General features: G+C 41.4%; 1 protein-coding gene, 1 long non-coding RNA gene and 4 other non-coding genes across 7 annotated transcripts; 3 read left to right on the top strand and 3 right to left on the bottom strand.

Moving 5' to 3' along the window:
- Positions 1 to 10,484: 10,484 nt before the first annotated feature.
- Positions 10,485 to 10,566, bottom strand: TRNAS-UGA (transfer RNA serine (anticodon UGA)). The gene has a single exon. It is a non-coding gene; the product is annotated as a tRNA-Ser (tRNA).
- An 882-nt stretch (positions 10,567 to 11,448) lies between these two features.
- On the top strand, positions 11,449 to 11,558 carry TRNAL-CAA (transfer RNA leucine (anticodon CAA)). Its single transcript has 2 exons — positions 11,449 to 11,486; positions 11,513 to 11,558. It is a non-coding gene; the product is annotated as a tRNA-Leu (tRNA).
- Positions 11,559 to 15,285: 3,727 nt separating this feature from the next.
- On the top strand, positions 15,286 to 15,357 carry TRNAQ-CUG (transfer RNA glutamine (anticodon CUG)). The gene has a single exon. It is a non-coding gene; the product is annotated as a tRNA-Gln (tRNA).
- A 315-nt stretch (positions 15,358 to 15,672) lies between these two features.
- Positions 15,673 to 15,744, bottom strand: TRNAD-GUC (transfer RNA aspartic acid (anticodon GUC)). The gene has a single exon. It is a non-coding gene; the product is annotated as a tRNA-Asp (tRNA).
- A 49,568-nt stretch (positions 15,745 to 65,312) lies between these two features.
- BBS1 (Bardet-Biedl syndrome 1) lies at positions 65,313 to 132,956 on the bottom strand. Its single transcript, XM_073605245.1, has 17 exons — positions 132,806 to 132,956; positions 124,266 to 124,336; positions 108,282 to 108,316; positions 107,921 to 108,193; positions 103,194 to 103,240; positions 99,469 to 99,507; positions 99,278 to 99,350; positions 91,170 to 91,301; positions 90,444 to 90,550; positions 89,564 to 89,684; positions 89,282 to 89,440; positions 88,127 to 88,196; positions 85,789 to 85,947; positions 80,254 to 80,387; positions 75,516 to 75,650; positions 69,489 to 69,575; positions 65,313 to 65,863 (listed from the first exon to the last, which is right to left on the bottom strand). The coding sequence occupies exons 1-17, from the start codon at positions 132,835 to 132,837 to the stop codon at positions 65,777 to 65,779; spliced, it is 1,761 nt and encodes a 586-aa protein (XP_073461346.1). The 5' UTR covers positions 132,838 to 132,956; the 3' UTR covers positions 65,313 to 65,776.
- LOC141112415 (uncharacterized) lies at positions 131,978 to 133,769 on the top strand. 2 transcript variants are annotated; one of them, XR_012236596.1, is made up of 2 exons: positions 131,978 to 132,848; positions 133,437 to 133,769. It is a non-coding gene; the product is annotated as an uncharacterized lncRNA (long non-coding RNA). The 2 variants fall into 2 exon arrangements; XR_012236595.1 differs by lacking the exon at positions 131,978 to 132,848 and adding an exon at positions 132,930 to 132,994.
- Positions 133,770 to 144,179: the final 10,410 nt, after the last annotated feature.

Raw genomic sequence — 144,179 nt, 5'->3', positions numbered from 1 at the left:
TAGACAATTCATTACCTGTTCTACAGATTTTGTTGTATATGTTTTGCGTTGCCCTTGTGGGTTGGTCTACGTTGGCCGGACTATTCGTGCCTTACGGGCTAGAGTAGGTGACCACCGCAGACTAATTTCGAAGGGGTGCGATGAACATAGTGTACCCCGTCATTTCTTGTGTTTCCATGACAAGGACATCAGGTTCTTGGAGGTCTTTGTTATCGAAACTATCCTCAAAGGCACGCTAACCAATAATGAAAGATTCTCCCTGTTGTGCAAGCGTGAGGTCTTTTGGATCTACATGTTTGACTCGCTTGCCCCCAAGGGGTTGAACGAAGAACTAGAAACATGTAGTTTTGTGTAATTTTAATGAGAGTCTATATATATACCTTTTAGATCATCTCTGGGTTAATATTGATTTTAATAGGTTTTTAATATGTTTGATTATGTTTTTTATAGAAAAATGTTAAGTTTTTATGTTGAAGTATAAACTATGTGTTCCTTGGTTATATATTGTGTTTATTTTCATACTTTTATGTGAAGTAAGGCACGTATACCCATTGGTAAATTGCTTGGAGCTGAGGGGGTTAAGAAAGTGTTTCCACCGCTCAGGCTGACACTGACCCAGGTGTAAGTAGAAGTTTCAGAGCAGAAGAGCTCCAGGTGCTGGCTGAATGCTAGGCAAAGCAGGCTTGAATGGAGGAGAAGATTCGGATGCCGCACACCGGATGTAGTCAAAAAATTTTTTCACTTTATTGAAAAAATGGGATCATCAAAATAACAAGACTGTCATGCAGAAAGTACAGATAAGCTGACGCGTTTCGCACTCAGGACTGAGTGCTTACTCATAGCTAGCAAATATTAAAAAGACAAACTTTTATATAGCTCAATGGGGTATCACATGATTGCCCAATTAGATGGTCATTGAGTCTCAGCTGGAAGCCGATTTAATGAGGTCTTGGCATCTGCTGGCTATTTGGTGTGTTGACTGATTGAGAAATGTTTTCAAAACCGTGACATGTAAATAGATGACAAAGAAGGTGAAAAAAGATGTGTATATGCACATGTGTAGGCAAAAAATATATATGTGTGTATATATATATGGTGAATCCTATCAATAAACGTGTATATAATAATGAATATACTTCTATAACGTGTACATATAAAAGGTGATAAGTATCAAAAAAAGGGAATTACTATTAGGTGAAAGGAAAAAATGTGTAAAAAAATATTTCTCATTAAAAAAGAGAAAATATATTAATAAAAATATTCAGACAACGTGCAAAGTAAATGTGAAGAATGAATGTAATAAAACTATATGTGAACAAAATATATAAATATGATGAAGCTCTCTGTAATATGCCGGTGAAGTGGATGAAACTCTCTATAATAAGCCAGAATAATACAGGTGAAATATAGAGCAATGTGACCTGAAATAATGCGTGATATGCCCGCGGTTGATAACAAGGTACATATAGGGCCCTATAATATTAGAAATAAACTGTGGGATTCAAAGACATAAAATCACGCTGATAAGGGTTGCCCTGATCTGGTCAAATGGCAGTGATATATGCAGGGTCCCAGTAGACTGACTTGTAACGTAGTGATTCTAAATGATGAGCCTGGCCGAGAGCAGGGTGTGTGTGGAATTTCAGGAATGAAGCAGCTGTGTTCAAGGTAATAGAACGCCGCTAATCTGTATCACACTAAATGTCTAGATGGAATTATAATGATGGTAATAAAGTTGGTAGAGGTCTCGGCCAGTCACCTAAGTTTAAGGGGTCACAAAAAGGGACAAATGAAAAACAAATAAGGTACTATAGGCTGGGATACGAAGGCATAAAATCACGCTGATCAGGGTTGCCCTGATCTGGTCAAATGGCAGTGATATATGCAGGGTCCCAGTAGACTGACTTATAGCGTAGTGATTCTAAATGATGAACCTGGCCATGAGCAGGGTGTGTGTGGAATTTCAGGAGTGAAGCAGCGGTTTTTCAAAATAATAGAGCGCCGCTAATCTATGTCACACTAAATGTCTAGATGGAATTATAATGATGGTAATAAAGTTGGGGGTGGTCTCGGCCAGTCACTCGAGTTTAAGGGGTCACAAAAAAGGAAAAATGAAAAACAAGTAAGATACTCCAGGCTGGACGAAAATGTTACCAGACTGAGATCGTAAAAATTATCCGGACAGACAATTAAGTTAAAAATATGTTAGTATGTGATCCATCTCGGGTGGCTCATATAAAAGCATGTCTCAGTATATGTGTGTCAGCAAATGCCAAGACCTCCAAAGAAAACATATTAGAATGATACATCTTATGAGTCCACTAATACAATGCTCATATATTAACACCGGCAAGTGAAACAGATGAAAACAGGCATATAATGATCGGCGTGGATCCAATCTATAGAGACTATGAGAAGAAATGTTATAATGCTGCATTCTAAAGAGAAACAACTACATATTCATATTGCAACATTACACTCGCAAAATAAGCACTGAACACAAACGATACAATGTATGTCAGCTTATGTACATATAAATAAATGGAAAAAGGTCCCCCGAGCGGGGTTTTTAGGCAGCTAACCATAGATATGAACAAGGCATTAAATAAAATATTAAAGTGCTTTATTGAAGGGTAATGAATGAATGTAACAACATATAAATATAAATTGGGAGCTCCAGTGGGGAAATACCCATACCAAATATATATAATAGCAAACATAGGTTATACACAGCATATGATAAGGCTATTGCATAACAATCCTGACGCGTTTCGACCCATGAATTTTGGGGTCTCTTCAGAGGATGAGTTTGCTACAAAAAAAAAGGAAAAATTTATAACAGTATGTCCAGCTTATTTAAAAGAATTACAGCATAGGCAAGTTTGTTTAGCAACACTTTGCACATAATTACCACTGAGTTTGGATGTACCCCTCGATCAGAGCCTCCCCACACAGCAGCCAGACCATCCAGTGTGCCCGCACGTAGCAGCACCCCAGGAAGAAGGGGGAACAGGAATCCACTTGATATGGCTTGCAAGGAGTCACACGTATAATTGCCCCCTCACCAACACACCACTGGGGGGTGGGGCCGGAACCTACGAAAATTGTCAGAGCGTTAGCTGCTGAATATACCCATATAGGTTAGTAGTTAGATTTAACTATTGGGCGGTCAGAAAGTGTTGTAATAATCTATTGCAACTTGAATTGATCATGTGAAGGATAATAGAATGAGTAAAGTGACTATATTGGTATAACCAATATAGAATATGTCAGGGATGACCTTGTCCTTAAATGCTGACAATGGCAGTGATAGGAAGAGAAGTGAAGGATGTGCACAGTGAATGTGATGTGTGAATTTGAGGAAAAAGTGCATGATATTGCCAAGTATCTAAGTCTACGGCATCCAGAGCTAGTGTGCACATAAATCAAAATTAAATATAAGTAAAATATTATTCTATGGGGTCTGACAAAGCATTGATAATCAGAGGTATCATAAGTTCTTACTCACTCCTACTGTTGAGGAAAAGAGTCTGGCCGTCCAAGGAGGAAGTGGAGGGATCACACCCAAATCCACCCTCATTAAATAGTGTCCTTAATTAGTACTGAAATTAACAACAGGTATCGTTTCTTCCGCCCCTTAACCCCGGAGTGTAGAGGGAGACTATGGCCGCCATTGGCAGGCCTCGTGTGGCTCCCTCGGCATCCATCAAGGCGAAGCCCCGACATCTGTCGTCACCTTCGCCGTAAAATACGTGACATCATGAGGCCGCACGCACATGCGAACCGCACATGCGCGCACACCGCACGCAATGTCCGAAGGTGATGAGGGATGCCGCCGGCAGGGTAATCACACCCGTGGGCGGCCGACCCGGGAATCCGGCCATCCAAGGGGAGAGACAAGGGGAGCGCAGGTGACTGAGCTCCCCACCCTGCCGGGAAGACACATCAGGGAACATGATCCCCGACCCAGGGAGCATGCGACAGTGCAGGCATCACAGGGGCCCCGATGGCGCAAGCTGCAAGCGGGGAGGCGCCGATCGAGAGGCACACAAACGAGCTCACATATGCGATTTGTGAAAAACAACAAATGACAAAAGTTTTCTACATGATTACTTATTAATAATACAAGGTAAACATTAGAAACTGTGCACTGACAATTCTAACAATATTCCCAAAAGTATGTAAGAACCACAGCCACCCAGAAATGGCAACAAAATTTCAACGTTTAAATAGATTTGTTTGAAAGGACATAACTCTCAAATACACAAAAATATCTCCCAGATACACAAAAAAAGCTGGACATACTGTTATAAATTTTTCCTTTTTTTTGTAGCAAACTCATCCTCTGAAGAGACCCCAAAATTCATGGGTTGAAACGCGTCAGGATTGTTATGCAATAGCCTTATCATATGCTGTGTATAACCTATGTTTGCTATTATATGTATTTGGTATGGGTATTTCCCCACTGGAGCTCCCAATTTATATTTATATGTTGTTACATTCATTCATTACCCTTCAATAAAGCACTTTAATATTTTATTTAATGCCTTGTTCATATCTATGGTTAGCTGCCTAAAAACCCCGCTCGGGGGACCTTTTTCCATTTTTTTGTCCATATTGGGGTGAGCAGCATTGACTCCTTAATGTGTCTTCCCTCTTTGCTATACAAATTTGGGTGGTTAAACACCCCTTCCCCCATTTGACACATGGGAGTTAGACATGAGCTGTGCACTGTCTGTTCTCCTGTATATATCCCTCTGTGTTAATCCTAGACACCACATTAGATTATATCCATATATTTTCCAAAAATGTGTTAAATCGCATGTTAAATCGCACATTAGGATTTTAAGTAGACTCTCAATAAGAGGACTAAATTGGAATTATATTTCTTCCCTTGAGCTCACTAAATCAGTTACGCTCTTGTATTGTGAGTCTGTATTATTATTATACTTAATCGAGTCTATAATCCATAGCCTTGTTCGTGGTTACGAATAGAGTAAAATCGCATCGCAACCGTGAGCAATGAGGGATCCACTGGATCCGATGCAAATTTCCTTATCTGGGTTGTTATACACTTACTATTTTGTGTATCTGGGAGATATTTTTGTGTATTTGAGAGTTATGTCCTTTCAAACAAATCTATTTAAACGTTGAAATTATGTTGCCATTTCTGGGTGGCTGTGGTTCTTACATACTTTTGGGAATATTGTTAGAATTGTCAGTGTGCAGTTTCTAATGTTTACCTTGTATTATTAATAAGTAATCATGTAGAAAACTTTTGTCATTTGTTGTTTTTCACAAATCGCATATGTGAGCTCGTTTGTGTGCCTCTTGATCGGCGCCTCCCCGCTTGCAGCTTGCGCCATCGGGGCCCCTGTGATGCCTGCACTGTCACATGCTCCCTGGGTCGGGGATCATGTTCCCTGATGTGTCTTCCCGGCAGGGTGGGGAGCTCAGTCACCTGCGCTCCCCTTGTCTCTCCCCTTGGATGGCCGGATTCCCGGGTCGGCCGCCCACGGGTGTGATTACCCTGCCGGCGGCATCCCTCATCACCTTCGGACATTGCGTGCGGTGTGCGCGCATGTGCGGTTCGCATGTGCGTGCGGCCTCATGATGTCACGTATTTTACGGCGAAGGTGACGACAGATGTCGGGGCTTCGCCTTGATGGATGCCGAGGGAGCCACACGAGGCCTGCCAATGGCGGCCATAGTCTCCCTCTACACTCCGGGGTTAAGGGGCGGAAGAAACGATACCTGTTGTTAATTTCAGTACTAATTAAGGACACTATTTAATGAGGGTGGATTTGGGTGTGATCCCTCCACTTCCTCCTTGGACGGCCAGACTCTTTTCCTCAACAGTAGGAGTGAGTAAGAACTTATGATACCTCTGATTATCAATGCTTTGTCAGACCCCATAGAATAATATTTTACTTATATTTAATTTTGATTTATGTGCACACTAGCTCTGGATGCCGTAGACTTAGATACTTGGCAATATCATGCACTTTTTCCTCAAATTCACACATCAAATTCACTGTGCACATCCTTCACTTCTCTTCCTATCACTGCCATTGTCAGCATTTAAGGACAAGGTCATCCCTGACATATTCTATATTGGTTATACCAATATAGTCACTTTACTCATTCTATTATCCTTCACATGATCAATTCAAGTTGCAATAGATTATTACAACACTTTCTGACCGCCCAATAGTTAAATCTAACTACTAACCTATATGGGTATATTCAGGAGCTAACGCTCTGACAATTTTCGTAGGTTCCGGCCCCACCCCCCAGTGGTGTGTTGGTGGGGGGGCAATTATACGTGTGACTCCTTGCAAGCCATATCAAGTGGATTCCTGTTCCCCCTTCTTCCTGGGGTGCTGCTACGTGCGGGCACACTGGATGGTCTGGCTGCTGTGTGGGGAGGCTCTGATCGAGGGGTACATCCAAACTCAGTGGTAATTATGTGCAAAGTGTTGCTAAACAAACTTGCCTATGCTGTAATTCTTTTAAATAAGCTGGACATACTGTTATAAATTTTTCCTTTTTTTTTTTGTAGCAAACTCATCCTCTGAAGAGACCCCAAAATTCATGGGTCGAAACGCGTCAGGATTGTTATGCAATAGCCTTATCATATGCTGTGTATAACCTATGTTTGCTATTATATGTATTTGGTATGGGTATTTCCCCACTGGAGCTCCCAATTTATATTTATATGTTGTTACATTCATTCATTACCCTTCAATAAAGCACTTTAATATTTTATTTAATGCCTTGTTCATATCTATGGTTAGCTGCCTAAAAACCCCGCTCGGGGGACCTTTTTCCATTTATTTATATGTACATAAGCTGACATACATTGTATCGTTTGTGTTCAGTGCTTATTTTGCGAGTGTAATGTTGCAATATGAATATGTAGTTGTTTCTCTTTAGAATGCAGCATTATAACATTTCTTCTCATAGTCTCTATAGATTGGATCCACGCCGATCATTATATGCCTGTTTTCATCTGTTTCACTTGCCGGTGTTAATATATGAGCATTGTATTAGTGGACTCATAAGATGTATCATTCTAATATGTTTTGTTTGGAGGTCTTGGCATTTGCTGACACACATATACTGAGACATGCTTTTATATGAGCCACCCGAGATGGATCACATACTAACATATTTTTAACTTAATTGTCTGTCCGGATAATTTTTACGATCTCAGTCTGGTAACATTTTCGTCCAGCCTGGAGTATCTTACTTGTTTTTCATTTGTCCTTTTTTGTGACCCCTTAAACTCGGGTGACTGGCCGAGACCACCCCCAACTTTATTACCATCATTATAATTCCATCTAGACATTTAGTGTGACATAGATTAGCGGCGCTCTATTATTTTGAAAAACCGCTGCTTCACTCCTGAAATTCCACACACACCCTGCTCATGGCCAGGTTCATCATTTAGAATCACTACGCTATAAGTCAGTCTACTGGGACCCTGCATATATCACTGCCATTTGACCAGATCAGGGCAACCCTGATCAGCGTGTTTTTATGCCTTCGTATCCCAGCCTATAGTACCTTATTTGTTTTTCATTTTTCCCTTTTTGTGACCCCTTAAACTTAGGTGACTGGCCGAGACCTCTACCAACTTTATTACCATCATTATAATTCCATCTAGACATTTAGTGTGATACAGATTAGCGGCGTTCTATTACCTTGAACACAGCTGCTTCATTCCTGAAATTCCACACACACCCTGCTCTCGGCCAGGCTCATCATTTAGAATCACTACGTTACAAGTCAGTCTACTGGGACCCTGCATATATCACTGCCATTTGACCAGATCAGGGCAACCCTTATCAGCGTGATTTTATGTCTTTGAATCCCACAGTTTATTTCTAATATTATAGGGCCCTATATGTACCTTGTTATCAACCGCGGGCATATCACGCATTATTTCAGGTCACATTGCTCTATATTTCACCTGTATTATTCTGGCTTATTATAGAGAGTTTCATCCACTTCACCGGCATATTAAAGAGAGCTTCATCATATTTATATATTTTGTTCACATATAGTTTTATTACATTCATTCTTCACATTTACTTTGCACGTTGTCTGAATATTTTTATTAATATATTTTCTCTTTTTTAATGAGAAATATTTTTTTACACATTTTTTCCTTTCACCTAATAGTAATTCCCTTTTTTTGATACTTATCACCTTTTATATGTACACGTTATAGAAGTATATTCATTATTATATACACGTTTATTGATAGGATTCACCATATATATATACACACATATATATTTTTTGCCTACACATGTGCATATACACATCTTTTTTCACCTTCTTTGTCATCTATTTACATGTCACGGTTTTGAAAACATTTCTCAATCAGTCAACACACCAAATAGCCAGCAGATGCCAAGACCTCATTAAATCGGCTTCCAGCTGAGACTCAATGACCATCTAATTGGGCAATCATGTGATACCCCATTGAGCTATATAAAAGTTTGTCTTTTTAATATTTGCTAGCTATGAGTAAGCACTCAGTCCTGAGTGCGAAACGCGTCAGCTTATCTGTACTTTCTGCATGACAGTCTTGTTATTTTGATGATCCCATTTTTTCAATAAAGTGAAAAAAATTTTTGACTACAACCGGTATGCGGCATCCGAATCTTCTCCTCCATTCAAGCCAGCTGAGGGGGTTAACATTGGAGATCTTTGTTTCTTCCCTGTGCCTATTTCATTTTTTTTTTTTTTTTTGCCCATTAAGCCCCTCCCCTTTCCCCTCCCCTTAATCCCAACTTACCTATTTAAACCCTGCGAGTTGCCTATTTTCCTTGACTATGACAAAGCGCTCATGCGCGAAACGCGTCGTCAAGGCAACCTCTCTCCCCCCCCCTACATGGCAGAGGCCCCAGCTTGAGTTCTTCACTGCGATTTTTCATCCATTCACATTTTTTTTTTTTTTTTTTTTTTTTGTGAAGCCGCTTTTTTCACCAGCAAGCATTTCCTGCAAATTCACCATCTTCACTACCCCATCTGGGTGGGGCAGCTTCGCTTTTACATCCATTGATTCAATTATTTTATTTTTATTATATTTTTTTACCCATTGCAATATCCATTTTTTCATATGACTGTTGGCCATCTCCCCAGGCAGGTCAGGCTGATGTGAGCTCCATCAGCCTGCCGCCACCAATTCCCCCGTCAGAGGGCCTCTCAGTGTCAGTTCCGACCTCAGCGCAGTGTCACCAGGTCTCACTGATGAGACTTCACCTCTGTGGAGACACGTCCCAGCCTAGCAGCGGTTCCGTTTTACTTCTCAGACGCTACAGCGGCTCCCCTGTGCTGACGTCATCCTCCATTGACACACAGCTCCGGCCAGGCTGTTCTCCGCACGGCGGAGCTACACATCTCCACACGGCGGCCACTTCACTTCTACTTCAGCCCGGTTATTCCTCATGGCGCCAAGGTCTTCACCATATGAGGCAGCTCTGAGCCCTCTTACCTGCCTGTGAGTACTTTGACATATCTCCACCACCTTGCCTCCATTCACCTGCTTTGAGCCCATATGTTTGCTTTCACACTTTACACAGCAGTCTCCGTATACTTTCATTAGATGGATCTCCGGTGGTAACCTCCTGCTGTTTGATGCCTCTGTCACCTTTTTGATGTCTATTTGATCAATTACAACATCACCAAGAGTCTGTAATTTTTTAATAGTCTTTATCGTGTGCTTTTTTGTTTTTAAACAGAGCCTCTGAACCTGGTTTTTTTGCAGTAAATATTGTTACTTTGGACTATTGCTAACCACTGGCTCATTATTGGTTCATTAAAAACCATAAACTTTTATACTTGTTGTATTTTGTTTTCCAACAATAGCCTGAGCGCTGGACATTTTATATGTTGCTTCCTAGTATGATCTGTTTTCACCAATTACAGTTTGTCTAGCAGCACGGGATATTACTATTATGTTTATTGTAGTTTCTAGTTTCCTGTTTCATCCCTGTATATGCATTAATAATTTTTGAATGGATGGTACAGGCTATACATCTATTTTATATGTTTGTTACATTCTCTGGGTGACCTACCACTGGCGCTAGGTTACTCTTCTCTGTGTTTTTCCATGCACAACGCAAAGATGAGGCAAACTGCATGACTTTCAATAGGTGTCGCTCACATAAATGTGCTGCGTTGATGTGGGCTGTGGTAAAATGATGCAGGCCTCTTATCGCATCGCATCGTATATTACCGCACTGCAGTGCATAGACTTGACTGAAGTGCTATTTTGTGACACTTCAAATAAAGTTACAAAATAAAGAAAACAGCGCACTGTTCCACCCCACCAGTGTCTGTGTGTTGTATTCTGGAGCAGGTGTAAATTTAGATTCAATCCCAATGGAAAGTACAATTATAGACTGCTATAAAAAATTTTAATCTCAAAAACCATTAGCTGTTTAGCTCAAGGGTGGGAAAAAACTAAACGTAGTCGGCAGGATTCGAACCTGCGCGGGGAAACCCCAATGGATTTCAAGTCCATCGCCTTAACCACTCGGCCACGACTACAAGCTACTGTGATACTGTGATACTGTGATACTGTGATACTGTGATACTGTGATACTGTTTACATATTACTGATATACCGCATTCTGAACACATCTTCCCTCCTAGCTCTATGGGGTACTCTATAGACGGGAACGTTATAATAGTTTCCCGCGCTCGGACCATCTCTTATACAACATGCAGGTACGCAATATGCTAATTCCATGGTTGACACAACCAGATTTGCTGTATATGACAACATTGCCCTCTATTCTAAAGATCTAGCCTAAAATTGTGCGTCATAATATGTACTTTGACGCACACAACATTTAGCTCTATAATTAACATCTAAGGATCTTAAATTGGGTAGATTGTAGTTGCGTAAACTATCAGGATTTGACACACATGTTGGCATGGATAAATATGATTGTAGAAATACGGATCTTAGCAGAGAACAATAAATGAATGCGTACAACATAGCACATTTTGCACTTAACACCCGCAAGCAACGCAACTGGCGTGTAACTACTTACGTCATAATTACGTACATGGACCGGGCTGCCACCTAGTGGCTGTGTGTGCCATTATCCGCCACCTAGCGGTTTTTGCTTCATCATCTGCCACCTAGTGGCTGTGTGCCGTCCTGTGCTCCACTCCCGGTTCAGGGCTTGTTTTATTAGTGTGATGCTCGTATTGGCGCAGAGGACGCCAGAATTGTAGGATGATAATTCTAGGCTGTATCAGCTCCTTTTGCAATGCACAGTTCTATAGAACTCATCTATACTAATGCTGTTCTTTAAAGAGACAGTTTCAGCAACTAAGATGTTTATATATATATATATATATATTCTGTTTTACACAGATGTAAACTGTGTATTATTTTAATTAGAAAGATATAAACTCAATGTCAGGATGGCCGAGTGGTCTAAGGCGCCAGACTCAAGAGTAACATTCTTCCTAACAATGGGTGTTCTGGTCTCCGAATGGAGGCGTGGGTTCAAATCCCACTTCTGACATATTTACTCCTTTTTTCATCTGATTTATCACAGACTGAAAAAAAAAATGATTGCATAATCCATTAAAAATGAATTAACCGCTTCCGGATCATCCGCCGCAGTTTTACTGTGGCAGGTTGGCTGCCCTGCGCGAAATCACATTACTGTACGTGTATATGAGTGGGTGGTGCTGCGCTGATCCTTGGTGTGAAGACAGGTGAACATAAAATAATAAATGCGCTAGGTGAAAAAATGGTGAAATAACATAAAAGTGAAGGATATTGTGTATGACAAAGGTTAAAAAATTATAAATGTTCAATATCTTCAATAATGCATAGAGAATGGCATAAGTATATTAAAATAAAATATCACTTCAATCACGTAAAATAGAATCCACATAATTACAATACAAAAACGTGGTGGTGGGGCTGCCAAAGCACCAGTGACTAGCTCTGAGTTTAAGAAAGAATAAGGTGCATAATAAACGTACATCTATAATTAGACCAGCAAAGTGTATAGTGTGGACAAAAGGTGCTATGTGCAACTCAAGATTGGAGGAGTGGTAACTTACTATTTCTATATAAGGTGCATATTGTGCATGCTGACATCAAATAATGGAAGAAGGTAAGAAGTTTTTTTAAAAATGAGAAAAAAAATATATTATTTTGCATAAAAAGCATAAGAAGAAAGTCCTTTTAATAAAATGTGACAGCAACGTGCTAACATGCACACGTTGCAATTAAAGTGCTGAAAAACGCATCCATATGATGCACAGGAACAGTCCTTGTGTATGGTTGTGACAGCAACGTCCTGGCATGCACACGTTGTAATTAAAGTGCTGGGGTGAATCACATCAAGTGTTTTCTTCGTGTGCTAGACCACTTTGGTGGGTAATGGCCCCTTACCTTCAGGTAATAGGGCAAAAGCATGTAACAAGAGAGCTGTTTAGGACGTCCGCCTATGGGTTCCAGCGCGTCCCTCTCTATCCTGGATCCTGGGTTGGAGTTCCCTCAGGTGTGGTGCAGGGGGGTTGTATTCATAGGGGGTAATCGGCAGAAGAGAAGCCAATAGTGTAATCCAGTTTTGATTAAAAGTAACACTCTTTATTGTAAAATTACAGGTACTCACATAAAAATTGAGAAGCAGTGGTATCAATCCAACGAGCAGCGAGCTCGTGTGCCTCTGTTTGTGTTTGCAGCCTGTCTCGTCCCTACGCGTGACGTCACACCACGTGACTTCATCCTGGTGTGACGTCACGCGTAGGGACGAGACAGGCTGCAAACACAAACAGAGGCACACGAGCTCGCTGCTCGTTGGATTGATACCACTGCTTCTCAATTTTTATGTGAGTACCTGTAATTTTACAATAAAGAGTGTTACTTTTAATCAAAACTGGATTACACTATTGGCTTCTCTTCTGCCGATTACCCCCTATGAATACAACCCCCCTGCACCACACCTGAGGGAACTCCAACCCAGGATCCAGGATAGAGAGGGACGCGCTGGAACCCATAGGCGGACGTCCTAAACAGCTCTCTTGTTACATGCTTTTGCCCTATTACCTGAAGGTAAGGGGCCATTACCCACCAAAGTGGTCTAGCACACGAAGAAAACACTTGATGTGATTCACCCCAGCACTTTAATTGCAACGTGTGCATGCCAGGACGTTGCTGTCACAACCATACACAAGGACTGTTCCTGTGCATCATATGGATGCATTTTTCAGCACTTTAATTACAACGTGTGCATGTTAGCACGTTGCTGTCACATTTTATTAAAAGGACTTTCTTCTTATGCTTTTTATGCAAAATAATATATTTTTTTTCTCATTTTTAAAAAAACTTCTTACCTTCTTCCATTATTTGATGTCAGCATGCACAATATGCACCTTATATAGAAATAGTAAGTTACCACTCCTCCAATCTTGAGTTGCACATAGCACCTTTTGTCCGCACTATACACTTTGCTGGTCTAATTATAGATGTACGTTTATTATGCACCTTATTCTTTCTTAAACTCAGAGCTAGTCACTGGTGCTTTGGCAGCCCCACCACCACGTTTTTGTATTGTAATTATGTGGATTCTATTTTAGGTGATTGAAGTGATATTTTATTTTAATATACTTATGCCATTCTCTATGCATTATTGAAGATATTGAACATTTATAATTTTTTAACCTTTGTCATACACAATATCCTTCACTTTTATGTTATTTCACCATTTTTTCACCTAGCGCATTTATTATTTTATGTTCACCTGTCTTCACACCAAGGATCAGCGCAGCACCACCCACTCATATACATTTATCTAAATTCTAAAAGGTCAGGTGTTTACCTTATTGGTGTATGCGGCTTTTCCACCCCTAGCCTCTTCCATAACAGATAGCGCGGGAATAATTCCCCTTATTTATACATTACTGTACGTGATTGCGAAGGGTCCAGATAGCAGGTGCGCGTGCCCCCGCTGCACGGCGGGGGTGCCGATGCTCGTGGCGGACGGTCGCGATGACCGCCAGCCACGAGCGATCGTTACCAGGAGACACAGAACAGAAGTCCCTCCCCCTTCAGTTAGAATCACCTCCCAGGGAACACAGTTAACCCCTTCACCATCCCCTAGTGTTTAACCCCTTCACTGCCAGTGACATTTTTACAGTAATCAATGCATTTTTAATCGCACTGATTTATTAATGCAAATGGTTCCAAAAATGTGTTGTCCGATGTGTCCGCCATAATGTCGCAGTCACTATAAAAATCGCAGATCGCTGCCATTACTAGTAAAAAAAAAAAAAATTAAAAATAAAAATGCAATAAGTCTATACCCTATTTTGTAGACACTAAAACTTTTGCGCAAACCAATCAATATACACTTATTGCGATTTTTTTTTTTACCAAAAATATGTAGAATACGTATCGGCCTAAACTGAGGATTTTTTTTTTTTATATATATTTTTGGGGGATATTTATTATAGCAAAAAGTAAAAAAGAATGCGTTTTTTTTTCAAAATTGACGCTCTTTTTTTTTATAGCGCAAAAAATAAAAACAGCAGAGGCGATCAAATACCACCAAAAGAAAGCTCTATATGTGGGAAAAAAGGACGTCAATTTTGTTTGGGTACAACGTCGCACGATCGCACAATTGTCAGTTAAAGCAACGCAGTGCCAAAATGCAAAAAGTGCTCTGGTCAGGAAGGGAGTAAATCCTTCCGGGGCTGAAGTGGTTAGCCCCTTGTGGACCACAGAAACAACATGGCGGCGCAAAATCGATTCATGGAAGGGCATGATGAGAGGACCTCAGCGGGACAATGCTGGATTCAGTGGATGGGTGAGTAACTGAAAAGTGCAGATCCCACCTACAGGTAAGCGGGGGTAAAAGAAAACGGGGACAAAACACTGAGAAAATATAAGCAGGAATTTTTCTTTAAATTTATTGTGAGCACAACACTTCTTTCTGTTAATAATCCTACAGCTGCTCATCAAAATAGTACTAAATAGTAATCAAATGAACTACTTGGCACACTCATCCTTGTGCTTTGCTTTGGAACTGTAGAGGGGTGGATGGGAAGAGCCTGATCATTTCACTAATTAGTTTTCTTTGTTGAGTCAGCTAATTATGTTTGCCCACAATTGGCTCATTGTCTAATGTTTTTTTAAAGAGAGTTATTTTTTTCTGTGTAAATTTAACAATAAAAGGGTAATGGCATATACATACTGCGTTTCATAAAAAAAAATTGCGGTCTTTACATACATGAGGTTCCATGGTGTAATGGTTAGCACTCTGGACTCTGAATCCAGCGATCCGAGTTCAAATCTCGGTGGGACCTTAGTTTAGTTTTCATTCTGTTTTCTTCATCCAAGTATCTAAGTATATAGAAAAAATATAGATGTCTTGAATGCCATAGAAAACCCTAAGAAAGCTGAAAATATATTAAAGCAATTCACATTTGGATGGGTACAAATTAATTTCACGAATGTGCAAGAACAGCATTGCTTGAATTATACTGATATGCCTGTAAGATATAGTACACTGTAGTGGAAATAAAATAGTGTTAAATCTAAGCTCTAATATTATTAAAGTGATGTGAGAATTATTTTAATATCTATGAAATCTATCTATATCTATGAAAAAAAATTTGTACCTCCCCGTCGGGGAATCGAACCCCGGTCTCCCGCGTGACAGGCGGGGATACTTACCACTATACTAACGAGGAGTGGCTATAAATAACTTGCTGAGCTTTCTGGCTAAAACTGAGAACTGGCCAGCTTGCTACATGAAGTAAAGGTTAAAGTTGAATTTCAATTATTAAGGGAAAATGCACTTATACGCTCATTTATTGTGATACTCCCTTCTTGTTGTAAACATTTTTTTTTCCTGGGAGCAGGTACCTGTACCCCCCCAAAAAATAAAAAAGTGATCTGAGCTGAAGTTTGGTCTTCTCTCCCTGCCCGCAACCTTCTGGGACACGTCACGGGTTTCAGGAGGCTGCGGGACCATTCAGATAGTGCAGCTCATGCATGCGCAGTGGGGAGCCAGCTGCTAAACAAGGCCGGGTGAAGACAGTGCTAGATCCCTGGGCTGGTAAGAGTCTTATTATTAATCACTTGCCTACTGCAGATTTACTCTGGCAGAGTGGCCCCACTGCGCTGCGCATGTACACGATCCAGCACTTCCAGGTAGGCGGGCACATGCTCACGTGCCCACCGCCCCAGCTGTGCTGCTATTCACTGCAAGCTGATCAGTGGGTCCCTGCCAATAATTTGAGCACACATCTCAACCATGCGGATGCCTATATATATATATATATATAATGAGAGCCGTAAAGATTTTTTCTAAATATTTGTTTTTAGTATATTTGTCTCTGTCAGGTGTTTACTGCCATATTTACTATGTGTTTTTATATATATATATTTTTTCCCTTTGGACTTAGTTTAACCATTTGTATGATGCTGTATAGTTTTCTAGTAGCACATATTAAGCTTATCAAGCAGGGATCATTTGAGTTGATTGGGATTGGCTGGCGAGTGGGTGTGTTTTCACCTATTTCAACAACCGCCCTGGAACCAATCCCTTGTTATGATTAAGCACTAAAGCTGGCCATACATTATACAATTTTCCCTTAGATTTACCAAAAACCATATAATATGAGGAAAAACTTAAACATTTTCAATTTGTATGCAATTAGTAGGCAGGCCATTGCACTACATAGTTGAAGGTAAATCTAAAGAAAATTAAATAAAAAAATTGTATAATGTATGGCCAGCTTTAGATCTGTGAAACGCGTTAACTCTATCCGTGGACTCCTGTGATTTTATCTGTCCTTATACAAAGAAGTTTACTGCTGGTATCCTGTAATCCACTTATACCTCTTTCTTAAGAGTCTCTATTCTAGTATTTAAGACTCTGAGCCCTGGTTCACACTGATGCAATGTGGGAAATGCACAAGATTTGCTGCGTTTCCCTGCATTGCACTGCATAGCATAGCGTCCATGCGATCTGCTGCGGGTGTCAATGTTAGATCAATGACACCCCAAAACAGATTGCAAAACGCAGTTTGATTGCCAGAATCGCACTGTATGGGTGTGAACACCCATGCAATGCGTTTCAGGTGTGGCCCTGCATTATTTTTTGGCGCAGATGCAATGCAATTTGAGCCATACAAAATGTATGGCTCAAATCGCACCGCACAGACATCGCATGTGATGTGCACAGTCCCGCACAGCACAGGTGTGAACCCAGGCTCAATGTACAAATTTCTGCAGTAATGATGAACCTTTAGGACTTCCACATTATCCTAGTCCTGGTATAATGGGACAGTATTATACCATTGGTAATGTGCATCTCCCACCTCAATTTGACATGGATAGGCTGAATGTCTGCATGTGTAAAATTACTGAGATGGCACAGGGCTTGATAATCTTAGCACAGAATTTCAATACTGTATTAGAACCTACTTTGCACTGAAGGCCTAATCGCCTAGTTACAATTTAACAGAGAAATGGTGATGGAAACACCAGGACAGATGAGAATACTCATGTCATTCTCATTCATAAAATACACTAATAAAATCCAGATTAGATATACTCTTTGCGTCTTCATTGAGCCATCTTGAACCATGTTCTCTGGACCTCATCATTATCATACAGTCCTCAGAAGGTCTAAGACCGTGGAGGATGTTCCCCTATTGTCTAATATGGATGCATTTTAGATATCAATAATTTCTGGTGGGAGAAGGGGAGACTTCCAAAGACCCTCATTGGGAAGCTTCCAATACTACAATGCAAGGCTCCTTCATGTCCACTGTATGTGAAGTTAGAAAAGCCAGTTGGGGAAAGGTACATATATTAGGACAGGAAAGCCTAGATACGTAGTACAAAACATTTCTCCAGATACCTTCCAGGCGTAGATGGGTAGCCAACAAAATTACAAATTGTGCTTGCAGAGGGGACTCAGAAGTGTCTCCTTTACCAGGCACAACACATTTTTGAATCAAATTATAACAATCAGCGCCACAAGTAAGTAATATTGTGATGTTTAAATAAGATAACCTAATAATAAACGTGCACAGCTGCTAAACATTCCAAGTGGTACACCACACTAATTTCAAAATGGATAGTAAATAATAAATGTAGCGCTATGTGTAAAATTATAAATATAAAGTGCAAATCTCTAAAATAAATAAATCCTACATATAAATGAATAGTCCATAAAATGAAAAAAATGAAGAAATAAAACTCTTTTTGTGATCAGTGTATCCACACAATTCCTCCACAGTGATTGTTTGTCCTCAAAAGGAGTATAGAGACCATAGTGTTCTCCGTATACAAATTTATTCAAAGCCTCCAAATAGACAAGTTGCACTTACAAAATAAAAACTTTAAAATCACATAAAAACCTCCAGATTAGCACCACCGTGTCCACATACACAGTGCTTGGCTGGACGTGACTATCAGCTCCCCCCTTCTAGACGCGTATCGGCCAATCACAGGCCTTCCTCAGTAGATCAGTAGTAGATTCTACTGAGGAAGGCCTGTGATTGGCCGATACGTGTTTTTATTTTGTAAGTGCAACTTGTCTATTTGGGGGCTTTGAATAAATTTGTATACGGAGAACACTATTTATCTCTATACTTATTATTTACATGTCCTGAACTCATGGAATCTTGAGCCAAGCTGGGAGATGGTCCGCTTCTTTGGATATTAATGAGCTGAGTAACCATTAAGAAAAGAGCCATCTGGATTACCCACCATTGATTGGGAAGAGTAAGTGAAAGCAAAGAGCTCGTGGGGAGATCTGCATATGAGTTTTGACTCATCTGGGAGGTGAGCGCGCATTTTTACTGGTGGTGGTGTGCACTCCTTTTGAGGACGAACAATCACTGTGGTGGAATTGTGTGGATACACTGATCACAAGAAGAGTTTTTCATGTTTTATTTCTTCATTTTTTCATTTTATGGACTATTCATTTATATGTAGGATTTATTTATTTTAGAGATTTGCACTTTATATTTACATTTTTGAATCAGGCAACACAAATGGTCTCCTTGTTTTTTCTGCCCATAACAGAACAGATCCCAAAAACCATAAAGCCTGACTGAATACCTCCTAGGACAATTGTAAAAGACGCCTAGCTGTTACTGTTCACCCTCACCATCACACAAGCAAGTTCTTTGTTTGATTCAAACCCCCTCACATGCACCCCCCCCCCCCCAAAAGCAGGAGCTCCAGGATCAGCGTTTGAGAGCTCACTCCTGTGATGTTGAAGGTGAACAGTAACAGCTAGGTGTCTCTCAGCAACATCCTAGGAGTTTTCCACTCAGGCTTCATGAGGCACGTAAATGGCCTACACATATAGCTAGGGCATTATTAAACTTTGGTCAAAGTTGCCCTTTATCTGATTAGGCTGTTTTTGGTAAGGTAAACTAACCCTTTAAGTAAATACAACAAATGACCCGACCCTTACCAGAATTGCAAACAAGGTAGAGCAGTTAAGTCAGTTGTAGGCCTGATTGACAGTATGGGTTCCTTGACAAAGTGCAACTCGGGGATCCTGGAACCCACCAGGTCATACTATGCTAACCTCCTCGGTAGGAGAGACCTTGATCGGGCAGGCATGTCACGTTTTCTGGATTCTACTCAAGGACTGGGAAATGGCAGTTCTCTTGCGAGTTTGACAGAAGACATCACGGCAGATGAGGTGATTAAGGCTATTGATAAGCTTGCATTAAGAAGTTGCCTGGGCCAGATGGATTGACAGCCGAGTTTTAGAAGCACTTTAAATTTACTCTGACCCCATATTTGGTGGAGATTTTAATAGCTGTCTAAGAGAGGGTTCACTCTCTCCCTGCATGCAACAATCTGCAGTGATTCTTCTGTCAAAGGGTAAAGATTATTTGAGAATTGGCGGCCCACTAGCCTTCTCAATGTGGATAGGAAGATATTGGCAAAAATAATCTTCTGGCGTTTATTGTCCGTAGCAGGCAATTTACTTTCCTGTCGCATCATGGCAGCATACACGTTGGGTTGTGACTCCGCCTCCACAACCTGATAGGACCACATAGCTATAAATTAGAGAGTAGACACCTGCCCCAGTATTCTCTTATTTTTCCTCACCTGTCAGGACGCACGCATCAGCACCCCCTTACCGCTTCGCCCCAGCCAGGTTCTAGCCTCTCCTGGGTGGAAGTCCTTCTTGTACAGCCTCTAAACGAGCTAAATAGAAGGAGCCCCACTCTGGTGGTCTCAGGGGCACTCATCTCAACTCAAACTGTTTGCCAGAATAAAAGCCTTAAACAGGCTTCAAGTGCAACAGCCCACAAAAGCCTTAAACAGGCTTGCTGGAGGATTGGCCAGGGAACTCTTAGTATGGCCTCAGGAAATAAGCCTTAAACAGGCTTAATTGTGTGCAGCGGTCTCCATTTCCCCCTCTCCTTCCCCCCCCCTCCCCTCTCATACCGTTTTTGGGTTCTGCTGGGCTCTGTGGTTCACATAGTGCTGTGTGGGACCGCCGAACGTTCTCGGCGTCCTCGCGCATGCGCAGTACGGCTCTTTGGGCGCTTCTATGCTGTTTTCCAGCCTCCAAGATGGCGCCGGATGTTTCGCGGCGCTACTGTGCATGCGCGAGCGTCCGACGCCGATGGCGGCGGATTTAAAAACCCAGCATTAGCTGTAGATGCTGCTGATGGTTGCTGCATACTACAGATCACCTGTTACTGCAAACCATAGTGGAAAAACGCTCTACAAAGGTGGGTGTCCCTCCTCCTGTTCAGTTCTGTGTCAGGAACCCTGCTCTCTCTCTCTCTCTACATTGCTGCTTGTTTTTTCCTTGCAGGTTTCCAGCCCACTCACCATGGAGACCGCTGCCCCAGCAGATTACCGCCAGCCTGCTAGGTAAGGGGGGGGGGGAGACGAGGGTAAGTAGTGAAGATTGAAAAAGAGAGCACTTCTAACGCTGCCTAAATTGGTCAGCCCTACCAGGTCCTCAAGAACGTCTGCGTCAAGACAAAGAGAGTCCTCACGCAGGAGAAGTCGCTCCAGACATAGACGGAGCCGCTCCTACCATAGAAGAAGCCGCTCAAGAGGAAGCCGCAGAAGAAGCCGCTCCAGGTCGCATTCCCGACATGGTCGATCCCGCCACAGAAGGTCGTCCTCACGCAGGCACCGTTCCCCTGCACGCCATTCCCGTCCCGCCGGGAACGCATGCTGGATTTGTGGTGCAGCGGCTCTTCCGGATAAACTGGTTTGTCAAAAATGCCTGGAAGAGGCCACAAGAGAGAGAGCCTCGGAAGTTGGGGACTCAGCCCCTCAGGCCTCGATACCAGATGTGGATTTCTCCACCATTACCTCTCCAGCCCAGGCCAGCACCTCAAAGGAGCAAGACTCCCTGTCTGATAATGAGGGTCTGGAGGTGTCGGCCGGATTCGACTTCGGTCTGATAGAGCCGTTTGTTAAATCGGTTAAGGAGGCAATAGGATGGGAGGAACCCCAGGAAGTCCAGCCAAAGCAAAGGAAATATTTTCCTCAGCTTAAGAAGGAACCAGAAACTTTTCCGTTCATCGACGAACTGGAAGATTTAATCAAAGAAGAGTGGCAGAGACCAGAGAAAAAATCTAGTCTGAACAACAGACTCCAGAAGCTATACCCACTCAAGGAGCCTAAAGTGAACCCTCTGGTGTCCCCTCCGGTAGTGGACACATCTTTGATGCGCCTTGCCAGGCATGTTACCCTCCCGCTAGAAGATGCGGTAACGTTTAGAGACGTTCTCGACAGAAAGATCGACACGGATCTTAAGCGGGCTTACCTATCGGCTGGAGGCGCATGCAGGCCTGCGATAGCACTTGCGGCAGTAGGAAGGGCCATCTCGAGCTGGTCTTCAAGCACGGAGAAGCTGGTATTAGAGGGTGCAGACCAAGAGAAAATAGTGAAGGCATTACAAGAGTTAAGCTTGGTTGGTGATTTCCTGGCTGAAGCCTCAGTCGACACTATCAGGTCTGCATCAAAGTCTATGTTGGCCTCAGTGATGGCCAGAAGAGCTTTGTGGCTGAAGCCCTGGACGGCGGATCCGGCATCCAAGTCTAACTGGTGCCGTATTCCGTTCGACGGCGAACACCTCTTCGGAACAAAGTTAGATACGGCCATCTCCAAAGTAACCGGTGGAAAATCCGGGCTCATTCCCTCAGATAGGAGGCCTAAACAGAGACCTCCTCCTTTTAAGCGGAATCTCCCAGAAAGGTATAGGGACGCGAAAGCGTACAGACCAGGGAAGGAGTACCGAAGGAACTGGAAGAACCCTCAAACCTCTTTCATGAAATTCCAGAAGCCTAAGATTCCCGCTTCCAGTGACCAGAAGCCTTTTTGAAGGTGCGCCCGTCCGGCCAGCAGTAGTAGGAGCAAGACTTTCCAGTTTCAAGCTGGTCTGGGCGGGGACCATACACGATACCTGGACCCTGGCCACTGTCAATTTCGGCCACAGATGGGCCTTCAAAAATCGACCCCCAAGGGATCAATTCTGCCCAACCTGTATTCCTCCACCCGGGGAGAAAAGGTTGTCCCTTCTAAATTATGTCCTAGAACTTCTTCAAAAACGAGCGATAACAGAGGTTCCGCCAGCACAACGAGGCAGGGGATTCTATTCTCCACTATTCCTCGTCAAAAAGAAGTCAGGGGACTTTCGGCCGGTCCTAGACCTGAAGAATCTCAACAAGTCCATCAGAGTGGAGTCTTTCAGGATGGAAAGCCTGCAGTCTATCCTTCAGGCCATAAACTTAGGAGACTGGATGCTCTCCATAGATCTCCAGGATGCTTACCTACACATACCAATTCACGTGGCATTCCAAAAGTTCCTGCGATTCTCGGTGGGTCAGGAGCACTTCCAATTTTGAAGCCTCCCTTTCGGGATCTCTACGGCCCCCAGAACGTTTACGAAGGTTCTGCTTCCAGTGATAGCCTCTTTGAGGGAGAAGGGTCTGAGGGTCCACCATTACCTGGACGACATTCTTCTCCTCTCAAACAGCCAGGAATTACTCGTGCAACATCGCGAGGTCTTAGTTTCCACCCTAACGAGTCTGGGTTGGATAATCAACTGGCAGAAGAGCAACATTCAGCCTACTCAAAGGATGGTCTTCCTGGGAGCCGAACTAGACACCCGAGCCAACACGGTAGAACTGCCAAGGGAGAAGTTGTCCCTACTAATTCAGAAAGTGAAGGATGTGGTTCCAGCATCATGCCTACCGGCCAGAGCATACCTCAGCCTTCTGGGTTCCCTATCAGCAACCATTCCAATGGTCAGATGGGCGCAATGGAATACCAGACCTCTGCAAGCCTCCTTCCTGTGCCAGTGGGATGGATGGTCCATGTCCCAATCGATTCGCATCTCAGAGGAAGCCAGACTATCTCTACGGTGGTGGACTCACCCTGACAACCTCAGCAGATGCAAACAGATAGTCATCCTCCACCAGGAGGTGGTAACTTCGGACGCCAGTCTGGAGGGATGGGGGGCACACTACCTACATTATGCAGCTCAGGGCCGCTGGCACTTCAAAACCAGGGATGTAGTATCAAACGTCCTAGAGATGAAGGCAGCCTTCCAAGCCCTCTTGGCATTCAGCTCACTTCTGAGAGGGAAACAGGTCCTCATTCAAATGGACAACCGAGTGGCTGTAGCCTACATCAACAGGCAGGGGGGTACCAAGAGCATCTCCATGATGCAGGAAGTCGGTCCGGTGATGCGATGGGCTCAACTGAACCTGCGGGACCTGAAGGTGGCCTATATTCTGGGGGTTCAGAACCTACTGGCGGATTCTCTCAGCAGGACATTCGTTTCCAACAACGAGTGGTGTCTAAGCCCGCAGGCCTTTGCCCTCATATGCCAGACATGGGGTCATCCAGACATAGACCTCGCAGCAACACCAGAGAACAAGAAGTGTCAGAGGTTTCTGTCAAGGAACCCCTTCCCCTCAGCGGAGGGAACGGATTGTCTCCAGCACGCCTGGAACTTTCGCCTACGTTACATTTTCCCACCGACCCCACTGATAGCCAAGTTCCTTCTGAGGCTCAAACATTCAACAGCTCTAGTCCTGGCCGTGAATCCCTTTTGGCCACGGAGGCCTTGGTTCACCACCCTCCTGCAACTGAGCACAGCGGATCCACTTCCACTTCCGGTGACAACGGATCTACTAACCCAGGGCCAGCTACTACATCCGAATCCAGAGAGATTGCATCTAGCGGCCTGGAGACTGAAAGGTCTAGGTTCCTAGATCAAGGCTGTTCTCAGAAGGTAGTCGAGACCCTGCTTCAAGCCAGGAAATCCTCCACGAATAGCACCTACGAGAGAGTCTGGGGAAAGTTCTCTTCCTTTGCTCAGGAACAAGGTTGGGACCCTTCTTCCCCATCAGCAATACAAGTGCTTGAGTTCCTCCAGTCAGGTCTAGACAAAGGCCTTAGGTCCAGCACCCTGAAAGTCCAAGTCTCTGCCATCTCTGCTCTGACAGGGGTTAGGTGGGCACTTAACCCTCTCGTGGTTCAATTCCAAAAAGCATGCCTGAAGCTAAGGCCTCCCAGAAAGCCTTCATTTCCAACATGGGATCTATCAACTGTCCTAGAGATTCTATCCGGAGAACCATTCTCCCCACTTGAAGATACCTCCCTCTGGGACCTGACTCTAAAGGTATCATTCCTAATTGCCATCACTTCAGCGAAGAGGGTCTCAGAAATGCAAGCTTTGCTGATCAAAGAACCGTATCTGATGGTTTACCCAGACAGGCTAACCCTGAAGCCTTCAGACAGGTTTATCCCAAAAGTCTCCTCTTCATTCCACTTTAACCAGGAGATTGACCTCCCGGCTTTGATCACGGATCAGGGCGTTCCTCATCCCCTGGATGTAAAGGGCAACATTCTGCATTACCTCTTGGTAACCAAGTCATTCAGGAAATGCGAGAACCTTTTAGTCATCCCACATGGGTTCAGGAAGGGCCAGGCAGCTTCTGCCCGTACCATCGCCTCATGGCTCGTGAAAGCTATCAAGAAGGCCTACTCCTTAAGCACCTTGCAGATTCCGGAAGATCTTAGAGCGCATTCCACCAGGGCAATGGCTACTTCATGGGCAGCTTACTGTAAAGTTTCAGCGGAAACCATTTGTAGAGCGGCCACTTGGTCTTCGAGAAACACCTTCATTTCCCATTATAGAATAGACGCTGCACGCTTAGCAGCAGTTGAATTTGGGAGGGCCGTCATACAGGCCAATTCTTCTGTTTCTTGTCAATAAATTTGATTTTGCATTCCCACCCAGTTTGGCGAGTTACTCCCCAACGTGTATGCTGCCATGATGCGACAGGAAAACGGAAAATTGTATACTCACCTTTCCGTAATTTTCCTTTCCTGTCGCATCTTCATGGCAGCATACAATCACCCACCATCTGAGGTGACATGTGTATATATTTACAGAGAATACTGGGGCAGGTGTCTACTCTCTAATTTATAGCTATGTGGTCCTATCAGGTTGTGGAGGCGGAGTCACAACCCAACGTGTATGCTGCCATGAAGATGCGACAGGAAAGGAAAATTACGGAAAGGTGAGTATACAATTTTCCGTTTTCTCGCCACCAGAACTGTTGAGTCCAGAGTAGAAGCACTTTTTCAGCGTGTTAGCTGTCCAGGAGGCTCTGGAGCGGTGCAGGGCAGCAGGCTGGGGAAAGTTTGCGCTGGCATTGGTTAAGGCTAAAGCTTTTGATCGGGTCACTAATGAGTATGGCTGCTTCTCCGCAAATATGGCCTGGAGGGGGGCTTTATCGATTGGTTGAAGGTCTTATATAGGGGGGCTGAAATTAGGAGGTTAGAGAGTGGACCGTTATGCGGAGTGCCTTTGGGCATTCCTGGTGAACCTCCTCTGAGGGTCATGCCTATGACGATGTGTCTGTTTTCATTATGTTGCCCCATGCCTGAAAATGCTTCGGCAGTGGCGAGTTACGGTGGAGGAAATTCAATCTCTTCTTAGGAAGGCCCTGGAAAGGAGGATTGTTGAACCTGCCTTTAGTGAGCCACTGGCCTTGAGGGATTGCCCAGGCCCTGATATGAAGGAGGGTCTGCGTTTGATGAATCTGGAGAGAATCCCTTTAAAGTATCGGGATTTGGCCTGGTACTCGTTCCATGGCAGACTCTATGTGAAGGGTAACCTGAAGCATCGCTCTGTAGAGAACCGTTGTTTTCCAAGAGTGGAGTCTGGTGGGGTGGAAGAGACGATGGACCATTTCTTGCTTCACCCTGGGTTCACATTAGTGCGATGCAGGAACCAGCGCGATTCCACTCTGAGATCGCACTAGTGTGAACCCAGGCTCAATGCCCCTTCAATATAGAAGTATACAAGCGGTTGGATGGGGCTCTGGGTATCCCTTTCCTTTTCTACTTGAGTTACGTGGAGTGGTCATACAGGGCCTTTTAAACTCACTGGAATTTTGAGACACTTTCTAGTTAGCTTAGTAGTTTGTTACTACATGTGGAATGCATGGTGTCAGGATTCCACTCAGAAAAAAGTCCTTCCTGTCGAGGTGGTGGTGCACAACATTCTGGGTGGGTTGGGGAGATTCGGGGTCTTGAGAAGGACGGGTGGCGGTGGGGGACCTGGAGGAATAACAGGTCCCCCGTAGCTGCTGTCTGTCAGTCTCTGGGTATGTGGCTTTTCTTTCTGTCCTTTCATGTCCTGTAGATTTTTATAAGATGAGATTCTTGGAAAAAGGCTGCATGCATGGGATCAGTTTGTTTCTTTTTTTTTTTTTAATCAGCAAAATGTTTATTGTGCCAAAAGTCAGCAGAAATACAATACAATAAACCAAAAAAACAAAAATTTGGATATCGTACATTTCACATAGTGTAAACAGTATAAACAAATGAGATCACCAGAATATTATGTTAACCACATACCGACCGGGCCATAGCCAAAAGACGGCTACAGCGTGGTCGGCTTATTCTGGGTGGGCATCCGTGGGACGTCCTCACAGAATCGCGCTCCCGCGCGCCCCCTGGGACCCGGCGCATCACGGTAAATTGCCGCTGATAGCGGCCGTTTACCACGTGATCGCTCCGTCAAATGACGGAGCATCACTTGTAAACAAACCGCCGCCATGTCATGACGCCGGTTCCTCCCTCCCCTCTCTGTACCGATCGGTACAGTGTGAGAGGAGAGAGGGAGAGATAGTTTGCAGCGCTGTGGGCACTACAGATCCAGCCCACAGCTCAGTGCCCATACTATGGCAATACTCTGCAATACTATGGCAATACTATGGCAATACTCGCCAATACTCTGCAATAAATTTTAACAGAAACAAAGAATTTTTTTTTTACCGAATTTTCAGTCTTCTTTGATTTATAGTGCAAAAAATAAAAAAAAAAACAAAAGAAAGCTCTATTTGTATGAAAAAAGGACAAACATTTCAAATGGGTACAGTGTTGCATGACTGAGTAATTGTCATTCAAAGTGTGAGAGCACCGAAAGCTGAAAATTGGTCTGGTTAGGAAGGGGGTTTAGGTGCCCAGTGGTCAAGTGGTTAATCAGAGTATTCCAGGTACATGAGGTTCATCTTATGCATAACACACATATGAGGCACTTTGGCATATAAATAATACAGTAAACTAAAACCATAAAAAGGTATCTAAACAGGGGGTTCCCCTCCCGCTACAGAGAGAGGGTCAGCTATTTATAATGCATATTGTTGCTATTATTATTATTATTCACAATTTATATAGCGCCAACAGTTTACGCAGCGCTTTACAATGTGGAGGGGGGGACAGCACAATACACAGCTATCCCTTAAGAAAATTTGTATCAGAGATAGACTCCATTGGAAGGGACAAAGGACTTAGTTCTGAGATCCTCTTGTATTAAAGTGACAAGAGCCAGTAATTCCTCTACCTCCTGACCTGGATAAGGAGTTGGCAGAGACCCAAACATCTATGCCTGTAATAATCTGCCCATACCTAGTGGTGGAGCAAGACCTGCCATATAGAAGAGAACTTTCGGTTGGCATATTGAAAAGAACTTTTGGTTGGCATTTCTGTGTTGGTATGTTAATTGTTCCCTTATAAGTAAAGAATTAACCTGTTCTATCCAGATTTTCTTAGGGCATGAGGGGAAAGCCAAAACTGAACTATTTGCTTCCAAGCTATATATATAAAAGCCTAAGTACTGCTAAGTTAGCCAGGGGGAGGAAAGACCTCTTTGTCCACTGCACCTAGTAGGCAAACCAGGGGGTCCAGTGGGACCTTAATCATATATAAAGCAGAAATAGTATCCTTCACATCTTTCCAGTAACGGAATAATTTGGGGCATCGCCACATTAAATGAATTAAGAGTTCCCTCCTCAATGGAGCACTTAGGGCAAATAGGAGAATCCTCCTCCAACGGTAAAGCTGTGTTGTGGTGCAATAGGCTCTGTGTAGCAAAATGAATGGTGACAACTTGTGCGAAGGTGAGACAGACATAGCAGGCACATTTTGCATATAATCGTTTCTTAGCCTGAGGGTGTGTTTAGGTTGAGGTAGAGTTGTGTTTAGCACAATTTAGTGGTTTACTGATAATAAAATTATGTTTCCTTGTATATAGCTCTGTTTATCTTATTTTCTTATTTTCAGAAAAAAAGATGTTTTCTTTTCAGTTATTTGCTAATGTAAGCTTGTTTTTTTTTTTTTTTTTATGTATATATACACATTTTTATTTATTTTTTGGATGTATGTAAATATGTTTTTAATAAAAAGCTGAATGTTTGCAAGATTGTAAATAAACAAAAAAATTACATCAAATGATGTCTGTTAACCACTTCAGCCCCAGAAGGTTTTACCCCCTTAATAACCAGGCCATTTTTTGCGATGCGACACTGCCTTACTTTAACTGACAATTGCGTGGTCGTGCGACGTTGTACCCAAATAAAATTTGTATTTTTTTCCCCACAAATAGAGCTTTCTTTTGGTGGTATTTAATCACTTCTGCAGTTTTTATTTTTTGGACTATAAACAAAAAAAGAGCAACAATTTTGAGAAAAAAAAAAAACAATATTTTTTACTTTCTGCTATAAAATATACCCAATAAAAAATCAAATTTCTTCATCAATTTAGGCCAATTTGTATTCTGCTACATATTTTTGGTGAAAAAAAATCACAACTTAGCTTAGCTTGATTGGTGTGCGCAAAAGTTATCGCGCCTACAAACTATGGGATAGATTTAGGGACTTTTTGATTGGTAATTGCGGCGATCAGCGATTTTTAGCAGGACTGCGACATTGCGGCAGACAATTTGGACACTAGTGCCGTGTACACACGGTCGGACTTTCCGATGGGAAATGTTGGATGTGAGCTTGTTGTTGGAAAGTCTGACCGTGTGTATGCTCCATCAAACATTTGCTGTCGGGCTTTCTGCCAACAAATGTTTCAGAGCAGGTTCTCAAACTTTCAGCCAACTTAACTTTGTTGTCGGAAAGTCCGATCGTGTGTACACAAGTCCGTCGCACAAAAGTTCATGCATGCTCGGAATCAAGCCCAAGGAGCCGCACTGGCTATTGAACTTCCTTTTTCTTGGCTCGTCGTACATCTTGTACGTCACCGTGTTCTCACGTTCGGAATTTTTGGCCAACATTTGTGTGACCGTGTGTATGCAAGACAAGTTTGAGCCAACATCCTTCGAACAAAAATCCACGGTTTTGTTGGCGGAAAGTCCAATCGTGTGTATGCGGCATAATGACACTTTTTGCTGACCAATGACACCAATACAGTTATCAGTGCTAAAAAAAATGCACTGTCACAGTATAAATGACATCAGGGGCAATCAAAGTGTTAAATGTGTTCCCTATGTGTGCTTTCTAACTGTGTGGGGGATGCTGACACTAGACGAATAGAGAAAACTGTGTTCCTGATTAGTAGGAATCACAGATCTCTCTCTTTCTCTGTGACAGAACGACAGTCTGCCTTGTTTACATAGGCAGACCGCCGTTCTGTCATTCCCCTGAACGATCGCGGGAGGCTGGCGGCTGGTGACCTGTTGATTGGCTTCTGCTGTGTCCAATCACAGCGAGACCGGGTCGCTGGCAGGGCACGCCCCCAGACCAGGAAGCGCAAGCAACGTACAGGTACGTTGTTTCGCGCAGCCGTGCTGCCCTGCCGTAGTAATGTGCGGTGGGCGGTCTGGAACTGGTTAAGCAGGCTTATTGCCCTATCATAAAATAGTTTAGCCTACAGAAAACAATATACACTGCAGGCTGAATTTCTTTCCTCGTAAAGTCAACATGTAAAGCAGAACTAAGCCATCCTATCCTTTACAGCCAAGGGAGTTGCCATCTTAGCCTCTGTTTGTTCTACAGTTGTCATGGTGCTAGATGTGATGGCTTGATAACTTGATAGTTTGCTTGACAGCTGACACTGGCATACTATTAACTCTGACAGTTATCACCTGAGGTACAGTATGACTTGACTAGAACTGTTTTAGGAAATGGTTAAATCAGTGGGCTCTGCTCCATTTAAGTGTGAGTTAATAACATTACATCAAAAATAAGAACATATTCACATGTTTAATTTCTGTTAGTTTTAAGACCATTAATTTATGAGCTACAAGAGGCAGATCGGACATGTCACTCATGGTATCATTGAATCTACACATTATAGAGACCTAATGATTAGCATATCAATGCAGAATGTAATTGTGTGTAATAATATGTTGGTTGTCTTAATGTAAAAAATAGTTATCTGGAAATATGAATACAATTAGGAAATTGGCATTGTGGGAGGCTGTACTAGGGGTACAAATGGGGGTGGGGGGGGGGCGACAAACAAACCTAAGACATCTACCCCCCCACCAATCCCCCTGCCAGTCGATCGGCAAACAAACCTGAGATATCTACCCCCCCCCACCAACCCCCCCCTGCCAGTCGATCTGCACTTACCCCATCCAGTAAACACAAGGAAAAAAGATTGGGACTTTAAATGAGGGATGTCAATGCTGAAAACAATGCATAGGTGTCAATAGTTTATTGTTCAATCACATAATAACATGAATGATACAAAATATATAATATATATGTTCTATATAAAATTCAAGGCCATATGCAAAGACTGACAAATACGTTGCAAAGATATATACAGAAATAACATATTAAGAATAGTTAATGCATGAATAGGAAACATGAGCCAATTGAGCAAGAAGATTAATCAAAACCTGTCAGTGCACCCTATAAACTCTACGCGTTTCATGGCTTGGGACCAATTGTCAGGAGTTAGATGCACAGATAAGCTATAAAAAATATATCAAAAATTGTCTGTTATTAAATGTTACCCATGGGAGGGGAACTAATAGGGAGCAAAGGGTGGGCGTGATCACGTGATCATATATTTGTACATTTACCTTCTCATCATTTTTTCACATTTTAATTTTTTCATTTAGATTCATGTGGTTGTGGATTGTGGTGTGTCATTCTGACATATACCTGGCTGTTTCCTCGGTCTGGAGGCCCCCATGGCCCGCTTTCCCTTTCAACAGGCTGGACTTAGTTTCTGAGCCTTTCTGTAAGTAACAGACCCTTTGCCCCCTATTAGTTCCCCTCCCATGGGCAAGGTTTAATAACATACAATTTTTGAAATTTTTTATAGCCTATCTTTGCATCTAATTCCTTATGATTGGTCATGAGCCATGAAACGTGTAGAGTTTATAGGGTGCACAGACAAGTTTTGTTTCATCCTCTTGCTCAATTGGCTCATTTTTGCTATTCATGTATTAACTATTCTTAATATGGTATTTCTGTATATGTGTATCTTTGCAACTTAATTGTCAGCCTTTGCATATGGCTTTGAATTTTATATAGAACATACAGTATTATGTATTTTGTATCATTTATATTATGTGATTGAACAACAAACTACTGACATCTATGCATTGTTTACAGCATTGACATACATCCCTAATTTAAAGTCCCAAGTCAGGTCACATCTTTTCTGTTACCCCATCCAGGTCGCGGCTGCAGCTTCCCCTCTACCGGCCAAACGGGTCTTCGGACTCGCGGCCAATCGAGCATCACGTACCTGGTGCTAGAGGCCAATGGAGAGAGAGGACTTCCCTTGTGGCTAAGTTCCAGACCCCCTGAGCGTGGAAACAGGCGAGCTCAGGCCCAAAGTAGCATGGGTCACCTGCTGCACTGTATGCAGGAGGTTCCAGAGTACAGCTGGTGTCCTGGCGTAGAATCAGCAGACAGGTGGCGCCTGTGAGGTGTTGCAGGATTCGGATAATGCTGAGATTGGAGTGTGGTCAGAAGGAAGCCTGGGTCATGAGCCGGGTGGGTAGCAGAGCAGACGTGGTCAGGTGGATAGCGGGGGTCGAACACAGGAAGCAAACAGGAGACAGGTCAAGGACAAGCCGGGTCGGTAACAGGAGACACAGAAACAGGAATATCACAGAGATAACGCACTGGAGGAGCTGAAGATCAACCAGCAACTAAAGCCACTAGCAGACTTCCCTATATAGGCCCATGTGACCCGCTGGAAGAGATGTTGGGTCCTAAAGTCCTTCTCCTGTCAAAGGTTCTTTTAGAGATACTGGGTCCTAAAGTCCTTCTCCTGTCATAGGTGCTGGTAGAGATACTGGGTTCTAGAGCCCTTCTCCTGCTTTTGGTTCCCTGACAGTGGGTCTTAGATACCGCTTTGTGATTGTCAGGGAGGAGAAACAATTAGACATTAGCGAATATTAATTTGCTAATGTAACACAACTGGTTGGGCCATCATTTTTTTAAGCCAATTAGACCCTCAGGCACTGTTTAAAAAAAAAACCCTATTAAAATCCATGCGTCCAGCACCCTGCATGTAGATGAGGAGCCAGGCGCATGGATTAGGGGGGCGGTGCCCCTGCGCCCCTTGTGAAGCAACCGCCATTGGCAGTAACAAGAAAGCTTATATACAGCTACATTTAAAAAAATAGATTTTTGTTTACTATTTTGGACCAATTTTTCTTTGATATGATATATACAGTCAGGTCCATAAATATTGGGACATCGACACAATCCTAATCTTTTTGGCTCTATACACCACCACAATGGATTTGAAATTAAACGTACAAGATGTGCTTTAACTGCAAACTTTCAGCTTTAATTTGAGGGTATTTACATCCAAAACAGGCGAAGGTGTAGGAATTACAACAGTTTGTATATGTGCCTCCCACTTTTTAAAGGGACCAAAAGTAATGGGACAATTGGCTGCTCAGCTGTTCCATGGCCAGGTGTGTGTTATTCCCTCATTATCCCATTTACAAGGAGCAGATAAAAGGTCCAGAGTTCATTTCAAGTGTGTTATTTGCATTTGGAATCTGTTGCTGTCAACTCTCAATATGAGATCCAAAGAACTGTCACTATCAGTGAAGCAAGCCATCATTAGGCTGAAAAAACAAACCCATCAGAGAGATAGAAAAAACATTAGGTGTGGCCAAATCAACTGTTTGGAACATCCTTAAAAAGAAAGAACGCACCGGTGAGCTCAGCAACACCAAAAGACCCGGAAGACCACGGAAAACAACTGTGGTGGATGACCGAAGAATTCTTTCCCTGATGAAGAAAACACTCTTCACAACAGCTGGCCAGATCAAGAACACTCTCCAGGAGGTAGGTGTATGTGTGTCAAAGACAACAATCAAGAGAAGACTTCACCAAAGTGAATACAGAGGGTTCACCACAAGATGTAAACCATTGGTGAGCCTCAAAAACAGGAAGGCCAGATTAGAGTTTGTCAAACATCATCTAAAAAAGCCTTCACAGTTCTGGAACAACATCCTATAGACAGATGAGACCAAGATCAACTTGTACCAGAGTGATGGGAAGAGAAGAGTATGGAGAAGGAAAGGAACTGCTCATGATCCAAAGCATACCACCTCATCAGTGAAGCATGGTGGTGGTAGTGTCATGGCATGGGCATGTATGGCTGCCAATGGAACTGGTTCTCTTGTATTTGATGATGTGACTGCTGACAAAAGCAGCAGGATGAATTCTGAAGTGTTTTGGGCAATATTATCTGCTCATATTCAGCAAAATGCTTCAGAACTCACTGGACGGCGCTTCACAGTGCAGATGGACAATGACCCAAAGCATACTGCGAAAGCAACCAAAGAGTTTTTTATGGGAAAGAAGAATGTTATGCAATGGCCAAGTCAATCACCTGACCTGAATCCGATTGAGCATGCATTTCACTTGCTGAAGACAAAACTGAAGGGAAAATGCCCCAAGAACAAGCAGGAACTGAAGACAGTTGCAGCAGAGGCCTGGCAGAGCATCACCAGGGATGAAACCCAGCGTCTGGTGATGTCTATGCGTTCCAGACTTCAGGCGGTAATTGACTGCAAAGGATTTGCAACCAGGTATTAAAAAGTGAAAGTTTGATGGATGATTGTTATTCTGTCCCATTACTTTTGGTCCCTCAAAAGTGGGAGGCACATATACAAACTATTGTAATTCCTACACCGTTCACCTGATTTGGATGTAAATACCCTCAAATTAAAGCTGAAAGTCTGCAGTTAAAGCACATCTTGTTCGTTTCATTTCAAATCCATTGTGGTGGTATATATAGCCAAAAAGATTAGAATCGTGTCAATGTCCCAATATTTATGGACCTGACTGTATATTAAAAAAAGAAGGAGATAACCATAACCATTTACCACCAAATGAAAACCTAATTTGTCCTGAAAAAAAGGTATAATTCACCAGGATGCACAAAGTTGTGATGATATGTACGGTTTTACTAACATGTCAAAGTTGCAAAATTGTGCTTCGGCATTAAGATTTGTTTTACCCTTAGGTGTGAAGGGGTTAAAGAATCCCAGTTCCTTTATTAAACTGAAATATTGTGAGCAGTGTTTATGTTAAAACATATTGTGCAGTTTGGTGTGTAACAGGTCAATCACATACTTAAAGCGGAGCTCCACCCAAAAGTGGAAGTTCAGCTTTAAGGTTTACCCCCCCTCCGCTTTTCTGAATGGCACTTCTTTTAAGGAGGGGGGTGACGTGGGTAGCAGGTTACCTAATCCTTTCCCCCTCCCTCCTTCCCCACAGTCATCTGGGACACCTCACAACTCCCTGAAGACTACGGGACCATTCGCAGTGTGCAGTGTGGGTTGCGCATGCACAGTGGGCACCTGGCTGTGAAGCCACAAGCTGTCACAGATGGGTGCCCACAGTTGAGATGCCGGGGAGAGAAGACCAAGAGAAGGAATGGCTCGGGTGAACATATGGATCCTGGGACAGGTGAGTGTGTGTTTATTAAAAGTCAGCAGCTACAGTTTTTATAGCCAGAGGCGGCTCTCTAATTAGGCGAAATAGGCGGTGGCCTCAGGCCTTGCAGTCATAGGGGCCTCGCACAGCTGGCTAGTTTACCTAATTAGAGAGCCGCCTCATTCAGCAGCAGAGATCTCCGTCCTGAGTCCCCTCGCCCTGCTACAGGGAGAGATAACAGGCTGTGAGTGAGACGTGTGATCGGAGCTCACATACATCTCCGGATCACAGACAGGGAGGGAGAGCCGCTCAGTAGAGCTCTGACAGATCTCCCCCCTCCCGCTTCTGCCCGCACAGCCAGACAGAAGAGGAGAGAGAGCTTATGCTCCTCCTCCTCCCGCCCTCTCCTCCTGTGTCTGCCCCGCCCACTCTCCTCGGCAGTGTTCTCTGTTCTGCCTCACAGAAGGGGATGTGTGGGCGGGAAGATTCAATCTGAAGTCCAGCAAAGAGAAAAGGACAAGGGGAGTCTGATCCATCCATCCATCCAGTCCCTCCATCCATCCCTCCTGCCTCCCAGTGAGTACACTGATGTAGGGGATGTTCTTCCTTCCCTTCCCCTCTCTTTCTTTCCATTCTTTTTGTCTCTTTCTTTCTCTTTCCTTCATTCTTTCCCCATCCCCTTCTCCTTCCTTCTTTCTTTCTTTCTCTTTCTTTCTTTCTCTCTCTTTCTTTCTTTCTCTTTCTTTCTTTCTCTTTCTTTCTTTCTTTCCTTCTTTCTTTCCTGTCCATCTTTCTTTCTTTCTTTCTTTCTTTCTTTCTTTCTTTCTTTCTTTCTTTCTTTCCTGTCCATCTTTCTTTCTTTCTTTCTTTCTTTCTTTCTTTCTTTCTTTCTTTCTTTCTTTCTTTCTTTCCTTCTTTCTTTCCTTCCATCTTTCTTTCTTTCTTTCTTTCTTTCTTTCTTTCTTTCTTTCTTTCTTTCCTTCTTTCTTTCCTGTCCATCTTTCTTTCTTTCTTTCTTTCTTTCCATCTGTCTTTCTTTCTTTCCTTCCATCTGTCTTTCTTTCTTTCTCCATCCCCCTCTCTTTCTTTCTTTCTTTCTCCATCCCCCTCTCTTTCTTTCTTTCTTCCTTTATTTCCATTCTTTTTGTCATTCTTTTTTTTTCTCTTGCCTTCCTTCTTCCTCCATCCCCCTCTCTTTCTTTCTCTTTCTTTCTTTCTCTTTCTTTCCTGTCCATCTTTCTTTTTCTTTCTTTCTTTCTTTCTTTCTTTCTTTCTTTCTTTCTTTCTTTCTTTCTTTCTTTCTTTCTTTCTTTCCTGTCCATCTTTCTTTCTTTCTTTCTTTCTTTCTTTCTTTCTTTCTTTCTTTCTTTCTTTCTTTCCTTCCATCTTTCTTTCTTTCTTTCTTTCTTTCTTTCTTTCTTTCCTTCTTTCTTTCCTGTCCATCTTTCTTTCTTTCTTTCTTTCTTTCTTTCTTTCTTTCTTTCTTTCTTTCTTCCTTTCTTTCTTTCCTTCCATCTGTCTTTCTTTCTTTCCTTCCATCTGTCTTTCTTTCTTTCTCCATCCCCCTCTCTTTCTTTCTTTCTTTCTCCATCCCCCTCTCTTTCTTTCTTTCTTCCTTTATTTCCATTCTTTTTGTCATTCTTTTTTTTTCTCTTGCCTTCCTTCTTCCTCCATCCCCCTCTCTTTCTTTCTCTTTCTTTCTTTCTCTTTCTTTCCTGTCCATCTTTCTTTTTCTTTCTTTCTTTCTTTTTCTCTTTCTTTCTTTCTTTCTTTCTTTCTTTCTTTCTTTCTTTCTTTCTTTCTTTCTTTCTTTCTTTCTTTCTTTCCTTTCTTCTCCATCCCCCTCTCTTTCTTTCTTTCTTTCTCCATCCCCCTCTCTTTCTTTCTTTCTTCCTTTATTTCCATTCTTTTTGTCATTCTTTCTTTTTCTCTTGCCTTCCTTCTTCCTCCATCCCCCTCTCTTTCTTTCTCTTTCTTTCTTTCTTTCTTTCTTTCTCGTTCTTTCCTGTCCATCTTTCTTTCTTTTTCTCTTTCTTTCTTTCTTTCTTTCTTTCCTTCCATCTGTCTTTCTTTCTCTTTCTTTCCTTCCATCTGTCTTTCTTTCTCTTTCTTTCCTGTCCATCTGTCTTTTTTTTTCTTTCTCTTTCTTTCCTGTCCATCTTTCTTTCTTTCTTTCTTTCTTTCTTTCTTTCTTTCTTTCTTTCTTTCTTTCTTTCTCCATCCCCCTCTCTTTCTTTCTTTCTTTCTTTCTCCATCCCCCTCTCTTTCTTTCTTTCTTTCTCCATCCCCCTCTCTTTCTTTCTTTCTTTCTTTCTCCATCCCCCTCTCTTTCTTTCTTTCTTCCTTTATTTCCATTCTTTTTGTCATTCTTTCTTTTTCTCTTGCCTTCCTTCTTCCTCCATCCCCCTCTCTTTCTTTCTCTTTCTTTCTTTCTTTCTTTCTTTCCTGTCCATCTTTCTTTTTCTCTTTCTTTCTTTCTTTCTTTCTTTCCTTCCATCTGTCTTTCTTTCTTTCTCTTTCTTTCCTTCCATCTGTCTTTCTTTCTCTTTCTTTCCTGTCCATCTGTCTTTTTTTTTCTCTTTCTTTCCTGTCCATCTTTCTTTCTTTCTTTCTTTCTTTCTTTCTTTCTTTCTTTCTTTCTTTCTTTCTTTCTTTCTTTCTTTCCTTCCATCTTTCTTTCTCTTTCTTTCCTGTCCATCTTTCTTTTTTTTTTTTTTTCTTTCTTTCTTTCTTTCTTTCTCCATCCCCCTCTCTTTCTTTCTTCCTTTATTTCCATTCTTTTTGTCATTCTTTCTTTTTCTCTTGCCTTCCTTCTTCCTCCATCCCCCTCTCTTTCTTTCTCTTTCTTTCCTGTCCATCTTTCTTTCTCTTTCTTTCTTTCTTTCTTTCTTTCTTTCTTTCTTTCTTTCTTTCTTTCTTTCTTTCCTTCCATCTGTCTTTCTTTCTCTCCTTCCATCTGTCTTTCTTTCTCTTTCTTTCCTGTCCATCTTTCTTGTTTTTTCTCTTTCTTTCCTGTCCATCTTTCTTTCTTTTCTTTCTTTCTTTCTTTCTTTCTTTCTTTCCTTCCATCTTTCTTTCTCTTTCTTTCCTTCCATCTTTCTTTCTTTCTTTCTTTCTTTCCTTCCATCTGTCTTTCTTTCTTTCTTTCCTTCCATCTGTCTTTCTTTCCTGTCCATCTTTCTTTTTTTTTCTTTCTCTTTATTTCCTTCCATCTGTCTCTTTCCTTCTTTCTTTCCTTCCATCTGTCTTTCTTTCCTTCTTTCTTTCCTTCCATCTGTCTTTCTTTCTTTCTTTCCTTCCATCTGTCTTTCTTTCTTTCCTTCCATCTGTCTTTCTTTCCTTCTTTCTTTCTTTCCTTCCATCTGTCTTTCTTTCCTTCTTTCTTTCCTTCCATCTGTCTTTCTTTCTTTCTTTCTTTCTTTCTTTCTTTCTTTCCTTCCATCTGTCTTTCTTTCCTGTCCATCTTTCTTTTTTTTTCTTTCTCTTTCTTTCCTTCCATCTGTCTTTCTTTCCTTCTTTCTTTCTTTCCTTCCATCTGTCTTTCCTTCCTTCTTTCTTTCCTTCCATCTGTCTTTCTTTCCTTCTTTCTTTCCTTCCATCTGTCTTTTTTTCTTTCTTTCCTTCCATCTGTCTTTCTTTCTTTCCTTCCATCTGTCTTTCTTTCCTTCTTTCTTTCTTTCCTTCCATCTGTCTTTCTTTCCTTCTTTCTTTCCTTCCATCTGTCTTTCTTTCTTTCTTTCTTTCTTTCTTTCTTTCTTTCCTTCCATCTGTCTTTCTTTCCTGTCCATCTTTCTTTTTTTTTCTTTCTCTTTCTTTCCTTCCATCTGTCTTTCTTTCCTTCTTTCTTTCTTTCCTTCCATCTGTCTTTCCTTCCTTCTTTCTTTCCTTCCATCTGTCTTTCTTTCTTTCTTTCTTTCTTTCTTTCTTTCTTTCTTTCTTTCTTTCTTTCCTTCCATCTGTCTTTCTTTCCTGTCCATCTTTCTTTTTTTTTCTTTCTCTTTCTTTCCTTCCATCTGTCTTTCTTTCCTTCTTTCTTTCCTTCCATCTGTCTTTCTTTCTTTCTTTCTTTCCTTCTTTCTTTCCTTCCATCTATCTTTCTTTCCTTCTTTCTTTCCTTCCATCTGTCTTTCTTTCCTTCTTTCTTTCCTTCCATCTGTCTTTCTTTCTCTTTCTTTCCTGTCCATCTTCCTTTTTTTTTCTTTCTCTTTCCTGTCCATCTGTCTTTCTTTCTCTTTCTTTCCTGTCCATCTTTCTTTCTTTCCTTCCATCTTTCTTTCTTTCTTTTCTCTTTCTTTCTTTCCTTCCATCTGTCTTTCTTTCTTTCTTTCCTTCTTTCTTTCCTTCCATCTGTCTTTCTTTCCTTCTTTCTTTCCTTCCATCTGTCTTTCTTTCTTTCCTTCCATCTGTCTTTCTTTCCTTCTTTCTTTCCATCTGTCTTTCTTTCTTTCCTTCCATCTGTCTTTCTTTCCTTCTTTCTTTCCTTCCATCTTTCTTTCTTTCTTTCTTTCTTTCTTTCTTTCTTTCTTTCTTTCTTTCTTTCCTTCCATCTGTCTTTCTTTCCTGTCCATCTTTCTTTTTTTTTCTTTCTCTTTCTTTCCTTCCATCTGTCTTTCTTTCCTTCTTTCTTTCCTTCCATCTGTCTTTCTTTCTTTCTTTCTTTCTTTCCTTCCATCTGTCTTTCTTTCCTTCTTTCTTTCCTTCCATCTGTCTTTCTTTCTCTTTCTTTCTTTCTTTCTTTCCTGTCCATCTTTCTTTTTTTTTTCTTTCTCTTTCTTTCCTTCCATCTGTCTTTCTTTCCTTCTTTCTTTCCTTCCATCTGTCTTTCTTTCTTTCCTTCCATCTGTCTTTCTTTCTTTCTTTCCTTCCATCTGTCTTTCTTTCTTTCTTTCTTTCTTTCCTTCCATCTGTCTTTCTTTCTTTCTTTCCTTCCATCTGTCTTTCTTTCTTTCTTTCTTTCCTTCCATCTGTCTTTCTTTCTTTCTTTCTTTCCTTCTTTCTTTCCTTCCATCTGTCTTTCTTTCTTTCTTTCCTTCTTTCTTTCCTTCCATCTGTCTTTCTTTCTCTTTCTTTCCTGTCCATCTTTCTTTTTTTTTCTTTCTCTCTCTTTCTTTCTTTCTTTCTTTCTCTTTCTTTCTTTCTTTCTTTCTTTCCTTCCATCTTTCTTTCTTTCCTTCTTTCTTTTTTTCTCTTTCTTTCCTTCCATCTGTCTTTCTTTCTTTTTCTCTTTCTTTCTTTCTTTCTTTCTCTTTCTTTCCTTCCATCTGTCTTTCTTTCCTGTCCATCTTTCTTTTTTTTTCTTTCTCTTTCTTTCCTTCCATCTGTCTTTCTTTCCTTCTTTCTTTCCTTCCATCTGTCTTTCTTTCTTTCTTTCTTTCCTTCCATCTGTCTTTCTTTCCTTCTTTCTTTCTCTTTTTTTCTTTCTTTCTTTTTCTTTCTTTCTTTCTTTCTTTCCTTCTTTCTTTCCTTCCATCTGTCTTTCTTTCCTTCCTTCCATCTGTCTTTCTTTCCTTCTTTCTTTCCTTCTTTCTTTCTTTCCTTCTTTCTTTCCTTCCATCTGTCTTTCTCTTTCTTTCCTGTCCATCTTTCTTTTTTTTTTCTTTCTCTTTCTTTCTTTCTTCCTTTCTTTCTTTCCTTCCATCTGTCTTTCTTTCTTTCCTTCCATCTGTCTTTCTTTCTTTCTCCATCCCCCTCTCTTTCTTTCTTTCTTTCTTTCTCCATCCCCCTCTCTTTCTTTCTTTCTTCCTTTATTTCCATTCTTTTTGTCATTCTTTTTTTTTCTCTTGCCTTCCTTCTTCCTCCATCCCCCTCTCTTTCTTTTTCTTTCTTTCTTTCTTTTTCTCTTTCTTTCTTTTTCTTTCTTTCTTTCTCTCTTTCTTTCTTTCTTTCTTTCTTTCTTTCTTTCTTTCTTTCTTTCCTTTCTTCTCCATCCCCCTCTCTTTCTTTCTTTCTTTCTTTCTCCATCCCCCTCTCTTTCTTTCTTTCTTCCTTTATTTCCATTCTTTTTGTCATTCTTTCTTTTTCTCTTGCCTTCCTTCTTCCTCCATCCCCCTCTCTTTCTTTCTCTTTCTTTCTTTCTTTCTTTCTTTCTTTCTTTCTTCCTTTCTCGTTCTTTCCTGTCCATCTTTCTTTCTTTTTCTCTTTCTTTCTTTCTTTCTTTCTTTCCTTCCATCTGTCTTTCTTTCTCTTTCTTTCCTTCCATCTGTCTTTCTTTCTCTTTCTTTCTCTTTCTTTCCTGTCCATCTGTCTTTTTTTTTCTTTCTCTTTCTTTCCTGTCCATCTTTCTTTCTTTCTTTCTTTCTTTCTCCATCCCCCTCTCTTTCTTTCTTTCTTTCTCCATCCCCCTCTCTTTCTTTCTTTCTTTCTCCATCCCCCTCTCTTTCTTTCTTTCTTTCTTTCTCCATCCCCCTCTCTTTCTTTCTTCCTTTATTTCCATTCTTTTTGTCATTCTTTCTTTTTCTCTTGCCTTCCTTCTTCCTCCATCCCCCTCTCTTTCTTTCTCTTTCTCTTTCTTTCCTGTCTTTCTTTCTTGCTTTCTTTCTTTCTCCATCCCCCTCTCTTTCTTTCTTTCTTTCTTTCTCCATCCCCCTCTCTTTCTTTCTTTCTTTCTTTCTCCATCCCCCTCTCTTTCTTTCTTTCTTCCTTTATTTCCATTCTTTTTGTCATTCTTTCTTTTTCTCTTGCCTTCCTTCTTCCTCCATCCCCCTCTCTTTCTTTCTCTTTCTTTCTTTCTCTTTCTTTCCTGTCCATCTTTCTTTTTCTCTTTCTTTCTTTCTTTCTTTCTTTCTTTCTTTCTTTCTTTCCTTCCATCTGTCTTTCTTTCTTTCTCTTTCTTTCCTTCCATCTGTCTTTCTTTCTCTTTCTTTCCTGTCCATCTGTCTTTTTTTTTCTCTTTCTTTCCTGTCCATCTTTCTTTCTTTCTTTCTTTCTTTCTTTCTTTCTTTCTTTCTTTCTTTCTTTCTTTCTTTCCTTCCATCTGTCTTTCTTTCTCTCCTTCCATCTGTCTTTCTTTCTCTTTCTTTCCTGTCCATCTTTCTTTTTTTTTCTCTTTCTTTCCTGTCCATCTTTCTTTCTTTCTTTTCTTTCTTTCTTTCTTTCTTTCTTTCTTTCTTTCTTTCTCTTTCTTTCCTTCCATCTTTCTTTCTTTCTTTCTTTCTTTCCTTCCATCTGTCTTTCTTTCTTTCTTTCCTTCCATCTGTCTTTCTTTCCTGTCCATCTTTCTTTTTTTTTCTTTCTCTTTATTTCCTTCCATCTGTCTCTTTCCTTCTTTCTTTCCTTCCATCTGTCTTTCTTTCCTTCTTTCTTTCCTTCCATCTGTCTTTCTTTCCTTCTTTCTTTCCTTCCATCTGTCTTTCTTTCTTTCTTTCCTTCCATCTGTCTTTCTTTCTTTCCTTCCATCTGCCTTTCTTTCCTTCTTTCTTTCCTTCCATCTGTCTTTCTTTCCTTCTTTCTTTCCTTCCATCTGTCTTTCTTTCCTGTCCATCTTTCTTTTTTTTTCTTTCTCTTTCTTTCCTTCCATCTGTCTTTCTTTCCTTCTTTCTTTCTTTCCTTCCATCTGTCTTTCCTTCCTTCTTTCTTTCTTTCTTTCTTTCCTTCCATCTGTCTTTCTTTCCTGTCCATCTTTCTTTTTTTTTCTTTCTCTTTCTTTCCTTCCATCTGTCTTTCTTTCCTTCTTTCTTTCCTTCCATCTGTCTTTCTTTCTTTCTTTCTTTCCTTCTTTCTTTCCTTCCATCTATCTTTCTTTCCTTCTTTCTTTCCTTCCATCTGTCTTTCTTTCCTTCTTTCTTTCCTTCCATCTGTCTTTCTTTCTCTTTCTTTCCTGTCCATCTTCCTTTTTTTTTCTTTCTCTTTCCTGTCCATCTGTCTTTCTTTCTCTTTCTTTCCTGTCCATCTTTCTTTCTTTCCTTCCATCTTTCTTTCTTTCTTTTCTCTTTCTTTCTTTCCTTCCATCTGTCTTTCTTTCTTTCTTTCCTTCTTTCTTTCCTTCCATCTGTCTTTCTTTCCTTCTTTCTTTCCTTCCATCTGTCTTTCTTTCTTTCCTTCCATCTGTCTTTCTTTCCTTCTTTCTTTCCTTCCATCTGTCTTTCTTTCTTTCCTTCCATCTGTCTTTCTTTCCTTCTTTCTTTCCTTCCATCTTTCTTTCTTTCTTTCTTTCCTTTCTTTCTTTCTTTCTTTCTTTCCTTCCATCTGTCTTTCTTTCCTGTCCATCTTTCTTTTTTTTTCTTTCTCTTTCTTTCCTTCCATCTGTCTTTCTTTCCTTCTTTCTTTCCTTCCATCTGTCTTTCTTTCTTTCTTTCTTTCTTTCCTTCCATCTGTCTTTCTTTCCTTCTTTCTTTCCTTCCATCTGTCTTTCTTTCTCTTTCTTTCTTTCTTTCTTTCCTGTCCATCTTTCTTTTTTTTTTCTTTCTCTTTCTTTCCTTCCATCTGTCTTTCTTTCCTTCTTTCTTTCCTTCCATCTGTCTTTCTTTCTTTCCTTCCATCTGTCTTTCTTTCTTTCTTTCCTTCCATCTGTCTTTCTTTCTTTCTTTCTTTCTTTCCTTCCATCTGTCTTTCTTTCTTTCTTTCCTTCCATCTGTCTTTCTTTCTTTCTTTCTTTCCTTCTTTCTTTCCTTCCATCTGTCTTTCTTTCTTTCTTTCTTTCCTTCTTTCTTTCCTTCCATCTGTCTTTCTTTCTCTTTCTTTCCTGTCCATCTTTCTTTTTTTTTCTTTCTCTCTCTTTCTTTCTTTCTTTCTTTCTTTCTTTCTTTCTTTCTTTCTTTCTTTCCTTCCATCTTTCTTTCTTTCCTTCTTTCTTTTTTTCTCTTTCTTTCCTTCCATCTGTCTTTCTTTCTTTTTCTCTTTCTTTCTTTCTTTCTTTCTCTTTCTTTCCTTCCATCTGTCTTTCTTTCCTGTCCATCTTTCTTTTTTTTTCTTTCTCTTTCTTTCCTTCCATCTGTCTTTCTTTCCTTCTTTCTTTCCTTCCATCTGTCTTTCTTTCTTTCTTTCTTTCCTTCCATCTGTCTTTCTTTCCTTCTTTCTTTCTCTTTTTTTCTTTCTTTCTTTTTCTTTCTCTTTCTTTCTTTCTTTCTTTCTTTCTTTCTTTCTTTCTTTCTTTCCTTCTTTCTTTCCTTCCATCTGTCTTTCTTTCCTTCTTTCTTTCCTTCCATCTGTCTTTCTTTCCTTCTTTCTTTCCTTCTTTCTTTCTTTCCTTCTTTCTTTCCTTCCATCTGTCTTTCTCTTTCTTTCCTGTCCATCTTTCTTTTTTTTTCTTTCTCTTTCTTTCCTGTCCATCTTTCTTTCTTTCTTTCCTTCCATCTTTCTTTCTTTCCTTCTTTCTTTTTTTCTCTTTCTTTCCTTCCATCTGTCTCTTTCTTTTTCTTTCTTTCTTTCTTTCTTTCCTTCCATCTTTCTTTCTTTTGTTCTCTTTCTTTCCTGTCCATCTGTCTTTCTTTCTCTTTCTTTCCTGTCCATTTTTCTTTTTTTTTTCCTTTCTCTTTCCTGTCCATCTGTCTTTCTTTCTCTTTCTTTCCTGTCCATTTTTCTTTCTTTCTTTCCATCTTTCTTTCTTTCTTTCTCTGTCTTTCTTTCTTTCTTTCCTTCCTTCCATCTGTCTTTCTTTCTTTCCTTCTTTCTTTCCTTCCATATGTCTTTCTTTCCTTCTTTCTTTCCTTCCATCTGTCTTTCTTTCCTTCTTTCTTTCCTTCTTTCTTTCCTTCCATCTGTCTTTCTTTCCTTCTTTCTTTCCTTCCATCTGTCTTTCTTTCCTTCTTTCTTTCCTTCCATCTGTCTTTCTCTTTCTTTCTTTCTTTCTTTCCTTCCATCTGTCTTTCTTTCCTGTCCATCTTTCTTTTTTTCTTTCTCTTTCTTTCCTTCCATCTGTCTTTCTTTCTTTCCTTCCATCTGTCTTTCTTTCTCTTTCTTTCCTGTCCATCTTTCTTTTTTTTTCTTTCTCTTTCTTTCCTTCCATCTGTCTTTCTTTCCTTCTTTCTTTCCTTCCATCTTTCTTTCTTTCTTTCTTTCCTTCTTTCTTTCCATCTGTCTTTCTTTCTCTTTCTTTCCTGTCCATCTTTCTTTTTTTTCTTTCTCTTTCTTTCCTGTCCATCTTTCTTTCTTTTTCTTTCTTTCTTTCTTTCTTTCTTTCTTTCTTTCTTTCTTTCTTTCTTTCTTTCTTTCTTTCTTTCCTTCCATCTTTCTTTCTTTCCTTCTTTCTTTCTTTCTCTTTCTTTCTCTTTCTTTCTTTCTTTCTTTCTTTTTCTTTCTTTCTTTCTTTCCTTCCATCTTTCTTTCTTTCCTTCTTTCTTTTTTTCTCTTTCTTTCCTTCCATCTGTCTTTCTTTCCTGTCCATCTTTCTTTTTTTTTTTCTTTCTCTTTCTTTCCTTCCATCTGTCTTTCTTTCCTTCTTTCTTTCCTTCCATCTGTCTTTCTTTCCTTCCATCTGTCTTTCTTTCTCTTTCTTTCTTTCCACCTGTCTTTCTTTCCTTCTTTCTCTCTTTCTTTCTTTCTTTCCTTCTTTCTTTCCATCTGTCTTTCTTTCCTTCTTTCTTTCCATCTGTCTTTCTTTCTCTTTCTTTCCTGTCCATCTTTCTTTTTTTTTTCTTTCTCTTTCTTTCCTTCCATCTGTCTTTCTTTCCTTCTTTCTTTCCTTCCATCTGTCTTTCTTTCTTTCTTTCTTTCTTTCCTTCCATCTGTCTTTCTTTCTTTCCTTCCATCTGTCTTTCTTTCTCTTTCTTTCTTTCCATCTGTCTTTCTTTCCTTCTTTCTTTCCTTCCATCTGTCTTTCTTTCCTTCTTTCTTTCCTTCCATCTGTCTTTCTCTTTCTTTCTTTCTTTCTTTCCTTCCATCTGTCTTTCTTTCCTGTCCATCTTTCTTTTTTTCTTTCTCTTTCTTTCCTTCCATCTGTCTTTCTTTCTTTCCTTCCATCTGTCTTTCTTTCTCTTTCTTTCCTGTCCATCTTTCTTTTTTTTTCTTTCTCTTTCTTTCCTTCCATCTGTCTTTCTTTCCTTCTTTCTTTCCTTCCATCTTTCTTTCTTTCCTTCTTTCTTTCCATCTGTCTTTCTTTCTCTTTCTTTCCTGTCCATCTTTCTTTTTTTTCTTTCTCTTTCTTTCCTGTCCATCTTTCTTTCTTTTTCTTTCTTTCTTTCTTTCTTTCTTTCTTTCTTTCTTTCTTTCTTTCTTTCTTTCTTTCTTTCTTTCTTTCTTTCTTTCCTTCCATCTTTCTTTCTTTCCTTCTTTCTTTCTTTCTCTTTCTTTCTTTCTTTCTTTCTTTCTTTCTTTTTCTTTCTTTCTTTCTTTCCTTCCATCTTTCTTTCTTTCCTTCTTTCTTTTTTTCTCTTTCTTTCCTTCCATCTGTCTTTCTTTCCTGTCCATCTTTCTTTTTTTTTTCTTTCTCTTTCTTTCCTTCCATCTGTCTTTCTTTCCTTCTTTCTTTCCTTCCATCTGTCTTTCTTTCCTTCCATCTGTCTTTCTTTCTCTTTCTTTCTTTCCACCTGTCTTTCTTTCCTTCTTTCTCTCTTTCTTTCTTTCTTTCCTTCTTTCTTTCCATCTGTCTTTCTTTCCTTCTTTCTTTCCTTCCATCTGTCTTTCTTTCTCTTTCTTTCCTGTCCATCTTTCTTTTTTTTTTCTTTCTCTTTCTTTCCTTCCATCTGTCTTTCTTTCCTTCTTTCTTTCCTTCCATCTGTCTTTCTTTCTTTCTTTCTTTCTTTCCTTCCATCTGTCTTTCTTTCTTTCCTTCCATCTGTCTTTCTTTCTCTTTCTTTCTTTCCATCTGTCTTTCTTTCCTTCTTTCTTTCCTTCCATCTGTCTTTCTTTCCTTCTTTCTTTCCTTCCATCTGTCTTTCTTTCTTTCTTTCCTTCCATCTGTCTTTCTTTCTTTCCTTTTATCTGTCTTTCTTTCTTTCCTTCCATCTGTCTTTCTTTCCTTCCATCTGTCTTTCTTTCTTTCTTTCCTTCCATCTGTCTTTCTTTCTTTCCTTCCATCTGTCTTTCTTTCCTTCTTTCTTTCCTTCCATCTGTCTTTCTTTCTTTCTTTCCTTCCATCTGTCTTTCTTTCCTGTCCATCTTTCTTTTTTTTCTCGTTCTTTCCATCTGTCTTTCTTTCCTTCTTTCTTTCCTTCCATCTGTCTTTCTTTCTTTCTTTCTTTCCTTCCATCTGTCTTTCTTTCTTTCTTTCTTTCTTTCCTTCCATCTGTCTTTCTTTCCTGTCCATCTTTCTTTTTTTCTTTCTCTTTCTTTCCTGTCCATCTGTTTTTCTTTCTGTCTTTCTTTCTTTCCTTCCATCTGTCTTTCTTTCTTTCCTTCCATCTGTCTTTCTTTCCTTCTTTCTTTCCTTCCATCTTTCTTTCTTTCTTTCCTTCTTTCTTTCCTTCCATCTGTCTTTCTTTCTCTTTCTTTCCTGTCCATCTTTCTTTTTTTTCTTTCTCTTTCTTTCCTGTCCATCTTTCTTTCTTTCTCTTTCTTTCTTTCTTTCTTTCCTTCCATCTTTCTTTCTTTCCTTCTTTCTTTTTTTCTCTTTCTTTCCTTCCATCTGTCTTTCTTTCCTGTCCATCTTTCTTTTTTTTTTCTTTCTCTTTCTTTCCTTCCATCTGTCTTTCTTTCCTTCTTTCTTTCCTTCCATCTGTCTTTCTTTCCTTCCATCTGTCTTTCTTTCTCTTTCTTTCTTTCCACCTGTCTTTCTTTCCTTCTTTCTCTCTTTCTTTCTTTCTTTCCTTCTTTCTTTCCATCTGTCTTTCTTTCCTTCTTTCTTTCCTTCCATCTGTCTTTCTTTCTCTTTCTTTCCTGTCCATCTTTCTTTTTTTTTCTTTCTCTTTCCTGTCCATCTGTCTTTCTTTCTCTTTCTTTCCTGTCCATTTTTCTTTTTTTTTCTTTCTCTTTCCTGTCCATCTGTCTTTCTTTCTCTTTCTTTCCTGTCCATTTTTCTTTCTTTCCTTCCATCTGTCTTTCTTTCTTTCCTTCCATCTGTCTTTCTTTCTTTCCTTCCATCTGTCTTTCTTTCCTTCTTTCTTTCCTTCCATCTGTCTTTCTTTCCTTCTTTCTTTCCTTCCATCTGTCTTTCTTTCTTTCCTTCCATCTGTCTTTCTTTCTTTCCTTCCATCTGTCTTTCTTTCTTTCCTTCCATCTGTCTTTCTTTCCTTCCATCTGTCTTTCTTTCTTTCTTTCCTTCCATCTGTCTTTCTTTCCTTCTTTCTTTCCTTCCATCTGTCTTTCTTTCTTTCTTTCTTTCCTTCCATCTGTCTTTCTTTCCTGTCCATCTTTCTTTTTTTTTCTCTTTCTTTCCTTCCATCTGTCTTTCTTTCCTTCTTTCTTTCCTTCCATCTGTCTTTCTTTCTTTCTTTCTTTCCTTCCATCTGTCTTTCTTTCTTTCTTTCTTTCCTTCCATCTGTCTTTCTTTCTTTCTTTCCTTCCATCTGTCTTTCTTTCTTTCTTTCCTTCCATCTGTCTTTCTTTCTTTCTTTCTTTCCTTCCATCTTTCTTTCCTTCTTTCTTTTTTTCTCTTTCTTTCCTTCCATCTTTCTTTCTTTTTCTTTCTTTCTTTATTTCTCTTTCTTTTCTTCCATCTGTCTTTCTTTCTTTCTTTCCTTCCATCTGTCTTTCTTTCTTTCTTTCTTTCCTTCCATCTGTCTTTCTTTCTTTCTTTCTTTCTTTCTTTCTTTCTTTCTTTCTTTCTTTCTTTCCATCTTTCTTTCTTTCCTTCCATCTTTCTTTCTTTCCTTCTTTCTTTTTTTCTCTTTCTTTCCTTCCATCTGTCTTTCTTTCTTTCTTTCCTTCCATCTTTCTTTCTTTCTTTTTTTCTCTTTCTTTCCTTCCATCTGTCTTTCTTTCTCTTTCTTTCCTGTCCATCTTTCTTTTTTGTTTCTCTTTCTTTCCTGTCCATCTGTCTTTCTCTTTCTTTCCTGTCCATCTGTCTGTCTTTCTTTCTTTCTTTCCTGTCCATTTTTCTTTTTTTTTCTTTCTCTTTCCTGTCCATCTGTCTTTCTTTCTCTTTCTTTCCTGTCCATTTTTCTTTTTTTTTCTTTCTCTTTCCTGTCCATCTGTCTTTCTTTCTCTTTCTTTCCTGTCCATTTTTCTTTCTTTCCTTCCATCTTTCTTTCTTTCTTTCCTTCCATCTGTCTTTCTTTCTTTCCTTCTTTCTTTCCTTCCATATGTCTTTCTTTCCTTCTTTCCTTCCATCTGTCTTTCTTTCCTTCTTTCTTTCCTTCTTTCTTTCCTTCCATCTGTCTTTCTTTCCTTCTTTCTTTCCTTCCATCTGTCTTTCTTTCCTTCCATCTGTCTTTCTCTTTCTTTCTTTCCTTCCATCTGTCTTTCTTTCCTGTCCATCTTTCTTTTTTTCTTTCTCTTTCTTTCCTGTCCATCTGTTTTTCTTTCTTTCTTTCTTTCTTTCTTTCTTTCTTTCTTTCTTTCTTTCCTTCCATCTGTCTTTCTTTCTTTCCTTCCATCTGTCTTTCTTTCTTTCTTTCCTTCTTTCTTTCCTTCCATCTGTCTTTCTTTCTTTCTTTCCTTCCATCTGTCTTTCTTTCCTTCTTTCTTTCCTTCCATCTGTCTTTCTTTCTTTCTTTCCTTCCATCTGTCTTTCTTTCCTGTCCATCTTTCTTTTTTTTTCTCTTTCTTTCCTTCCATCTGTCTTTCTTTCCTTCTTTCTTTCCTTCCATCTGTCTTTCTTTCTTTCTTTCCTTCCGTCTGTCTTTCTTTCCTTCTTTCTTTCCTTCCATCTGTCTTTCTTTCTTTCTTTCTTTCTTTTTCTTTCCTTCTTTCTTTCCTTCCATCTGTCTTTCTTTCCTTCTTTCTTTCCTTCCATCTGTCTTTCTTTCCTTCTTTCTTTCCTTCCATCTGTCTTTCTTTCTTTCTTTCCTTCCATCTGTCTTTCTTTCCTGTCCATCTTTCTTTTTTTCTCTTTCTTTCCTTCCATCTGTCTTTCTTTCCTTCTTTCTTTCCTTCCATCTGTCTTTCTTTCTTTCTTTCTTTCCTTCCGTCTGTCTTTCTTTCCTTCTTTCTTTCCTTCCATCTGTCTTTCTTTCTCTTTCTTTCTTTCTTTTTCTTTCCTTCTTTCTTTCCTTCCATCTGTCTTTCTTTCCTTCTTTCTTTCCTTCCATCTGTCTTTCTTTCTTTCCTTCCATCTGTCTTTCTTTCTTTCTTTCCTTCTTTCTTTCCTTCCATCTGTCTTTCTTTCTTTCTTTCCTTCCATCTGTCTTTCTTTCCTTCTTTCTTTCCTTCCATCTGTCTTTCTTTCTTTCTTTCCTTCCATCTGTCTTTCTTTCCTGTCCATCTTTCTTTTTTTTTCTCTTTCTTTCCTTCCATCTGTCTTTCTTTCCTTCTTTCTTTCCTTCCATCTGTCTTTCTTTCTTTCTTTCCTTCCGTCTGTCTTTCTTTCCTTCTTTCTTTCCTTCCATCTGTCTTTCTTTCTCTTTCTTTCTTTCTTTCTTTTTCTTTCCTTCTTTCTTTCCTTCCATCTGTCTTTCTTTCCTTCTTTCTTTCCTTCCATCTGTCTTTCTTTCCTTCTTTCTTTCCTTCCATCTGTCTTTCTTTCTTTCCTTCCATCTGTCTTTCTTTCCTGTCCATCTTTCTTTTTTTTCTCTTTCTTTCCTTCCATCTGTCTTTCTTTCCTTCTTTCTTTCCTTCCATCTGTCTTTCTTTCTTTCTTTCTTTCTTTCTTTCTTTCCTTCCGTCTGTCTTTCTTTCCTTCTTTCTTTCCTTCCATCTGTCTTTCTTTCTCTTTCTTTCTTTCTTTTTCTTTCCTTCTTTCTTTCCTTCCATCTGTCTTTCTTTCCTTCTTTCTTTCCTTCCATCTGTCTTTCTTTCCTTCTTTCTTTCCTTCGATCTGTCTTTCTTTCTTTCCTTCCATCTGTCTTTCTTTCTCTTTCTTTCCTGTCCATCTTTCTTTTTTTTTCTCTTTCTTTCCTGTCCATCTTTCTTTTTTTTTCTTTCTCTTTCTTTCCTGTCCATCTTTCTTTCTTTCTTTCTTTCCTTCCATCTTTCTTTCCTTCTTTCTTTTTTTCTCTTTCTTTCCTTCCATCTTTCTTTCTTTTTCTTTCTTTCTTTCTTTCTCTTTCTTTTCTTCCATCTGTCTTTCTTTCTTTCTTTCTTTCTTTCCTGTCCATCTTTCTTTTTTGTTTCTCTTTCTTTCCTGTCCATCTGTCTTTCTTTCTCTTTCTTTCCTGTCCATCTGTCTTTCTTTCTCTTTCTTTCCTGTCCATTTTTCTTTTTTTTTTCTTTCTCTTTCCTGTCCATCTGTCTTTCTTTCTCTTTCTTTCCTGTCCATTTTTCTTTCTTTCCTTCCATCTTTCTTTCTCTTTCTTTCTTTCTTTCCTTCCATCTTTCTTTCTTTCTCTTTCTTTCTTTCTTTCTTTCTTTCTTTCTTTCCTTCTTTCTTTCCTGTCCATCTTTCTTTCTTTCTCTTTCTTTCTCTTTCTTTCTTTCCTTCCTTCCATCTGTCTTTCTTTATTTCTTTCCTTCTTTCTTTCCATCTGTCTTTCTTTCCTTCTTTCTTTCCTTCCATCTGTCTTTCTTTCCTTCTTTCTTTCCTTCGATCTGTCTTTCTTTCCTTCTTTCTTTCCTTCGATCTGTCTTTCTTTCTTTCTCTTTCTTTCCTGTCCATCTTTCTTTTTTTTTCTCTTTCTTTCCTGTCCATCTTTCTTTTTTTTTCTCTTTCTTTCCTGTCCATCTTTCTTTCTTTCTTTCTTTCCTTCCATCTTTCTTTCCTTCTTTCTTTTTTTCTCTTTCTTTCCTTCCATCTTTCTTTCTTTCTTTCTTTCTTTCTTTCTTTCTCTTTCTTTCCTTCCATCTGTCTTTCTTTCTCTTTCTTTCCTGTCCATCTTTCTTTTTTGTTTCTCTTTCTTTCCTGTCCATCTGTCTTTCTTTCTCTTTCTTTCCTGTCCATCTGTCTTTCTTTCTCTTTCTTTCCTGTCCATTTTTCTTTTTTTTTTTTTCTTTCTCTTTCCTGTCCATCTGTCTTTCTTTCTCTTTGTTTCCTGTCCATTTTTCTTTCTTTCCTTCCATCTTTCTTTCTCTTTCTTTCTTTCTTTCCTTCCATCTGTCTTTCTTTCTTTCCTTCTTTCTTTCCTTCCATCTGTCTTTCTTTCCTCCTTTCTTTTCTTCCATCTGTCTTTCTTTCCTTCTTTCTTTCCTTCTTTCTTTCCTTCCATCTGTCTTTCTTTCCTTCTTTCTTTCCTTCCATCTGTCTTTCTTTCCTTCTTTCTTTCCTTCCATCTGTCTTTCTCTTTCTTTCTTTCTTTCCTTCCATCTGTCTTTCTTTCCTGTCCATCTTTCTTTTTTTCTCTCTTTCTTTCCTGTCCATCTGTTTTTCTTTCTTTCTTTCTTTCTTTCCTTCCATCTGTCTTTCTTTCTTTCCTTCCATCTGTCTTTCTTTCCTTCCATCTGTCTTTCTTTCTTTCCTTCCATCTGTCTTTCTTTCCTTCCATCTGTCTTTCTTTCTTTCTTTCTTTCCTTCCATCTGTCTTTCTTTCCTGTCCATCTTTCTTTTTTTTCTTTCTCTTTCTTTCCTTCCATCTGTCTTTCTTTCCTTCTTTCTTTCCTTCCATCTGTCTTTCTTTCCTTCTTTCTTTCCTTCCATCTGTCTCTTTCTTTCTTTCCTTCTTTCTTTCCTTCCATCTGTCTTTCTTTCTTTCTTTCCTTCCATCTGTCTTTCTTTCCTGTCCATCTTTCTTTTTTTTTTTCTTTCTCTTTCTTTCCTGTCCATCTTTCTTTCTTTCTTTCTTTCTTTCTCTTTCTTTCCCCATCCCCCTTTATTTCTCTCTTTGTAACAGCCTACCAGAATAGGTAGGATCTGTGAGAGCAGTTTCCCTGTGCAGCTCTGCTTGAGGAAAATATATCTTTATTATGCCCACTTACCTACCCCCTGTACTGTCCACTCCCCTATACTGTACCCTCCTAATACAGTTGATAATACAGTGGGGCCTCATGTCTAAGTTTTGCCTAAGGCCTCACAAAGTCTAGAGCCGCCTCTGTTTGTAGCTGCTGACTTTTAATAAACACAAAATGACTGGCGCTCCTCTTTAACTAAACCCAGTATTGAATTGATTGCTCTCAGTCTGCTGGGTGGGGCAGAGAGTGTCTTCACATATTGGTGGCAGCACAGTGGGATCTGACACCACTGTTATCACAGTGTCTTTTCAGTATTTTTGGAGACTAAAGCCACGTACACACGATCAGATTTTTCGATGGGAATTGTGTGATGACAGGCTGTTGGCGGAAAGCTTGACTGCTTGTACGCTCCATCGGACAATTGTTGGATTTTCCACGGACAAATGTTGGATGGCAGGCTTATAAATTTTCCGCGGACAAATGTCTGTTGTGGGATTTTCCGATCCTGTGTACACAAGTCTGTCAGACAAAAGTCCAAAGTACAAACACGCATGCTCGGAAGCAAGGATGAGCAGGAAGCGGTCGGTCTTGTAAACTAGCACTCGTAATGGAGAATTAACATTCGTGACGCGTCAAATATGAAATCTAGAAATGCAGCGCACAATTCTCTTCTTCTTTAATGTGATAATAATGAAGCTGCTTTGCTGGTGATACTGATGGAGTTCTGCAAAATGTATTTTCAAAGGCTTTTTTTTCTAGTGATATCAAAAATAATATTATGCTTGTTTTTTTGTTTTTTTTTGGGCAAGTTACCACAGCACCATTATCCCGTAGTTTTTAAGATCAAAGATTAAACTATGTTGGTGTCCCTTGTCAATTTTACATTGTATTTTTTTTAATGTAACTGCCTACTCCCAAACTCCCAAACTGTCATTCGAAGTAAAACACATAGCCAAGTATTATTCTACACAATTTATTTATTGTGCATTAAAAAAAAGAAAACAAATAAAATTAGACATGCTATCTGCCAATAGAACGTAACCAAAAAGTACATTCTATGCATCCAAAAATATAGAAAATATACCAAATCAAATCATTATTCAATCAAAAAATAAAATAAAAGCCTCATGCATGTGTCCCACTTCTTAATACAGGGGGTCAACAATGCCAAGAGTTGGTGAAAGCAGGGGTCCGTCATCCGGAGATAATTGCGAAAATCATCTAGATTATTCTCTTGGAGCTCCCGCAGCAAAGGCATATGACATAATTGGTCACGATTAATAAAGCAACCAATTTTTGGTCCAAGAAATCCTCCTCCTGTTCCTGGACTGGACTTGGGTCAAAGCAATAACTCCAAGGCTAATAATAAATAACACGCTATCTCCTCTGATTCTGCAACATGGCTAGTTGACGAACGGACGCAGTTCAGGAACGAACTGAAAAGCATGAACTAAAAAGAGTGAAATGAAAAGCGCAAATCAACACTCACCAAACTTCTACTAATATGAAATTAGCAGGAGTCCAAAGGGTGGCGCATGACAATTGAACTTCCTCTTTATCGGCTCGTAGTACGTCACTACGTTCCTGTTTGTTGGCCGACAATTCCTTGCTGTTTGTATGCAAGACAAGTTCCTGGCCAAAGCCCTTCGGACAAAAGTCTGAGGTTTTGTCTATGGAAAATCTGATCGTGTGGCTTTAAAGTGGATGTAAACCCTCAGATATACCCAGTGAAGTGAACAGCCTCAGATAATACACAGAGATTAAACAAATTTCCCTATATACAGTATCTCATGAAAGTGAGTACACCCCTCACATTTTTGTAAATATTTTATTATATCTTTTCATGTGACAACACTGAAGAAATGACATTTTGCTACAATGTAAAGTAGTGAGTGTAAAGCTTGTATAACAGTGTAAATCTGCTGTCCCCTCAAAATAATTCAACATACAGCCATTAATGTCTAAACTGCTGGCAACAAAAGTGAGTACACCCCTAAGTGAAAATGTCCAAATTGGGCCCAAAGTGTCAATATTTTGTGTAGCCCCCATTATTTTCCAGCACTGCCTTAACCCTCTTGGGCATGGAGTTCAGCAGAGCTTCACAGGTTGCCACTGGAGTCCTCTTCCACTCCTCCTTGACCACATCACGGAGCTGAATAAGGAAAAAAAGATGTACTATGACAGTAAACCTAGGATGAACTTTAAAGGCATAGGAAACAATGAAAAGGTATGAGAATAAATACTATTTATTGAAAAAAACACAACATGAATAGAACAATACAGAAAAATTAAAAATCATGTATGATACATAATGTGCAGTGAGCCCTTGTGTATCTACGCGTTTCACCGTTAGGCTTCTTCAGGACACAGTCAAGGTTCTACAGATAGCAAACAAAGAGAATGGACCTCACTGTCTGAGAATAGAACATATAGGTTTTAAAATGGTGATATACCACTGTACATTTAAAAAATTGATTTTCGTCAACGGGAAATAGCCATAATGCAGGTGGGTATATACAAGGAGAAGAAAAAAAAAACGATAGATACATTTAAACAGACGGCCATACCTTGCAGAGAGATAAGTCTCAATTATAAGTATCCAGAAACTGGTTCAGAGGGTACCATCCCACTGTAAACAGGTTCTACTACACCACCGTCAGGATCTATGCACAGATAGCTCAGGCCAGCCCAATCTAGTAAACAATGTGAGATGATATAAATATATAACTACCAACACACAGAGTAGGTTCCTTTAAAGTATGTTAGTATACAGTACCTAATGACAATGATGATAGGAGAGGGTACCTGCTAGTAAGAGAGGAGCAGGAAAAGCCAGACGGTTCCAGGGACAGGGGCAAAATAATGCACAAAGAGTGCCACCCCATGTTTTCAGATACACGTATACGGGGTATGTCCACCAACACATCTATTACTGCAACTTCTATGACCCCCAGAACTGAATTAGATACTCGGTCCCAAATTATTGATGCTGCACAATCCGTCGCCCTATCACGACCCCCGACTGTGGCTACAGCGGGGGCGATAAGGAAAGACTCCCAAAAATTACGTATTGACCAATTTTTCCCAATCGTTAAAACCACAAGGCCGGACACCAGTTTGGTCAGGTGTTCCCCCTCCTCTCCTTATTTCCCTGCGTCCTTGACACTGTGGAATCTGCTGTGTCTGATTCAAACTTGGAGGTTATTAACCTGTCCACATACCCTTTGAATACTACCGAGATCGAGCTATTGCAACTTGGAGCCATTGTCACGTCAACCTTTTTTAAAGCGACGGACAGAAATGGCTTTATCTGCAGCAAGAGTTGTCATCATCCTGCCTGGCTAAGATCGGTTCTGGTCAGCCAATTTCTACATCTAAGGAGGAATTGCACAAGATCTGAAAACTTTGTGCGAGAGACCTCTGCCCTTAAGTTAAAATTCTTTGAGGAAGGATATAGTGAGGTCCAACTCGAACAAGCTATAGATCGTGCAACTAAGAACAGAGAGGAATTGCTGGTTCCGAGGGAAGTGATACCTAATGACAGTTATAAGCATGCCTTTTTTACCACCTTCTCTACACAGTAATATGCTATTAAAAACATCTTGCGTAAACATTGGAACGTCCTTAGGAATTATAGAGTCCTAGGACCTCTTCTTCCGGAAGTACCAGCTGTGGTATTTAGGGGTGCTCCACCCCTGAGGCTCCAAGTAGCTCCAAAAATGTTATAGATCCCCCAATAGGATCTCCTTTTTCCATAGTATGGGGGGTTTCTTCCTGTGTAGGAAGTGCTCTATATGCCATATTAATGTAAGGCCCCTTTCACACTTGGGCGGGGTCGGCGGTAAAGCGCCGCCATTGTTAGCGGTGCTTTACCGTCGGTATTCAGCCACTAGCGGGGCGGTTCCCCCCCGCTAGCGGCCGAGAAAGGGTTAAAAACCACCGCAAAGCGCCTCTGCCGGCAGAATAGCCGCGCTGTCCCATTGATTTCAATGGGCAGGAGCGTGGAAGGAGCAGTGAATACAAAGGTCCTGCCAGCGCACCGCTCCAGCATGAAAGCCCTCGGGGCTTTCACACTGGAGACAAAGCAGCGGCACTTTCGGGTCGGTTTGAAGGCGCTTTTATTAGCGCAATAACGCCTGCAAACCGCCCCAGTGTGAAAGGGCCTTAATGTAGAGAGGCATCGTAAAATTGATTCTTATACATCTAATTCGACTGGAGAGTGTTTTACCATAAAGCCCTTTATAACATGCACTGCTAAGCATGTAGTGTATGTCATTAGGTGCCCGTGCGGGTTAGAATATATAGGTCGGACTATACGACAACTCCAAGTATGGTTAAAAGAACACGTCACTAATATTAAAAATGGTTATCCAAAACATAGTTTGTCCCATCATTACGCTACCCACAATAAAAGTCTAAAGGGTATAGTATTTCTGGGCATCACTAAATTCATGGGAAACTGGAGAGGTAGCCATATGACCAGAGGGGTGTCCAAATTGGAGACCCAATGGATCTATAAGGCCCGAACTTACAATCCTCACAGTATGAATGTGGAATGGGATGTAAATGCATTCATCAGTAATTTATGATGAATGGTTTAATCAGTTAATATTAAAACATCCCATTCTCTCTGGGCAGTCTGCTAATATTTTGTAAATAAAATTGTATTTTTCTTTCCTATTTTTTAATTATCATTTTAAATTTGTATGTGAAAATGTATTTAATTTTATACATTGCATTTACGTGTTTATGTGTATAATCTACTATTTATATGGCTGAATGGAATTTTTCCCCAACCCACAAGATGGTGCTGTGTCAGAGTATAACATTCATTTTTATAAAAATTTCATTATGCTCTAGTGTATTTATACTACCTATGGATAATTCTTTTTTGACTAAAAGAGTTGTTCTATTGTTAATAGAGGATGTACACTAGGCTGCTCATATATGTGTGAGTGGTGTTGTCACATCCAGTATTTGGAACGCATCCCACTTCCGCATGTTAATTACTGTGTCCAGCATATATAAACAACTCGAGCGTCCGTTTAGCCACGCCCGTGACGTCATTCTCTGACGAAACGACATAGGGAGGAGTCAGAAACATGACGCTACTGCAGGCTGGGACACGGCAGCCATCTTTCTGGTGAGTAGAGGCTGTATATATACAAACCGAGCCAGTTTTTGTTTGTCAGCAATGTAAGTGCAATTTCAATCGTTTTTATCTAAATACAGTCATTATGTATTGCGCAATGAGGTTTATCTCCTTTTGTCTGCATGGGATGACATATATGTGATAATTACCGCTGGAGTGTAATTTTGAACAAGCAAAATCATATCCAAGTCTGCTGCCACTGAGTGTAAAAAGATTGATGGGCTTCCTTCTTACCTTAGTTTACTTGATATATGCTGATGTGACCTTTGTGATGAGGGTCCACTACATGGGGTAAGCGGCTGTATTGTTGGGTGCTGGTGACGGGTCTTCCTATCCCCTGTCTATCGCGGATTGGACTACCATTGAACATTTGTTCCTGGATTTACTTTTTTGGATTATGATTTAAGCAGTGCACCTTAACTATAAATGATGTGAGCAGACTGCTTCCCCTGTTTAAGCAAGCTTTTATAAGACTATTATTTTTTGAAATGCCAGAAAAAAAGAAGTTAATTGGACATCTGATGCTTCCTCTTTATAGAAGCATCTTGCAGCTTGTGGGTGTCCTAATAAATGTATTACATTTCTGGGATGACTGGGTAAAGTGTTCTAACTCCTATGACAACAGAAGCAGCAAAAAGGGAGGGGATGAAGAAATAAAGACTCTCACACAGCCTTGCCTGTACAACACAATGGTGTTTATTTACTGAAGGCAAATCCACTTTGCACTGCAAGTGCAATTGGAAGTGCAGTCTCTTTAGATCTGAGGGGAAGATCTGAAATAAGGGGAAGCTCTGCTGATTTTATCATTCAATCATGTACAAGCAAAAAATGCTGTTTTTTATTTTCCTTGCTTGTCCCCCTCAGATTTACAGTGACTGCACTTCTAGTGCACTTGTTGTGCAAAGTAGATTTGCCTTTAGTAAATCAACCCCAATATTTTATTATGCAGCAATCTTTGAACACATGTACAAGCCTTCTATACATTGTATCACTTAAAAATGCCATACCTTACTTATGAAACAATGCCTGTACATATTTATGCTTCCTAATCATCTGTATGCCTAAAACTGGATAACATTTACATTACATGTCTACTTCGATTTTCTCAAAATTAAAAATAAATAAATCTGCCTGTTAAATGGAGGAGGGACTTATCAATGCATACATTTTTCTATATTGATATACTGGCAGATTTTGGCAGGTTTTTCTGTAAAATGGAGCCCTCCAGCAGTGCACTGTCTGTCAGCGCTGCTGGTGCTTCCATCTTGACCCAGTCTTCCTTCTGAGTTTTCAATTTCTAGGCGTTTGAATGGCGAGGCCAAAATGACATTACTCCTGCGCATGTGCACATCATCACAGCAGAGCGCTCTGCATTCACAGCTCCCACACAGTCTTGTCCTTTACAACACAATATTTTATTACACAGCTATCTTTGAACATATCCATAGGTCAATAAATCTGCAGCGCTCCTAAAGCTGGCCATAGATGGTCTAATTTTGTGGTTGCAGGAAAGAAAATTCCTTGATTCCTTCAAATCCCTCCAACAGAGCTATTGTGTTCTTCCAGTGAGGGAGGGTGGGGGCAGGGAGCTGTCCTGGCCGGGAGAACACAGTGATTATTGCTAGCAGCTATAGCCCTGGCAATAAATCACATGAAAAATCCAACTGGTTGTACCAAAGTTGATCAATTGAAGAATAATGGTTCATGGATACATGGTTTGTAACGATCTATTTAAACCGTCTATGATCAGCTTAAATTTACAATCCCTACATCCAAATTAATTAGTACAACCCACTGCATAAGATACACTGCTAAAAATGTGAACAATCAACATAATATAATCAATGTATCAATCAGTCCTATGTCTTCATTTAATCTCTAGTGTAATCTTCCCACAACTGTATGTGTGCCACACAGTAAAACACCTATCCTGCCATTTGCGTGTTCTCTCACCTGCAAAAAATTGACCTCTTAAAGTGGTTGTAAACCCTTTACAACCACTTTTTTACTACAGGTAAGCCTATAATAAGGCTTACCTCTAGCTACCCCGGATATCTCCTAAACCTGCACAGTTTTGGAAATATCCCCTGTATCAGCATGTGCAGATGTCATCGTCAGCTAGTATGCCATTGCCGGTGGCTCCTGTGCGCATTCTCGGGAGTGATGTCATCGCAGCTCCTGCCAATCACAGCGCCGGAGCCCACGATACCTGGAAGTAACTCCGGGAGCGATGTTGCCAGCCGGAGCGGTGTACAAGAACCGCTGCAGGGGCTTCCATCGAAGGTAAGTAATTCATATTGAACTAGTATGCTATGCATACTAGCTCATTATGGCTTTGTCTTGCAGTTTTTTTTTGTGGGTTTACAACCACTTTTAATTACAGGTGGTCACATAAGCCATATACCCCACACAGGGTAATCATTTCTCCTTAGGGCTTAGAATGGTCACAAAAATCTCATGATATTTTGACATCAAGTCTAGGGCATGAATGAAGAATATATGCACATGTGGTGGATTGGGTGTGTGGACCAATATGACTGAAGTTTTTTTCTATTTTGGAGACTCCCTTTTTTGGATTTCACTTTTTTTTAAATTCAGGCTGAGAAATGTTTTAAATTTTGAAACTGAGACAGGCTTCCACTGGTCTGGCATAAATGGATTCTGGGTTACTGGCAATAAACGGTCAGGTGTAAAGGTTATATTGCCCAACAATTAAATCTAAACATTCTTTGGTGAAAATTTGTTGGAAGGAAGACAATCAGACCCTATGGAAAGGTGATCTTGTTGGTGGAGTCCTCAAGAGACGGAAAATAAATCTGTGATTCAGCCTAGAGCTGCACAATTAATCGTTAAATAGTGATCTCGATTCACCCCCTCTGACAATCTGTCCTGCAAAGTTTGCTGATTCTTTCATATAAACAAGTGGAGAGACTTTATCTGCCCACTAAGTTGTCAAAAGAAAGCATTGGGCATTCTGCCAAGTCTTTAACTTGATACATTTTAACTAAACTTCCTTCTTAGGCCCCTTTCACACGAGACGGATCCGTGTTGATCCGCCCCGTGAACATCCTCCGTTTTCCCCAGCTGAGCAGGCAGATGACAGGGCGGGACCCGCACACTGTGCAGGGACCGCCCTGTCAGATCTCCGCTCTCCCCTATGGGGGATCGGAGGAACACAGACCGTCTGTCCGTGTTCATCCGATCCGCTCTGCAGACGGATAGAAAAATAGGATTTTCTTCCGTCCGCAGAATCGGACGAGAGCGGAGCCGGACGACATCGGGTGTTTGCGGATGTACATCCGCTGACACCCGCTATCCCATAGGGATGCATGTATGTCCGTATTTCATCCGAAAACGGATGGATGAAATACGGACATACGGTCCGCATGTGTGAAAGGGGCCTTAGATCAAAGGGAGAAAACTTCTGTGTAAATAAATAATCCAGGCAGTCTGCCAAGTTTTCAACAACCTAAATGCAGGAAGTTTAACCACTTAAAGTCTAAATCTTTTTCTGACACTTCTTTCTTAAGTTAAAATCAATATTTTTTGCTAGAAAATTACTTGGAACCCCAAAACATTATATTATATATATTTTAGCAGAGACCCTAGGGAATAAAATGGCAATTGCTGCAATATTTTATGTCACACTGTATTTTCCCAGCGGTCTTTCAAATGCAATTTTTTGGGAAAAAATACACTTCAATGAATATAAAAAAAAACAAAACGAAACAGTAAAAGTTAGCCAAATTTTTTTTGTTTTAATGTGAAAGATGATGTTACGCTGTGAGAATCGTGACAGAATTGTGATCTATCTTCTAAGCAAAAAAAATTGTGATTCTCATTTTAGCCAGAATCGTGCAGCTCTAATTCAGCCTACCCAATACGATCTATAGCTGAAACTTCTGTAAATTCTGACCCATTAAAATTGATAGACGTACTGTAAAATGTATTTCTATTTACTTACATATAAACACACATAAATAAATGACAAAACGCTTCCAAGGATTTGTAAAACATTATTCATATATCAGCAGCAGTGAATCATGGCCCCCTAGCTATTGAGAGAACCCTAAACTAAAAGAACTTGCAGACTGCCTTTGCTGACATTCCTTCTAATATGCTAGGTTTCCTGGTTTTCATGTAGATTCACAGACTTCAGAACCTTTTTGCCTTACTGCCCAGTTCCAAGTATGCATAAGTTCTGACTTCACTAGCACGCATGCTTGAGCAGGCCATTGCCTGAGATAGCCAAGTAACTAGTACTTTTTAGAAGGCGGGTGGCGATCGCTGCCAGTAAAGTTCCTCGCAGGTTAGGCAGAATTTAAAAAGCACCATTCTCTATTTAAAGTATTGTACCTTTCTCAAACAATCAAATCGTGGTCATTATCAATCGTGCAGTTAGATTATTGCACATAGAATGTATATGACACATGAAATTCTATATCTGAATAGCACATAAAGTACAGTGGTTTGCGAAAGTATTCGGCCCCCTTGAACTTTTCAACCTTTTGCCACATTTCAGGCTTCAAACATAAAGATATAAAATTTTTATTTTTTGTGAAGAATCACCAACAAGTGGGACACAATTGTGAAGTGGAACGAAATCTTTTGGATTTTTGAAACTTTTTTAACTAATAAAAAAATGAAAAGTGGGGCGTACAAAATTATTCGGCCCCCTTGCGTTAATACTTTGCAGAGCTACCTTTTGCTGCGATTACAGCTGCAAGTCGCTTGGGGTATGTCTCTATCAGTTTTGCACATCGAGAGACTGAAATTCTTGCCCATTCTTCCTTGCAAAACAGCTCGAGCTCAGTGAGGTTGGATGGAGAGCGTTTGTGAACAGCAGTTTTCAGCTCTTTCCACAGATTCTCGATTGGATTCAGGTCTGTACTTTGACTTGGCCATTCTAACACCTGGATACGTTTATTTGTGAACCATTCCTTTGTAGATTTTGCTGTATGTTTGGGATCATTGTCTTGTTGGAAGATAAATCTCCGTCCCAGTTTCAGGTCTTTTGCAGACTCCAACAGGTTTTCACCCAGAATGGTCCTGTATTTGGCTGCATCCATCTTCCCCTCAATTTTAACCATCTTCCCTGTCCCTGCTGAAGAAAAGCAGGCCCAAACCATGATGCTGCCACCACCATGTTTGACAGTGGGGATGGTGTGTTGAGTGTGATGAGCTATGTTGCTTTTACGCCAAACATATCGTTTTGCATTGTGGCCAAAAAGTTAGATTTTGGTTTCATCGGACCAAAGCACCTTCTTCCACATGTTTGGTGTGTCTCCCAGGTGGCTTGTGGCAAACTTTAGACGAGACTTTTTATGGATATCTTTGAGAAATGGCTTTCTTCTTGCCACTCTTCCATAAAGGCCAGATTTGTGCAGTGTACGACTGATTGTTGTCCTATGGACAGACTCTCCCACCTCAGCTGTAGTTCTCTGCAGTTCATCCAGAGTGATCATGGGCCTCTTGGCTGCATCTCTGATCAGTCTTCTCCTTGTCTGAGCTGAAAGTTTAGAGGGACAGCCAGGTCTTGGTAGATTTGCAGTGGTCTGATACTCCTTCCATTTCAAAACGATCGCTTGCACAGTGCTCCTTGGGATGTTTAAAGCTTGGGAAATCTTTCTGTATCCAAATCCGGCTTTAAACTTCTCCACAACAGTATTACGGACCTGCCTGGTGTGTTCCTTGGTCTTCATGATGCTCTCTGCGCTTTCAACAGAACCCTGAGACTATCACAGAGCAGGTGCATTTATACAGAGACTTGATTACACACAGGTGGATTCTATTTATCACCATCAGTCATTTAGGACAACATTGGATCATTCAGAGATCCTCGCTGAACTTCTGGAGTGAGTTTGCTGCACTGAAAGTAAAGGGGCCGAATAATTTTGCACGCACCACTTTTCAGTTTTTTAATTGCTAAAAAAGTTTAAAATATCCAATAGATTTCGTTCCACTTCACAATTGTGTCCCACTTGTTGGTGATTCTTCACAAAAAATTAAAATTTTATATCTTTATGTTTGAAGCCTGAAATGTGGCAAAAGGTTGAAAAGTTCAAGGGGGCCGAATACTTTCGCAAGCCACTGTATGTTGCTGGTTTGTAAGGACTGCTCTCCCCCGTGCCTGCAGAATACTAGTGTCCTAATGATCAGTAGAAAGCAGGGGCGTAACTAGAAATAGCAGGGCCCCATAGCAAAATGTTGTATGGGCCCCCCCTGCAAACAGCCCCCCCCCCCCACAGCTGCCCTAGTGTCAATGCAGCGTGACCTGTGCCACATATAGTGTGACCTGTGCACAATGCAGCGTGACCTGTGCCCCATGCAGCGTGACCTGTGCCCCATGCAGCGTGACCTGTGCCCCATGCAGCGTGACCTGTGCCCCATGCAGCGTGACCTGTGCACAATGCAGTGTGACCTGTGCCCCATACAACGTAACCTGTGCCCAATGCAGCGTGACCTGTGCCCCATGACGTCACACGTCCCGCATTAGATTGGCGTTCTGTCTATCAAAGGCGCCGGGCCAAGAGGTGGAGCTATGTGAAGTGAGCCCCGGGAACACTGGAAGTTCTAATGAAAGCTATTACATCGGGCAATCCCGCTCTCTGCTGATCCGGGTGGCTTGCCTCTTCCTCTGCACAGGTGAGGCTGTATGGGGCACAGGCAGACCAGGCTGTATTGGGCACAGGCAACGCTGTATTGGGCACAGGTCACGCTGCATTGGGCACAGGTCACAGCTTGCCTCTTCCTCTCCTCTCTCTTCCCCTGGCTGGGAGACTGCGCCGACGGTGCTCTCATCCTCACTGGGCCCCACTTGGCTGCGGGCCCCATAGCGCCCGCATGGGTCGCTATGGTGGTAGTTACGCCCCTGGTAGAAAGCCACATTTTTACCTGTTTCAGACATTGTTATTCAAAGTACATGCCAAGTTTTTTTACTTTATATGAAAACAGTAGAAATGTACCCACACACTCTTAAACCTTTCACCTACCATGACCTAGAACTGGTCTTTATGACTTTCTAGTTCTAATAGCTAAAATGAGTGAGTGTATGCACAGTTCAGAACTGACAACTCAGTCACATAATTCTCTCCCCCCCATACAAAAAACCCCAAAAAAACTAACATAAGCATAGATAATCATTGATTCGTTTGTAAAATCTTATAGTGAAAATATTACATCGTCAATGATATTAAATTGATAAAAACTGATTATATACTTCTGTGTATTTTTGACCCCATAGGAATGTGATGAAAGATTCCTGCACTTATGTTTGCTGGTTTAACATTCACTGATAATATTTTAAGATGCTTATATGTAGAAGCTGACAAGGCTGTAAATGTGGAGGGCACAGTGGGCAGACATTGCCTTTTTCTCCCCAATAACCAATGTTTTAATGCTTGGTCACAAAAAGCTGTGCCTCAAAGGTAGTTGCAAAAATACACTGAAATCTTAGGAGAACAAATTTGTGAAACGCAGCCTTAATAAATCTACATGCATATTATACTGATCCTTTTGCGTTTGTAGACTCTTCATCTTGGTATGTGTTTTGAAGCCTCCTTCCAGGCAACTAGACTTTTGAAGTTCTGATCAGGCAGCTACCAGTCCTTCACTGACTGGCATACTGATATGGGCAGTGATCAGTGGTGTGCTTTTCCCCTCTTTCAAGACAAAAACCTATAAAGAGAATACATGTCGGTTCAATCTGAAATAAAGGTGACAATGGTACAAAAACCCAGCAAAAAATAATTTTACAATTGCAAAGGTTCACAGTTCAGTGTCAGGAGTATGAGACATGGCCTGTGCTATAGTACAGGGGTCTTCAAACTTTCTAAACAAAGGGATGGCCTGTGCTATAGTACAGGGGTCTTCAAACTTTCTAAACAAAGGGCCAGTATACGGTTCTTCAGGCTTTGGGGGGGCTGGTAGGAGTAGAAAATGCCCTGCTGTCAATGGGAGTAAGCAATACCCAATCATTGAGTCTAATGGGTGGAATGGTGCCCCATTGTTGGCATCAGTTAAAGGAATAGTGCCTCATTATTGGTGTCTGTGGCAGGAATAGTGCCCCATTATTGGTGTAATTGGGAGGAACAGTGCCCCATCATTGGAAAAATAGTGCCCCAAGAGCTGGATAAAGGCAACCAAAGGACCACATTCGGCCCCTGGGCCCCTGGGTCAGCTATTGAAACTGCCCCATGCTCTTTGTGCCAGAAGGGTTGATGCCACATATTAAAGACAACAGGATCTACCAGGCTAAGTTATGTCTTGATCAAGCATGTGAAAACAGAGCCAGAGGAAGCTGGATCAAAGCAAGTAACGTGAGCAAAGTGAGCTAAATGGACATGCTGGTTGGGATATAAATAAAAGTAGTAAGGTAGCAGGACTGAGCAAAGATGCCATAATCGCCCACAGATCACATACGCAACCTATTCCCCTCCATATTCCTGTCTCTACTAATCCCTCAATAGGTCCTTTCTCCTGGATAAGAGGACATCAGAAGCACAGTGTCATTTCCTAAGCACAGCTCTTCCTTAAAGAGACCCTACCACTAACTGACAAACATTGCAGGTAAAGGCACAGAAAAATTAAGTATTTTAAATGCTTCCTTACAGTCTTTTTCTGCTCCATAAATTCCCAAGTGCAGCCCCCCTCCCTTCTTGCACATCAAAGCCCTCTTCTCTTTTGGGAGAGTTCAATTGCAGTCTGAGCTCGCCGCTCCTCTCCTCATGTTCCTACATAATCCTTTATTTAGCTGAAGGGAAGGAGTGAAGGAGACTACTATAAGAATGTTGTCTGAGTGACAACTGAGTCTGCTGGGGCTGCTGACATCACAATAAAAGATGGCTTTCCTTGTGTCCAGAGTTGGGCTTTAATACTTACAAATCTAAATAAGGAAAAAACAAAACTAAAAAGTGAGCTAAAAGTGCAGCCTACCACTCAATTACCTAAAGCGTTATTAAATCCAAAACCAAAAATGTAATATATTACCGCTTACCAATCATTTGATCTGGTGACTGCATTCGTTTTCTTTTGATAGGCTTTTTTTCCTTCTGTTTTCACTTGGTGATCTGGCCAGTAACACTTCTACTGTATTAGAGTGCCCCCACTTTGGATAGCAGCATTCTCATTCTGGGGGAAGGGAGTGTTAGATGTACTAGTAGATTTAAATACACTAACAAACTTAAGCCACACTCCAGCAAATCCAATATCCAAAAAGGAATGAGAAACTGTTTTCTGTTTCTCTAACTGCGTATAAAGGTTTGACATAAATAAATAAAATCATATATGATTGCTTGATTGGAATGGGATGCACAAAGAAGCTACAGCATTGAACTAAGGAGACCTTCCCATTAGTCGTGCTTTGAGGTCACTGTGTGGCCGAGGCGATCTGGTGAGCGCATTTTGTTATCACTTCAGGTGAAGCACTTTAAGCAAGTTTATTGAAGCATGTTTGCACTTTATTTTTCACGGTGTTGGAGCATACACAAGAAGATTTGTTCACATATGATTATTATGTATATATATATATTCTTGCAAATAAATAAAAGCTGATCATTATAAGAATCCCTGCTAGTATTAAATGGTTTGTCTCAACTCTGTAACTGATACATTCTGCTGGAGAGCTTGTTCTTTTGAAAAACGACAGACTTACTGGCTGCATTGCTAAAGGAAATAGAACAAAGTCTAAAAAAGAAAATGACTGCAGCCATTACATAAAAGAATTGGCAACCCGCAATATAATGAATGTTTGGTATTGGGTTTAAGGTGTTATGAAACCCAAAAGCAAACATTTATTGTATAGCAGCTTAGCAATGCTTAGATGTGATGGCTGTATTAGTTTTCTTTTAGGCTTTGTTTTCATCTGGTGATCTAGCCAGTAAGACATTGTTTTTCAATATGAACAAGCTCTCTTCCAGATGTATCAGTTTACAGTTTAACAATTTAACACTGTTTAAATCAGATCAGGTTTTATTTATTCATGTAAAATCTTAATCCTGGACGGAAAAAAAAAACTGTTTGCTTTAATTTAATACAAAGTGTGAGTTGGAGTTTGTCTTCAGTTTATTAGTGTATTTAAATCTGTTAGTACATTTAACACTACCCTCCCCCCAAGACAATGCTGCTGTCTGCTGTGCCCCCTGTGCTCATTCATTCAGAGTGGTTGCACTTTAATACAGGAGGCATGTTATTGGCCAGATCACCAGGTGAAAACAGAGAGAAAAAAAAGCCTGAAAAAAAAAAAAAAAAAAAAGAAACAAATGCAGCCACCATATCTAATTACTGATAATCTGCAATATTATCTGCAATATTTAAATTTTTTGTTTTGGGATTAATACCGCTTTAATGGATTATCCCTACCCATATTCCTGTCACATTGTAGTATAGATGAATGCAATTGATAAACTTAAGAAAGTTAGCAATGTGAGATTTTTTTAATAAAACAAACAAAATTTGCACAGTGTAAACAGAAGATACATGTATTCTGTACATATACATTAAAGTGGTTGTAAATCTCTGACATTAAAAGCAAACAAAGCATATGCTTCTATATTGTGTATTTCCCTCAATCCAAAGCACCGATTGTCATTTCTCTCTGCTGCCTAGTTCCTTTGCTGTCTGCATGACTCACTGCCGTCTCCAATAGATGGATGGGGAAGGAGAGCTCCACCACACAACCTGTGATTGACAGTCTAAGCTGTGCATGTTTCCCGTGTGCTTTGTAGAGGGGGGGTGAACTGATGTAGAAAACAGAGGGCTGCAGATCAACAGGTACAGCTTATGTAGGAGGATTTGTTTGATCTGTGGATTAACCTGAGGCTAATAACTTTGTTGGGTAGATGTAAGGATTTACAACCGCTTTAAACAAAACAAACATTTTCCAAAATAGTTGTCCTTAAAAAGGAACAGCAGCCTCCTCACATAATGTGTAATAAAAACATCTTTGCCAAGCTGACGCTTCCCTCCAACCTGCATATTATTTTATATATACTGTGATTTTGTACCTGCCAAATATGCTGCAGAAATCTCCCTCCACTATGTCTGGCTGCATCCATTTTAACTGTGGGCGGCTGAAGCTGCTGCCTGTTCACTTCCTGGATTTACAGACACACAGAAACACACACACCTCCAGCCAAAGTTAGAACAACAAAAGCAGAGGATTTAATAGATGGAAAGTTGAAAAAAATGACTGGAGGTCCGCTTTAAAGTCATTTTGTCCAAATAAATTATGCTGCTACTTTATTTTTGAAGAATTTTGGAAAATCTGCACTGACTCAAAGATTGAATGAATGAGAAAAATTACCTTAATGATATCAGAAATGCCTTTATCAGAGCAGCAGTCAATGAATGTCTCAATTGGATAGTTTAAACCCGGAACCAGAAGTGGAACCTGAGGAGAAAGTATTGGACCATAGATAGGAAGTTGCAAAGTAGTTCTGTCAGGTACAATATAAATAACAGCATTACTTAGTTTTCTAAAGAAGGCGAATAGATCTCCAAAAATACTAGTTATATGTAAGTAGTCTTCAAATATTTTAAGATCCTGGTCTCCTAAAGCAGAATAAACAGCACCATGCTTGTGCTGTGTAATCTGCCCCTCTCTAAACTGTAAAAAAAACTCGCTGAACCTGCCACTTTCTGTATGCCCTCTCTATTCTGACTACAAAAATCATGGCTGCTGAGCCATGACCACCGTGGTCAGAGTGCGTCCCTCCATCATACGCTGCCTGCTCTCAGCTCTCCTCTCTCCCCCTCCTTCCTGCCTCTCAGTTCCTTGCTGTGCATTTCTGTCTACGCCCCCCCCGCTGATATTTGTAAAATAAAAAAAATAGAAATGATCACTGCCAGCCCTGTATTATATCCTGGCATAGCACACTGTGTTATTCTTTTCTAAAAACGAGCATTTTAAATACCCATTTAGCGTGATCTTCAGGCCGGTCACGTGACTCTCGGCTGGTTTCCATGGCTACTGCAGGAGAGGCTGAGCGGCCATGTGATCTCCCTGACTGACGTCAGAGGCAGATCATGGCCCCTCCTGCAGAAGCCATCCATCAGAGCTGTACAGCGGCCGCAGGTCGTGTGACCGGCACCCTGAAGACAGCTCTAAACAGGTATTTACAGCACTCGTTTTTAGAAAAGACAGGTACAGTGTGCTATGCCAGGCTCTAATAGAGGGTCTGGCATAGACTAATGTAAGGGTCATGGACAGAAGGGGTGATCCTTGTATGCACAGGTGCCTGCTACATTCTTCTATCTGCCTCAGCTGACTGCAGCAACGCATGGTGTATTCACTGTATTACCTTTGCAGAAAGCTAATCTGCAACTAGCAAAACCTGAATACCCTGCAAAGATATTTAACCACTTAACTAGCAAGTCAAGCTCCCTTACTGTCCAGGTCATTTTTCAGTTTTCAGCACTGTGAAACTTTAAACAACAATTACTTGCTCATGCAACACTGTATGCAAATGAATTTTATATCGTTTTTTGAGACAGAGCTTTCTTTTGGTGGTTTTTAATCACCACTGTTTTTTTTACTATATAAAAAGGAAAAATTGGACCAAACACACTTTACCTTAGTAAAGAACTTTGCTATAGAACTTTGTACATTTCTTTGGTAAAAAAGAAATCAGTCCCGTATTTATCGGCGTATAACACGCACATTCATTTTAAGAGGGAAGTTTCAGGAAAAAAAAACTTAAATTTTAAATAAAGAACTTTGAAGCAAAATAAGGGTCAGTGCCCATCTGCAGCCTCACCATTGCCATCAATGCAGCCTGATCAATGCCCATCTCCATACAGTATATACTATTTAGTCTGTGTTAAAGTTATAGAGTCTACAAACTATGGTATATAACTAAAATTTAACAACCCAAATATACTGACTGCCTATCTAATTTCTTGTGGTCCTAAAATGAAAGGACAGTACAAACACCCCCACAATAACTCATGTTTGGAGAGTAGACATTCCAAGGTATTTGGTAAGAAGCATTGCCAGGTTTTTCAGCTGTAATTTTTTGCCAAAGTTGTCTGTTTAACAAGTTATTTCTCATGCACAGCATTGGAATACTTACAACTGTACCCCAAAACACATACCCACATTTGTGAGACCTTTTTGCAGCCTAGCCAAATAGAGGGTTCCCAAAATCCAAAATGCACTTTCCAGCTTTCAAGGGGCATAAATTAGACATTAATTTCCAGACTACCTACCACATTTGGACATGGAGTGCCAGAACAGTGGAAACACCCACAAAATGACCAAATCTTGGAAAGCAGATAACCCAATGTATTTTTAAGAGGCATAGTGAGTCTTTTGAATATTAAATTTTTTGCCATAGGTTTTAAGAAACTGCAGAAAGAACATAGAAATCTATTTTGTTTTTACAGAAAATTGTCAATTCAAAAGGATATTTCTCTCACATAGCATGCACATACTTAAAATTTCACCCAATAACACATTCTGGTATTCCTCCCAAGTACGGGGATATCCCATGAGTGAGACTTTTATCATTTTTTGACTGCCTATCTCTAGGACATTTTGTCTTGTGTATCATGAAAATCAACCAACATTGTATCAGTGTACTGTAATGTTCTCCTCTGTATGAGTGGTCAGGGAATATAGCTTAGTGTAGCATCACCTGTAGCAGTCCCTGTCCTGGTTCCAAGAGTGCAGATGTCCACAGGGGATGGCTGGGACTGGTGTCTCACAGGAACGTGGGATGCGCAGATGGGTCTATTTAGGCAGCAGGCAAAGGATAAGTCCAAATGGCAGGCATAAATGTGGTCAATAAACAAGCCAGGGTCAGTACAGGCGGCAGGCAGATGCAACACTGCACTGGTAGTGCGGTGATCAGGAACACTGTTGCTGGCTGCACTGGCTCTGGTGACACCGTACTGATATAGAGGCTATTTGAAACATTGTTAATGTCTACACTGGTTTGTGGTGACACTGGGACTGATGTGGCTAGCGTTCAAGAACATTGTTACTGGCTGCACTGGTCTGGTGACACCGGGTTTGGCATGGGTAGTGATCAGGAACACTGTTGCTGACTTATGCTGGCCATACACTATATGAAAAATCAGCCAAACCCATTTTCAAAAAACAAACATTCGGCCGTAAGAGCAAATGATAGTGTCATCATGTTATGACCAATAAATCGTTCAGTGGATATAAATGAATCAATGTTTTGTTTGTTTTTTTACATATACCCTGTGCAAACAGTTCGGATGGGAAAAACATTAACCTTTCAATTTATCATTCGTTCGGCAGAAAATTTCCAAACTTGTCCTTCATTTTTTCAGCTCAAAAACATCCCAACGGTTATCGATTTTGTACCCATTAACTGGCTGAAAAACTAATAAACTGTCTTAATGATCGAATTTCGGCCGATTTTTCGCATAGTGTATGGCCAGCATTACACTGTGGCTGCAATCAGGAGCACTGTCACTGGCTTACACTGGTCTGGTGAAATTAGGACTGCTGAGGTGGTAATAAGGAAAACTGTTGTTTTCTGCTGGTGTGGAACGAATTGGTAACACTGTTGCTGGCTTACAATGGTCTGACAACATCAGGACTGCCAAGGCTAGAGATCAGGAACACTGTTGCTGACTTACCCTTGTCTGGTGACGCTGGGACTGATGTGGCCGCAATCAGAAACACTGATGCAGGCTTACACTGGTCTGGTGACCCTGGAACTGGTGTGGGGGTGATAAGCAACACTGTTGCTGGCTGCTAGTGTGGTAGCAATCAGCAACACAGTTGCTGGCTTACGCTGGTCTGGTGACACTGGAACTGGCGTGGCTGCAATCAGAAATACTGATGCAGGCCTAAACTGGGACTCGTGGTGGCGATCATGAACAGGGTTACTGGCTGCTCTGGTCCTGTGAAGTGGTGATCAGCAACACTGCTGCTGGCTACTATTGGCTGGGTGACACTGGTGTGGCGGGGATCAGGGACACTGTCTGGCTGCACTGGTATGATGACACTGTACTAGTGTGGTGGCAATCAGAGACACTGACTGAGTGCATTGGCGTGGCCAATAGGCCCTGTTCCCCAATCTGTAATCTGCTGTGTCTGAAGGACAGAGCAATCACAGAGTGCGCCAATGCACACCCTAGTGGGCGCACACAAGCATCAGGAGGAAGTTTATATACGCCCTCATGGGTGAACAGACTAGCCGTTTATCTACAGTGGCTGGATGGTAAATTGTTAACATGACTAGTAAGTCACCTGAGCCAAGCTTTAGGTGGATGGGTCTACAATGGATCAGGCTTAAGCAACTACAGGGAAATCTCTTAGATCCAAATGATAGGCTAAGGTGCTCACAAAGTGACTGCTTACATTGTTAGACCTAATCACGGTCCAAGCCTTTGAATTTTAAGAAAAACAAGGTAATTTTGAAATTGATGGCAGCAGCACATTTCAAAAAAGTTGGGACAGGGCAACAAAAAGGTTGCAAAGTAAGTGTTACTAACAAGGAAGAGCTGGAAAACACACTTTGCAACAGGTTAGTAACATGACTGGGTATAAAAAGAGCATTTTAGAGACTCTCAGAAATTATGATGAGCAGAGGTTTATCAACCTGTGAAAAGCATCTAACTATTTCAGAATAATGTTCCTCAACATGAAATAGCCCGATTCTAGACTAATCAGCACTGGGGGCACCTTTGGACAGCAGCATTCTCAGTCTGAGGAGAAGGAAGTGTTAGATGTGCTAGCACGTTGAAGCCAAACTCCAGCAAATTCTTTATCCCAAAAAGGGAAAAAACTGTTTTCTGAAACGGATTATAAAGGTTTTACATACATAAATGATGATCATTGTAAGCACCAGTGCTAGTGTTAAATAGTTTGTCTCATCTCTAACTGGTACACAATGCTGGAGAGCTTGTTCTTTACATTACTGCATGGGTTCAGGAATACTTCCAAAAATCACTGTCTGAACACAGTTCGTTGTGCCACCCAAAAATGCAAGTAAAGGCTCTATCATTTACAGAAGAAACCATATCAAAGCATGATCCAGAAATCCCGCCATCTTCTCTGGGCCAAAGCTAATTTAAAATGCTAATTTAAACTTTTGCAAAGTGGAAAACTGTTCTGGGGTCAGACAAATTGAAATTTGACATTCTTTTTGGCAACCATGGACACTGTGTCCTCTGGACTAAGGGGGAGAGTGACCCTTCTGGCTTGCCATCAGTGCTCAGTTCAAAAGCCTGCATTTCTGATAGTATGGTGGTCTAAAAGTGCATATGGAATGCACAGCTTGCACATCTGGAAAGACATCATCAATGCTGAAATATATATCCAGGTTTTAGAGCAGCATATGCTCCCATCCAGATGATGTCTTTTTCAGGAAAGGCCTTACATATTTCAGCAGGGCAATGCTAAACCGCATATTGCACCTATGATAACAACATGACTTTGTAGTAGACAAGTCCAGGTTCTTAACTGGCCTGCCTGCAATAGAGACCTTTCAAAATTTGAAAATGTTTGACGCATCTTGAAAAGAAAATTACCACAAAGAAGACCCAGGACTGTTGAGCAGTTAGAATCCCATTATCAGGGAAGAATGGGGCAACATTTCTCTCCCAAAACTTGAGCTACTTCTCAGTTCCCAGATGTTTACAGAGTGTTTTTAAAAGAAGACGGGAAGCTACATCGTGGTAAACATGGCCTTGTCCTAACATTTTTAGATGTGTTGCTACCATCAATTTCAAAATGACCTTTTTTCTTACAATGGTACATTTTCCACAGTTTTGATATGGTTTCTGCTTTCTTTTGTGAATAAAATATGGGTTTATGAGATTTGTAAACCATTGCATTCCGTTTTTATGTAGATTTTACACAGCTTCCCAACTTTTTTTTGGAAATTGGGGTTCTATATTTAGCATGAAAGGAAGTTATTTACTAAGCAGCTTGGATGTGAAGCAACTGGAAGGTTGGAATGTAATGCATAACAGGTATGACAACACAGTAAAAAAGTGTGCCTACCTTCTTCAACTACTTTTTATTAACCAAGTTTTGTTTGGCACGAATGCAACACTAAACAGATACAAAAATGACCCCAAACACTCAAGCATGCTAAACTGCAAAGCAAAACTAATAAAATCTAAACAGAAGTGCTTGTTTTCATACATTTCATATATTTGAAAATAGCATTGGAAATGTTTTTCATACATTTGAAAAGCAAAATGGCAATGTGAGGACATGTCTACAGAAGGTGATCCCAGCATTCAAAGCATTAAATAAAATGAAGGTAAGCTTCTGGTAAACTGGTTCTTCACTTATTTATGAATGCATGCTTGCCATGTTGTCTACCGTTTTTTTTTGGCCTACCTTAAAGAATGCTGGCTTAAGCTGGTATAGTCGTTCATCATACAGGAAACTAATTAAAAGCTGCATGGATGGCCTGTTCTGTGATGTGTTCTGTAAGTTAAGAATCAGTTTGAAACGAGGACCAATACCCTGTACCTGGAATAAGAGAAGATTTTATTAATGTACTTTATTACTAAAGACAGAAAGGGAAAAGCTGACATGGGCAGGATAGACCTCTAAGCGGACAGGAATTAATATATGGCACAAAATTAACATTTCGTAACTGACATTGCAACCACACAGCAGGCAGCGAATACTTTGATCAGCTCAGCCCATTTGCTCCAAATCTCGGAGATGCTGTGTTAAGAGATACTGAACAACCTTATTGGTCAAGGACCATCCACTCTCCAATAATGGCTAATGAGACCCAGGGTTCTGTCCTGGGACCAATCCTATTTAATTTTTTAATAAACGACCTGGGGGATGGGATAAACAGCTCAATCTCAGTATTTGTGGACTATACTAAGCTAAGCTAAGCAGGGCAATAACTTCTCCGCAGGATGTGGAAACCTTGCAAGAAGATCTGAACAAATTAATGGGGTGGGCAACAGCATGGCAAATGAGGTTTAATGTACAAAAATGGAAAATAATGCATTTGGGTGGCAAAAAATATGAAAGCAATCTACTCACTGGGGGGTGAACCTCTGGGGGGGAATCTAGGATGGAAAAGGACCTGGGGGTCCTAGTAGATGATAGGCTCAGCAATTGCATGCAATGCCAAGCTGCTGCAAGCAAATCAAACAGAATATTGGCATGCATTAAAAAGGGGAAATAACTCCCGAGATAAATCGATAATTCCCCCGCTTTACAAGACCCTGGTCCGGCCGCACCTTGATTATGCCATCCAGTTCTGGGCACCAGTCCTCAGGAAGGTGCTGGAACTGAAGAGAGTCCAGAAAAGGGCAACAAAGCTAATAAAAGGGTTTGGAGGATATTAGTTATGAGGAAAGATTATGAGCACTGAACTTATTCTCTCTGGAGAAGAGACGATTGAGAGGGGATATGATTTCAATGTACAAATACCGTACCGGTGACCCTACAATAGGGATAAAACTTTTCCGCGAAAGGTAATTTAAAAAGACACATGGCCATTCAATAAAATTAGAAGAGAAGCAGTTTAACCTTAAACTGCGTAGCGGGTTCTTTACTGTAAGAGCGGTAAGGATGTGGAATTCTCTTCCACAGGCAGTGGTTTTAGCAGGGAGCATCGATAATTTAAAAAAACTATTAGATAAGCACCTGAATGACCACAACATACAGGGATATACAATGTAATACTGACACAAAAGCACACACACAGGTTGGACTTGATGGACTGTGTGTGTGTAACTATATATGAGAGACATAGGGATAAGCCAATTGTGTGGCACAACCTAGGGGGTTGGGGCCAGATTCTTGCCCAGAAAGTTGGATTGATATTCAAGAGCATCCTTCGTCAGTTGATCACCCGCTTCTCCTCAAAAAAGAATACCCACTCCCTTGGCCTCCATGACTCTGCTCTTTGCTCGTTCTCCTCCTCTACTTGGGGTACACCACATCTTAGACCATGCAATCATTTAACCACTTCCCGCCGCCGGCCGTCTTGTGACACCCTTGACTTTGTGCGGGTATATCTGAATGATGCCTGCAGCTACAGGCATCATTCATATATTGTCTTTTTCAGCTAGTGATTCCCTACACCATAAGAACGATCATAGCGGCTGGTTAGTCGCTTGATCGTTCTTACGGGTGGCGAGAGGGGACGTCTTCCCCCTTCCGCCGCCCTCCAGTGCTTCTACCGACTCACCGCTACCGATCATCTCATATTCCTATTACAAGGGATGTTTACATTCCTAGTAATTGGAATAAAAGTGATCAAATATTTTTTTTTTTTTTTTTTAAGTGTCAAACTAAAAAAAACTAAAAAATTGAAAGTAAAGTTAACAATAAAAAAAAATTAAAAAATTAAATTTAAAGTGCCCCTGTCCCCGTGTGCTTGCACGAGAATGCATATGCAAGTCCCACCCACATATGAAAACGGTGTTCAAACCACACATGTGAGGTGTCGCTGTGAATGTTGGAGCAAGAGCAATAATTCTAGCCCTAGACCTCCTTTGTAACTCAAAACATGTAACCAGTAAACATTTTTAAATCGTCGTCTATGGGGATTTTTAAGTTTGGCACCATTCCACGAGTGTGTGCAATTTTGAAGCGTGACATGTTAGGTATCGATTTACTCGGCGTAACTTCATATTTCACATTATGCAAAAAAATTGGGATAACTTTACTGATTTTTTTTAAAGCATGAAACTGTTTTTTTTTCCCAAAAAAAAAGCGTTTGAAAAATTGCTGCGTAAATACTGTGCGAGATAAAAAGTTGCAATGACCGCCATTGTATTCTCTAGGGTCTCTGCTAAAAAAAAAAACATATCATGATTGGGGGTTCTATGTAAAAAAAATTATGATTTTTACATGTAGGAGAGAAATGTCAGAATTGGCCTGGGTGGCAAGTGATTATTCACTATTCTCTGAATACAGTCTTTTATCCAGTTTTCTATCCATTTACAAACTGAATTTTCTAAGCCTGTAGACTTTAATGTACACATTAACCGCGTGTGGGGGAACTGTCAAATGCTTTGACAAAATCCATGTATACTATGTCCACAGCCACTCCTTTGTCTACATTTTTGTTTACCTCCTCAAAAAAGAAATCAAATCGGACAACTTTGGTCTTTCGTGAATCCATGCTGACTATTGCATCAAATATTTTCTCGCAAAAACTCTTCTATGTGGTCTTTTATTAAACTCTTAAGTATCTTCTCCACTATAGAACTTAAAACTAAGCAGTCTGTAGAGTTACTTGGTAAAGACTTTGATCCTATTTTAAATATAAGCACACATTGGCCGTACACCAATCCAGTGGTGCCAGTCATGAAAGAGTCTTTAAAAATTAGAAACATTGGCTTAGATATAACACGCTCAACCCTCTGAGGACCCTTGGGTGTAAGCCATCTGGTCCGGGTACTTTATTCACCTTTATGCTGTCTAAATGTTTCTGGACCATATTGATTTTGAGCCATTGTGGATCATTTGGAGCTATGCCAATACTATCCCTTTTAGGGACTTGATCCCATTTTCCTTTGTATACATAGAGCTGAATAAGGTACCGGTATTCAATAAATTTGCCCTCTCTTTATCCCTAGGAACCAACTAAAAATGTATCTAGCAAAGAGCCTACATGCTCAGACCATTTTTTTACTGTTAATGTATTTGAAGAATTTTTTGGTATCTTGTTGCCTTAAAAACTCCATAACATTTCCAGAATATGCCCCTTCCTAACCAACTACAGCCCCAAGTTGTGCATCCACTTGTTATCTCTTGCCTTGACTACTGTGACTTCCTCCTCATTGGTCTACCTCTACAAAATCTACCCCCCTAAGGTATATAAAAAATGCTGCTGCCAGACTCATCCACCTCACCAACTACTCAGTGTCCACTTCCTCCACAATCCCCCACCATTCCCTCCACTGGCTTGTGATTACCCAACAAATAAAGTTTAAAATATTAACGACATGCAAAGACATCCATCCCCAGCTACTTTACCATCCTCATCTCAAAATATCAATCAAATTGTTCTCTTCGATCCTCTCAATAGGACCTGCTTTTTATCCTTCTCAATGCTTCCTCCCACGTTTGCCTCTAGGACTTCTCCAGAGCTTGTCTCATCTTCCAGAACTCCCTACCACAACATGTACAGATATACCCTACTCTCTCTTCAGCCTATCTCACCTCTACCCAACAACTGCATTTTACTTGCTCGAACAAATACTGCCACAATTATTACCTAACAAAAAACAAAAAAGAGAGAGGGCGCACCGGCGGCCTAGTGCATTATCCTTAATAAAGTTTTATTAAAATGAACACAAAAGACTACTACTCACAAAGGTAGGTGAAAATCACGCTAGAACGATCTTTTTGGTTAGTGGTGATCAATCCACTGATAGCAGTCTCCAGATCCTGCTGGGAAGACGTGCAGGTCGCTGCCGGCTGACGCGTTTCGAAGGTAGCACCTTCTTCATCAGAGCCCACAATTATTACCTTTTGTATCACTTGTGTTTAGATTGTAAACTCTCATGAGCAGGGCCCTAACTTGTCTTGAATTGTATTGTAAGTGTACGGTCTCCCTTTATCTTGTAAAATGCTGCACAAACTGTTAAGTGCTAAATAAATCTTGAATAATAATCCTGGAAATTAAGAGGGCAAGATGCACAATAATTTAGCTGAGCTGACAGTGCAGGCATGTGGGCCAAAGATCATAAATGGGAACTGGGATACAAGAATTCAGTAAAACTACAGATCGCAGCAGCCCTGATTTTTGAAAGTCAAAAAATAGTGATTAAAAAGACAAGAAAAGCAGCGCTGGTCTAAAAATCCCTATTTTGACACCCTCTGAGTAGATGTCTATCACTATAGTGTAATAGATGACCATAAATACGAACCTTAATAAACCCTAAATAAAGTATAATAATACTATGCAGTGCAAAATAAAGTGCAGAAATGTGGTAGCAGAAGAAGAAGTGTTGAAACTCTGATGTCATTTCAGGTTTACTTAAAAAAAAAAAAAGTGGTTCCTCCAAATATATTTTTTTTGCATAACAAATCTTTTCTAGTACCATAAAGTGCACACCTCAGAAAAACACATAAAGCAGTGTGTACTTACAATAGCATTGAGTGTAAGTGGTTCTTGCATTGTTGAAGATACTGGTGTAAGGCTAGCATCCAGGGCCTTAACATATGCTCGGGCAGCATTAAGACGTAGGCGGTACAAATCCATTTGAAATACACGGTGCATGGCTGGTAGGAAGAAGAAATAATTCTTTTATGTTTTCATCTATACAGTGCCTTGAAAAAGTATTCATACCCCTTGAAATTTTCCACATTTTGTCATGTTACAACCAAAAACATAAATGTATTTTATTGGGATCTTATGTGATAGACCAACACAAAGTGGCACATAATTGTGAAGTGGAAGGAAAAGGATAAATGGTTTTCAATTTTTTTTAAGAATAAAATATCTGAATAGTGTGGCGTGCATTTGTATTCAGCCCCCTTTACTCTGATACCCCTAACTAAAATCTAATGGAATCAATTGTCTTCAGAAGTCGCCTAAGTAGTAAATAGAGTCTGCCTGTGTGTAATTGAATGTCAGTATAAATACAGCTGCTCTGTGAAGCCCTCAGAGGTTTGTAAGAGAACCTTAGTGAACAAACAGCATCTTGAAGGCCAAGGAACACACCAGACAGGTGAGGGATAAAGTTGTGAAGAAGTTTAAAGCAGGGTTAGGTTATAAAAAAAATCCCAAACTTTGAACATCTCACGGAACACTGTTAAATCCATCATCTACCCGAAAATGGAAAGAGTATGGCACAACTGCAAAACCTACCAGGCTGGGCAAGGAGAGAATTAATCAGAGAAGCAGCCAAGAGGCCCATGGTAACTATGGAGGAGCTGCAGAGATCCACAGCTCAGGTGGGAGAATCTGTCCACAGGACAACTATTAGTCGTGCACTCCACAAATCTGGCCTTTATGGAAGAGTGGCAAGAAGAAAGCCATTGTTAAAAGAATGTCATAAGAAGTCCTGTTTGCAGTTTGCGAGAAGCCATGTGGGGGACACAGCAAACATGTGGAAGAAGGTGCTCAGGTCAGATGAGACCAAAATTGAACTTTTTGGCCTGAAAGCAAATCGCTATGTGTTGCAGAAAACTAACACTGCACATCACCCTGAACACGCCAACCCCACTGTGAAACATGGTGGTGGCAGCATCATGTTGTGTGGATGCTATTCTTCAGCAGGGACAGGGAAGCTGGCCAGAGTTGATGGGAAGGATGGATGGAGCCAAATACAGGGCAATCTTAGAAGAAAACGTATTGGAGTCTGCAAAAGACTTGAGACTGGGGCGGAGGTTCACCTTCCAGCAGGACAACGATCCTAAACATACAGCCAGAGCTAAAATGGAATGGTTTAGATCAAAGCATATTCATGTGTTAGAATGGACCAGTCAAAGTCCAAACCTAAATCCAATTGAGAATCTGTGGCAAGACTTGAAAATTACTGTTTACAGACGCTCCCCATCATATCTGACAGAGCTTGAGCTATTTTACAAAGAAGAATGGGCAAAAATTTCACTCTCTAGATGTGTAAAGCTGGTAGACATACCCAAAAAGTCTTGCAGCTGTAACTGCAGGGAAAGGTGGTTCCACAAAAGTATTGACTTAGAGGGGCTTAATACAAATGCACGCCACACTTTTCAGATATATATAGATATATATTTGTAAAAAAAAAATAAAAACCATTTATCATTTTCCTTCCACTTCACAATTATGTTCCACTTTGTGTTGGTCTATCACATAAAATCCCAATAAAATACATTTACGTTTTTGGTTGTAACATGACAAAATGTGGAAAATTTCAAGGGGTACGAATATTTTTTTTCAAGGCACTGTACATACTGCCTTTTAGTTCAAATTACATATAGCATATAAATAAATATAAGACTGCCTAACGTACTTTTGGGCTTTGAGGTCAACAAATTTGTTCTTTCACACATTTGGCCATATACAGTATGCTGCCAGTTCTGATGGTATGGGAGGATATAGGCTTCAAGACTGTATGTGAGACTATAGTGCTTGTCATAGTATACATACAGGGCAGGATATTCTAACCCACCTGTCTCACATGCAAAGATTGATAAGATCGGAAAGTCTCATACATGTTATATGCCTACTATTTACAGGGAGAGTAACTGTTTCATGCTAACTTTTGTTGGATGACTGGCACATTTATGGCAACCTTTACATGATCTATTTATCTAGCTGGGTAATTAGAGGCACAATCAGTAAATATACGAGGGGCGTTCAAGTAAAACTGGGACTTTGAAATTTGTTCTTTTATTATATAAACTCAAAAGAGTGGAAACTGCATTTATTTTTCAACATACTCCCCTTCTTCTACATTTATATACTTATCCCAGCATTTAGCTAATGCCTAAAAAGCTTCTGCATAGAAAGATTTGTCAGTATGCCTGAACCTTTCTAGGACAGCCTGCTTCACTTCGTCATCAGTGGTGAAATGCTGACCTCCGAGGAACTCTTTTAGGGGTCCAAACAGGTGGGAATCACTAGGAGAGAGGTCCGGCTGTAAGGGGCATGTGGCAATACCTCCCAGCCAAGTTGCTGTAATGTGCAGGTAGTGCGGTGAGCAATTTGAGCTTGTGCGTTGTCCTGAAGAAACAGGATGCCCTTAGTGATCAGACCAGGCCAATAGCACATTACTCAGAACACAACACGTGTTGGTCAAAAGTGGAAAGCTGTCTTGGTACCCAGCATGCGCTAACTTTTCGAAAATGCAAATGTTCGTGAATTGTTGTGCTCACCATTCCCATGTTCTAAATGTTCACAGGAATGACTGCTGTGGGCTGGGAACCACCACGGCTGGGCTCGTCACTGATGGACGTATGAACAACTTTGAAATGTTTACACAAATCATCTGTCTTACTGCGGCTGAGCATCTCATCACTGTACTGTGCTTGAAGTTTTCTGTAGATATCTGCAGGTTTTATGCCTTCGTTCACAAGAACACTGTTGTTTGCCACCTTGATTACGGTTTCTGGACTGGCCCGTGACATGTGCGCCACCTATTAGTAATAGGACACACTTGCCACTTACTACTGCGTGTAGTACCACCACGCTAGCATCCCTTTTTATACCTGTAAAATTAAAATTTCGGTTTGAATTGAACGCCCCTCCTATACTACACAACGGTTTTTATTTAATGTTGAATCTTTGCTAAAATACTTTAGTGTATATATACACTCATACAATGTTGAAACATTCCTTCAGCACCTGCAGACAATGGAGTCCTCATAGCCAATATTTTATCGCATTTGTTGAAACATTGTCTAAAGCTGGCCATACACTAGTAGAATTTCAGTCTAATTTTTTTGTTTAACTACTTCAGCCTCGGAAGATTTTACCCCTTCCTGAACAGAGCATTTTTTGCAATTCGGCACTGCGTCGCTTTAACTGACAATTGCACGGTCGTGCGATGTTGGACCCATAAAAAATTGATGTCCTTTTTTTCCCAACAAATAGAGCTTTCTTTTGGTGGTATTCAGTCACCTCTTTTTTTTTTTTTTTTTTTAGCGCAAAAATAAAAACCACAAAGGAGCGACAATTTTGAAAAAAAAGCAATATTTTTTACTTTTTGCTATAATAAATAGCCCCAAAAAATATATAAAAAAATTAATTTCTTTTCTCAGTTTAGGCCGATATGTATTCTTCTACATATTTTTGGTAAAAAAAAAAAAAAAATCGCAATAAGCGTATATTGATTGGTTTATTTATATTATATAAAATTATAGCGTCTACAAAATAGGGGATAGATTTATAGCATTTTTATTATTAATTTTTTTTTATTAGTAATGGCGGTGATCTACGATTTTTATCGTGACTGCGACATTATGGTGGACACATCGGACACCATTTTGAGACCACTGTCATTTATACAGGGATCAGTGCTATAAAAATGCACTGTGTAAATGACAAGGGGTTAAGTATGTCCTAGGGAGGTGTTCTAACTGTGGGGAGGATGGGCTTCCACTGACATGACAGCGATCACTGCTTCCGATGACAGGGAGCAGTAGATCCCTGTCATGTCACTAGGCAGAATGAGGCAATGCCTTGTTTACAAAGGCATCTCCCCGTTCTTCCGCTCCGTGACATGATTGCGGGCCCCCGGAGAACATGGAGTCAGCGGGAGCTGCGGTCACAGAGCATGCAGTGGGCACCCACAATGCCGCGATTTAAAGGGGACGTGCCTGTACGCCCATTTGCCCAGCCGTGCCATTGTGCCGACGTACATCGTCGTGCGCTGGTCAAGTAGTGGTTAAAGAGTCTTTAAAAATTAGAAACAATGGCTTATATATAACAGCGCTCAACCCTTTGAGGACCCTTGGGTGTAAGCCATCTGGTCCGGGTACTTTATTCACCTATATGCTGTCTAAATGTTTCCGGACCATATCGATTTTGAGCCATCGTGTATCATTTGGAGCTATGTCAATACTATCCCTATTAGGGACTTGATCCCATTTTCCTGTGTATACATAGAGCTGAATAAGGTTTTGCACTATAAACAAAAAAAGAGCGACAATTTTGAAAAAAAAAGCAATATTTTTTACTTTTTGCTATAATAAATATCCACAAAAAATATATATATATAAAAAAAAAAATTCTTAGTCAGTTTAGGCCGATATGTATTCTTCTACATATTCTTGGTAAAAAAAATCATATTAAGTGTATATTGATTAGTTGGCGCAAAAGTTATAGTGTCTACAAAATAGGGGATAGATTTATGGCATTTTTATTATTATTTTTTTTTTTTATTAGTAATGGCGGTGATCTGATTTTTATCGGGACTGCGACATTGCAGCAGATAGATCGGACACTTTTGACACTATTTTGGGACCACTGACATTTATACAGCGATCAGAACTAAAAATAACCACCGATTACTGTGTAAATGTCACTGGCAGGGAAGGGGTTAAACACTAGGGGGCGATCAAGGAGTTAAATGTGTTCCTCAGCATGTTCTAACTGTAGGGGGGATGAGCTACCTAGGACATGACAGAGATCACCGCTCCCGATGACAGAGAGCAGTAGCTCCCTGTCATGTCACTAGGCAGAACAGGGAAATGCCTTGTTTACATAGGCATCTCCCTGTTCTGCCTCTCCTCGTCGCGATCGCGGGCCACCGGCGGACATCGAGTCCTCGGGACCTGCGAGTGCGCACGCTAGCCCGGGATTACAAAGGGACGTACGGGTACGCCCTCTTGCGCACCCATGCCATTCTGCCGACCTACATCGGGGTGCGTCGGTCGGGAAGCGGTTAAAAACGGACGTTCGATTTTCTAATGGTTAGTGGGGACAAACTGAAGTTTGCTTTTGACCATAGCTCTGAAAAAAATAGCGGGAAAGAAAATTTCTAAGAACGAAAATCTATCTGGACGAAATTTAAAGGGCTTTTGAATGAAATTAGTCGACTTTTTGCAGAAATTCACTATGGATGTTTTAATGAAAATCTATTGGTTTATGGCCAGCTTGAGGGCAGAACACCGTAAACCATAATTTATGAACAGAAGGCAGATTTGTATACTTTTCTTTCCCAACTGTGGAAAGCAACGGCAACAATTCACCTACCCACAGCATTCTCTCTTTCCCGTAGGGTCTGGTCTACATAAAGTTTGGTTTTCTTGGGGACATTAAGTTTGATGCTCTGTCCAATAGGGGGACCAGAAGATGTATCCTTTTCCTCAAACTGAGCTGTCCTCTTTAAGATCTTAATAATGAGTCCTCCTCCTGGGTTAGGAAACAAGCAATTGTTGTAATAAATGGCTAGTTATAGATATTTAAAGAAATCCAATGTACTTCAAATAAGAAGAAAGCCATGAAAAAAAGGCTCCTTAAAGTATTACAAACCTGTCACAACCATGGGCAATTCAGATTAAACAAATTAAACCTTCAGTGAAAACTGCACATCAAAACAATCCATAGATATAGAGATATGGGTGGTACTCCCACGCTGTCAACTAATAGATAAACTGAAGGCCCACTGCAGCAGGCACCTAGTTAGCTGATCCTTGGAAGATAAATGGGTAATTGTGGTGCTGCGCTGTGGACTCTCTAATGGGTGCTGTGAATTAACTATAATAAAGTGCAAATGCAAAGGTGACAGTGTGATACTCAAAAGTATACTGGGAAAGGTCTATAATAAAGTGCATAAGCAAATGACCATTAAACAAATCATAAAATATGACACATGGTACGATTGCATCACTACCGGTTTGCGCCTATGGCTCCAATCCCGACGCATATCATCACATCATGTGACTTCATCACATGATGTGATGTGACGATAGGCTTCGAGATTGGAACACTAGGCGCAAACCGGAAGTGACGCAATTGTACGAGCTCGCGTCTCGTCGAGTGTTATCTGAGCGTTTTTAACACAAGTGAGTGTACCAACTCTGTGCATTTTTAATAAATCTAAGTTTTAAGCGGCACTATGCTATTTGGGATCTTTCTTCCACTTATACCACCCCGCTTGAGCTAACTGGAGAGGAGGCTGTATCCATTCCAAGGATCCATTGTTGTATCCACCAAAGAGGGACCCTCTGAAGACCCCTGTCTGAAGCATCAGATTCAGTTTATGCTGTAACCTTACAGCAGTTAGGTGAGGTGCTAGCGCACATTAAGGTGTCACTTCAGTGGATTGGCAAGGCATCAGCCATTTTTTCTCACGGTTCACGGTGAAGGGAAGCATCACATATTCATCAATACTGGATTGTTCTTTCATATTTTTCACTTGTGCCGATGCATTAGTTCACATTCTGGGACTGTCCTATATCTTGTTTATTTGCTACCTGAGCCCAGGGTGGCTCACTGAATGTTTTGTTTGTTTTGCATTTATTGTAATGTTTACCATTATCACCATGTGCTAATTTTCTTTTCTATTTAGTGTCGCACACAGCATCATTTGCACTTTAGCACCAACTAAACTTGTGATTTATTTATTTATTTACCATGTGTCATATTTCATGATTTATTTAATGGTCATCTGCACTTTATTATAGACCTTTTACAGTATACTTTTGAGTATCACACCATCACCTTTGAATTTGCAATTTATTATAGTTAATTCACAGCACCCATTAGAGAGTCCACAGCACAGCACCACAATTACCCATGAATCCAGAGATATAGGCAGCTAAAATGATATGCAAATTTCAACTTTCTAATAAAGTTAGGCTTGGCCTACTCCATAATTCTCAAGTATGCCTTTTGGCTTTCCTTAAGTGGACCTCACTGACCAATAGGAGAGAAGTTCAGGTTGAGATGGGGGCACTGTGGAGCCAAACTCAACATTTACATGAAAAATAAAGGATTTTCATATAACTTCAGCTTACTATAAATTTCTAGAAATCTCTCATTTTGACTTGCAGTGCTGTAGTTTTCAGTTTGAAAACATGGGGAGAGGGGGTAGGGAACAGTTTGTCGAAGTCTAGCTTGCTTTCTTGACCAAATGAAAGGCAGGAAGAGTGCTTTACCTTCCCACAAAAAAGGAAATTTGCTACAAAGCCTAACCCATGATAATGCCACTATAGTCCACTGGTCTAGATCTGCTTGACTACATTCAAAAAGCAGGGGGACGTTTAAAGCAAAGAGAGAGTAGAAGGGCTTAAATATTTAATTGAAACAGAAGTCCATTTAAAAGGAAATTTATCATTAAGGGATTTGCTCTCCATCTCCCTGAACAAGATGTTAAGCGCCTCAGATTTCTGGAAGTTTATTTTAATCAGGGAGAGACGACCAAAGTGTGATAAAAAAATAAAATCACCTGCGTACGCTGCAACCTAGTTTATGCTTTCCAGACTGACTCCTTTGATATCTGCACTAATCTTTCATAGGAAATGCGTTTGAATGGGGGACGTTTAATTTTTAATTTACTTTTTGTTATAGTTGAAAATCTGTATTCTACCTTTTGTTGTCATGATTAAAGTGTCATCTTCTCTTCCATATCTTCCAAAGCATAGACTGGTCACTATGTCCTGAAAGAAATCAGAGCTTAATGAATGATATTATTGCAGGGCACAGCATAGGGGTAACTTATATACAGCTTTTAAAAAGAGAACAGGCAAGCAGCATAATTTCAGGTGCCCACATTCCAATATACTATTAGTACAATTAAAACTCTAAAATGAGGCTCTTTCATCTTTAAACTGAGAAAATGTAATTACTTAGCATGCAGATTAACTAGACTTTTGCTACCAGGAGTAATAACAACATATACCTTAAAGTGTTACTAAACCCAGGACCCTGCATTCACTATATCTGGTCTCCCACAGTACACAGAACATGGCAATGCAATTAGTTTAGTAAATATAAACTGCTAAATACCTTTTCTAATCAGCAGTATATAGCAGTCTAATGACTTATCAGTGTCCGGTCGAGCACTGGTTAAAGCTTGTAGGAGGAGTTTTCATTCTCCTCTGACTGTCCTATAAGGCTGCATGACCCCTGACCCTCTGTCTGGACAGTGCTGATTGGCCCCTGTGCTGATTACATACACCCTCCCCAAAAAACAACTCTCTAGCAATACACACCAAACTGAGCATGTGCAGAGTGCCTCCTAGGGCTCTGTGCTTACACAATGCAGAGGATTAATCCTTTAGGTTCCACAGTGAGTATAACAAGCATGCTTTACTGCATACACAGACTGATTTTACTGTTGTGGGTTTAGTAACACTAAGTCTGGAGACTAAAACAGGAGTTCGGTATAAAAGCAGCAGGCATAGTCCAACTGCTTGGTTTTAAAGGCATCTATAGCAAATTTTCAGTGAGTACTTATTCTGAGTTACTACTGTAAAATTTACCTGAAAGTATTCCTGTTCCATGTGTAGGTCATGGATGCATTAAGTGAAACCTGGGATAAGAAGCAAGTAGGTGTCTGGATACCCTAGATCCTACAGTCTTTCAAAAAGGCATCAAAGTATTCCTCAAAAGAAGACATTTGCCTCAACAATCAGAGCCCCTGGTCCTGCTAGCGAGTCGTCTCAGATGATAAACATGTCTGGTAATAGTACAAAATTACCCCCCTCCCCAAAAAAAAAAAAAAATGTTTCCATAGACTCACTGGAGTTGAAATAACACTCAGCAGATTCTTATCTCTATACAGATGTACTTCCAGATTCTTCAGCCCCACCAGCACAGCCTGAATACTGCGGGACTTCTGCTCCAACAAAGACATTGTCATAATGGATGCAGGGAGGGTAACTGTCCACAGCCTCTTTCCCTGTCAATATGATAAATTGTTACATATGCACCTTGTAAATCATTGGGTTTAAGGTTTTAGAAGTGCACTGACACAATTATAGCAAATGACATACTAAATACATTCATCTTGAGAAATGCTTACCTTTTGTGAGTATCCGTGCAAAGTCTCCTGAGATGTTCCAATAATGATATTTTTCTGGACACGGACCAATCCTACCACCTGTGCACTCAGCTCAATGCTGTATTTGGGACGCTTGGAGTCTCTATGAAAAACCATCCAAACTGTGTTTTAGTTTCAATAAATAATAATTTTCTGTTATTTATTTTTGATATGGATTTATAAGTGACCCTTTTTGTGGCTATCAGTATGTTGTACAGTGCAATCAATGCTTGAAATGAAGGGCTACTTTAAATACTATTAGAGACTGTCATTGTTGACCTCTCCTCCATAGAATGCCAGTTCTCAGACTGTATTGCTCATGTTTTGACATCAATTCTTCCTGAATAGCTGACCTGAAACAAGTATAAAAGATAAGGAATTTTAAACACTCATTTACAGCATGCTTGTTCCAGGCCAGAGATTGGTCATAATTGTTGTATTGTTCTTATTTGTAAAAAGAAGAACCTTTATACAAAAAAGACAGCTCTCATGTGAAAAATGAAAAACTATACACTGGAATTATTATTTCTTTTGTTTCAACAGTTTTTATTTCGAGTTTTCAAAAATTTTCCATAGTAAAACAGAAGTACGATACATATAACCAGTCTTGCAATGACACTGGAATTATTTTTAATCAGCTGAGATTCATTTTATTCACATTTAGTTGATCAAATTCACATAAATATCACAAGAAGGCAACAGATTCCTTCTGAAGAATGCATTGGTCCAAGCAATACCCACAATGCAAAAAAGGTTAAACCTGCTGTATTACTAATGTGGTTCTTCATTATTCCCTATAACAGGCAACAAATAGATGGTGCAGCACAAAAAAAAAAAAAAACATACCTAAAGGCTTACTTACCTACGAAGAATGTAGACATTGCCATTACGGCAAGCTACTGTGACACGGTATTCAATGTCATACTGTCCGTTCACATCCAACAGAGTAGGTACACTGGGAAGACTGACCTGCCAACATAAACAGCTATTACAACCATCTTTCTACAGTACCGGTATCTTTTGCCTTACTGGAATTTTTTTGTTTTCAGAATAAGTTTAGAAGGAGCATATGTTTCTAATACCTACTGATCACTATTAAATACTTCTACATTCACAGCTGGTCAATGAAGATCCTTCAAGGCCTCATGCACACTGGACATTTTAACAGCGGGTTTTTGTTTTCTACAGTCAATAAACTCCCCATCATGTTATCCTATGTGTCCATGCACACATAGACTGTCATCAACTGTTTTTGGCTGTAAAAAAACCCCCAAAACTAGTGGGTTCTGAGAGGAGTTTTTCAGCTGTTTTCAGCTGTAAAAACGCTCTAATGTAAATAAGCGCTGATAAACACTCAAAAACTCTGCTCACCAGCATTTAAAGTTTTAGATCCAGTAAAAAAAAAAACAAACAAAAAAAAAAAACTAAAAACGCTAATGCGGAAAAACGCTAAAAAAAGCTATTGCAAAAAAAAGAAAACGTTGAAAAACTCACTGCAAAGCTACTGGCGTTTTAATAACGTTAATTTAACATCCAGTGTGCATGAGGCCTAAAATGTAAATCATAAATGCTTTCAAATGGTACTCACTCGTGTAAGAATAGTAAACGCCTCTGGATCCAGTATAAATATTTCTGCACTTTCTGTACCGATAACAAGACAGCACACAGCATCCTCATCCGCCATGTTCTTCTTCAGAGTTGCCATACATGTGATCACAGTCTACAGTATACAGTCAAAAGAGCCGCTTACAAAAAATATATATATGTACTGTTTTTTTTTAAATAGTTTAGATTATATATCTACTGTGTATATATATATATATATATATATATATATATATATATATATATATATATATATATATATATATATATATATATATATATACATACACATACATACACAGTATATATAATACCCAGACTGAAAACTAGACATATATGAAAATTACCATTTAATCCAGTTACGAATTCATCAAAAATCATTACATATATTGCTGCACACAGCTAGCATAAATACCCCAATCTTCATTTATGTTAGACTTTAGTAACAGCAGCACTCAGACTGGATGTAGGGGAAGGGAAAGGCAGCACAGGAAGTTAAATTAAGCTCTGCTGCATAGCAAAACTCTAACAGCTTAAAAAGGTTGTAAAGGCAGAAGGTTTTTTATGTTAATGCGTTCTATTCATTAAGATAAAAAGCCTTCTTCTTTGTGCAGCAGCACCCTTCTTCTGTGTGCAGCAGCAGCCTCCCCAGCACCCCCCTAACCCCCTCTCCAGTGAGGTCTACAAGTACCTCGTCCGTCCGAGACTCTCCTTCCTGACTGGCAGAGAAACAGCAGCGGTGCCATTGGCTCCTGCTGCTGTCAATTAAAGTCAGCTAGCCATTCAGGTCAAAGAGGGGGTGGGGCCAGGTCAGGGCTCCATGTCTGAATGGACTAAGGGAGCTGTGACTCAGCTTGGGTGCCCCCATAGCAAACTGCTTGCTGTGGGGGCACTGAACAGGAGGGAGGGGCTAGGATCACAGAGGAGGGACCTAAGAAGAGGACGATCTGGGCTGCTCTGTGCAAATCCACTGCAACAGAGCAGGTAAGTATAACATGTTTGTTATTTTTAAAGGGGGGAAAAAATAGACTTTACAATTACTTTAACACTAAAATTGCAGATAGCAAAATGACACCCCTGTAAGATGTAACAAACACCAAGCTTTTGCTGGGATGTATCACAAAAAAGTAACAAGCCATTTATCTTTGAAATTTCAAATGTCACCTCTGCACAAAACTACCTCTTATTGAATACTGTATGTGCGAATTGCCAGATTAAAAGATCAACAGGTCTGACAGCACATTTCTCATAGGATAGGAAATAGTTCAGCAAGTGTCCATGGTTTTGGATATTATTTCCCCACCAAGCATAAAAATAGGATTTTAATACTCACTGTAAAATCCTTTTCTTGGAGTATATTGAGGGATGAAGGAAGGCATATACAGTGAGGGAAAAAAAGTATTTGATCCCCTGCTGATTTTGTATGTTTGCCCACTGACAAAGAAATAATCAGTCTATAATTTTAATGGTAGGTTTATTTTAACAGTGAGACAGAATAACAACAAAATTATCCAGAAAAACACATTTCAAAAAAGTTATCAATTGATTTGCATTTTCATGAGTGAAATGAGTATTTGATCCCCTATCAATCGGCAAGATTTCTGGCTCCAAGGTGTTTTCTATACAGGTAATGAGCTGAGATTAGGAGCACACTCTTAAAATGGAGTGCTCCTAATCTCAGCTTGTTATCTGTATAAAAAGACACCTGTCCACAGAAGCAATCAGATTCTAATCTCTCTACCATGGCCAAGACCAACGAGTGGTCCAAGGACATCAGGGACAAGATTGTAGACCTACACAAAGCTGGAATGGGCTACAAGACCATCGCCAAGCAGCTTGGTGAGAAAGTGACAACAGTTATTGCGATTATTTGCAAATGGAAGAAACACAAAAGAAACTGTCATTCTCCCTCGGTCTGGGGCTCCATGTGAGATCTCACCTCGTGGAGTTTCAATGATCATGAGAACAGTGAGGAATCAGCCCAGAACTAAACGGTAGAATCTTGTCAATGATCTTAAGGCAGGTGGGACCATAGTCACCAAGAAAACAATTGATAACACACTATACTGTGAAGGACTGAAATCCTGCAGTGCCCCCCTACAAATTCTCCCTGCTCAAGAAAGCACATGTACAGGCCTGTATGAAGTTTGCTAAAGAACATTTGAATGATTTAGAGGAGAACTGGGTGAAAGTGTTGTGGTCATATGAGACCAAAATCAAGCTCTTTGGCATCAACTCAACTCGCTGTGTTATGAGGAGGGGGGATGCTGCCTACGACTCCAAGAACACCATCCCCATTGTCAAACGTGGAGGTGGAAACATTGTTTTGGGGGGGTTTTTCTGCTAAGGGGACAGGACAACAAACTGGGGCATGTGCCGTCAAATCTTCAGGAAGAACCTCCTTCCCTCAGCCAGGGCATTGAAAATGGGTGGTGGATGGGTATTCCAGCATGACAATGACCCAAAACACACGGCCAAGGCAACACGGGAGTGGCTCAAGAAGAAGCACATTAAGGTTCTGGAGTGGCCTAGTCAGTCTCCAGACCTTAAACCCATAGAAAATATGTGGAGGAAGCTGAAGGTTTGAGTTACCAAACATCAGCCTCGAAACCTTAATGACTTGGAGAGGATCTGCAAAGAGGAGTGGGACAAAATCCCTCCTGGGATGTGTGCAAACCTGGTGGCCAACTACAAGAAACGTCTGACCTATGTGATTGCCAAGAAGGATTTTGCCACCAAGTACTAAGTCATGTTTTGCAAAGGGGTCAAATCTTATTTCACTCATTAAACTGCAAATCAATTTATAACTTTTTTTAAATGTGTTTTTCTGGATTTTTTTGTTGTTATTTTGTCTCTCACTGTTAAAATAAACCTACCATGCAGACACAAAAATAATAACCATAAAACACCTCTAGCGTCCTCTCTCACTACCCGATCCCACTATCCTATAACTCCCCTGTGTTCAATCTCCCCCTCCCCGCTAAATCCCTGTTCCAGATCAAATCCGCATTTTGTGCTGGACACATATATGCGCCTACGAGTAAACAACTACAATATGTATCACAGACTTCAAAATATCATACACGACAATGGATATACAATAAGCACAAATCAGGAAAAACAGGGAATAGTAGTATCAATTAACGTATTCTACCTACCACACGCTCTATAGATAGAACTACATTTCCCCCCTCCCTACAAAACCACGGTACTAATAGCCATTATAAATATCCTAGATACAATACACTAGTGTAATTAACGCTACATTCATTGTTTAGGTTAATGTTTTGTTTACGTTTGGCCAATGTGATCTGGTCGCATTTCTATAATTATATCACTCGTACCTGTTGATATATCTGTACTTCTCCCTTTCATTCAATAAAAAAGAAGTTTGGAATAAAAAAAAAAATAAACTTACCATTAAAATTATAGACTGATCATTTCTTTGTCAGTGGGCAAATGTACAAAATCAGCAGTGGATCAAATACTTTTTCCCTCACATCTGTTGGGATGTCCAAAAGCAGCTCAATAGAGGGGTGCGTGCCAACGAAATACTAAAAAGCCCACAAAAATGAACAGAACTGGGGCCTGCCTGCAGCCTAAAGAGCCATCTAAAGAACCTTACACTCAAAGCTGACATCATATGAGGCCTGAACATGCACCTGGTAACCACAAGGCTGCTTTGCCTTGAAAAAGAGTAGCCTGATAGTGAAGAGCCCAAGAGGCACTTATACTCAGATACTTGCCTTTCAGGGGTGATGTCAAACAAGAAATGTAACCTTGTGGGTGACAGTGGAACAAGGACTATAACCGGTTCAAAATTATGTTTGTAAAGTGCCAAGAAAACCAACTTCAGATTCCACAAATCACAGGGGAGCAAACAGAGAGAGCCAGGTTAGAGACAACCTGCACAAAGGTCTTGGGATCAAGGAATGAGAAGGCAGCGCTCTCTGGAACAAGATCGCAAGAGCAAAGACCTGACCCCTAATGGCACTGCTGACTGAATGCTGGTCTATACCCATTTGTAAGAAGGCAAGGATTCATCCCCAGAAGAATTTCCTCTGCTTAAACCTCTTGCCTCACAACAAGTGAAGTATGCCTTTCACATATTTGCAAAAAGTAGACTTCCTAGCTTTTAGCTACTTAAAGCGGGATTCCGTCCCTGAAAAAAAAATGTAAAAGTCAGCAGCTTCAAACACTGTAGCTGCTGACTTTAAATAAGTACTTACCTGTCCTGGGTGTCCGCGATGTTGGCCGCCCGAGGCCGACCCGTCCCCCGGCTCTCGGGTCCCGGTACCGCCATCCTAAGTAAGGGAAACAGGCAATGGAGCCTTGCGGCTTCACTGCCAGTTTCCTACTGCGCATGCGCAGCACGGCGCTCTGTGAATGGCCCCGTGGTGTTCTGGGAACACACACAGTTCCCAGAAGGCAACGGGGCCACTCACCGAGGAGCAGAACATGCCACGGAAGAGGCAGATTAGGAAGACTGCCTAGCAACAAGGGTTTAGGTAAGTTTAAATTTTTTTTTTTTTTTTCAAATGTTTTTTTTTTAAATTTTTTTAGGATTTTTCATGCAATTTTTTTAGGGTGGCCCTCCACTTTAAGCCGGTAAAGCTAGTGACCATGAAGAAGGATAGTAAAATCGATTTGTGAGACATAAGATCTGGAAAATCTGCAAGAAACCACAGAGTTTCCAGGAGACTTTCGGTTGAAGTACCACATTCGCCTGGCCAATTCAAAGCTATTGGGATCACCAGAATGCCCTCCAATTTGATTCTGCGAAGGAGGGAGGGAAGGAGTTTCAGGGGAGGAAAAGCATAGATCAGATTTACCAGAGCATCCTTTTCTACTATTAGCCCCAGAACTCTGGAAGTAGAAAGTTTAAAGCAGGGGTGCCCAACCGTTAGCCCGCGGCGCCCCCTGATGTGGCTCGCCACCTCCAGATCACGGGTTCCTGACCCGCCATCCCCAAGCATCAGTGTGAAGAACGAAGTCGGCACAAGAGGAAGCGGAGCTGATGCTTCCTGTATAGCGCCGACTCCTGTCACAGGCAGAGTGATACCAAATGTACTCAGCCTGTGACAGGAGCGATACAGGAAGCATCGGCTCTGCTCTCTACTGCACCCGCATGCTTCCTCTAGCGCCGGCTCCTGTCACACTGATGCTCGGGGATGGTGGGTCAGAAACCAGCCAGCAGTACCCACCAGCAGTACCTGCCTGCAGTATCCGCCAGCAATACCTGCCAGCAGGATCCACCAGCATTACCAGCCCTTAGTCGGACCTTCCATTCACCACTATAGAGAGACTGGACACGGACCAGTCATCTGCCCGCTCTGTTCATTGTGGCCTGCAACCGGTTACCAAGTTGTTAAAGTGGCCTTCACTCCTCAAAAGGTTGGGCACCCCTGGTTTAACCACCTCAATACTGGGCATTTTCGCCCCCTTCCTGCCCAAGCCATTTTTCAGCTTTCAGCGCTGTCGCACTTTGAATGAGAATTGCGCGGTCATACAACACTGTACCCAAATGAAATTGTTATCATTTTTTCCCCACAAATAGAGCTTTCTTTTAGTGGTATTTGATCACGTCTGCGGTTTTTATTTTTTGCGCTATAAACAAAAGAAGAGTGACAAGTTTTAAAAAAAACACAATAATTTTTACCTTTTGCGATAATAAATATCCAATTTTTTTTTCTTTAAAACAAATTTTTTCTCAGTTTAGGCCGATATGTATTCTTGTACATATTTTTGGTAAAAAAATCGCAATAAGCGTATATAGATTGGTTTGCGCAAAAGTTATAGCGTCTACAAAATAGGGGATAGTTTTATAACATTTTTATTTTTTTAAATTTTTTTACTGGTAATGGCGGCGATCTGCGATTTTTATCGTGACTGCGATATTGCGGCGGACACATCGGACACTTTTGACACATATTTGGGACCATTCACATTTATACAGCGATCCATGCTATAAAAATGCATTGATTACTGTATAAATGTGACAGGCAGTGAAGGGGTTAACACTAGGTGGTGATCGAGGGGTTAACTGTGTTGCTAGGGAGTGATTCTAACTGTAGGGGGCGGGGACTCACTAGGGGAGGAGACCGATCGGTGTTCCGCTGTACTGGGAACACATCATCGGTCTCCTCTCCTCTGACAGGACCGTGGATCTGTGTGTTTACACACACAGATCCATGGTCCTGCTGTGTTACCGGTAATCGCGGGTGCCCGGCGGACATCGCGGCCGCCGGGCACGCGCACCGGTTGCCTAGCGACACGGCGGGTGCGCGCGATCGCCGCCGGCGGCGCGCGCGCGCCCCCTGGTGACCTAGGAAAGTGAGGACGTCATATGACGTCCGCCCGCAACGAGAGCTGCGCCGCCTGACCGTCAATTGACGGCCGGCGGTCTGCAAGCAGTTAAAGTGTTTTCTGGGGAAGGAAAAAAAAACTCTTGCTTTAGCTGTCTAGGACTAGACCTCAAACTGAATTCAGGAGTTTTGGTGTGATTTCAGAAAGTTTTGGTGCACTTTCACACCCGCAAGATATAATAGAAGGCTATAGCAAAGCACAGCTAATCCGCAGGAAAGCCAAAGGTGAACTGAGCTGCACCTACGATGCGGGTAAACCACAGCTCATCAGTGTGAAAACAGCCTTATAGGGGGCTTAGGACAGTAAGGGCTCATTTACATTTGCAGTTTGGGGGCGCTAAAACCCCATAATTGAGACTTGTTTTTACCACCCCACCCAAACCACTGGTGTAGCATCAGAGGTTGCAATTATGACCCTGCACAATGCTCCAGGCGGCCCGTGTGGCCTCCCTGCCATATTCTGTTTTACACTTGGACAAGAGGGGTGGCAAATACAGGAATCAATCCTCTCCATTTTCCCCCTGCAACTGCTGAAAGCTGGGTTCTACTCCTCTCCTCTTTTTATACACATATGGACTTTTGTGTGGAGGACTTTATTCAATCACTTTGAGGACAGGCTTTTTTTCTTTTCTTTCTTTTGATGGCAATATGTATTCTGCTACATATTTTTGGTTATAAAAACCCCAATAAGTGTATATTGATGGATTTGCGGAAAGGTTATAGCTTCTACAAACTATGGGATATTTTCATTTATTTTTTTACTAGTAATGGTGGCAATCAGCAGCTTATAGCGGGGACTGCAATATTGAGGCCTTTTGGACACTGACACTTTTTGGGGACCAGTGACACTAATACAGTGATCAGTGCTAAAAATATGCACTGTCACTGCATTCATGACACTGCCTGGGAAGAGGTTAAACATCAGGGGCGATCAAAGGGTTAACTGTGTGCCTAGCCTCTGTTTTATTACAGTGTAGGAAATGCTTTTACTAGGGGAAAACATGGAACCATGTCCCTGCTTTGAAGAGACACAGGATCAATGCCTTCCCTTCTGTCAGAACGGCGATCTCCCTTGTTTACATAGAGGCAGAAAGGTGGTCTCTGTGCTGGATGATCAGCGGGTGCCAGTGGACACGGAGTTTTTTTTGGATATACTTCTCCTATGTATCATAGGAGTGCAGTTTGTTCTACACTCCTGTGACCTGTTTCCAGCCAACATCAGGCCAAAGCTTCCTGAAGTCATTCAGCCAGTCTAAGCTGGGGAAAGATCCTGACTTTACAGTTGGGAGCCACCCAGATGCCTGGACCAGGAGCTGACTCAGCCTCTCACCTATACCGCTGGAAAACTGAGCCAGCTGCTCCCTCCCCAGCCCAGCGCTCCAGTGAGCACTGGAGGGGCAGAGCAGAGAGCCGGTAGCTGACTGTCACGGCACTTTGCTCAGAGTGGAGGAGGGAGAACTAAGTGATCAGTGGTGTTTGATCGCTCAGTTCTCAGTGCAGAGGCAGCGGGGAACAGATGCAGCATCGGATCGATGCTGCATCCACTTAGGCGAGTATAAAGTTTTTTTTTCATAAATCCCAAATTTTTTCTCTTAAAAACAAGCACCAAAGCCTATGTATATGTGTTTGCTGCTCCACTTTCTGTTGCCTGTCAATGCTACCAAAAAATACCTTCTCAAAAATGCATCATGCATGTAATAATAAAAAAAAAAAAGTAGATGGTTACCTGTCGTTTCAGAGGTACTTGTTTATATGTGTTTACAAAGGCATCCATTTCCTGTGGATCAAGCATCAGGAACCTGCAGAAGAGTAGAGAGCCAGGTGGTCATTGTGGAGTAAGGTGTTCAGCCTATTAAGGAAAATCAATACTATTATAATGTTAAGGTTTTTTAAAATATACATCTGAAATTTACATACCGCAATGATCTCACTGAGAGAGGAATCTCTGCTTTATCCCTGCACAAAGAAACAAAAATCACACAGTGCTAAACTTGGAATACTGCGTAGCAGTAATGTAAGCAGAACTCAATGTTAAGCAGCAGTGTCAAATCCAAACAAAATTTTAGGATGTATAAAAAAAAAGTAAGAAAAAAAAAAACACATGATACTAGTGTAGTGTTGCTCTACATACTGTAAATCACTTGTAGGACACATCCAGAATGTGGTAAGGCTTTGGACACCATAAATGTTAAATGGACATGGAAGAGGTTCAAAAAAAGTAGGCATTGAAATGAGTCAAAGTAATAAAAAATTTGAAAAACTGGGAGATTCATTTGGGAGAAAAATGCTTTTAATGAAGCCAGTTAAAAGATATGGCAAACAATCCCCCCCCCCCCCCCCCAACAACTGTACAAAGGACAAGGGAGCTTTTGCTATAAGCGCCAAGAAATAAAAACATACAATTTACTATCAGTTTAAGAAGGCGTTCTTTACAGTTTAAAGTCCAATTCCACCTTCTTTTTTTTATTTTTTATTAATCACCCCCCCTACATCTTTAAAATAAGTAATAAATAAATTACTTATATACACTTCACAAGTCCTCTCTTTCTGTAAAGAATAGCACCACATAATGATATTGGGTTCCTCTGTGCAGCATTCTTTCATAAGACCAGGGTGGCTTATTGATGCATGCAAAGGGGGTCCCTGGCTCACAAGAAGTTGGTTGCATGACCCCTAGAAGAGGGTGAGTATTTCAGCAAGGGGACATACAATAATGGGATCTGAAAAAGGTTTTGGTTTTCTTAAATGTTACAATATCCACAATTATGATTGCTGAACGATAATAATCACCCATTTTGAGGTCAGGAAAGATTTTTCCCTGTGAGGTAAAATAGATCACATTGACCTATATCTTTTGTTCTGCCCTCAGGAACAAAACTGTAGAAAAGCATAATTATGTTAAAGACTGTTAAAGTGTTAAAGACTCAATATTCAGATTCTAAGGATGAGCTCAGTTGTGTTTGCAACCCCATGTGCCCGCACCCGCCAGGAAGCTGACACTCCGCAGCGCTAATCACAGGCAGTGAGACATTTCAGGATCCGCGGGCTGCACAGATCGGGAAATGTCTCACTACCTGTGATTAGAGCTGCGGAGTGTCAGCTTCCTGGTGGGCGCGGGCACGTGGAGTTGCAAACATGCCTGAGCTCATCCTTATCAGATTCTAGCATAAGTACAGTCATGTCTTGTGTGCTCTTTTAAAAAACTGGAATGCATGTGAATGTGATCAGTCTAAGGCTCTAAGCTCAAAAAAAAAAAAAAAAAAAAAAAAAAAATCCCAAAAAAATAAACAGACAAGAACACCACCACACACAGTGCAGGTAGGTCCTGACAGGGGTAAAGGAGGGGAAACCACTTGTTTTTCTGTAAGAGAGTCCGTCCAAACAGATGAACTAGGAAACAGGTTTGTCTTCTGCTTGTCCGAATAAATATGAAGATTAATGCACTCGCCTCTCAGTGTACTGGATCAGCGGTTGTAACACTTTGAAATGGACGCAATGTTGCAGTGCTAAAAACTGCTGTTTCCATTTTATCATTTTGCAGCGTTCAAAGTACCCCATAATATTGCCACATGCCAATATGTTTATACTAAAGGGTCATTCCAGCCATAAATATTTCAGTCATAAGTGGAGTCTGGTATGCTGATTCACACGCTGGATTCTTATACCTCTTCGTACTTCCAGCAGTGAGAACTCTTGCCGTAGTATTCTGCATTTCGGGCATACATCCCTGAATGTACAGGGTCCTTAATGCGAGTACAAACAAATGACAACCACCCCAACCTATAAATGTCCTTTGCAGCAAGGAGCACATGGAAGGACAACCAATGTCAAAAAACAACAAAAATTCCCAGCTCACTTACCAACCAGCCTGCAACAAACTGAATTGAGCCTAACCTTTTCACGTTTAAACCAAGGGGTTTAGTTTGCAAATACATGCGTAAGCTGCAATGGCCACATCAGGGGCACCCCAATGTAATTGCAGTCCTACTGTAACTCTAAAATTGTGAGAGTCTCCTGAGTTGAAGCACATATATAATGACCGATAAATTAAGGGCAGGTGTGCTTGGATGGAGCCCACTCCTCAAAAGGTATGGTGACACACTGAACACCCAGCAATAGCACAATGGCAGCAAAGGTATCCAACAGTACATACAAACGACAACTGCCCCAACCTATAACTGGCCTTTGCAGCAAGAAGCTCATGGAAAGGCAATGAATGTCCTACATGAAAGTACCATTAGGTGCAGTGTTCAACCCGGCCCAGTCGTAGTGTATTTCAGCCTGCCATGGACCCTAACTGGTTGCAGGCAACGGAGCTGGATGCTGCATCTGTGCCTCGCAGGCCGCACTAAAACACTGGGATTGGGCACACAAGGACTAGTCTCCCCACGTGTAAGGAGCCTTAGAATGTTCTCATTCTCTCTCTTGCATTTTTTAGAAGAAAAAAAAATCAAAACAGAAAGACTAAAAGTCCAAATCCTTAGAACCCCTGAAGATGAGGGGCTTGTAAATCCAACCCTGACTCTTGTATACTAGTGTACTCAGTGGGGTTGATTTACTAAAGCCAAATAGACTGTGCACTTTGCAAAGTGCAGTTGCACTCTGCAAGTGCTGTTGCTCCAAAGCTTAGTAAATTAGGTAAACTATCAGTTTGCAAAGAATACCCATTCACATGCAAGGGAAAAAAAAAACTGCATTTTTGCTTGCTCTGGAGCAACTGCACTTGCAGAGTGCAACTGCACTTTGCTAAGTGCATAGTCTATTTACCTTTAGTAAATCAACCCCAGTGTCTCATCGACAGCCTAAAATGCGGAAGATTTGCGGTTTGCTGCCTAAAAGTGTACATTTTCTGATAAACTCCTGAGAGACAAAAATATCAGACTGGAGTATTCACAGATAAGGAAATGATTCCTATGCTGAAAGGGCAATCACTGCTGCTCTAGCTCTGCAGCATTGTGTTCCATATATCAAGACCGCTGTAGATTATCAAACACTGACAGGGAAACATCAGCTTTCAGCACTGCAACTTAGGCTACTTTCACACTGATGCGTTTTTCAGGCGCTTTAGCGCTAGAAATAGGCTATGAAAAGCGCCTCCCATTCATTACAGTGTGTCTTTTCACACTGGGGCAGTGTGCTTGCGGGACGTTACGAAAACTGGACTTTTTACTATTTTTTTTGGTAAAAAGCGCCCCACTAGCAGCCAAAAATCGCCACGAAAACTAGGAGCGCTTCAGAGCTAAAGGCCAGGTGTCCCAGTGTGAAAGTAGCCTTAGTATCTATTCCAATTTGCTACAAGAGCTGATCCACATACTGTGAAAAGTGAGTGCATGAATCTACTCATATCTATTTGCACAATTATTTCTTCTGGATCTTGGGGTTCCAAGCCCTTTGAAGATTGTAGCAGCTGTCTTGAACATAGAGTGGATTTCTACACAAAGCTCCACCAATCCATTTTTGTCTCCTACTTGGCTGAGGAGTGTCAGAATTATGTGACTGACAAAACTGGCTAGACAAAAATGAAAACAAAACAACATTTTCTTTAACTGTTACTGGACAAAAAACGAACATAAATGCTGGCAAAGGCTTTCACATAAACTACTTAAAATAGGGATCTAGCAGTCTCAGACTCCAATCCATACCTGATTCCCTCAAGCATCTCTTTTAAAGTCAATGGATCTATTCTGTCCTAAATCAGAGATGAAACAAAGAGTATTATTTTCTGTGCAAATAATATTTAAATAAACAACATTGTATGACATCAGAAAGTGCTATTTATATGTTGTATATTCTGTTTGAAAGGACATATTTATAAACAGTGAATCTGACATTCACCGAACATTCACTGCAGATGAATCTACCAGTTGCATGTGTTTTTAAATGGCGATTGCTTCACCGTTGGTGAAATCACATTCACTGCTTTATAAATATACCCCTAAATGTTAATCATGGTAGACCTATCAATTAACCACATGCGAGCGCCCTTAAGCTGTAAACAGGCAGCGACATACCATACTTTACTTCGCCTGTACGGGTCGTCGTCCGCAGTACATTGCAGGTGGGCGGCCTGTACAGGCAAGGCGACGTACTGGTACGTCGCTGACTGTTTTTAGGTTTAGGGCGCGCGCATCTGCCCTGCTGACTACCTCTGTGATTGTACACACTGGAGTCGGTCAACAGGTCCCAGCCAATGATTCATGGGCGGGACCTGTTGATCGGCTTTGTCCAATCACAGCCCAAGGTCCTGCGCTGATAAACACAGGGCTCTCTACCACCGCTCTGTTTCTTCTCCATGCAAACCAGGAATAAGAAACAGATCTTTAGTAAAAAATCAGCACACATTACACATTGTCAGGCACACATTTAACTTCCCGATTACTCAAGATGTTAACCACTTCCCAGCCAGTGTGATTAGTACAGTGACCGTGTATAGAATATCACTGATCACTTTATTAGTCTCACTGGTGATGTCAGTGGTAGTTAGTCAATTCCCACTCAGTGTGTGATTGCCTGCCGCATTATCACAGTCCTATTAAAAGTCGCTGATCACTGCCAGTAGTAGTATAAAGAAAAATCTTACTTATAAAAGTGCTTTTAAAGCAGAGTTCCACCCTAATTTTTTTTTTCCTTTAAATGACTCTTTAAACCTATAAACAAACATTTGGAGAATTTTTTTTTTTATACTTACCCTAAACGCCCTGTTGCTATGCAGTCCTCGTATTCTGCCACTTCCTGGTCCGTGGAGCTCCGAGACTTCCTCCCTCGCCTATGTGCCATCATTTCCCATCAGTCTGTGGGCAGCACTGTGCTCTAAAATCGCGTTATTTCCTGACAGGAAATGACCCGATTTAAGGGGGACCACATCGCCATTTTTATAACTGAGTGTTGTTATCTAAGTTGTCATAACAATGGGGCGGGACCTTCCTCCGTCGCCGCCCGTTGTAATGGCAACGTTACAAACAATCGGCGCTACGGCCGCCGTTGAATCGCGCATGCGCGAGATCGAGAGGTGCATGCTGGTTACCCAGCATGCACCTCTCCATGCATTATCCAGGAAATGATCTCGATTGGGCTTCACATGCCCACATTAATGATGAAGACGGCCACAAACGGAGAAATTATATTTTACAGTAAGGAATTTATTTCAATAATCTAGCAAGATCATTGTATACTGTTATTTAAAATTTAGTTAGCAATAATACTAGGACCAAAAAAAAAAAAAAATAGTTCGCCGGAACCCCGCTTTAACTCCGCTTTAACTCATAAAGTGAATGGCAAAGCAGAGTTAGCGGGTGAAGGCACTGGCCTCACGGTAATTGATTAGATAACAGAAGCACTTTAAAAGGGAAAGGGCTAATGAATACTGAAAATGTACGCAAAGGATGGTCCGTTGAGTTGGGCCCTAAATATCAGTATCGGATTGATTTGCTCTTTAAAGTGGAACTTAACCCATAACAACTTGATAAAAATAATGTTCAATATGCTACCAACATTAGTGTGTGCTGTAAATTTCCTCCAGCATTGTTCCTGTTTCTTCTTGCTGCAGGCTGCCATTTTGCTGAAGCTCAGAGCCCTTGAGCAGTATTAAAGGCTGTCAACAGATCGGCCTCTAGTGGCTCTGATTTTAGGCACAGTGCCGAAAAACAGAGCGCAACTGAGCATGCACAGAGCAGGGTGAGACAGTATGTTACGCAGTATTAGCACTTATTTTCAATGTTTTTTACAAGAGCGTTTAAGTCAAACTGGGACTTTTGAGTTTTTATAATAAAAGAACAAATTGAGTTTATGTAATAAAAGAATTCATTTATTTTTCAACATTTGTACTTATATAGGGATTGGGCGTGGCCCGGGTGATGTCACCTGGTGACCCCGTCCCTTATGACGCCACAGTCCCATCATGCCCCGGGACTGTGATGTCATAAGGCGCAAGTCGTTGCGGACCGCGCACACAGCATTACAGCAGAAGAAAGCGTCGTGTCAACATCGGGAGAAGAGAGAAGAAGACGGTGGATAAGACCGGGCCACTGCTAGCAAAAGAGCAGGCAAAAGAGCAGAAGATAGCGGAGGAGCCCGGTAGAAGATACCGGAGAGCAAGAGAAGAACCGGAGAGTGCGGAGAAGAGGCCGGAGAGCGCGGAGAAGCAAGAGACCGCGGAGAAGAAGAATGAGACCCCCGAAGTCGGAAGAAGACCCCCGGAGCTGCCTAATAAATTACTTAAAAACCTGTCGTGTGTTTTTTTATTGACACTTTTTTCCTAGGTGAATGGGTAGGGGTACGATGTCCCCCATATTCATTCACATAGGTTGGGGGGCCAGGATCTGGGGGCTCCCTTATTAAAGTGGGCTCCCGGATTCCGATAAGCCCCGCGCCCGCAGACCCCGACAACCAACTGCCAGGGTTGTCGGGAAGAGGCCCTTGTCCTCATCAACATAGGGACAAGGTGCTTTGGGGTGGGGGGGCTGCAGGGTGCCCCCTGCCCCAAAGCACCCACCCCCCCATGTTGAGGGCATGCGGCCTGGTATGGCTCAGGAGGGGAGGCGCTCGCTCGTCCCCACCCCCTTTCCTGACCGATCCAAGTCGGATCCCCATTCATTGAAAGTCGGACGTATGTCGGCTTCAAGTCGCAGGGCAAAGTCAGATCCAAAGTAGGATGGCTGTCATGTCGCACCAGTGTGAACCCGGCCTGAAAGGGGATCAAATACTTATTTCACTCATTAAAATGCAAATCAATGTATAACTTTTTTTAAATGCGTTTTTCTGGATATTTGTGTTGTTATATTCTGTCTCTCACTGTTAAAATAAACCTACCATTAAAATTATAGACTAATAATTTCTTTGTCAGTGGGCAAACGTACAAAATCAGCAGGGGCTCAAATACTTTTTTTCCTCACTGTATACATGCAAAGGGGGCCAGCCTGAACTGATGTAGAAGGACTTCATTTTCTCACTAAAGTTTCTTATTAAAGCTAAACTAAAGTTTCCATACTTATCTGTCCAACAGTTCTGCACTGGCATCTTCTTCTGAGTGCTGATCTTTGGGCCTCTTCATTGGCTGATGGGGGATGACGTTACTTCTGCTCATGCACAGGAGGCCTTTATCTCGGCACTTGGAGAACGGCCTGGCACTGTAAGCTGAACTGCGCATGCGCAGCTCAGTTTACAGTGCCGGAGAGGATGACAAGCAGTCAGGTAGGGATATTTTATTGCAGAAGAGAGACAGTGCGTGTCTCTTCTTCAATAAAAGCCTGCCTGCTTGCAGTTTTTTACTTCAATCCTGATTTAAGCTGGATTTACACTTACGTGCTTGTATTGTCATGTGGTTTTTGGGTGTATTTTAAAACACAAATGTGCTATATGTGTTGTCATTCTTTTCAAAAGCCTTTAGAACGCATGTCAACTGATGAAAAACACACATGAACCTTTTTTAGGCCAATGCATGTAATCGTAGTGCATATACTGTATGTGAACTAAAATCATTAAAAAAAAAAAAAAAAAAGTACCAAACCTCTGCATATGCATCAATGTACATTAAAGGAGAAGTATAGCCAAAGCCCATATGGTTGGGATCCACCCAGATTCTTAAACCAGCAGCTGGCTCAGCCTCTCAGCGAGGCGCGGTCTCCCGCCCCTTCCACAGTTCAGCTCTCCAGTGAGCCCTGGAGGGGCAGAGCAGAGAGCTGCTGCCCAACAGTCACTGCTCTCTGCAGGCTGGCAGGCTGACCGAAAGCTGAGAAATCAGTGGTGTTTGATCGCTCAGTTCTCGTTCTTAGAGCCGGCGGGGATAAATAGAACATCGAACCAATGCTGCAATGCTCCGCCCTACGAAACACGTAGGGTAGAGCGACGTGCATGATGTCACCTAGTGTCGTTTGAGCATCCAGAAGGACGGGTCTGTTCCGAACGTGCGCCGGCCGGCAATTCGGACTTTAGGTATCCTTTAGAGCAGTGGTTCCCAACCTCACTAGTGCCGTGACCCCCTGATAACATTTCCCAAGTTGTGGGGACCCCTAACAGTAAAATTATTTTCTTAGCATGGGTTGTCAGCACTCAAGGCAAGACAAGTAATTTGCGCCCCTAACCCACGGACATTTAGCACTCCCTTCCACTCATATAGTATTAAAACCCCTTATGGTACATTTTTAGGATGTACCACTCTTTCTCTTTGTTCTCCTTTCTTTACCTTTTATCTCTCTCTATCCTAATTTCTTGTTTTTCCCCCATCCCTCTCTCTAGCCATCTTTCTTGTTCTTTCTCTTATCCTTTCTCTCCCCAGCTCCAGGCTCCCTTCATCTGGGGGCACATATATGGGGCGGAGGGGGGCGCGGTTTGGCACCTTTGCCCTTGTCAGTCTATTCTTGCTCCCTCTTACCTCTTTAGCTTGATCCCAGACTTCCTTCTCCAAAGCATTGACTTCCAGTGCTGGCAGGGTGAACTTAAAGTAGGGTCTCAAATTCTTGTATACAAATATAAAGGGTCCAGAAGCCACGGCTACAGCTGGTGTACGTGGCTCATTCTGATCCATCAGGAAAGCCACAACAGCAGTTGGCATGTCAAGCAAGGCATTTTCTGACAACAGACTTGTGCCTTTGAACACTTTCAGCTTCATGTTATAGGGTCCACTGCCCAGGTCACCCACCACCATCTGCAACAGAAAGTCAATATGGGTATTTATGTGATAAAAATATTATTTATATAGAAGAGAGTATCTATTTATAGTGAACAAGTATTACCTTATACTCGCCATCCCCATGTAAATCAGCAAGAGCTTCATGTAGAAAAACAGAAAAGATGTAATGTAAGTGATTTATTAAAGAAAAAAAAATGTTAGTTTGCCTACTCATTGTTAAAGAGCATGAGGGTATGCAACATGCCTAATCAAATCTGGAGTAAAATTATGTGAGGGTATTCATTTTTACGGTTGAACAATTAAGTTAAATTAAACAGTAGTAGTGCAGCGCTAAAAATTCATACAACTGAAAGAAAGTCCATAAAATAACATATGCAAGAAAATAAATGAAGCAAACAGAGCCAAGAAAAATCCACAGTGAAAAAGGGTGCTTCATGCAAATCCAAGGTGCTCTTCGAACCGTGCACACACCTCTTGCCAGCCAAACCGCTCAACTTGTTACACGGACCCCTGAACTAACAGAAGGGTCACATAGGCGTTCACCACTTTATTAGTGGTCAGGGTAAAATCTTGACTGGAACACCGGAACCCACTTCATTGATCAGGCTTTACGGTTTTCATTCATATTCACATGAAATATATAAAGAATACTATAGTGCTCTCTGTATAGCTAAAACACGATATCATTTATTAAAAAGGTACTCACATAGGAAGCACTATGCCCAGTGCTAAGGTATTGAGTGCATGCATTTAAAAGGTGACAGAAGATATTAAGGTGGCTGCAGTGACGTCTCTTAGGGATAAAATCCTGATCCGCACGCGTATCGTCCAGCAGGACTTCCTCAGCGGTCTTGGGGTCCCTCACGTCTGGTCATTGTTTTATAAGCAGCCCCCTAATTAGCTCATGTGTTACCAATACAGTCCCGAGCGGTGACCATCCAATCGGAACGCACTGCTCGGGAGTAGGAAGTAAGAGGACCTGATGTTGAACATAGTTCCCATGGTGATCGGCGTCATAATGACACGACGCCAGATCACCTGGTACACTGCGTCACTGCGCTCCTCCCCCCGAGTTGCGAGTAGGGCTGTGAGCCGCTACATTAGGCTGACGCGCGGGTAGGGGGAGTGTCTGAGTGGAGTGTGTAGGACGTGATCGCGTCATCCAGATGACGCGACGTAGGGTTACCTGACAAACGGCGCCTCCCTCCCTGGATCAAAACAAAGCTGAATAGTATAGGAGTGACGCTCAGTCACATGATCATCCTATTGTCACGTCCGCTGTATGGAACGCAGTCAGAGGAAGAGGCAGTAAATGCCAATCCTCTGCGTGTCTATGGTTGCTAGGGAACAGGACGCCCAGCGAGAATAGGAACATAATAATTAGCTGGAATACACATACCGTGACAATGCTATATCAGATTGGACCGGGAGGGAATCTTGCAGGCAACACCACATAACAAATTAAATTAAAATACATAAACAATTCATAAAATATGATTATGAAAAAAATGACAAAAAATTAAATTAAAAACTATAAGAGATAATTAATATAAGAACCTTCACTGCAGCCACCTTTCACAAAACATAAATCACATTATTACAATATCCAACAGACTATAACATCCTACATACATAAAACAACTTTTATCGATCGGAAATAAAACAGTTCAAATCGAACTCGACATTAAGCCCCCGGGGGTACTCCCACACGAGTCTCATAGACACAGAACGACTCACGGCGGCTTAATTGTCTTATAAAATTACCCCCTCTCCAGTGGGGTGTAACTTTTTCTACTCCCCAGAACTTTAATTTCGCAGGATTGCGTTTATGACATATTTTAAAATGTTTGGAAACACTATGTGAATCAAGCCCTTTCTTAATATTAGTAATATGTTCACCAATGCGAATGTGCAGGGGACGAGACGTTCTACCCACATATTGTAAACCACATTCGCATTCCATAATGTATACCACCCCTGCCGTAGAACATGTAATGAAATCTTTAATGTGGTAAACCTTCTTAGTAGCAGTAGCCATAAACTCTTTTCGTTTTTTGATATTTCTCCTAGCTTGTTTGCATGGTGGACAATGTCCACACGCGTAGAAGCCAGTCAGGATATTAGATATCCTATTTACAGACGCAAGAGGTGGGTCAATGACCCCAGGGGCTAGTTTATCTCTTAGAGAAGGTGCCCTTTTATACACAAACTGAGGGTGTTCAGGGAGGACTGGGCCTCCGATCACCATGGGAACTATGTTCAACATCAGGTCCTCTTACTTCCTACTCCCGAGCGGTGCGTTCCGATTGGACGGTCACCGCTCGGGACTGTATTGGTAACACATGAGCTAATTAGGGGGCTGCTTATAAAACAATGACCAGACGTGAGGGACCCCAAGACCGCTGAGGAAGTCCTGCTGGACTATACGCGTGCGGATCAGGATTTTATCCCTAAGAGACGTCACTGCAGCCACCTTAATATCTTCTGTCACCTTTTAAATGCATGCACTCAATACCTTAGCACTGGGCATAGTGCTTCCTATGTGAGTACCTTTTTAATAAATGATATCGTGTTTTAGCTATACAGAGAGCACTATAGTATTCTTTATATATTTCATGTGAATATGAATGAAAACCGTAAAGCCTGATCAATGAAGTGGGTTCCGGTGTTCCAGTCAAGATTTTACCCTGACCACTAATAAAGTGGTGAACGCCTATGTGACCCTTCTGTTAGTTCAGGGGTCCGTGTAACAAGGTGAGCGGTTTGGCTGGCAAGAGGTGTGTGCACGGTTCGAAGAGCACCTTGGATTTGCATGAAGCACCCTTTTTCACCGTGGATTTTTCTTGGCTCTGTTTGCTTCATTTATTTTCTTGCATATGTAATTTTATGGACTTTCTTTCAGTTGTATGAATTTTTAGCGCTGCACTACTACTGTTTACTCTATCACTTGAAAGGACTTATATATTTGCCTTTAGTGTCCAGCAGCTTGTTTTATCTGATGGTTTTTTGCGCTGACCTTTTTCTTTGAATAATTAAGTTAAATTACACTCCTGGTCTTTTATACAAAGTCAAACTTTCATAGGGCAGGGTCGATTGGACATATCCACATCTGAGCTGGTGTAAGTAAAGATATCTAAATAACAATCATACAGATTCTTCACTGTACAGTAGAGCTGCATGATTAATCATTAAAAAAAAAAAAAAAATTACAATCTCAATTTAACCCCCCCTCACGATCTTAATCCGGCATTTCCACAAATTCACGTAAAAAGGTGCCGAGAAGTTCTCTGCTCACAACTGTCAAAAAAAAAAAAAAAAAAAAGCTGGCAACGTTTATCACAGCACTGAGAGATAAAAATGAAACATTGTATCATTTGGTTATTTTAGATCAAAGGGATGAACTTCGGTCTGTAAATTAGGTCAGTTTAACCACTTAAAGACTAAGCCTTTTTCTGACACTTGACACAGTACACACAAACACTGGTTAGGAACACATTTAACCCTTTGATCGATCTAGATGTTGACCCCTTCCCAGCCAGTGTCATTAGGACAGTGTTGGCGTATATTTTAAGCACTTATCACTGTATTAGTGTCAATGACTATAGCGCTGCGGCGCTAATTAGCGCTAATTACCGCAAATTAGCGCTAATTATTGCTAAAACGGTATTCACTATAGCTCTGGTAAAAAAAAAAATACTCCCAAAATCAAATATACTAAAGTTCCCTGAAAACAAATAGCGCCCAAACTCTTATGTCCTGTACACATGATAGGATTTTCCGATGGAAAATGTGTGATAGGACCTTGTTGTCGGAAATTCCGACCGTGTGTAGGCTCCATCACACATTTTCCATAGTAATCTCCGACACACAAAGTTTGAGAGCTTGCTATAAAATTTTCCGACAAAAAAATCCGTTGTCGGAAATTCCGATCGTGTGTACACAAATCCGACCTACAAAGTGCCATGCATGCTCAGAATAAATTAAGAAAAACGAAAGCTATTGGCTACTGCCCCGTTTATAGACCCGATGTACGTGTTTTATGTCACCACGTTCAGAACAATCGGATTTTCCGACAATTTTGTGTGACCCTGTGTATGCAAGTCAAGTTTGAGCCAACATCCGTTGGAAAAAATCCATGGATTTTGTTGTCGGAATGTCCGATCAATGTCCGACCGTGTGTACAGGGCATTACTCTGCTAAAACCTGGAGTAGTGCACATGGAAATAATGTTTAGAGCATGATATAATTGCCTAAAGGCCCCTTTCACACCGGGGCGGTTTGCAGGCGCTACTGCGCTAATAATAGCGCCTGCAAACCGACCCGAAACAGCCGCTGCTGTCTCTCGGGGCTTTCACACTGGAGCAGTGCGCTAGCAGGACGGGAAAAAAAGACCTGCTAGCAGCATCTTCGGAGTGGTGTATACACCGCTCCTGCCCATTAAAATCAACAGGAGCCGTCAGTGACATCATGATCGCCTCCACCAACAGCTCGCTCAGTGCACCTGCGCAGTTGTCTACAGCGCGCATGCGCCGTAGACATCGGTGCCCATTTTTAGGAAAATATCTCCTTAACCGTGTAGGTTAAGGAGATATTTCTTGCACCTACAGGTAAGCCTTAATCTAGGCTTACCTGTAGGTTAAAGTGGTCTGTAAGGGTTTACAACCACTTTAACCACTTCCCACCTGGCCACTGCACATAAACGGCCGGGTGGGCCATCTCTCCTTCTGAGTGAACGTTCAGGGACGTCCCTCAGAAGGAGCGGGATCGCGTGCGCAGCGGCGCGATCCCGATGCGCTCGTGTCATCCGGACACGGCGCATCTCCGATCGGTAGGAGGGCTCTGCGATTGGCCCTCCTGATCACATGACGGCCGTGTCGAATCACAGCCGTCATGTGATGTAAGCACAGAGCCAGTTGCTAGGCAATCGGCTCTCCTCTCCTCACACAGAAGTTGTCAGTGAGGAGAGGAGAGCGGATCGCTGCAGCCGGCTGGTGATCAGTGAGTATGAGCTGTTTTTTACAGCTTTTTACTCACTGATCACCAACCTAGTGACCTCCAGACATGTAAAAACACAAAGTAAACACAAAGTAAACACACAATGTCCCCAAAACACGTCCCCAAAACACATGTCCCCACATAGTAAAAACACCTGTCCCCCACATATGTCCCAGTAAAATCACATGCCCCAATGATTATCTGCACACATGTCACCTGCGCACATCTGTACATGATCATTTGCGCACATGTGTCCGTAATCACACAAACCAATTATTATACATTTAACGGGATTTTTTTACCAAAAACATGTAGCAGAATACGTTTTGGCTTAAATTTATGACAATATTTGATTTTATTGGATTTCTTTTAAAATAGAAAGAAGAAAATATTGTTTTTTTCCCCCAAATTTCCGCTCTTTTTCCGCTTATATCGCAAAATATAAAAAACGGAGTCGTGAATAAATACCACCAAAAGAAAGCTCTATTTGTGTGAACAAAATGATAAAAATTTAATTTGGGTAGAGCATTGCATGACCGCGCAATTGTCATTAAAAATGTGAGAGCGCTGAAAGCAGAAAATTGGTCTGGGAAGGAAGGGGGCGAAAGTGCCCAGTATTGAGGTGGTTAAAGAGCATTTTTTGGGAGTGAAAATCAACACTATTATAGTCCAGTGCAAGTTTTAGCCATTGATTCTAATGGTACAATTGTAACTTCCCTAAATAAATCCTTTTAATGTTGAGATAAAATGTATCTTTCTCTGAAATAAATTTTCCTTTGCAACATTGTTGCTTCTACTTCAACTATTTTGTTTTTAAGAATGCTAGAATGTGAAACGTTTTGATAAAATATATTTTTCTCTGTCACTTTCAATTGTTACTCTCCATATTACAACAGTCTTTACCCAAACTGACACAGGTGTCTTTACAAACCAAACACAATACCATTGCTGATGCAAATTTAAAATGAGTAACAATTTTTCGTGCATTTTATTATTTCCAAATAATTATAATTTGAGCCCGAAAAATGTGATATGTGTACCAACATCAGAAATCAAAATGGAATTCCCAAAAATTTGAGAGTAATGTCACTATTCTGCACTCACCCACAAAGAACCACCAAATATCACAGAATAAATCAAGAAGAATAACTCTTGAGTAATGTAATTCCATCACCTGTATGTCCAAAGAAATGCAGTATTTAAGTGTAGGGGGTTTTTACATGTGGCAGCTCTGTGGCTTTGAGGTTAGAACTTCTGCTTAGCATCTCTGAGCGTCTGGGTTCAAATCTCAAACATGCCGCTTCAATGTAGAGAAGTGGTCTCATCTTCTAGGTTCTAAAACTATGTCTAAATGTAGTATTTATGTGTAGGAGGGTTCCACCATCCTTGTAAATCTTGCCAGATACACTAGCTAGCCAAAAGTATTGAGACACCTGCCTTTACACACAAATGAACTTTAATTGCAACCCAGTCTTAGCCCGTAGGGTTAAAAATTGATTTGGCCCAACCTTTCCATCTAGAACAGCTTCTGTGAAGGCTAGAAAGGCTGTCCACAAGGTTTAGTGTGTCTGTGGGAATGTTTGACCATTCTTCCAGAAGTGCATTTTTGAGGCCAGGCACTGATGTTGGATGAGAAGGCCTGGCTCGCAGTCTCTGCTCTAATTCAGTCAAAAGGTGTTCTATCGGGTTGGGGTCAGGACTCTGTGCAGGCCAGTCAAGTTCCTCCACGCCAAACTCGCTCATCCAGCTTTATGGACCTTGATTTGTGCACTGGCAGTCATGTTGGATTAGGAAGGGCCATCCCCAAAGTGTTCCCACAAAGTTGGGAACATGAAATTGTCCAAAATGTCTTATTATGCTGATGCCTTAAGAGTTCCCTTCACTGGATCTAAGAAGCCAAGCCCAACCCCTGAAAAACAACCCCACATCAAAATCCCCCCTCCACCAAATGATTTGGACCAGTGCACAAAGCAAGATCCATAAAGACATGGATGAGTGAGTTTTTAGGTGGAGGAACTTAACTGGCCTGCACAGAGTACTGACCTCAACACAACAGAACACCTTGGGGATGAATTAGAGCAGAGACTGTAAGCCAGGCCTTCTTATCCAACCATCAGTGCCTGACCCCACAAATGTACTTATGGAAGAATGGTCAAACATTCCCATAGACACACTCCTAAATCTTGTGGACAGCCTTCCCAGAACAACGGAAGCTGTTATAGCTACAAAGGGTGGGCCAAATTAATTTTGAACCCTACAGACTAAGACTGGGATGCCATTACAGTTCATGTGCGTATAAAGGCAGACGTCCCAATACTTCGGACAGTATATTGTATATTGCTTGTGACACTGAACATGGCTATGAACTTAGGGCTGGTTCACACCACAGAGATGCAGACAACATGTGTGAAGTTGCCCGCTGGCTAAATGGGTAGCAATTCCGTCTAGCAGCACTGAGGTTGCTGGTTCAATTCCCCAACATGCTAATGCTTGTGTTAAAGTTTATATGTTCTCCCTGTGTGAGTTTCTCACCACAATCCAAAGACATGCTGGTATTTAATTTGTCTCCTGTCGAAATAGTCTCTAATGTAAGAAAGTTAGTTTTGGACTTTAGATTGGAAGCTCATTGCAGCCAGGGACTGATGTTAAAGTGATTGTAAGGGTTCGTTTTTTTTAATTTTTTAAATAACAAACATATCATACTTACCTCCACTGTGCAGCTCATTTTGCCCAGAGTGGCCCCAAACCTCGTCTTCTGGGGTCCCCCGGCGGATCTCGTGGCTCCTCCCCACATCAGATAACCCCCTAGGAGAAGCGCTTTCCCTAGGGGGTTACCTTGCGGGCGCACTCCCGAGTCCAGCATTTGGCATCCATAGCCGCCGAATGTATGACTCGGCCCCGCCCCCCAGCACTCGCATCATTGGATTTGATTGAGAGCAGCGGGAGCCAATGGCTGCGCTGCTATCAATCTATCCAATCAAGAGCCGAGAACCCCGGGGAGAGAGACAGCATGTCTCCACCGGGTCAAGTTCCAGGGCTCAGGTAAGTAAAATGGGGGGGGGGGGGGCGTTCACTGCCAGGTGTTTTTTCACATGAATGCAGTTTATTAGCACTAATCATGCCCAGGGACTTGGACATTTAAAATTGTAGGGTTTACACTGCACAGGTACATATGCTTAGAAAACTGTTGCTTTGTTTATGTGCATGCAAATGGACTTCGACCTTTGGCTTGTAGTTGGAGATTTGATGCACATAGCCAACGGCTAACACAGTTGCAAATAGTATTATGTTTTCCTGCTCATCAGGTGCAATCACTTTAGACATACATGAAGAGACAGATTGAAAGATACTGGTGGGCGTATGTCAGTGAGCTAACAATACAACCTCTTATATAAAGGGCTGCAGTAGTGGGGGGTTCGTTTGGTCTGAGAAGGCCAGGTTTTTGCTTTGATTTGTGGGGGAGAAGGAATGATATTGTGCATATTGACAAACGCCCAACTAGGACTGTTTGCTGAAATTCTTGTGCATTTTTTCCATCAAAAGTGGGTTAATGTGGCCATGCTGTCAATGTTGTGTGTGTATTGTTCCTGTCTGACCATGCAAACATGGTTTGGGAGCATGTGCTGACCTTCTACTTTTTGATCTCATTGCTTAATCATGTACACAGAAATGCAGCTTCTGTAAGAATAATGACTGTTAAGTAGGTTTCTATAATCTTGCAAATAAAAATGATGTGGGCTGGTGGGTAAGTAGTTGTAGTATGAAATGTTAACCATTATACACTGAAAGTAAAGCTGTGTCCACTCTAAGGTTTAGACAAATTTTAGATTGTAAGCTCCTATGAGCAGGGCCCTTAAAACCCAATTGCTAACGGTTTTGCTAAATGTTGCACCATATATTCCTGACCTGCCAGATTGCTCGGATAAGGGTCTGGTATGGATTTTGGGGGGGACCCTACACCATTTTTTTTTTTAATTTTGGCGTGGAGTTCCCCTTAATATCCATACCAGACTCAAAGGATTTGGTATGGACTGGTGGGGGGATCCTATGCCATTTTTCTCATGGATTTTTACTCTATATTGCCGGGAATCGGCAATTCATTACAGCCGCAAGCAATTTTAGAATGACATTTTTTTCCTTTAGAAATTTCATTTTGCTGCGGTACAGTAAAAAAAAAAAAAAAAAAAAAAAAAAAAAACACGGGAAAGATGCGCTACTTTACAGGCATACTACGGACACCCCCCAGGCACGATATTTAACCACTTGCTGCCCGCCGTCATATGACGACGGGACGGTGCAGCTGTTGTTCTGGGCCGCCCTCATATGACAGCGCAGCCTTCCAGGCAGCCCAGGGGGCATACGCGCGCCCGCCGCATCGCTCCGGTCCCGGTGCGCGTGCCCGGCGGCCGCGATGTCCGCCGGGCACCCGCGATTGCCCGGTAACCGAGCAGGACCGTGGATCTGTGTGTGTAAACACACAGATCCACGTCCTGTCAGATGGGAGGAGACCTATGGTGTGTTCCTTGTACAGAGGAACACCGATCAGTCTCCTCCCCTTGTGAATCCCCTCCCCCCACAGTTAGAATCACTCCCTAGCAACACAATTAACCCTATAGCGCCCCCTCCTGGTTAACCCCCTTCATTGCCAGTCACATTTATGCAGTAATCATTGCATTTTTATAGCACGGATCGCTGTATAAATGTGAATGGTCCCAAAAATGTGTCAAAATTGTCCGATGTGTCTGCCACAATATCGCAGTCACGATAAAAATCGCAGATCGCCGCCATTACTAGTAAAAAAAAAAATAATAATAAAAATGCTATAAATCTATCCCCTTATTTTGTAGACGCTATAACTTTTGCGCAAACCAATAAATATACGCTTATTGCGATATTTTTTACCAAAAATATGTAGAAGAATACGTATCGGCCTAAACTGAGGAAAAAATTTGTTTAAAAAAAAAAAAATTTGGATATTTATTATAGCAAAAAGTAAAAAATATTGTTTTTTTCAAACTTGTCACTCTTGTTTTGTTTATAGCACAAGAAATAAAAACCGCAGAGATGATCAAATACCACCAAAAGAAAGCTCTATTAGTGGGGGAAAAAAATGATAAAAATTTCATTTGGGTACAGTGTTGTATGACCGTGCAATTGTTATTCAAAGTGTGACAGCGCTGAAAGCTGAAAATTGGCTTGGGCAGGAAGGGGTGAAAATGCCCTGTATGGAAGTGGTTAAAGAAATTTTACATTTTTATTGTTTCCCTTTAGCATTATTAAAATCACTGCTCCTGAAAAAATGTCAGTTTTAAAAACATTTTTTTCCAATTGATACATGTGCCCTGGGGCAGGACCCAGGAGTCCATACACTTTTTAAGGCAAAGAACTTGCATATAAGCCTTCGGTGAGAACTTTGGATTTTGCAGGTTCCAGCCCCATTGACTTCCACTATTCCCACATACAGTGCCTTGCAAAAGTATTCATCCCCCTTGGCATTTTTCATGTTTTGTTGCCTCACAACCTGGAATTAACATGGATTGTTTGAGGATTTGCATCATTTAATTTACAGAACATGCCCACAACTTTGAAGATTTTTTTTTTATTGTGAAGCAAACAACATATAGGACAAAATAACAGAAAAGGTCAATGTGCATAACTATTCACCCCCCTAAAGTCAATACTTTGTAGAGCCACATTTTGCGGCTATCACAGCTCCAAGTCGCTTTGGATAAGTCTTTATGCGCTTGCCACATCTTACCACCGGGATTTTTGCCCATTCCTCCTTGCAAAATTGCTCCAGCTTCTTCAAATTGGATGGTTTGCGCTTGTGAACAGCAATCTTTGACTAGGCCATTCCAACACATTTACATGTTTCCCTTAAACCACTCAAGTGTTGCTTTAGCAGTGTGCTTGGGGTCATTTTCCTGCTGGAAGGTGAACCTCCGTCCTAGCCTCAAATCACACATAGAGTGGTACAGGTTTTGTTTAAGAATATCCCTGTATTTAGCACCATCCATCTTTCCCTCAACTCTGACCAGTTTCCCAGTCCCGACTGCTGAAAAACATCCCCACAGCATTATGCTGCCACCACCATGTTTCACTGTGGAGATGGTGTTCTTTGGGTGATGTGATGTGTTGGGTTTGCGCCAGACATAGCGTTTTCTTTGATGGCCAAAAAGTTCAATTTTTGTCTCATCAGACATACATTTTGGGAGTCTCCCACATGTCTTTTCGCAAACTCAAAACGTGCCATTTTGTTTTTTGCTGAAAGTAATGGCTTTCTTCTGGCCACTCTGCCATAACGCCCAACTCTATGGAGCGTACAGCTTATTGTCGTCCTATGTACAGATACTCCAGTCTCTGCTGTGGAACTCTGCAGCTCCTCCAGGGTTACCTTAAGTCTCTGTGCTGCCTCTCTGATAAATGCCCTCCTTGCCCGGTCCATGAGTTTTGGTGTGTGGCCGTCTCTTGGCAGGTTTGCTGTTGTGCCATGTTCTTTCCATTTGGTTCTGACAGATTTGATGGTGCGCCTAGGGATCATCAAAGATTTGGATATTTTTATTTTTATAACCTAACCCTGACTTGTACTTCTCAACAACATTGTCCCTTACTTGTTTGGAGAGTTCCTTGGTCTTCATGGCAGTGTTTGGTTAGTGGTGCCTCTTGCTTAGGTGTTTTCTAATTTTACTTCACCAACTTAGACTATTGTGTTCTGATGCATCACATATAATTCAGATTAAAAAAACATCGAACCAAAGGCTGTAATGTAACAAAATAGGTAAAAAGCCAAGGGGGGTGAATACTTTTGCAAGGCACTGTATGTGATCTGACAGGCATGTTCCCCGGCAATAGCGCTGCTTTCCATTTGCATTAGCGCCCAGTTTCTGAGAGTTGAAGTCTTAATTGACCACTATTTTCTGAGACTACAGGATCATTTATTGGCGCTATAGTAAATGACCCACAAAGTGTCAGTTAGTGTCAGATTGCCCGCCATACTATCGCAGTCCTGCTATAAGTCGCTGATCGCCGCCATTAGTTACACCATAGTTTGTAGATGATATAACTTTCACGCAAGCCAATCAATATATGCTTATCGGGATTTTTATTTACCAAAAATATGTAGCAGAATACATATTGTACTAAATTTATGAAGAAATTAGATTTTTTTAATTTTATTGAATAAGTTTTATTAGAGAAGGTAAAAATTATTGTTTTGTTTTTTTTTCAAAATTATCAATCTTTTTTCGTTTATAGCGCAAAAAATAAAAAGTCCAGTGGTGATCAAATACCAACAAAAGGAAGCTCTATTTATGTCAAAAAGGATATAAATCTCATTTGGGTACAGTGTTGCATGACTGTGCAATTGTCAGTTAAAGTAAAGCGGTGCCAAAAAGCAAAAAATAGCCTGGTCAGGAAGGAGGGTAAATCTTCTGTAGCTGAAGTGGATACTGAACACATCCACTAACAATCACAGCTCTGCGGGAAAAGTAAGTGAGCTCATAGACTAATAACATTAAAAAAAGCTAATTGGAGCCAGTAGTTTGCACATCTAATGTGATTGTTTGGATGTGTGGTTTAGCGCTACTTTGAATAATAAAAGATACTCTAACATTTTAAGATTGCTGTTCATAAGAAGCATCAGCTGACATGAATCATGTCTCCTAAAAATGAGCGGCGGGGGGAATCCCAAAGATGAGGTAAGGGAAAGTGTAACCTCTCTTTTTTTTTTTTTTTTTTTAAACAAAAAAGACTTTTATATCACTTTAATGATCATTTTCCAGAGTAGCTATCTATCTATCTATCTATCAATATATCGTACCAAGCGTGGCTAGGCTTCTTTAAGAAACTGTAGATATGACTGTGCAAAAGATGTACTGTATACTCCCCCCCAATATTTGGTTTTCCCCACTCTGATGCATAGCTGGCGTGTGGGCTCCACCTTAATGACAGTTAAAGTGGTTGTAAACCCTTTACAACCACTTTTTGCTACAGGTAAGCCTATAATAAGGCTTACCTGTAGCTACCCTGGATATCTCCTAAACCTGCACAGTTTAGGAGATATCCCCATGTTTCTGCATGTGCCAATGTCATCGGCACATGCGCACTGAAGTGCCGTTGCTTCAGTTAGTGTGCTGTTACCGGCGGCTCCCTCGCGTATGCACGGGAGTGACGTCATCGCGGCTCCGGCCAATCACAGCCGGAGCCCGCGATACCCGGAAGTAACTCAAGGAATGATGTTGCCGGCCGGAGCGGGGTACGAGGACCGATGCCGGGGCTTCGATATAAAGTAAGTAATTCATAATGAGCTAGTATGCTATGCATACTAGCTCATTATGCCTTTGTCTTGCAGTTTTTTGTTTTTTTGTGGGTTTACAACCACTTTAACTACCTGAACCCACAAAAAGCACACTTAAAAACGGGAGACATTGCAGTTAATTTACAAAAGAAGCAAAGACTGTTTACCTTGTAGAGGGATTGTACACTTTGCAAAGTGTATGTCAACTTAGGCCCCTTTCACACGATTGGACTGTTCAGGTCCGCCTGTCAGTTTTGACGGCGGACCTGAACGGGAGCTCCATGTTAGCCTATGGAGCGACGGATGTCAGCGGAGACATGTCCGCTGACATTCGACCCTGTCCAATCCGCTAAAAGCAGATGGATGGCCCTACTTCCGGATCCGTCGCTGGTGGATCGGATCGGGTGAGATCTCATGAAAACGGACATGCTGTCCGTTTTCATCCGATCCCTCCATAGGCAGCAGCGGCGCCTGACAAGCCCCTCCCCGCTCAGTGAGCAGAGAGGGACCTGTCATCCGCCGGCTCCGTGGAAGCGGAGTCTGCCTCGTGTGAAAGGGGCCTTACAGTGAATGTTTGTTTGCACATGATTGATTTGATCACATCTTCACCTTATTTACCAAGCTCAGTGAACATTCACTTTGCTACATAAACAGCTTTCTCCTTTAGCAAATCATTGTGTGAGGTCAGGAAATTGACAAGTCAGTTTTTAAAATAGCAGCCATATTTTAATCCTAACAGTTTCCTTTTAATTATCATTAGTAACTGAAGGTAAATAAAGACCGATCCTAGCACTGACAATTTGATAAATGAAGAAACTGCTTTTACAAATTAGAAAGAAGTAAAAAATAAAAAAAATGTATGGCTCTCCGACAGAAAAATGTCATATAGAATACCAAACTTGTCAACTCCTCCTTAAAAAGGCCAATTTGATCTCTGCAATAAGCATCTTATTTTAATCCATTTCTCATAATCCCTTGAAATCTTCTTTAACCGCTTCAGCTCCGGAACATTTTATGCCCTTCCTGACCAGAGCACTTTTTGCGATTCAGCACTGCGTCACTTTAACTGACAAATGCGCGGTCGTGCGACGTTGCACCCAAACACAATTGACATCCTTTTTTTCCCACAAATAGAGCTTTCTTTTCGTGGTATTTGATCACCTCTGCGGTTTTTATTTTTTTGCGCTATAAACAAAAAAAAGAGCGACAATTTTTTTAAAAAATGCAATATTTTTTACTTTTTGCTATAATAAACATCCCCCAAAAATATATAAAAAAAACTTTTTTTCCTCAGTTTAGGCCAATATGTATTCTTCTACATAGTTTTGGTAAAAAAAATTGCAATAAGCGTATATTGTTTGGTTTGCGCAAAAGTTATAGTGTCTACAAAATAGGGGTTGGTTTTATGGCATTTTTATTATAATTTTTTTTTTTTTTATTAGAAAAGGCAGCGATCTGCAATTTTTTTTTTCGGGTCAGTGACATTATGGCGGACACAACGGACACTTTTGACACTATTTTGGGACCATTGTCATTTATACAGCGATTAGTGCTGCACTGATTACTGTGTAAATGACACTGGCAGTGAAGGGGTTAACCACTAGGGGGCGATGAAGGGGTTAAGTGTGTCCTAGGGAGTGATTCTAACTGTGGGGGGATGGGCTACTAATCACATGAAAGCGATCACTGCTCCCAATGACAGAGAGCAGTGATCTCTGTCATGACACAAGCCAGAACGGGGAAATTCCTTGTTTACATAGGCACTTCCCCATTCTGAGGCTCCGTGACATGATCGCCGGGAGACATCGTGTCCACCAGTCCTGCGGGCACGGTAACACTGTATGCGGCGTGCCGGCACCTGCTATCCCCACCTCTTAAAGGGGATGTACAGGTACGCCCATTTGCCCACCGCTGCCATTGTGCCGACGTATATCGGGGTGTAGCGGTCGGCAAGTGGTTAACCATGTGGCATGACCATGAAACAATAATACTCCAACTTGTGACTACCTCCCTGATGACTCCATATAACACAACAAAGCAAAGCATTTCAGTTTCTGCAAATTACCAGCTTCTTGACCATGTGACACACCTGTAAACAATATATCTATCAGGCTACATAACACATGCTAACTCTATAAGATGTACAAGTGGCTCCTTTGATAAATTAATCAGTTATCAATTATCATTCAAAAACATGAATAATTTAAAGTGTATCTATGGTTACATAGTTATTCTAGTTGAAAAAAGACATCTAGTTCAACCAATAAAAGGGGAAAAAAAAAAAAAAGAAAAACCATATACACAATCCTATACCCACAGTTGATCCAGAGGAAGGCAAAAACCCCCAGCAAAGCATGATCCAATTTGCTCCAGCAGGGGAAAAAATTCCTTTCTGATCCCCCGAGAGGCAATCGGATATTCCCTGGATCAACTTTACCTATAAATGTTAGTATCCAGTTATATTATGTATATTTAGGAAAGAATCAAGGCCTTTTTAAAAGTAATCTACTGAGCTGGACAGAACCAGCTCTTGAGGGAGTCTATTCCCCACTTCTACAGCTCTTACTGTGAAGAAACCTTTCCATATTTGGAGATTAAATCTCCATCGGTCAAATATAAAATCCCATATTCATTCTCACAACACGTTTCAATTATTTCTAGCCTATTCTAATTAAAGGGGTTGTAAACCTTCATGTTTTTTCACCTTAATGCATCAATTTTCGTTGCCTATCTTAGGACTCGTTCTATCTTTTGTAGGTGAGGTCTCCAGAACTTGAGATCTACCAATGTACTTACCAATGCAGGATGATAATGAATTCAGACCTGCAACAGGATCGTAATGGGCATCCAACCATTTTGAGGACTCACTGAGGAAAAGTAAATAAATAAATAAAATCACATCATACAATCAAACAATAACAGGGGATGACTAAAATATTCAAATGCAGAATCATTTGATTATTATGCACAATTTATCTGCAAAAAAACATGCTTAGAATAAATCATATTTAAAGTCAAGTTAGCCATTTGCCAGAAATGTAATAGGCCAACCCAGCTTTTTAAAAATATTATAGGAGAAAAAAAATGCTTTCTGAGTTTCTAACATTTTAATTAGCAGAAACATTTATGGGAAGGTTCGACTGCATAACTTAAAGCCCAGTTCCAGGCAAAAACAACTCCCTCCTGTCCCGCCTGAGGGATGTAGACCATTTCCTATTGGCTGTTGAGCTGTGGGTCCTCTCAGGAACCAGAAAAGTGACCTTATTCTGACACCAATTGTTGTAATAATGACTTTCGGTCAATTCTCAATAATTTGCGGCACTGAGCACTTGCAGCTCTCAATGCACCCTTTGTGAAATATCTACCTTGGCGCTGATCCATTTCATGGAATGAATAAGCAAGGTGGTGATGGCAGGCATAGTAAAAGGGTTCTCTTCCTGTCTTCTCAACCAGACCATGGAGGTTATTTATGAAAGGCAAATCCACTTTGCACTACAACTGCACTGCAAGTGAAGTCGCTGGAAATCTGAGGGGTAGATCTGAAATGAGGGGAAGGTCTGCTAATTTTATCATCCAATCATGTGTAAGCTAAAATTATGTTTTTTACTTTCCTTGCATGTCCCCTTCAGATTTACAGCGACTGCACTTCCAAGTGCACTTGCAGGTTCTACAGGACTAAGGATGATCTTGGGCATGTTGTTTGGATATACCGTATTTATCGGCGTATAACATGCACAGGTGTATAGCGCGCACCTTCACTTTAAGAGGGAAGTTTCAGGGAAAAAAAATACAATTTTAAATAAAGAACTGTGAAGCAAAATAAGGGTCAGTGCTCATCTGCAGCCTCACCATTGCAATCAATGCAGCCTCTGAATGCAGCCTCTCCATTGCCATTAATGCAGACTCACATGTGCCATCAATGCAGACTCACATGTGCCATCAATGCAGACTCACATGTGCCATCAATGCAGACTCACATGTGCCATCAATGCAGACTCACATGTGCCATCAATGCAGACTCACATGTGCCATCAATGCAGACTCACATGTGCCATCAATGCAGACTCACATGTGCCATCAATGCAGACTCACATGTGCCATCAATGCAGACTCACATGTGCCATCAATGCAGACTCACATGTGCCATCAATGCAGCCTTACCATTGCATTAAATGCAGCCTTACCATTGCATTAAATGCAGCCTTACCATTGCATTAAATGCAGCCTTACCATTGCATTAAATGCAGCCTTACCATTGCATTAAATGCAGCCTTACCATTGCATTAAATGCAGCCTTACCATTGCATTAAATGCAGCCTTACCATTGCCATCAGTGCAGCCTCGTCAATGCCCATCTGCAGCCTCGAAGGGGGCGGGACGAGCGCCGACAGATTACATACAAGAGAATCTCCTGTTTACTCGGCGGCCTCTTTAATACCAAGTCCCGCCTCCTATCATAGGCAGAACAGTCGTCCAATGGCAGCTCAGGAGACAGGACTTCCTATTACAGATGCCACCTCACTCGTTCCGCCCTCACCCTGTCCATCCGAGGCATAGGGCCACAAAAGATATATATATCCAAATTACCGGGGGGGCCGTATTAAACTGAAACGTGGACTGCAATTGGCCCACGGGCCAGACTTTGGACATGCCTGGTTTAGATGGATGGCCATATCTTGGTAATTTTGCAGTTGTGTCATACTCTTTCCATTTTTAGATGATGGATTGAACAGTGCTCCGTGAGATGTTCAAAGCTTGGGATATTTTTTTATAACCGAACCCTGCTTTAAACTTCTCCACAACTTTACCCCCGACCTGTCTTGTGTGTTCCTTGCCCTTCATGATGCTGTTTGTTCACTAAGGTTCTCTAACAAACCTCTGAGGGCTTCACAGAACAGCTGTATTTATATGGAGTCTAAATTACACACAGGTGGACTCTATTTATTAATTAGGTGACTTCTGAAGGCAATTGGTTCCACTAGATTTTAGCTAGGGGTATCAGATTAAAAGGGGGCTGAATACAAATGCACGCCACACTTTTCAGATAATTATTTGTAAAAAAATGTAAAAACCATTTATCATTTTCCTTCCACTTCACAATTATGTGCCACTTGCCACAATTATGTGCCACACTATTATGTGCCACTGTGTTGGTCGATCACAAAAAATCCCAATAAAATACATTTATGTTTTTGGTTGTAACATGACAAAATGTGGAAAATTTCAAGAGATATGATTACTTTTTCAAGGCACTGTAGGAAAGAATCCAGTCCTTTTTTTTAAAGCAATCTACTGAGCTGGCCAGAACCAGCTCTTGAGGGTGTCTATTCCACATCTTCACAGCTCTTTCTGTGAAGAAATCTCAGTAGATGCATCTGAGAAAATGTGATCCGATTTGTTGCAAGGGAAACTGAAGTTTAGCATTGTGCAATGTGGTATGTGAACCCCATCTAAGGCCGGCCATAGACGGTTGGAATTTCGTACGGTTCAGTGGGAACCAGGCCGAGATTCGAACAGTGTATGGGCAGGCTGAATGTACCAAGTTGATCGATCGATCAACTTGGGTACAATCAGCCTGCCGGATTCACTTGTGATTATCGCTAGCGGCTGCTAACAATAATCTTTGTCTTCTCCCGGTGGGGATGGCCCCTAACCCCCCCCCGGAGAGTTTCCCCTGTCAGCACTGTCTGTGTTGATGGGGAAATCGTGCAAATTTCTTTCCAACCATGGGTTGCAGGAAATAAATTCACACTGTCTATGGCATGTTGAGATTTTTTCAGGACTCCCATTTTGATCGTCAGTTGGTAGCTGATAGTCCCAGTCCTTAGTTGTCTCTGATAACTGTCTTTGTAAGGTCTTGCCTTTTATGGTGGGGGGAGCTACAGACACCAGTCGATCATATAAGCTGTTTACCACTGAGAGAACATCACATTTGGTATATGGTTTGTCTGTAGAAGTAACTTGAAAGCCAAATGAGTCTTCATAAGCTCAGATCTATCTGCATAGGTGGTTTATCCATGCCCAGATGTAAGTCCTTAACTCCTGTGGCATCGTCAGGTTGAAATTCTTTTATGACAGCGGCATTGTTTGAGGCAATCTTACAGAGTCTGAGGTTGGCTACAGAAAGCCTAATTTGTGTCCTTTGGAGCAAGCTGATGGCTTCCTCATCTAGGGGTAAACATTTGAGTCAGTCATCAACATAGAAGTCTCTCTCATGAAATGTCTGCTCCATACTCCCTTTCGCCATCAACAGCAGTCCTTCATTGGCTGTATTTTGCAACAGTAAGGCCCCTTTCACACTGGGGCGGTTTGCAGGCGTTATTGCACTAAAAATACCGCCTGCAAACCGCCCCTAAACAGCCTCCGCTGTTTGTTCAGTGTGAAAGCCCGAGGGCTTTCACACTGAAGCGGTGCACTGGCAGGACGGTAAAAAAAGTCCTGCGAGACGCATCTTTGGAGCGGTGAAGGAGCGGTGTGTTCACCGCTCCTGCCCATTGAAATTAATGGGAGCGCGGCTATACCGCGGTAATACCGCGGCTATACCGCGGTAATACCGCGGCTATAGCCGCGCTGTACGAGTGGGTTTAACCCTTTTTCGGCCGCCAGCGGGGGTTAAAACCGCACCGCTAGCGGCCGAATACAGCCGCAAAAACGACAGTAAAACAGCGCTAAAAATAGCGCTGTTTTACCGCCGACGCCCCCACCACCCCAGTGTGAAAGGGGCCTAAGTGAGGGACTGTTACCAAAGAAATGCACTTTCATGTGGTATTCTACAAACTTCATTGTTTACGCTGTTGTCATGATGCCACAGAAATCTGAGAAAGTTCCTATGGTCTTCTTGTACAATAAAACAATGAAACATCTGTAAACCCCCCTATCGTTTTCAGCCAAGGAAGCTGCCATCTTTGCCTCTGTTTAATCTAAAACTGCCATGATGCTGCACATGTGATTAGTTATGATGCAAGCCACTGGATGGTTTGACAGTTTGGTTGAGTGCACAACCAATGGGAGTGTTACATTTCCGGCACGTGCCCAAAATGAAATGGTTTTATGGATGGGTATACTTCCGCTTTAAATGTCAGCTGTAATGGCAACTGGCTATCTTCTGAACCAGGGTAAATTGAGACCAGTAAGGAGAACATCATTTAGATACATCTTGATACTTGCAATAAAGTTGAACACTACCCCAATTTGTTTTGGCGGGTGATACTCCCCAAAGCAAGAGATATCAAAATCACAGTATTCAGAATCCCCGATTTTAGTGATCAGAATACTTTGAAGTGCAAAGGAGCGTTTTAGGGTCTTTTAGACCCGAGATCCCTCCATAAAGAGCACCTGACACTGCCTATTACTGTCACAAGGGATGTTTAAATTCCTTGTGACAGCAATAAAAGTGATCAGATTCATTTTTTTTCAACTACTTAAGGACCAAGCCTCTTTTTGACACAAGTTAAAAATCAGTTGTTTTTTTTTCCAGACACCCTAGAGAATAAAATGGCGGTCCTTGTAATACTTTATGCCACACCGTATTTGCGCAGCAGTCTTACAAGCGCAATTTATTTGGAAAAAATACACTTTTTTAACTTAAGAAATAAGACAACAGTAAAGTTAGCCCAATTTTTTTTATATTGTGAAAGATAATGTTACGCAGAGTAAATTGAGACTCAACATGCCACGCTTCAAAATTGCGCCCACTCATGGAATGGCGACAAACATTGACCCTTAAAAATCTCCATAGGCGACGTTTAAAAATGTTTACAGGTTACATGTTTAGAGTTACAGAGGAGGTCTAGTGCTAGAACTATTGCTTTTGCCCTAACGATCGTGGCAATACCTCACATGTGTAGTTTGAACACTGTTTTCATATGCGGGCACGACTTACGTATGTGTTCGCTTCTGCGCACAAGCTTGGCAGGACGGGGTGCTTTAAATTTTTTTTTTCCTTATTTTACTTTTTATTTTATTTTTTTACACTGTCCTTTTAAGAAAAAAAAACGTGGGTCTTTTATTCCTATTACAAGGAATGTAAACATCCCTTGTAATAAAAAAAAAAAAAAAAAAAACTGACAGGACCTCTTAAATGTGAGATCTGGGGTCAAAAAGACCTCAGATCTAACATTTACACAAAAATGCAATAAAAATTAAAAAATGAAATGTTTTTTCCACTTTAAGACCATTGGGCGGAAGTGACGTTTGACGTCGCTTCCGCCATTCAATGTTATGGAGCCGAGCGGGGGCCATCTTTCCCTCATTCGGCTCCATGTCTCAGAGGAGAAATGACACCATCGTCTCCGCCTCTACCGACGGCTCCAGCAAGTGGCGGAGATGACTGGAACGTGGCGGGAGGGGGGGGCCCCCTCCCGCCCCAGTAAAAGTGATCTCACGGCAAATACGCCACGGAGACCACGTTTATCTGAAAGCCAGCCGCTTGCCGTTTGTTGAAAATGCCGGGGTTATGGTAGCTATCTGCTGCCATAACAATGGTATTTAGCGCCAAAGTACTGATGTACAATGACGGCAAATTGTGCTAAGTGGTTAAAGGGACTGTGTTAAAAAAATAAATAAAAGAAAATAAATAAGAAAAAAAAAAAAAGTTTGAAAAGCGCCCCCGTCCCCGCGTGCTCACACAGCAAAGAAAACGCATACACAAGTCGCGACCGCAAATGTAAACAGTGTTTAAATCACACATGTGAGGTATTGCTGCTATCGTCAGAGTGTGAGCAATAATTGTAGCACAAGACCTCCTCTGTAACTGTATCCTGGTAACTGTTAACATTTTTTAAAGTGTCGCCTACGGAGATTTTTAAGTACCGTCGTTTGGCATGCAATTTTCAGTCGTAACATATTTGGTATCTATTTACTTGGCGTAACATCCTCTTTCACAATATTAGGGCTGCAACTAACGATTATTTTCATAATCGATTAGTTGGCCAATTATGGTTTAGATGAATCGTATAATAACCTTTAAAAAGTGTGGTGTATAATTTGATATGTAAAGTTTAACCACTTCAGCCCCAGAAGAATTTACCCCCTTCCTGACCAGGCCATTTTTTGAGATACGCCACTGCGTCACTTTGACAATTGCGCGGTTGTGTGACATTGCACCCAAACAAAATTGATGTCCTTTTTCCCCACAAATAGAGCTTTCTTTTAGTGGTATTTGATCACCTCTGCGGTTTCTATTTTTTGCGCTATAAACAAAAAAGTCCAACAATTTTGAAAAAAAACACAATATTTTGTATTGTTATAATAAATATCCCCAAATTTTTTCCTCGGTTTAGGCCGATATGTATTCTTCTACATATTTTTGGTAAAAAAAAAAATAAAAAAAAAAAAAAATAAATAAATCGCAATAAGCGTATATGGATTGGTTTGCACAAAAGTTATAGCGTCTACAAAATAGGGGATAGTTTTTTGGCATTTTTATTATTTATTTTTTTTACTAGTACTTTTTTTTTTACTGCCAGTGATCAGCGATTTTATCGTGACTGCGACATTGCAGGAGACAGATCGGATACTTTTGACACTTTTTTTGGGACCAGTGACATTTATACAGCGATCAGAGCTAAAACTTGCCACTGATTATTGTATAAATGTCATTGGCAGGGAAGGGCTTAGCACTAGGGGGCGATCAAGGGGTTAAATGTGTTTCCTAGGTTTGTTCTAACTGTAGGGGAGGAGACCGATCAGTGTTCCTACTTAGTATGAGCACACGATCTGTCTCTACTCCCCTGAGAGAACCGGGATTTGTGTGTTTACACACACAGATCCCAGTTCTCGCTCTGTCATGAGCGACCGCGGGTGCCAGCAGTCATTGAGCCCACGCATTGGCTCCAGGCGCTCCTGCTTAAGCGTCTTAAAGAGGCGACGTACGGCTATGACAGCTTGCGCAGGGGAGCCATTCTGCCGCAGTATAAGGGCCCTTTCACACTGGGGTGGGGGCGGCGTCAGCGGTAAAGCGTCGCTATTGTAAGCGGCACTTTACTGTCGGTATGCGGCCGTTAGCGGGGGCGGTTTTACCCCCCCGCTAGCGGCCGAGAAAGGGTTAAAAACCACCGCAAAGCGCCTCTGCTGAGGCGCTTTGCCGGTGGTATAGCCGCACTGTCCCATTGATTTCAATGGGCAGGAGCGGTGAAGGAGCGGTATACACTCCGTTCCTTCACCGCTCCGAAAGATGCTGCTAGCAGGACTTTTTTTCCTGTCCTGCTAGCGCACCGCTCGACTGTGAAAGCCCTCGGGGCTTTCACACTGGAGACAAAGCAGCGGCACTTTCGGGTCGGTTTGCAGGCGCTATTATTAGCGCAATAGCGCCTGCAAACCGCCTCAGTGTGAAAGGGCCCTAACTGCGGCGGCTGGTCGGGAAGCGGTTAAAAAAATAAAAAGGCAATTCTTAAATATCTATATGCAGTGTTAAATATAAATAACCACTTATATGGTTAGGGAGGAAAATCTCTAATCCACTCTGAGAACAACAGACAGAAGAGATATACTCTATATACTATTAGAGGGTGAATCCGGTAAATATCATCCGACTCAGAGATCACATTTTTTATTTAAAGAAAAAAAAAATAAAATTAAAGCCTGTTTTGCCGATTTTCAGACAGAATTGTAATATATTATATGCTGGCCATACAAAAAAACAATGTCTTCCTTCAAAAAAAGAGCAGATTATTACTTTTTAATTCAAAAAAGTGTATTTTTTTCCAAAAAAATTGCGTTTGAAAGACCGCTGCGCAAATGTAAAATATTGCAACGACCGCCATTTTATTCTCCAGAGTCTTTGCTAAATATATATATTATTTGGGGGTGCTAAGTAATTTTCTAGCAAAAAAAACAAAAAACAAAACAGATATTAACTTGTAAACAACAAGTGTCAAAAATTGGCTCGGTTCTTAAGTGGTTAAACACAGCATTGTGATCTGAACACACAGAGAACTATTTTTTTTCTGCCATTGCATTTTCCCATGAAGAAAATAAAGCAGGGCACTGCACATGGTGTGAATGGGATCTCCCATGGCTGGTGTCACAGCTGATCACATGTGCAGCACCATAGCAACTGCAGTTCCCAAACACAGAATAAGGTGGCAGATTGGCTGGAAAGGATAAGAGAGGCTTTAGAGAGCCCCGGATGTGTGAACAGGGACATAATCCTGCGCCTGTCAGATTACTATATTCAATTTCAGGACACAACTCAGAAACAACATACACTCCGAGCCCAGCAATGAACACAGACTTCACCTACTCCAGCTATAGTAACCTCCCCCCCCCCCCCCCCTAACACACACACACATACATACATACATACATACATACATACATACAAGCTGCATGCTCACCCCTCTCGGCTGCTGTCGGATGAGGAGGACATAATCAGCTCAGGTAACCGTCTCCGCTATAGTAGCGGCTAGTTGCTACCCAGTAGAAACAACCTGGTGATGTCAGCAGATCATGTGACTCGTTTTGGTCACATGGTACAGAGCACGACAGGAAGTAGTGCTCAGTGCTGCTCTGCAAAAGGGAAAAGTGTATGTACATGGCTGTTTTCTGCTGGAACTTCTGCCAGGGAGCAGGACTGTCTCTCACTGTGTACTCCCACATAGAGAAAGAGAGAGGCACAACAGAAAAAGTCTTTCTGTTTATTTGCACACCATTGAACTTACAGTGGCCACATGCTTGGTCATATTTTCATATTAATATTTGCATTTATTATCATTGTTGTACACTAGCACTGTGTATTAGCTTTTTAGCATTTGGGTTTGTTTGCACTATGGTATATTTACCCTTTTTTCACACAGAAAAAGACACACATCATATAATTTTATCTGCATTAAATTTGGCTCAGAACTTGTGTAATTCATATGTATTTGTGTTTAAAGGGATGAGGTGTGTGTGGCTCTTTGTGTGTGTGGGTGTCTGGCTCTTTCTTTGTGAGGGGCAGAAAAAATAATTTTGTTCTTTTCTTTGCAGAACTGCTGTGAAGATTGCTTTAAGGATGGCGCCCAGGAACAGGAAGATTCCAAAGAGATACCTGGATGGGGTAAATACGTCAAATAACGATGGTCAGAAGTAGGGAGCGAAGAAGACGACGGCTGAGTTATCAGTAAACACTACCGTGTAGGGAGTATCTGCACCTCCATCCGCTGCGCTCCCCCCCCCCCCTTTTTTTTTCCTTCCTCCCTATCCTCCTCTTGGTCAGTTCTGCTCAGTCCCATCTTCCTCCGCCTATCCATGTTTCATAATGTTAAATTTATTCATGTTCACTTTTAATACAATTTGAAATAAAACCTGTTTTTCTAACTATATGCTTTTACTGTTCTCCTGTAAAAATAATTTTTTCTTCGTTTTTTATAAAATTTGTAAATACGTTTTCTCCTTCATTGATGAGGGGGCACTTATAGGCAGCACTGATTGGCATCCCTGGTGGGCTCTAGTGGGCATCCGTCATGGGTCTGCACTGATAATCAGTATGCTGATTATCAGCACAGACCCCCCCTCCCTGTCAGGAAAGCCACTGATCCGCTCTCCTCTACTCATGCCCTGTCAGCGCAAGTAGAGGAAAAGCCGTTAAAAAGCACTTTCTGGTTACCATATAATCAGCTGTGATTGTACACAGCTGATCACATGATAAAGAACCTGCGCCATAGGCTCTTTACCGTGATAGATGCAGTGTGTCAGAGCGACACACCACACTACCGATTTGCCCTCGTGGCTTATCCTGCTGGACGTCATATGATGCCCAGTCAGGATAACATAACCACTTTGAGACCATCATTCTCATAGTTGCCAACAGTCCCGAATTTCCTGGGACAATCCTGATTTTGGGACCCTCGTCCCGATCGGAGGCTGTCCCAAATCGGGATTTGCCCAGGGAAATTTGGGAATGTTTGCATTTTACATTTTTATGGTAACAGGCTTCAGTAAAATGGCGGCCGGTTCCTACGCCGCCGCTAGAACACTCCCCCTTGTGTTCAGTAGAGAGAGGAAGGTGGCTCGATCCGTGCAGCCAATGAATCGCTTCTCCTCTCGCACGGATCGGCCCCTCCCCTCTACACTGAACACACACGGCACCGGCTGCCGCTGTAATGGACACGACAGTCACATATGCTGGGGCCTGGGGGGCGTTATGGGAGGGGAGGTCTGCACTGCCTGGGGGGTGTTATGGGAGGGGGGTCTGCACTGCCTGGGGGGTGTTATGGGAGGGGGGTCTGCACTGCCTGGGGGGTGTTATGGGGGGGTCTGCACTGATGGGGGTCTGCACTACTGGGGGGGTTTGCACTGAAGTGGTCTGCACTGATGGGGGGTCTGCACTAAGGTGGTCTGCACTGATGGGGGGTCTGCACTGAGGGGGTCTGCATTGATGGAGGGGGGTCTGCACTGAGGGGGGTCTGCATTGATGGAGAGGGGTCTGCATTGATGGAGGGGGTCTGCACTGATGAGGGGTCTGCATTAATGGAGGGGGGTCTGCACTGAGGGGGTCTGCATTGTTGGAGGGGGTCTGCATTGATGGAGGGGGGTCTGCACTGATGGGGGGTCTGCATTGATGGAGGGGGGTCTGCTGAGGGCTTCTGCATTGATGGAGGGGGGTCTGCACTGATGGGGGGTCTGCATTGATGGAGGGGGGTCTGCACTGAGGGGGTCTGCATTGGAGGGGGGTCTGCACTGAGGGGGTCTGCATTGATGGAGGGGGGTCTGCACTGAGGGGGTCTATACTGACTCTGCTGGGGGCACCTGATGCGAGGACAGACTCTGCTGGGGGCACCTGATGCAAGGACGGACTCTGCTGGGGACCCCTGATGCAAGGATGGACTCTGCTTGTGGCACCTGATGCAAGGATGGACTCTGCTGGTGGCAGGCGACGTGGCAGGTGACACGCTCAGGGTTCCCACTGATTCGGCTTTATGGTGAGTTGAATGATTTAATAATAGAAATAATGCACTTCAATCATCCTGAAACCATAACAATTATGGTGCCGGGATGATTGAAGCGTTAACACCAGGTGTTTGGAGTATCTTTATCTGCTGATTGTTAAACTTTCTAGAATACACATATTTCTATTGTTGTGTAGGATCTGGGGCTGCTGTCTCGTCATTCCTCTCTCCCCTTTTCCCTCTCCATCCCTCATTCATCTCAGACTCTAACCATACCCCCTTTGAGCCACGTCCATTTAAGCCACACCCACAATTTCACGTAAACCACGCCCATTTTTTGCCTTGGCGCGCTCCGCAGTTTTATTTTTATTGCCAAGCCACGCCTACAAACGAATGCCCCGCCCCCTAATTATTGTACGGCTCCGCCTACAGCCAAAAAAGTGTCCCAGTGTGTTTTTTTTTTTGCAATGTTGGCAACTATGCATTCTGCTATGTGGGAAGTGGTTAAAGGCCGCATTAGTACCCAGGAGCTAAAAAACAATCATATGTGTATTATGAAACTGCATGAGAGGAAAAAAAAGATCAACGATGTTTCTGTGATTTTTTTTTTTTTTCTTACCTTTCAGTGACAAGCCAATGTGTGTTGTATACAATCACAGTGGCATATGTTCACAGTGGCATATGTTCCCCCTTCCGCTTTACAAAGCATAAGATGAAATAACCCAGTATCCTATATTTTTCACAATGGTTCGGCTAACACGTCCTTATCAAGGTGTATTACCACTTCAGCCCTGGAACAATTTTCCCCCTTCCTGACCAGAGCACTTTTTGCAATTCGGCACTGCGTCGATTTAACTGACAATTGCGCGGTCGTGCGACGTGGCTCCCAAACAAAATTGACGTCCTATTTTTCCCACAAATAGAGCTTTCTATTTGACCACCCCTGTGGTTTTTCTTTTTTGCGCTATAAACAAAAAAAGAGCGACAATTTTGAAAAAAACGCATTATTTTTTACATTTTGCTATATAAATATCCCCCAAAAATATATAAAAAAAAAAATTTTTTCCTCAGTTTAGGCCGATATGTATTCTACATATTTTTGGTAAAAAGAAATCGCAATAAGCGTTTATTGATTGGTTTGCGCAAAAGTTATAGCGTTTACAAAATAGGGGATAGTTTTATGGCATTTTTGTTAATATTTATTTTTTACTAGTAATGGCGGCGATCAGCGATTTTAAAAAAAATTTATTTATTTTCTTTTATTGTGACTACAACATTATGGCGGATACATCGGACATTTTTGACACATTTTTGGGACCATTGTCATTTATACAGCAATCAGTGCTATACAAATGCACTGATTTCTGTGTAAATGACACTGGCAGTGAAGGGGTTAACCACTAGGTGGCAGTGTAGGGGTTAAGTGTGTCCTGGGGAGTGTTTCTAACTGTGGAGGGGAGGGGCTGTGTGTGGCACGTCACTGATCTCTGCTCCCGATCACAAGGAGCAGAGATCAGTGACACTGTCACTAGGCAGAACGGGGAGTTGCTTGTTTACATTAGCATTTCCCCGTTCTTCCTCTCCGTGAGATGATCGTGGGTATCCCCGTGGACATCGAGTCCGTGGGACCCGCCTCACGGAGCTTGCCGCGGGCGCGCGCCCACAGGCTGCCTCTTAAAGGGCAACCTACAGGTACGTGATTCTGCCTGTACGTGCCCTTCTGCCTCAGTATATCTGCGTGAGGCGGTCAGCAAGCGGTTAAAATGACCATAAAAACACAAGTCACTACAGCCAACTGAAAATAAACCACCACAGTCCTTGCAAAATGGCATACCCCAGCCTATAAACAGTGAACCATTGCAAAAGGAGTTAATATTTAAAAAAAATAAGAAACTAAATGTTTTTTTTTTCCTTTTATCTGTAAAGCATATGGTTGACTTGGGAAAAGTTAATACTTGGGTAGTAGGTTGTGCCATTGGCCACCACAACTGGGGTAAACCAAGTTTTACACACATTCTACCGACAGTTGGGAGTTTGTACAGCTCTGAGGATTGGTTGTGAGTGAATAGTCAGAATACTGACCGCAGAGTTCAAGGTCAAAGGGCACTTTAAAAATCCCCTCAAAGTTCAAGCTCACAGAAATTGTGCCTAATAGTGGCACAGTCTTAGTGTGCGCCAATTTTATGACATTAGGTCATGACAAAAGTAGGGAGTTTGCACTGCTTGTGCTGGTTCCAAACTTCCATGTTGCTCTGGTGCTATTTGCAACAGTGCTTCCTGTTTATTAAAGTCTGAAATTGCTCAGCCATTGCACCTTTTTTCACTACCCCAACAATCGCAACTGCGGCTCCCTTTAAAAATCACCCTCTGTGAGTCCAGGACAGATAGAATATTGGAGTTGGAAACAAATCAGACCAGTGCCCATGAACTAAACAATTATTATAGGTATAAAATTATACTGCTGAAGAGAAAAACCAAATCTTAATATTAGCAATGTGTCTGTGAATTTTATTTAACCCCTTCTGGACCGCTCCACGCAGATATATTGCAGCAGGACATTCCTCCTGTGCAAAATCACGTACCTGTACATCCATTTTCTCCACTGCCCTTCACTTTTCACATTGTCATGTACCCTGCTTTCTACACTGCTACAGCTTTAAAAAGGTGGGAGCAACTCAGTCTCGCTACCTGGCCCAGGAGTATCCAGTCATCATGAGCCACAAGGGCTGCAGCGTGTAACACTGAGATCTGGGCATAAGTGCTGTCTTAATAAAGCATTCCCTTTATTTGTTGAGAATTTTGCAATCAATAAAGGTTAATTAGCAGTATAAGAACTAGGAATTCCTATCCCTGTATAAAGGACCATTGTTAGCTGGAGGTATAAAGGTCCTTTGGCTGGATGGGAACTAGATTTCTCACTGTGAGCTGGCTAGTTCCTATCCTTTACTACAGCGGTAGGCAGCCTGGGGCCCTCCAGCTCTTGCGGAACTAAATTTCCCATGGGGCATTGCATGGCTGGCAGTTACAATTATTTCCAGAGGCATGATGGGACTTTTAGTTCTGCAACAGCTAGGGGGCCCCAGGTTGCCTACCGCTGTGCTTAAGGATAGGAACTAGCCAGCTCACTGTGAGAAATCTAGTTCCCATCCAGCCAAAGGGCCTTTATACCTCCAGATACCAATGGTCCATTCCTTTACAGGGATAGTAATCCCTCTTCTAAGGGACCTTCTTAGCTCCAGCTCACACAGGTCCTTTACAGGGATAGGAACTAGAAGGTTTTCAGTGGGAAATCTAGTTCCCACCCATCCAAAAGGACCTTTGCACCTCCAGCTAACAATGGTCCTTTACAGCAGTGATTCTCAACCCTGTCCTCAAGTACCACCAACAAGCCATGTTTTGGGAATTTCTCTTAGATAAAATAGCTGTCCAAAATACCAAGCTATTGACTCGGATTTAAAGCACCTGTGCAAGATAAAGGAAAACCTGCAAACATGGCCTGTTGGGGGTACTTGGGGATAAGGTTGAGAACCACTGCTTTACAGGGATAGAAACTAGCAGTATAAGAACTAGGAATTCCTATCTCTGTAAAAGACCATTGTTAGCTGGAGGTATAAAGGTCCTTTGGCTGGATGGGAACTAGATTTCTCACTGTGAGCTGGCTAGTTTCTATCCTTTAGCTGTAACAGGACCTCGCCACTATGGAGCAAATGGTCCTTTAGCAGGATAGGAACTAGCTCCCCCACTGTAAACTGTCTAGTTCCTATCTCTGTAAAGCAGTGGTTCTCAAGTACCCCCAACAGGCCATGTTTGCAGGTTTTCCTTTATCTTGCACAGGTGCTTTAAATCCAAGTCAATAGCTTGGTAGCTGTCCAAAATATTTTATCTAAGAGAAATTCCCAAAACATGGCCTGTTGGGGGTACTTGAGGACAGGGTTGAGAACCACTGCTGTAAAGGACCATTGTTAGCTGGAGGTATAAAGGTCCTTTTGGCTGGATGGGAACTAGATTTCCCACTGTGAACCTTCTAGTTCCTATCCCTGTAAAGGACCATTGTTAGCTGGAGGTATAAAGGTCCTTTGGCTGGATGGAAACTAGATTTCTCATAGTGAGCTGGCTAGTTCCTATCATTTAACAGGACCTGACCACTATGGAGCAAAAGGTCCTTTAGCAGGATAGGAATTAGCTCTCTCGCTGTGAGCTGGCTAGTTCCAATGCCTATACAGGATCTGACCACTAGGGGGCTAAAAGGTCCTTTAGCAGGATAGGAAATATTTCACTCACACTGAGCAAGTTATTTTCTATCCTGAGACAGGACAGGGCCCTTCTACTGGATAGAAACTAGTTGCGACCGCCAAGCTATAAGGAGCTAAGAAGTAGAAGACGGTTGCTCATGACGCTGAGTGGGGACCGTTATATTCTCCCAGGATGCCAGACTACATACACTCCCTGACTACTAGCAACATTTGCATGCTGTACGTTTCATACATTCACCTGTTACGTCAATAAAACCATCCCGGTGTACTAATAACTAACTGGTAACGGTTAAGCCATCATCAAGCTCACATATACATGCCCACTGCAGAACGGTGATTGGACAGTTCTAACAGATAAACGTTAACGTTGCGTCTGGAAACTGCTTTTCTTGTTTCTTTTTTTTTTCTCCAATAACTTTATTAGTAAAACTAGTAATACCTGCATTTATTCTGTGTTTTTTAGCGAAACGAGAAAGGAGGCAGACCAGTTCCACTATGTTTCATGTGTTGCCAGAACTGTATAATAGTGTGACAATTTAACCAGCTTCAATCTCCGCGGCTTTGTAAAGAAACTGAAAACTGATCAAAACTATTGATGATAGGGCGCCAGGGATCGATTTTGTGATTGTAAGCTGGTTCAAAATGGTTGGATTTTTTTTAATACAATTGCTTAGTGTATGACCAGCATGACAGTTATGGGATCGTATGCAAAACTTATTATTACTAATATAAATAATCACACATGACCAAAAAATCTGTGGATTGAATAGGCTGTGGCCCTTTACTATAGGTATTAAATAATTTATTATATTACCACAGATAAATTTGAAATAAAATAATACTCAAAACATAGCTATATAATGTTATTCATAAACAAATAGCTCAGCTATTTAAGCTCAAGCTAACCATTTCACAGAAGCTTTAACAATCCATATGGCAGGCTCTTTTTAATGACCCTAAGGGCAACAGCCAATTCAACACAGGTTTGTAAATCTAAATTAAAATATATCGAGGGGTATATCTGTCAAGTGCACATTGTCAGGTCTGTAAAAACCTGACAATCCGCCTTCCAGGTCCATATGTCAAAGAAAAGACAATCGATGGACTAATGCCATACACTTAGCGATTGTCCTATTAACACGTTTTCTAATATATTGAAAAAAATTTAAATTCAGGGCACAATAGCCAGGTAAGACGAGGGATTAGCTCTGAAAAAAACTATAGTAATATTAGGTAAAATTGCATGAAGACATAAAATATCTAATTTTATTTGAGAAATCAGTTGCAATGTATTACGCTGACCGATGTAATTTCTTGCTAGATGAACTAGAATTACTTGTGGAATAGGCCAAAGATCAGATAGAACCAACAAAGTCTGACGTAATTCACTCCATCTCATACCTCTTCTACTGTACCAATGAACTTTAAACAGGTTATTTGGCAAGCTCAGATTGGGACCATGTATTCTATACTCCGCTCTTCCTTGAGCCTAAAAGACACATGAGTGGCCAATAATCCAGATATTGCATAATGTGCCTGTAAATTAAATAAGAGAATTAGGTCTTATATACAAGCCATAATATTTTGATTTCCACCCACCTATTTGTTTAATCAATGCCTCATTTAGAAATGGTAAGTACTGCACTTGGGTAAGGCTAGGCTGCTGCCTCTCCTAGGGGCTCCACAGGTGAAGCACCAGAAAATATGTATATATGTGCAGGGGTGGGTGGTGCTGCCTATCACCTGGAGAGTGACCTCCAGTGATGACTTACAGTTAAAAGTGCAAGTCCTAGTTGGACCACTATGTGGTGTAGGCTGGGACTAAATTATATGCGATATTATGTGACACTACCTATCCCCTTTGGTAACGAGGGAGAGAAAAGGGGAATTGTTTCTGCAGATTAATCTCAAAACCCCGTGTTAAGAAGCTCATATATAAAGTAACTTGAACCTTCACACTTATATACAAAAGTGCATATTACATTAAAAAATTCATACAAAGTTATTAAGTAGTGAAAAAAAAAATGAAAATAAACTTAAATGTCTCGAGAGTTCATCAATGAAATAGTTAAATAAACTCTTTTGTGCAAAACAATCATAAATTGAAAGTATATAAATTCAATCTGTTGTGCTAATTGCATGTGAGACAATCCAAAGTGACTTGTGCAAACAGCATAAGGTGACGTTCGTGCTCCCCCTCAGTTCCCCACTCACCAGATTCTCATACCCCTGCAGGGGTGAACCGCATAAGGTGGAGGTTTTACTGGAGCTGTCTTCCTCCTTACTGAATGCGACCATAGGGTGTCCTAAACTTATGTTCCTGCTGGGGATGAGCGATGATGAATGTGGCTGACAGTTTCTGGATGGTCGCCTTCTCCGTGGCACTTCAGGCCCATGGGTTTCCTCATATGAATGGAAGAGACGGGCACTCATACTGAGGTTTCATAGAAAAAAAAAAATTCCAAAATTTATTGTATAAGATAAAGATAATCAATGCAGCAAAGCCAGTTGCCGGAAAAATATTTCCAATGACACAGTACAAAAGTTCCTGTGTGAGTTGTACCGGTCCGGACGCCGCAAACCGGAAGTGATGTGGGTGTGTACTAGGCTCCGACTTACGCATTTCGTCATAGGACATCGTCTGAAGCGGTGCCATCTTGGTACACCTCACGTCTTAAGTACTAGATGGTTGTGCAGGGCCCCCCTGTAATTAAGTCGCGGGGCTGATGTAATGATAAACGGCATATGCCTCATTTAGACCTAATTTATCTGCGTCCGTGGCTGTCCCGATCCTAAATGAGTATGAAGAAATATGCAAGTGATCTAGACGTAATGCTAAGGCATCTACGCAAAACCACATTGAATTGAATTGATAAACAGTCAATGGTTTACCATTAAGATGCATAAGGAATTGATTGTTAAAGGAGGGTCTAACACCCAAATATTGTTGAACTAGCAAGAAAACAGAAATTTGGGAACTATAATGCCTTCTCAAGGTAATCCAACGGCCATGTCCCATAGTATCAGTCTTTGTGTAATAAAACTTGCAGAAAATCTGTTTCTACAACCACATCGGTAAATAATAAGCCAAAGTCATCACCTAGCCTATGAGGCAAGTGTTCCAAAATCCTGAAAGCTCAGAAAAAACAAAGACTAAAGGCCAGACTGGGTGGGGGCATGTCCAAGATGGCGCTGGGTGCAGACGCGTTGTAGAGGAACTACTGTTTTCGGTACTTTATCCTGTGTATAGCCTGGTGTAGGACCCTACTTTTTCGGTGCTCCATACGCATGACCTCCTCTTGTGTGCCCAGGTTATGACAAGGGGCAGAAATGCTGGCTCGAAACGTCGTAATACAGATGCCGCAAGGACTCCGACTGAGCCCGGGCCTTCCTGCCCTCCTGCCACAGACATGGCGTCTCAGACAGACCCTTCTGTGAGTGCTGAGGCTCTGGTTGCCGAAGCTCTATTTGATACCCTCATGCAGGTAACTCTCACTACGAAAATCAACATGGTGCAGGCGGATGTCGGGCTTATTCGCCGAGATATGGATTACTTCCGATAGCGGGTCACAGAGGTAGAGAGGAGGGTGTCTGAAGTGGAAGATAGCCAGTGAGATGATCATGCGGATATCCAAACCTTGAAGTTAAAGGTGAAGCACTTGGAAGCCAGGGCAGAGGATTCAGAAAACCGCAACAGAGGCAATAATCTTAGGATTATCAGGCTGCCTGAGGGTGCTAAGGGGTGGGATCCTGTGGCCTTTGCAGAGCGCCTCTTCCCTCTCTACTACCTAGAGCCCACTTTTCAATTGGAGGGGCCCACCACATGTTGGCAGCTAGAGGCCCTCTCAGGGGGCCAACCGTTCACATTCATTTTCTAGTTGCTGCATTATTGCGACCAGGATACGGTACTCCGTGAGGCTCACAACCAAGACAAGTTGAAATATGAAAACGTGCTCTTCCCTGCCCGACTACGGGTACAAGATGGCGACCGAGTTATGTTCTTTACTTCACCGAGGGAAGCTGCCTCCTGGGTTGAAGCGCCCCGCAAGCAAGCTGATTGTGCTCCTGTCAACAGTCTCCCCAGGGTTCATACATTAACAATCAAAAAATTGTTGAAGGTATCCCCAGTTGAGCCAAAGACATTGCAGGACTATGGGAACGTTAATTCAAGCCCTTCTTTCTTTTTCCCCAGTTACTTCCCATGTTTTTATACTGGCTCTTATGGATACTGTACAGCTGAAATCTTTATGATTGTGAGACTGCTTTTAGCCTACCCCATCACCCTATCTGGTCTCTTATTGGATTAAACTCAACCTTTGTTGCCTGCTGGGGTTACTGTATGACTGGTCCCCAAGTGATGTGCCCCCCCGGTTCGCCTGGTGATCTACACTATTGCATCCTAACCAGGATGTCCCCCCTTGCTTCTGACTGACTTGGCTGCAAGGTGCGATTCGCCTCTTGCACACTAACCTCCCTATGCAGCCAGAGTGCCTGCAGAATTTTGGGGGTAAAAACCCTCCCCGGTTTCAGGGGGGCCGTAAAAACCCTCCCTGGTTTCAGGGGGACGGGTGGGGTGGGGTGGGGGGGAG

Source organism: Aquarana catesbeiana, linkage group LG11, assembly GCF_042186555.1.
Source record: "Aquarana catesbeiana isolate 2022-GZ linkage group LG11, ASM4218655v1, whole genome shotgun sequence".
Taxonomy (NCBI): domain Eukaryota; kingdom Metazoa; phylum Chordata; class Amphibia; order Anura; family Ranidae; genus Aquarana; species Aquarana catesbeiana.
The sequence above is the reverse complement of the archived record's forward strand: the minus strand, read 5'-3'. Positions and strand labels throughout refer to the sequence as shown.

Coding starts and splice junctions, on each gene's coding strand:
- BBS1 (XM_073605245.1), bottom strand. CDS start 132,837: ATGTCCTCCTCATCCGACAGCAGCCGAGAGGG. Junction 124,337..132,805: donor TCCGACAGCAGCCGAGAGGG/GTGAGCATGCAG, acceptor ACTTTTCCTCAG/TGAGTCCTCAAAATGGTTGG. Junction 88,197..89,281: donor TGAGTGTTATTTCAACTCCA/GTGAGTCTATGG, acceptor GATTTCTTTCAG/GACATAGTGACCAGTCTATG.